Here is a 125624-nt window from a genome sequence, read left to right as displayed (position 1 = left end):
CCAGGTCAGTCATTATAATCCTACAGTAGTAATATATTTAGTATATTATCTATACTAGCAGACGCAGTACGGTAGTCCACGGCTGTGGCTATCTCTGTGTCATCAGTGCTCGTCCATAATTGTATACCTACCTACCTGTGGTGGGGTTTTTTTTTCTATCTTCTTCATACTAGTAGTTTAGGAGTCTGCTGACAGTGTCCACCAGGTCCGTCATTATATTATATACCTACAGTAGTAATATATTTAGTATATTATCTATACTAGCAGACGCAGTACGGTAGGCCACGGCTGTACCTACCTCTGTGTCGTCACTCGTCCATAATTGTATACCTACCTACCTGTGGTGGGTTTTTTTTTTCTATCTTCTTCATACTAGTAGTTTAGCAGTCTGCTGACAGTGTCCACCAGGTCCGTCATTATATTATATATACCTACAGTAGTTATATATATATTTTTTTATATCATTAATTATCATCTCTATACTAGCAGACGCAGTACGGTAGTCCACGGCTGTAGCTACCTCTGTGTCGTCAGTCACTCGTCATCCATAAGTATACTAGTATCCATCCATCTCCATTGTTTACCTGAGGTGCCTTTTAGTTGTGCCTATTAAAATATGGAGAACAAAAATGTTGAGGTTCCAAAAATAGGGAAAGATCAAGATCCACTTCCACCTCGTGCTGAAGCTGCTGCCACTAGTCATGGCCGAGACGATGAAATTCCATCAACGTCGTCTGCCAAGGCCGATGCCCAATGTCATAGTACAGAGCATGTAAAATCCAAAACACAAAAGATCAGTAAAAAAAGGACTCAAAAATCTAAATTAAAATAGTCGGAGGAGAAGCGTAAACTTGCCAATATGCCATTTACCACACGGAGTGGCAAGGAACGGCTGAGGCCCTGGCCTATGTTCATGGCTAGTGGTTCAGCTTCACATGAGGATGGAAGCACTCAGCCTCTCGCTAGAAAAATGAAAAGACTTAAGCTGGCAAAAGCACAGCAAAGAACTGTGCGTTCTTCGAAATCACAAATCCCCAAGGAGAGTCCAATTGTGTCGGTTGCGATGCCTGACCTTCCCAACACTGGACGTGAAGAGCATGCGCCTTCCACCATTTGCACGCCCCCTGCAAGTGCTGGAAGGAGCACCCGCAGTCCAGTTCCTGATAGTCAGATTGAAGATGTCAGTGTTGAAGTACACCAGGATGAGGAGGATATGGGTGTTGCTGGCGCTGGGGAGGAAATTGACAAGGAGGATTCTGATGGTGAGGTGGTTTGTTTAAGTCAGGCACCCGGGGAGACACCTGTTGTCCGTGGGAGGAATATGGCCATTGACATGCCTGGTGAAAATACCAAAAAAATCAGCTCTTCGGTGTGGAAGTATTTCAACAGAAATGCGGACAACAGGTGTCAAGCCGTGTGTTGCCTTTGTCAAGCTGTAATAAGTAGGGGTAAGGACGTTAACCACCTCAGAACATCCTCCCTTATACGTCACCTGCAGCGCATTCATCATAAAGTCAGTGACAAGTTCAAAAACTTTGGGCGACAGCGGAAGCAGTCCACTGACCAGTAAATCCCTTCCTCTTGTAACCACCCCACCACCCCACCAACTCCCTCAGTGTCAATTTCCTCCTTCCCCAGGAATGCCAATAGTCCTGCAGGCCATGTCACTGGCAATTATGACGAGTCCTCTCCTGCCTGGGATTCCTCCGATGCATCCTTGAGTGTAACGCCTACTGCTGCTGGCGCTGCTGTTGTTGCTGCTGGGAGTCGATGGTCATCCCAGAGGGGAAGTCGTAAGACCACTTTTACTACTTCCACCAAGCAATTGACTGTCCAACAGTCCTTTGCGAGGAAGATGAAATATCACAGCAGTCATCCTGCTGCAAAGCGGATAACTGAGGCCTTGGCATCCTGGGCGGTGAGAAACGTGGTCCCGGTATCCATCATTACTTCAGAGCCAACTATAGACTTGATTGAGGTACTGTGTCCCCGGTACCAAATACCATCTAGGTTCCATTTCTCTAGGCAGGTGATACCGAAAATGTACACAGACCTCAGAAAAATACTCACCAGTGTCCTAAAAAATGCAGTTGTACCCAATGTCCACTTAACCACGGACATGTGGACAAGTGGAGCAGGGCAGACTCAGGACTATATGACTGTGACAGCCCACTGGGTAGATGTATTGACTCCCGCCGCAAGAACAGCAGCGGCGGCACCAGTAGCAGCATCTCGCAAACGCCAACTCTTTCCTAGGCAGGCTACGCTTTGTATCACCGCTTTCCAGAATACGCACACAGCTGAAAACCTCTTACGGCAACTGAGGAAGATCATCGCAGAATGGCTTACCCCAATTGGACTCTCATGTGGATTTGTGGCATCGGACAACGCCAGCAATATTGTGCGTGCATTATATCTGGGCAAATTCCAGCACGTCCCATGTTTTGCACATACCTTGAATTTGGTGGTGCAGAATTATTTAAAAAATGAGAGGAGCGTGCAAGAGATGCTGTCGGTGGCCAGAAGAATTGCGGGACACTTTCGGCGTACAGGCACCACGTACAGAAGACTGGAGCAACACCAAAAACGCCTGAACCTGCCCTGCCATCATCTGAAGCAAGAAGTGGTAACGAGGTGGAATTCAACCCTCTATATGCTTCAGAGGATGGAGGAGCAGCAAAAGGCCATTCAAGCCTATACATCTGGCCACGATATAGGCAAAGGAGGTGGAATGCACCTGTCTCAAGCGCAGTGGAGAATGATTTCAACGTTGTGCAAGGTTCTGCAACCTTTTGAACTTGCCACACGTGAAGTCAGTTCAGACACTGCCAGCCTGAGTCAGGTCATTCCCCTCATCAGGCTTTTGCAGGAAGAAGCTGGAGACATTGAAGGAGGAGCTAAGACATAGCGATTCTGCTAGGCATGTGGGACTTGTGGATGGAGCCCTTCATTCGCTTAACCAGGATTCACGGGTGGTCAATCTGTTGAAATCAGAGCACTACATTTTGGCCACCGTGCTCGATCCTAGATTTAAAACCTACGTTGGATCTCTCTTTCCGGCAGACACAAGTCTGCAGGTGTTCAAAGACCTGCTGGTGGGAAAATTATCAAGTCAAGTGGAACTTGATCGGTCAACAGCTCCTCCTTCACATTCTCCCGCAATTGGGGGGTGCGAGGAAAAGGCTCAGAATTCCGAGCCCACCCACTGGCGGTGATGCAGGGCAGTCTGGAGCGACTGCTGATGCTGACATCTGGTCCGGACTGAAGGACCTGCCAACGATTACGGACATGTCGTTTACTGGCACTGCATATGATTCTCTCTCCATTGAAAGAATGGTGGAGGATTATATGAGTGACCGCATCCAAGTAGGCACGTCAGACAGTCCGTACGTATACTGGCAGGAAAAAGAGGCAATTTGGAGGCGCTTGCAGAAACTGGCTTTATTCTACCTAAGTTGCCCTCCCACAAGTGTGTACTCCGAAAGAGTGTTTAGTGCCGCCGCTCACCTTGTCAGCAATCGGCGTACGAGGTTACTTCCAGAAAATGTGGAGAAGATGATGTTCATTAAAATTAATTATAATCAATTCCTCCGTGGAGACATTGACCAGCAGCAATTGCCTCCACAAAGTACACAGGGAGCTGAGATGGTGGATTCCAGTGGGGACGAATTGATAATCTGTGAGGAGGGGGATGTACACGGTGATGAATCGGAGGATGATGATGAGGTGGACATCTTGCCTCTGTAGAGCCAGTTTGTGCAAGGAGAGATTAATTGCTTCTTTTTTGGTGGGAGTCCAAACCAACCCGTCATTTCAGTCACAGTCGTGTGGCAGACCCTGTCACTGAAATGATGGGTTGGTTAAAGTGTGCATGTCCTGTTTATACAACATAAGGGTGGGTGGGAGGGCCCAAGGACAATTCCATCTTGCACCTCTTTTTTCTTTAATTTTTCTTTGCGTCATGTGCTGTTTGGGGAGTGTTTTTTGGAAGGGCCATCCTGCGTGACACTGCAGTGCCACTCCTAGATGGGCCAGGTGTTTGTGTCGGCCACTAGGGTCGCTTAGCTTACTCACACAGCTACCTCATTGCGCCTCTTTTTTTTCTTCTTTGCGTCATGTGCTGTTTGGGGAGTATTTTTTGGAAGGGCCATCCTGCGTGACACTGCAGTGCCACTCCTAGATGGGCCCGGTGTTTGTGTCGGCCACTTGGGTCGCTTAGCTTAGCCATCCAGCGACCTCGGTACAAATTTTAGGACTAAAAATAATATTGTGAGGTGTGAGGTGTTCAGAATAGACTGAAAATGAGTGGAAATTATGGTTATTGAGGTTAATAATACTTTGGGATCAAAATGAACCCCAAATTCTATGATTTAAGCTGTTTTTTAGGTTTTTTTTAAAAAAACACCCGAATCCAAAACACACCCGAATCCGACAAAAAAAATTCGGTGAGGTTTTGCCAAAACGCGTTCGAACCCAAAAAACGGCTGCGGAACCGAACCCAGAACCAAAACACAAAACCCGAAAAATTTCCGATGCACATCTCTACTGAAAACAGGAACTGTAAGAATAATGTTCATCCCGCTGTAACACATAATAGTGTGTGTAGTGTAATTGGATGATAATTCATCTCTTGTATCTTTGGGAAACAAAGGGATTATTTGGAGGTATAGTACATTCTATTTTCTTGCTGCAGATTGTCAAACCATCAGAAGTTGTTTTGATCTGCTCTAATTAAGCGATCAGTCCTTTCATGTAGTTAATTTCTCATCACGGCAAAACAAAATGGTAATACCATATTCCGGATAAGAACTGTGCATTGTCTGGATCTGAGACATGCTGGCTTTAGGAGGAAAGCCATCAAAGTGCTAGAATATTCCTACAGACAGTACAGTACAGTTATTCCGTCATTTACTACATTAGTAAATATAATTAAAGGAGACGTGTTAGTAAAACACTGCATGGGATACGATGTCAGTCACATTACCAAATAAGTAAAAGTCCCTGACAATAAATAAGGCACATTAATGTTCATTTACAGTACATACAGTATCACAAAACATAAGCATCCCACAATGCTTCTTTATCACCACTATTTATTATGCTAACGCGTTTCACAGAGTTCCCCTGGGAAATCACACTGTGGAAAACATTTGTGGATCAATGTGACAAAGCATACAGTGAAAAGAGTAAAATGTAAATTACTGATTAGTTTCTTAATTTATAATTTAAATGATCATGAAAGTGAGGAACGTCAGGACTGTCTGTATTCTTTTGTGCAAATGTCTTTTTAGGACATTGATGGAAATGCGTCTAATAATCCACTTTCTGGCAAATGATATACTGTAGAAGAGGACTGATCTTCAAGGGGAATATATTTCTATAAAATAACATTGCAGCATATGCAACAAAAATATATTAAGTAACCAAGTAAATTGTACCAAGCAGTTTGGCCCTGGCAGGTAATGCCATAGTAACCTATGGTCTGCATTGCGCAAAAGTTTCTGAGAATGGGTACCGTCCACTCATATGGTCTGATAGCCGCACATGTGCAGAAGTAGTAGATCCAAACCTGATTATAAAGTGATCACATTAGCTTCTTCTATCAGAGCACCTGTCCCTGGGATGTGATATTTGTTACATTCAGTAAATACTTGGGGGATCTCTCTACTCACGTTAGATCTCCTGTGCAGCCCGGAGTCCGGGGCTTCCACAGATTAGGGCAGCTCTGTCCCTGCTGTGGAGGTAGGGAAATGCCACCTGCAGCTGTCGAAATTCAATAGTTGCATGCAGCGCCGTAACTAGACATTTTAGCGCTGTGTGCAAGAAATAGCATCGGCGCCCCCCCCCCCCATTGGTTTATAGGGGCGTGGCTTCATGGGGAAGGGGTGTGGCCACAAAATAATACCAATTCATATTATGCTTTTACACAGTACGGCAGGTAGAGCCCACTTTTACACATTATGGCAGCTAAAGTCATGAGAGAGATAGAGGAAGGGAGAGATAGGGCTGGGAGGGAGAAAGAGATAAAGGTGGCAGGTAGAGAGAGAGTGATGGGAAGGTGACATAGAGAGAGGGGCGGGAGGGGTGGAAGGAGTGAGAGAGGAAACAGAGAGAGGGGGGAGAGACACACAGCGGTACCTATGTGATGATGACTAGAGTGCAGGCAGCCATGGCGGCGGGGGGATGTCCCTGTGCTGGTGACGGCTGTATCTGCGGTACACAATCAGAGCAGCAGCTACCGCCACTTCATCCTCCTGGCATCCCCTAAGCGTCTCCCTGCCGGGAGGAGGCGCGTCTCCCTGCTGGGAGGAGGTGCTTCTCCAGCCTAGCCTGTACGGTGCAGGGACACTGCACTGCTGCATCAGTCAATGAGGAGGGGGGCGGAGCGGGGCCAATTGGGGTGGATGCCGCTGGTGTGCACACAGCACAAATGCGCTGTGTGCAAAGCACCATCCACCCACGCCTAGTTACAGCCCTGGGGAGAGGGTTAGGTTTAGGCTGCGGGGAGGGAGGGTTAGGGGGGCATTGGGTTAAGGTAAGTATACTTACCTTCCCCATTTTGGGATTCTAAGCATCGGGATGCCGCAGTCGGTCTTCTGACTGCCAGCATCCCACCTGCCGACATTTCCTACCCAATGCAACACACACAGACTACCATTTTACATGTATATATTGTATCTCTAATAATACTATAGTAGAGCACATGGATGTTGTATGTGTTTTAAAAGAGTCTGGCTACAATTTAAATGGAAAATGTAACCTTGACTTGAGGGTCCTCTGAGTTTGCAGTGAAAGTGTCCATGTCGAGAGGAGCTTTGGCAGTACAATATAACAGCGGCAGATGACAGCACAATGAGTACATGCATGCTTGCGGAGTGTGTCTCCCAATCTGGCCAAGGGCATTGACGGGAGTCAGTGGAGAGAAGAAGCCGGGCAATATCCCTCTCCAGCTCTGCTGCAGTTGCTGCTGCTCCTTTCTCTCTGGGCTCAGGTGTGCAGGATGTAGTATGAGGCAGAGCGTGGGTGGCGCCTCTTCAGCTTAGCACCGTCCAGCATTGCTCCCGCATCGCGCCGGCCTCGGCAGTACTGTATGTACGCTGCAGCTGGGACCCCCTTGGGAGTATGATCACATGCCCGCGGCTGCCCAGGCAGTAATAGCCAGATTGCGGCTGCCGGTGCAGCCGCGTAAACCACTGGACCACCGGGGCAGCTGCATTATGAATAATAATTAAAATAAACTTCCTCTAAACGACAGGGAGAGGTGTACATCCGTATCGTGCAACCCCCTCCTCCTTGAATCCGCCTACACTTGAACAGGACATCACAAGGCTGGGTGGGCCACACGGGAGCATGGTCACCTAACACTCTCACTAAACAGCACTCTAGCGCACGGCAAAGAGCGGGGTGCGCTTCATATGGCAGCCAGCAATTAGCAGGATGGCTGCGGACAGTGCGCCCACACGAAAAGTGCGCGGTGGGCAATGCACCGTCTGCACATACCTAGTTATGGCCCTGGTTGCATGTGTCATAATGGTCAGAGCTGCTGAACGTTCAAACGTTGCCCTGCATAGCACCGATATGGTCAGGGGAGCATAGCGATCCTGTCATCATGCACACACCGCAGCCGTCATACATGGGGGAAAGCGGTATCAGCGCACAAAACGTGCGCTAATACCTCTTCCCCCCTTATCACCGTATCATACATCCGTCCCTTTTTATTGCGGCAATAAGCAATTATAATAGTAATTATAATAATTAATAGGAATTATGAATCAAATGCAAATTGTTACTCATGACAAAGTGATTTAACTTGTTACCTCACAATATCACTGTATACTGCAACTTACAGATGTGTCCGCTCTCATCTAGCGGCTATTCACGGCAAAAGCGACTCGTATGCTGTGTACAGTGTGTCTGCGACTACACGCAGCTTCCTTAATGAATGCATTGTGTGTACGCACGCTGAGACTAGTCATAGAGAGAGGGCACATCTGTATCCTGCACTCACTTGTGTTACTTGAACTCCACTTAATTGCTCCGGTGCCCTCTGGTATAGATGGATATGTAGCAAAAAACGCAGACAGCGGCACTTGGAGATATTTCAAAGTATCAATTTATTTATTTTTTGGCCATGAGGGAGCGTCAAAGGAAATATTAGCTCCTTCGCTCTGCTTGGTCTAGAGCAGACCCTGGGCATGCTGACACTGGAACGGCAGACTGCAGGAAGCAGGTTGGTATGGAACACAGATGGAAAGTGTAGTCCGCTTGGTCTAGAACAGGCCCTGGGCATGCTGACACTGGAACGGCAGACTGCAGGAAGCAGGTTGGTATGGAACACAGATGGAAAGTGTAGTCCGCTTGGTCTAGAACAGGCCCTGGGCATGCTGATGCTGGAACGGCAGACTGCAGGAAGCAGGTTGGTATGGAACACAGATGGAAAGTGTAGTCCGCTTGGTCTAGAACAGGCCCTGGGCATGCTGATGCTGAAACGGCAGACTGCAGGAAGCAGGTTGGTATGTAAGACTGATGGAATGCGTAGAGATAAATGATGACAATCTCACTGGGCTTCTTATACTGCAGTCTTCAGGACAGCTGTTGCCATCCAAGGTGGTGGTCCTGGCAGCAGGTCTGGGAAGGAGGTGGTGATGGTTGGAGTGGTTGGAGTGATGGAGGTGCGAGTGATAGTTATGACAGGGGATGCCATGATGTAAACAGAGGATGTGGTGGTGGGTGCTTTGGGTCTTGTAGCACCTTTCTCATTTTTCTCAATATCTAAGAGAATGAGACAAAGAAGGAGACATCATTTTAGTATTCATTTTTTTCTCTCATGTCTAAAACAACATGGAGTTAGATATATGACTTGTAAAAGGGGACCTGGCAGCACTTAACAAGTAGACATATCTAACACATCCATTCTCAGTTCTGTCCCTCCTGGAGAGGGTCATGTGGGGACAGTGGCGTAAGTTTGTCCCAATTGCCCGGAGGCAAGAAAAATATTGGTGCCCCCCCCCCCCCCCTTATGTATATAATTTGCTCCTGCATAGTAAACCTGCAGATTCTAACTATATGAAGCTACTACAAAACCATTGCAACTAGGCAGCTCTATGTAGGGGTCCAGCCACACACTACATAGATCTGCTCAGTCACTCACAATGCTGATTATTTCTCTGACAATTAATTAGCAAGTGTCATATCCACGATTAGAACCCACAACCTAAAGCATGCACTGATGCATGCACCTTACTGATGGAGATATCTGCTGTTGCATAGGAAGTATGATAATTCTAACTATATGAAGTTACTTGTAATTGTCAGAGAAATAACTTCATATAGTTGGAATTCTCATGCTTCCTTTATAGGAGCAAATAGCTTCATCAGTAAGGTGTCTGCTTCCAGTATATCTATAATAAAAAGGGTGTGATTTGTAAGGTGTAGTGGCTAGTGGGGAAGTCAGCTATGTAAGAGTTACCGGCTGCTGTCAATTAACTTAATTGATTAATGTTGCTGAACACACGGAACAGGAGGAGAGGTGCCCCCCTTCAAAGCAGGAGCCCGGCGGCAGCTGACTCCGTTGCCTCCCAGAGTTCTGCCTATGTGTGGAGAGGTATGCATTAGTTAAAACAATACACTCATTAGTTTGTGCTGTGGTGTTATTATGTAGATACAGTGTATAGTTATTGTTACCTCTTTCACGCATTGTCACTCATCTGCCACAGCTGTAAAAATAAGGAAAAGTGGTTAGTTAGAGACCGTACCTCCATTCCTGGGGATGCTAAGTCTCAGAGACCCCCCCACCCCAATTTATGCGCAAACTGGGTTATATTTACTAAGGTCCCGATTTTGACCGAGATGCCGTTTTTTCTTCAAAGTGTCATTTCGGTAATTTACTAAGCAAAAATCTCGGCAGTGATGAGGGCATTCGAAATATTTTGGAAGTCCTAGGAAAAAATTACGAATCAATACACCATCGGTCAAATACGCCTGCAATTTGGTAGAAATCGGTAATTTACTAAAAAGTGCAAATCACAAACACTGCCGACAATTGCCAAACACTGCCGTGCAGAAATACAATTCGTGAAAAAGTGCTAAAAAAAACCAGACCTGCTTTTTTATCCCGTGTTTGGATAGGCATGCAGGGATCCATGAGATCCGTGCATGCTTATCAGTGGGAAGGGGATGGGAAAGTGTGTATTTTTTGAAAAAAAATTGCGTGGGGTCCCCCCTCCTAAGCAAAACCAGCCTCGGGCTCTTTGAGCCGGCCCTGGTTGCAAAAATATGGGGAAAAAAATGATAGAGGTTCCCCCATATTTAAACAACCAGCACCGGGCTCTGCGCCTGGTAAATACGGGGGACAAAAAGCGTAGGTATCCCCCGTATTTCTGAAACCAGCACCGGGCTCCACTAGCCAGATACATAATGCCACAGCCGGGGGACACTTTTATATAGCTCCCGGCGGCCCTGGCATTACATAACCAACTAGTCACCCCTGGCCGGGGTACCCTGGAGGAGTGGGGACCCCTTCAATCAAAGGGTCCCCCCCCTCCAGCCACCCAAGGACCAGGGGTGAAGCCCAAAGGCTGTCCCCCCCATCCAAGAGCTGCGGATGGGAGGCTGATAGCCATTGTGTAAAAAAAATGAATATTGTTTTTAGTAGCAGTACTACAAGTCCCAGCAAGCCTCCCCCGCAAGCTGGTACTTAGAGAACCACAAGTACCAGCATGCGGAGGAAAACAGGGCCCGCTGGTACCTGTAGTACTACTACTAAAAAAATACCCCAATAAAAACAGAAGGCACACACCTTGAAAGTATAACTTTAATACATACATACACACCTCCATATACACATACTTACCTTATGTTCACACGAGGGTCGGTCCTCTTCTCCATGTAGAATCCATGGTGTACCTGTGGAAAAAATTATACTCACATACTCCAGTGTAGAAGCCTCTTCTTCTTGTAATCCATTTGTAATCCAGGTACTTGTCAAAATAAAAAAACGGACACCCGACCTCGCACTGAAAGGGGCCCCATGTTTTCACATGGGACCCCTTTCCCCGAATGCCAGAAACCCCCTCTGACTTATGTCTAAGAGGGTTTCTTCAGCCAATCAGGGAGCGCCACGTTGTGGCACCCTCCTGATTGGCTGTGTGCTCCTGTACTGTATGACAGGCGGCACACGGCAGTGTTACAATGTAGCGCCTATGCGCTCCATTGTAACCAATGGTGGGAACTTTGTGGTCAGCGGTGAGGTTACTTTCGGTCAACCGCTGACCACAAAGTTCCCACCATTGGTTATAATGGAGTGCATAGGCGCTACATTGTAACACTGCCGTGTGCCGCCTGTCATACAGTACAGGAGCACACAGCCGATCAGGAGGGTGCCACAATGTGGCGTTCCCTGATTGGCTGATGGAACCCATTTAGACATAAGTCAGAGGGGGTTCCTGGCATTCGGGGAAAGGGGTCCCATGTGAAAACATGGGGCCCCTTTCAGTGCGAGGTCGGGTGTCCGTTTTTTTTTTTTGACAAGTACCTGGATTACAACTGGATTAAAAGAAGAAGAGGCTTCTACACTGGATTTTGTGAGTATAAATTTTTCCACAGGTACACCATGGATTCTACATGGAGAAGAGGACCGACCCTCGTGTGAACATAAGGTAAGTATGTGTATATGGAGGAGTGTATGTATGTATTAAAGTTATACTTTCAAGGTGTGTGTCTTCTGTTTTTATTGGGGTATTTTTTTAGTAGTAGTACTACAGGTACCAGCGGGCCCGGTTTTCCTCCGCATGCTGGTACTTGTGGTTCTCCAAGTACCAGCTTGCGGGGCAGGCTTGCTGGGACTTGTAGTACTGCTACTAAAAACAATATTCATTTTTTTACACAATGGCTATCAGCCTCCCATCCGCAGCCCATGGATGGGGGGGACAGCCTCGGGCTTCACCCCTGGTCCTTGGGTGGCTGGAGGGGGGGGACCCCTTGATTGAAGGGGTCCCCACTCCTCCAGGGTACCCCGGCCAGGGGTGACTAGTTGGTTATGTAATGCCAGGGCCGCCGGGAGCTATATAAAAGTGTCCCCCGGCTGTGGCATTATGTATCTGGCTAGTGGAGCCTGGTGCTGGTTTCAGAAATACGGGGGACCCCTACGCTTTTTGTCCCCCGTATTTTTGGAACGAGGACCAGGCGCAGAGCCCGGTGCTGGTTGTTGAAATATGAAGGAACCTCTATCATTTTCCCCCCCATATTTTTGCAACCAGGACCGACTCAAAGAGCCCGAGGCTGGTTTTGCTTAGGAGGGGGGACCCCACGCATTTTTTTTTTAAATTTAACACTGATTTTTTTTTTTTTAAAGTGCACAATGAAGCCTAGCACGGATCTCTCAGATCCCGCCGAGATTCATTGTATTAAAGTCGGCAGTGTTTTACAAGTCACTCACGTAAAACACTGCCTAAAAAAACGAATGACATCGACATCGGTAAAACCGAAAATGCAGAATACGGCAGCTTAGTAAATTAGTCGTACTAAATTCAAAAAGTTGTATATTTACACCTTCGATGTCATTCGTGATTGAACTTTCTCCCTTGTATAAAGGAGAAGCAGAATGCCCCCTCCTCTCCCCCGCTACACAATGACAAGTATCTGTACTGAGCAATAACTTGTGGTAAGTTCTAGCATTCTTTTATCAATATTCTTAATATGTCTTCTATTGTGGACTCCGAACATAATTTGTAGCATACTGAAAATCTAAGTAACTCCTGTTTATTAACTTGGTGAGATGGGTGTATGCTAAAATGCAGGGTTTTATTTGTGCACCTGTCACTTATATCCCACCTCATATATCATATATATTATATATCCTACCTCATATATCATATACTAGGTGATTCATTGCGCCCTACGGGCACTCTTCACACCGTCGTAAGGGGCTACGCCCCCTTAACCCTTGCACACCCTTGTGGCGTGCAATATTTTTATTATATGGAGTATTACATCCAATCATAATTGTGTGAGTGGTTAAATATTGCACGGACAAAGGGCGTGCAATGGTTAAGGGGTGGAAGGCCCTTGCAACGGCGTGAACAGCGTACGCAGGGCCTGGTGAATCACCTAGTAGGTGCTTTGGTTGGGGGAGTAGGGGGCGCGGGGAAGAGGTGGATGGGATCCTGGGGTGCCACGGGAGTGGTGCCGCAGGTGGGGGAGGGTGCGTGGATGCTGCGGGTGGTGGTCTGGAGCCGCTGCGGGTGGGGGAGGAGCAGTTGCAGGGGTTGCCCCGGGTGAGGGAGGGGCGGATGCAGTGATGCGGCGGGAGGTACTGGTGCGGGGTCGCTGCGGGTGGGGGTCCGGAGCTATCGCGGGTGCTGGAGGGGGTGTGTGGGGGTGCCGCGGATGGGGCCCGGAGGTACTGTGAGTGGGGGAGGGGCAGGTAATGCTTATCCTGCTTCTCCTCCTGTCAGCAGCTAAGCTGCTGTCCTCCCTTCGGCAGTGGCTCTCCCGGAGACTCGCACAGCAGGCAGTCCTATTGTTCGCGCCAGTGTCCCAACGCGGCGCATTACAGGGAAGAAGATGTACGCAATAAACTACAGCTCCCAGCAGCCCTAAGGGGCAGAATGCTTCGGTGCTAAGGGCTGCTGGGAGCTGTAGTTTATGTAGTGCGTCTACTTCCCTGTAATGCGGCGTGTTGGGACAATGTAAAAGGTGAGAGTGCTGTGCAGTGTCAGTTAACACTGCACACAGGGCCGGCGCTAGCCGCTCAGCAAAGGGATGCAGTGCAGGGAGGCACCAGGAAGGAGAGACGTTCTCCCTGCTCTGCATCCCTGTGCTGAGCTTCTGCTGCTATCCCTGCTGCTGGCGGCTGCTGTCACACATGCAGCAGCGCCGGAAGCACAAAACCTTTTCTCCCCCTCGGCGCTGTCAGCACAAAACCTCCTCTCCCCCCTTCCCTCCCCTGTGTGACATTCAGTGGCCAGGAGGGAGCCAAAGTGGGCGGAGCAAGGTGGGAGTAAGGGGCGGGGCTACACGGGACCATGCTGCAGCAGGAGGATGAGCTGCTACAGCTTCGGCCAGCCAGACTTCATTTAGATAAGTGTCTGGAAAGAGAGTGAGTGTGTGTGTGTATATACAGTGTATACTCTATATATGTGTGACTGTGTATGTGTGTAATGTATGTACAGTATGTATGTGTGTGTGTGTTTGTATATATATGTGTCTGTTGTGTGTGTGTGTGTATGTGTGACTGCTGCATAATGTGTGTAAGCGTCACTGGTACAGGGGGCGTTACGTGTCTAAGCGGCACTGGTACAGATGGCGTTACGTGTGTTAGCGTCACTGCTACAGGGGACATTACGTGTGTAAGCGTCACTGCTACAGGGGGTGTTATTTGTGTAAACATCACTGGTACAGGGGGGGGCGTGACATGTGTAAGCGTCACTGGTTTAGGGGCATTACATGTGTAAGTACTACAGGGGTCATTATGTGCGCTGTGCGTTTGTAAAGTATGCGAGGGTGCAAATTTATAGTTTGCAGGGGGGCGCCGAACACTCTAGCAACGGCCCTGACAGCACACCCACTGCACTGCACAGCACTGTCACCTTTTACATTGTTTCAGCGTCTATACATTACCCTCTGTGATATCACCCACTCTATCCGTTACATTAACCATCTTGGGGCTTCCAGGCCGGCAGCCCAGGTGCTGTGTTGCGGAGTCAGGGCCTCTGGGGATCTGGGTGCGGCTGTGGCGGGGAGGCACTTCTGTGACATCACACTCCGAGCAGGCTCCGGGGCTCAGAGAGTATGCGGCGCAGGGAGGCCTATGAAAGTCTTCCGCTGCGCCACTTTCATACACATCTATGCCGGTGGCCACAGCAGCTTTTGTTCCACCTGCGGCGCGGCTAGGGAGTGGGGATTGTTGATGCCGGAGGGGGCAGGCGGACTGGCAGCAAGACATTAGTGGTCATTCCGAGTCGATTGCTTGCTAGCAGTTTTTAGCAGCTGTGCAATCGCTATGCCGCCGCCCACTGGGAGTGTATTTTAGCTTAGCAGAATTGCGAATGAAGGGATTGGAGGGCGGGTACAAAACATTTTTGTGCAGTTTCAAAGTAGCTTCAGACCTACTCAACACTTACGATCACTTCAGATCATTCAATTCCTGATTTGACGTCATGAACACGCCCTGCGTTCGGTCAGCCATGCCTGAGTTTTTCCGGACACTCCCTGAAAACGGTCATTTGACACACAGAAACGCCCTCTTCCTGTCAATCACTCTGCGGCTGCCTGTGCGACTGAAAAGCATCGCTAGACCCTGTGTAAAACTACATCGTTCGTTGTAATAGTATGCCGCACGTGCGCATTGCGCTGCATACGCATGCGCAGAAGTGCCGAGTTTTTGACTGATCGCTGCACAGGGAACGAATGCAGCTAGTGATCACCTTGGAATGACCCCTATAGGACGCTGCAGTAAAAGGATGTTTTTTCCCCTATCTACAGCACAGAGACTTGCTGCAGATGCAGTGGCATACCCTCCAGCTGCACCTTTTTGGCAGGTACAGTACCTTCTTTTTATGGTCTGTACCATTTTTTGACTCTCCAGGCTTCCATTGAACGTATAGGAAAAGGGGCGTGGCCACTCCGCTGTACCCGTGGCCACGCCCCCTTTTAGAATGTGTATCAGTGTTTATGTGTACATTGTTGGAGGGTATGATGCTGCAGATGCGGTGGGCCTATTTTAGGGTTTGGACCTGGAGCTGCAGCTCCATCAGTCCCATTGCTAATCCTGCTCTGTGAAAACACAGCAGGCAAAGGGCAGAGCCTCCCATTGGATGTAACCTGTGTGGGAGGGCGTTTCTCGCCCAATCAGCTGTGGACTGGGTGTGATAGACCTGCCACTAACCCAATGAGAGCTTCTAGCCACGCCCAGCGTTAGAAACCCAGGCACAGAATCACAGGGCTATTATATAGGAGATATTATTATATCCTGCCTCATATATCATATATACTAGGTGATTCATCGCGCCCTATGGGCGCTCTTCACACCGTCGTAAGGGGCTACGCCCCCTTAACCCTTGCACACCATTGTGGCGTGCAATATTTTTATTATATGGAGTATTACCTGCAATCATAATTGTGTGAGTGGTTAAATATTGCACGGACAAAGGGCGTGCAATGGTTAAGGGGTCGAAGCCCCTTGCAATGGATGTGAACAGTGCACGCAGGGCCTGATGAATCACCTAGTAGGTGCTTTGGCTGGGGGCGTGGCGGGTGCGGCAAAGATGCGGATGGGATCTGGGGGTGCCGTGGGAGGGGGTGGGGCTGTTGCGGTGGTGCCGCTGGTGGGGGAGGGGCTGGTGCGTTGGTGCTGCAGGTGGGGGTCCAGAGCCACCGCGGGTGGGGGAGGAGCAGTTGTGGGGGTGCCCTGGGTGGTGAAGGGGCGAATACGGTAATGCGGCGGGAGGGGCGGGTGAGGGGTTGCTGCGGGTGGGCGAAGGGGTCCAGAGCTACCGCGGGTGCTGGAGGGGGTATGTGGGGGTGACGCGGATGGGGCCTGAAGGTACCTTGAGTGGTGGAGGGGTGGGTAATGCTTATCCTGCTTCTCCTGTCAGCAGCTAAGCTGCTGTCCTCCCTTTGGCAGCGGCTCTCCCGGAGACTCGCACAGCAGGCAGTCACTATTGTTAGCGCCGGTGTCCCAACGCACCGCATTACAGGGAAGAAGATGCACTCAATAAACTACAGCTCCAAGCAGCCCTAAGGGCCGGAATGCTTTGGCTCTAAGGGCTGCTGGGAGCTGTAGTTTATTTAGTGCATCTACTTCCCTGTAATGCGGTGCATTGGGACACTGGTGCTTACAATAGTGACTGGCTGGCAGAACTGACTGACTCGCTGAATCAATGCAAAAGGTGAGAGGGCTGTGCAGTGTCAGTGACACTGCACACAGGCCCAGCGCTAAACGCTCAGCAAAGGGATGCAGTGCAGGGTGGCACCAGGAAGGAGAGGTGTTCTCCCTGCTCTGCATCCCTGTGCTGAGCTACTGCTGCTATCCCTGCTGCCGCCGGCTGCTGTCACACATGCAGCGGCGCCAGCAGCACAAAGCCTCCTCTCCCCCTCGGCGCCAGCAGCACAAAGCCTCCTCTCTCCCCCCGCTACCCTGTGTGACATTCAGTGGCCGGCCGGGAGCCAAAGGGGGTGGAGCTAGATGGGAATAAGGGGCGGCGCTAGATGGGACCATGCTGCAGCAGGAAAAGAAGCTGCTACAGCTTCGGCCAGCCAGACTTCATTAGGTAAGTGTCTGGAAAGAGAGTGAGTGTGTGTGTGTATATACAGTGTCTGTGTATACTGTATATATGTGTGACTGTGTATGTGTGTAATGTATGTACAGTATGTATGTGTGTGTGTTTATATATATATATATGTGTCTGTTGTGTGTGTATATGTGACTGCGGCATAATGTGTGTAAGCGTCACTGGTTCAGTAGGCATTACGTGTGTAAGCGGCACTGGTACAGTAGGTGTTACGTGTGTAAGCGGCATTACGTTTGTGTAAGTGGCACTGGTACAGGGGGCATTACGTGTGTAATCGGCACTGGTAGAGGGGGCGTTACGTGTGTAAGCGGCACTGCTACAGGGGGCGTTACGTGTGTAAGCGGCACTGGTACAGGGGGCGTTACGTGTGTAAGCGACACTGGTACAGGGGGCATTATTTGTGTAAGCGGCACTGGTACAGGGGGGCATTACATGTGAAAGCAGCATTGCTACAGGGGGCGTTACGTGTGTAAGCAGCACTGGTACGGGGGCGTTACGTGTGTAAGCGGCACTGGTACAGGGGGCGTTACGTGTGTAAGCATCACTGGTACAGGGGGCGTTACGTGTCTAAGCGGCACTGGTACAGGGGGCGTTACGTGTGTAAGCGGCACTGGTACAGGGGGCGTTACGTGTGTAAGCATCACTGGTACAGGGGGCGTTACGTGTCTAAGCGGCACTGGTACAGGGGGCGTTACGTGTCTAAGCGGCACTGGTACAGGGGGCGTTACGTGTCTAAGCGGCACAGATACAGGGGCGTTACGTGTCTAAACGTCACTGGTACAGAGGGCATTACGTGTCTAAGCGGCATGGATACAGAGGGCGTTACATGTGAAAGCGTCAGTGCTACGGGGGCGTTACGTGTGTAAGTGTCACTGGTACAGGGCACGTTACGTGTGTAAGTGTCACTGGTACAGGGGGCGTTACATGTGTAAGCGTCACTGGTACAAGGGGCGTTATGTGTGTAAGCGTCACTGGTACAGGGGGCGTTACGTGTGTAAGCGTCACTAGTACAGGGGGCGTTACTTGTGTAAGCATCACTGCTACAGGGGGTGTTACTTGTGTAAGCGTCACTGGTACAGGGGGGCGTTACATGTGTAAGCGTCACTGGTACAGGGGGTGTTACTTGTGTAAGCGTCACTGGTACAGGGGGGCGTTACATGTGTAAGCGGCACTGGTACAGGGGGCGTTACTTGTGTAGCGTCACTGCTAAAGGGGGCGTTACGTGTGTTAGCGTCACTGGTACAGGGGGCGTTACGTGTGTACGCATCACTGGTACAGGGGGCGTTACGTGTGTACGCATCACTGGTACAGGGGCCGTTACATGTCTAAGCGGCACAGATACAGGGACATTACGTGTCTAAGCGTCAATGGTACAGAGGGCGTTATGTGTCTAAGCGGCACTGGTACAGAGGGCGTTATGCGTGTAAGCGGCACTGGTACAGAGGGCGTTATGTGTCTAAGCGGCACTGGTACAGAGGGCGTTATGCGTGTAAGCGGCACTGCTACAGGGGGCGTTACGTGTGTAAGCGTCACTGGTACAGGGGGGGGGCGTTACACGTGTAAGCGTCACTGGTACAGGGGGGGGGGCGTTACACGTGTAAGCGTCACTGGTACAGGGGGCGTTCCATGTGTAAGCTTCACTGGTACAGGGGGCGTTCCATGTGTAAGCTTCACTGGTACAGGGGGTGTTACGTGTGTAAGCGTCACTGGTACAGGGGGTGTTACGTGTGTAAGCATCACTGCTACAGTGGGTGTTACTTGTGTATGGTCACTGGTCAGGCTCGGACTGGCCCACAGGGGTACAGGGGTAACCACCAGTAGGCCCCACTGCCTGGGGGGCCCTCCTCCTCTAGGGATCAGGTTCTAGACTGTGCACTTGAGTTATATATTATACATATGTTACATTATACTGCACAGGATTATGATGTATTCTCTACAGTACATTGCTGTCATTAATCTGGCACATTATCATGCATGCATTAGCATTAGTTACTATATAAATTATCAAGGAGTCCAGACCAGGTACTCTATAATGGTTAGCCAAACCTCTGTGGTGGCTGGCCACACCCCCTTTGGAGGCTGACCACACCTCTAATCATGGGCCCCTGCCACTGCATACCCCCGGTGGGCCCTTCATGCTCCAATCTGACACTGTCACTGGTACAGGGGGGCGTTACAAGTGTAAGCGTCTGTTACAGGGGGTGTTACTTGTGCAAGTGTCTCTACTACAGGGGGTATTGTGTGCGCTGTGCCTTTGTAAAGTATGCGAGGGTGCAAATTTATAGTTTGCAGGAGGGCGCCGAACACCCTAGCACCGGCCCAGACTGCACACCCACTGCACTGCACAGCACTGTCACCTTTTACATTGATTCAGCGTCCAGACATTACCCTCCGCGATATCACCCACTCTATCCGTTACATTAGCCATCTCGGGGCTTCCAGGCCGGCAGCCCAGGTGCTGTGTTGCAGAGTCAGGGCCTCTGGGGATCTGGGCGCGGCTGTGGCTGGGAGGCACTTCTGTAACATCACACGCAGAGGAGGCTCCGGGGCTCATAGAGTATGCGGCGCAGGGAGGCCTATGAAAGCCTTCCTCTGCGCCGCTTTCATACACATCTATGCCAGTGGCTGCAGCAGCTTTTGTGACACCTGCACTACGCCTAGGGGGTGGGGATTGTTGATGCTGGAGAGGCAGGCGGACTGGCAGCAGGACATAGGATGCTGCAGTAAAAGAATCCCCCCCCTATCTGCAGTGCATAGACTTCCTGCAGATGCAGTGGCATACCCTCCAGCTGCACCTTTTTGGCAGGTACAGTCCCTTTTTTTTATGGTCTGTACCGATTATTGACTCTTCAAGCTTCCATTGAAAGTATAATAAAAGGGGCGTGGCCACGCGGCTGTACCCGTTTCCACACCCCCTTTTCTAATTTGTATCAATTTGTATATGTACATTGTTGGAGGGTATGATGCTGCAGATGCGGTGGGCCTATTTTAGGGTTTGGACCTGGAGCTGCAGCTCCATCAGTCCCATTGCTAATCCTGCTCTGTGAAAACACAGCAGGCAAAGGGCAGAGCCTCCCATTGGATGTAACCTGTGTGGGAGGGTGTTTCTCGCCCAATCAGCTGTGGACTGGGTGTGATAGACCTGCCACTAACCCAATGAGAGCTCCTAGCCACGCCCAGCGTTATACACACAGGCACAAAGTCACAGAGCTGTGCTATTATATAGGAGATTATTATATATCCTACCTCAGAGGCAGATAGTGATTGTGCTCACTCTGGGATCTCACCCCCTCCCCATCCATCATCTTACTGGGATTTGATCTTATTTTACAATCACAGGGAAAGCCCTATGGGTCCGTCTCCTTGACCTTTGAGCCATATCAGGTTACCCACTAGGATTGAGCATTGACCATTGATGGTTAGTAGCTAGCCATCAATGGTCTGATGGAAGTGGTGGGGTTTTTTACCATCAATATTAGGTCATCAATGGAAAATATTTCAGTGGCTAATCCCAGATGGTGACCACCAGCCCTGCTAGATTTCCCACTGTCATGGACATATCTTCTTGTGTAACTATTATGCTGCCCATATAGAGAGACAGTTGGCTTTCCATCACTCAAACTGTCCCATAATCACCACCTCCTGGGCGTGTCTAGCACTGCCTATTGGCACTCAAAGCAATATAAATCACATTACACAAGGGGCATGGCCACTGCAAATGGGGGCGTGTCAATATGACACAATACCTGTTTCGCATCACTCTGGGAGTAATCCTCTCCATATGTACAGTACGTTACCTATATGGTGGTTGCTCACAACGGGGAACCTCTAAAGAATTGTCCTCCCTGGGCAGACGGTGTCCAGTTGATGATCACTATTCATGAAGGAAATTACATGGTCCAGCAGATGTCTGTTTGTGTAGGAATATAACCAAGATCAACATCATGCAACAGAGATTCAACCAGACTTGCGTCACCTCCTGCCCTCTGTGTCTCTCAGCCACACCATCTCCTCCCCTCCCTGCATCATCTCTCAGCCACACTATTATCCCCTCCCTGTATCATCTCTCATCCACACCATAATCTTCCGCCTGCGTCTCCCTACCATGCATTTCTCACAATCCACCTCACTCTGTGTCTTTCAGTCTCCCCCTTCACTCTCTCACATGCCCCCCCTTCAATCTGGGTCTTTCAGTCTCCCACCCTTCACTCTGTCTCTCAGCCTGTCCACCTTCGTTCTGTGTCTCTCAGCCTCCAAACCTTCACTCCGTGTCTCTCAGCCTGCCCCCTTTACTCTGTGTCTTTCAGCCTCCACCTCCCTTCATTCTGTGTCTAGTGCCACTTACACACAATACCCACAGTAGTAGTGCCCCTTACACAAAGCCCCCCGCAGTTGTGCCCCTTACACAATGCCCACAGTAGTTGTGCTCCTTACACAAAGCACACAGTAATCGTGCCCCTTACACAATGCCCACACAGTAGTCATGCCCCTTACACAGTGCCCCCAGCAGTTGTGCCCCTTACACAATGCCCACAGTAGTAGTGCCCCTTACACAATGCCCACACAGTAGTCATGCCCCTTACACAATGACCACTGCAGCTGTTCCTCTTACACAATGCCCACTGTAGCCATACCCCTTATATAATGTCCACAGTAGTCGTGCCACTTACACAATGCCCACTGTAGTCGTGCCCCTTACACAATACCCACTGTAATCATGCCCCTTACACAATGCCCGCACAGTAGTCGTGCCCCTTACACAATGCCCACTGTAGTCGTGCCCCTTACACAGTGCCCACTGTAATCGTGGTCCTTACAGAATGCCCACTGTAATCATGCCCTTTACACAATGTCCACAGGAGTGCCCCTTACATAATGCCCACACAGTAGTCATGCCCCTTACACAATGCCCATAGTAGGAGTGCCCCTTACATAATGCCCACTGCAGCCGTACCCCTTACACAATGCCCATAGTTGTGCACCTCATCCATATATATCTATATATATCTATATATATCTATATATATATATATATATATATTACTCACTCTGAATCAGGCAGGAAGGCTCAGCTGCCTGTGTCCAGTCAGTCCACCACTGTCCTGCTCCAGTGGAGGTTTGTCCTAGGCTCCTGGCGTGTGTCGGGCCGTCGGCAATGACAGGGCACACAAATGTGGATTGAGTGGACAGACTGAGTGCAGGCGGGGAGGGACGGCGCGCGATCAGCACATCACATCGCGAAGCGGCCAGACCATCAAAGCATGATGGCGGGTGCACTGCGCGGCCAGCCACCCACCTCCTGTGACTTTGAGTCTGACCGGCGCAGCGGGAGGGGGTGTGACAGGCCGGGCAGTGAATGTGATGTGCAGCAGGTGATCCGAGCACCGCTATCTGTGTGCTGCTGTAGTCAGGGCCGTCTTTACATATGGGCTCAATGGGCTCTTGCCCAAGGGTCCCAGGAGTATAGGGCCCCAGGCTGATAGCTGAGGGTCCCCTCTTTCCAGGGGTACCAGATTTTAAAAAATCGGCCCCGGGGAACCGGAGATATCTGACTTCAAAGCATTGGTCCCTATCCAAGACTGTTAATTGCTCTTCCCAGCCAGATATCTCAGGTTCTGTCTAACTTAGAGTTTTTTCTGAGGGTATACTCTCAAAGCTGGGACTCTCCACTTTCAGTGGACACTGGCAGATTGTCTCTACCATGCCAAGAACCAGAGATATCAGCCTTCCAGCAGCCGGTCCCTGCTCCAGCTCCACACGCCTGGTATGCAGGTTTATATTTTCGTCGGTGGATTTCTCTGGCTCCTGAACTCTGATCCCTAGGTCCCCAATAGCTCCTGACAGGTGGGACTCTCTATTTATGTATCCCATTTAAAGCAAATAATTCTATATCCAGGTACTGGAGATATCTGCAGTCAAGCAAGCTGCCCTCCCACCAGAAAATGATGAATATTAAGCCAACTCCATTGTCCACCCCTCCCCTGCGTATTAAACACCCCCTACCACCCTGGAAGTCATGTACCAGGGCTTCTTCATTCAGCCCAATGCAGTTCAGTGTGCTCCCTCCCACCCCATCTGTGAAGTAAAGGAGTAATTAGCAGAAATTACTGCTCCAGGTCCTACATGCTGAGCGGAAGATAGAACAACACCTACTGCCCGCAGGAAATCACAGCTTCCGCTGATAGCACCTTCCACCCCTACCGCTGGAGGATGGGTAGGGGAACCAGTGCATTGCTGTGCCTAGGGGCTTACGCTGCTGTTAAGACGGTCCTGGCTGTAGTAGCACTGCTACAACAGCAGCACACAGACAGCGATGATCGGATCACAGGCATGACGTGCGGGGGGTGCAGGACATCAGGGGGTACCTGTTCGCACGCCTATGCCTCTCAGCTGTCCTGATTTTTAGCAGGGCAGACCCATTTTTGGGCACTGTTCCATCATACCACCTGCAGGCAGGGCCGGCAATAGAAATCTTGGGGCCCGGTACACTGATAGCTCCAACCTTCCAGCAACATTTCATTTTATTACATAACATTCCGTCAGGATCTTTTTGGATGAATATATATATATATATATATATATATATATATATATATAAAATCGGATGTATGTATATATGTTCCAGCATAACTCTGGAATGCCTGGAGCAATTTACACCAAACTTGGTACACATATGACTTGCAATCTGGAAAAAAACTACTCTGGGAGTATGAAACACCTAGCACCCCTAGTGGTGGGGGTGGGAAGGGGATGACATGTAAAAATCCATAGTTTTCGGCATAAATCTGGAATGCTTGGAGCAATTTACAGAGGCACACATGGGTAGGGGCAGAGGCACCCACGTGTAAGGGCAGAGGCACCCACGGGTAGGGGCAGAGGCCAACACAGGTTGGGGCAGAGGCACCCACAGGTAAGGATACAGGCACACACAGGTAGGGGCAGAGGCAAACACAGGTTGGGGCAGAGGCACCCACAGGTAAGGATACAGGCACATTTGGGTAGGGGCAATGGCAAACATGGGTAGGGGCAGATGGTAGGGGCAGATGCACCCACAGGTAGGGGCAGAGGCACACATGGGTAGGGGCAGAGGCACCCACAGGTAAGAATAGAGGCACACATGGGTAGGGGTAATGGCACACACGGGGAGGGGCAGATACACTCATGGCTAGAGGTACCCACAAGTAAGGATAGAGGTATACACGGGTAGGGGAAGAGGCAAACACGGATAGGGGCAGAGGCACCCATAGGTAAGGATAGAGGCACACAAGGGTAGGGGCAGAGGCACACACAGGTAAGGATACAGTCACACACGGGTATGGGCAGAGGCAAACACGGGTAGGGGCAGAGGCACCCACTGGTAAGGATACAGGCACACACGGGTAGGGGCAGAGGCACCCATGGGTACGGTAGGGGTCAGGATTTGCTTCTGTTTTGCACATGTTCTATGATTGGCAGCCACCAGCACTGGTTTTGCCTATAACATTGGCTATAAATAAATTGAGTTTGTCCTGGGCCACCAATCCAAGGCACCTTGCACGTGTCCTGAGGCACCCCAGAGTGCCACTGCACACAGTTTGAGAACCACTGGTCTAGTGTGTACCCAGCTTAATTATTGCAGCTGGTCTGTGGGTTACAGCTCCCAGCTCCAGATCTGCAAGAAAAGCAACAATGTAATTTGAGTGACAAGATACAGAGATTAACTCTTTCTGTGACTGCTGCACAGGGATTACACAACCTCTATTCATAGGGCTGAATTCAATTAGGGGAGAAGTATATACCACACTTACGGTACCACTGGATTCGCAGATATTTTCTTGCAATACACCATATACATAGAAACCTAGAATCTTACTGCTGAGCTACCAGGCTCTTCAGTGGCGGTGGCAGGGACATACAGAAAAGCTCCAGCAACATGCATAATGATGGCAATACAGCATGGACCACAGGGACTAGACAAAGAGATGGGGTAAAAGGAGGGGGGAGGGTTTAGGGGGGCTGTTAATTGTTTTCCTACTTAAATTGAGCAGTTGGAGCATACACTTTAAAAAGCAATATTGGCGCTGTGGTCCCGTTATTTGTGTCCCTGATCCCTGGGGCCCCCCTGAACCTCATGGCCCTGCACAAGTGTCCCCTTTGTCCCTCCCTGTCGCTGGGCTTGCCTGCAGGCTGCAGTGTCCGGAGATGGGGTGGGTGGGAGTTGGGATGCCTCCTCTCACTCTCTGCCAGAGCAGCGGTGAGTAGATGCTGTATGCATGCAAACATCATCTATCTATTCATGGAGAAGTGAGACAGGGTCATGTCCAGCAGCTCCCCGAGTGCTGGGCATGCTCCCACAGTGATCAAAAATATCTATATATCTATCTATGCATATCTATGTTAGACAGATGCATCTGTCTAACTGCAGAGCATCAAGTTCTGTTCAACCCGTTTTAGCTGACGCAGCCGACCCTCTAATGTCTCATCTGACTTCTGCTATCTTATATGAAACCACTTGTGCTGTATCAGAATGTTAGACTCCTTGGTAATATGTCTAGTTTCTAGGGAGAAAGTCATGTCCTATATACTAACTCGCTTTATTTACTATGAGTGAGTATATGAGCAAGCTTCATTATGTCATACTTGTCTACTCTCGTGGTACATCTAGGGGACTCTAGCATTATTGGGTAGTCCCACAGACCCTCTAATAGTAGGTCACCCTCCCGCATCTCATTAGGAAGTGGGCAGGACAGGGGAGCCGTAATGCACAACTCCGAGATGGCGCCTAATGACAAGAAGCGCCCAGTCCTGCTGCTACAAAGGTCAGCTTAGGCGAGACTATCTAATGCAGAGATTTTCAAGCTTTTACAACTCGCGGCACACTGAACAAGATTTAAATATTGCCAAGGCACATTCAAATATAATGGTGATGCTTCTCCACAGGTAACGCCTGAGCCACATCTGAGAAAGCCAGAAGAGCCAAACACTGCCCTGGCCCAAAACTAGAACCGGCTCTGCAACCACTAAACCCACCAGTATTGATCGTTCCAGGGCCTCAGTAGCGTCAAAACACTGACGGGCCTGGCTCTGCTTCTATTGCGGCATACCTGGAGACTGCTCAGGGCACACTAGTGTGCCACGGCACAGTGGTTTAAAAACACTGATCTAAGGGTTCACCATTGGTCTCCAACGATTGTGCCATCGGTGCTTGAAATCGATGGTATGATAACATGAGGACTTCACTGCTGTGTGATAGGGCAATCCAATCAGGAAAGAGCGGCAGGGGTGAGCAATGCAATGGGGGTCAGGTCTAAGCCCTGTGTACCCTGCGCTGGGGAAAGAAACAAAATCCCATGGCTGCCTCTCTGCCACTGAGGATCATCCCTAGATCAGCTGCATTTAATTGTTGTCAAGTAGAGCTTATGTTATTTGACTTTTAGGGCAGCGGTGCAAGTATGCGAGTACGCTCGGGTATGGAGCACCCTTAAGAATTTGGCAGCGGGTACTCGGTACCACCTGTCACACACTTTGCCATTACCACAATTATAATGTGCCACAAAGCAACAAGACCATGGTGCTTGGCAGTATGACGGCTCCTCCCACTTTGTCAGGGATACTGGGAGTGTGACAGTGGCTGTATTTTCTTGTTATAATGGAGGCATTACTATATATTGTTATTAAATTGGGGGCATTACTATATATTTCTATTATACTGGAGGTATCACTATATATTTCTATTATACTGGAGGGATTACTATATATTTTTAGCCTTGCTTATGCAAGCTGGCCGGTGTCTAAGGGGGACATTTACTAAGCTGTGATAAGAACGGAGAAGTGAGCCAGTGGAGAAATTTCCCCTTCAACCAATCAGCAGCTCTGTATCATTTTATAGTATGCAAATTATAGATGTTACCTCAGTGCTGATTGGTTGCCATGGGCAACTTCTCCACTGGCTCACTTCTCCGCTCTTATCACTGCTTAGTAAATGTACCCCTAAAACCATTGTGGATTGCGACCAATGGTGGCGATGGTGATCCGAGGACAGTGGCAAACGCAGGATTTGCATGGGGGGGTTTCCAGAACTGGGCGGAGCCAATCACGGGGGTGGGGACTGAGGTGACCCAGCATATGCTGGGTCCATAAAACTAGTGTGTGTGTGTATATATATATACATATATACACACACACATATCTACACACATATTATATATATATATATATATATACATACATACATACATACAGACACATACATATACACATATACAGAGCATATTAAACATGCATATATATATATATATATATGTATATATATATATGTGTGTGTGTACACACATACAGTACATATATATATATATATATATATACACACACACACATATATATATATATATATATCTATCGTGTGTGTGTGTGTGTGTTTATATGTATGTATGTATGTATATACACGTGTATATATGTATGCACATGGATATATTATTATTATCCTTTATTTATATGGCGCCACAAGGGTTCCGCAGCGCCCAATTACAGAGTACATGAATAATCAAACAGGAAAACAGCAACTTACAGTTGATGACAGTATAGGACAAGTACAGGATAAATACACATAGTTACATCAGCAGATGACACTGGAATAAGTATCAGGTGGCCGAAGACTGCTGGAGTTGATGCAGTTGAAGATTATTAAAGTAAGAATGGATAAGCACATGAGGGAAATATATATATGTACTATAATTAAAATAAACTTTTATTGCTCTTACAAGTGCCACCAGGAAGACAGCAGGCTGCAGAGGACGCTAGACAGCCATTAATAATACTCATGCAGCTAAAAAAAAAAAAAAAAAATTTTTTTTTTTAAGTGGAGGGGGGTTTCTGGGTGCTCGGAAACCCCCCCTGGGTGCGCCACTGGAGGATGTGTCTTCTGCTGCATTAGAATTTATATTGACATGGAATTGCACAGCCGCAATTACTTACAGGTCCATAATAAGGGACATTTACCTGCTGGCCAGTTGCAGCTGTGTCAATAACACTTTAAGGATGAGGTGACTTCAAATTATTTTACTGCTCCCATTCAATACATTGAAACTTATGCAGCAAAACAGATGCAAAAAAAAACAAAACGTAATTAACCAGGGAGAGAAAAAAGATAACGCTTATAAAAATAATATTGTGACCTTTTTTGTGGAACATCTTGATTTTATCACAAGAGACAGCGGCGTGTGTAGCGTGTGAAGTGCAGATGACAGACGCCATAGAATGTAATCACAATGAAGCCAGACAGGTGACACCGGTTCATAACCCGCAAAAGACGCAGGTCAGGGCGGGAGGGGATCGCTATCAGTAATTACAGAATCTGCGGCCGGGATAGTGGTGTTCAGCAACTGAGTGGAATATCAGGATGAAATCACACAGTGGAAATATTAATACACAGAAAATACAGGACTGCTGAAAAGAAGATGAAGAAACAATGGAGAAGGCCTTATCAGCTTTAATTACTTGTTATGGGCAGTACTTATCGTTCATTACTGTTCTAAACATTCACCGTTCATTACTGTTGTGCCACAAACCCACCTCCAGGCTGCGCAACGTGCCCAAGATGGCTGCCTGGCCTGGTACCTTCATGAGCAGAATGACCAATATGTAGATATTTTGATTCAGTTGGTATCTTGTTAGTCGCTTTTCAGATTTACCCAATGTCCCTCCCACAAACGCCCACTGCCTGCCACTCATTTTACAAATAAATCCCCACTGTGACCGTTGCCTCCTCTTTATTTGCCCCCAGTAGTTGTGCCTAGTGATGAGCACCGGAAATTTTTCGGGTTTTGTGTTTTGGTTTTGGGTTCGGTTCCGCGGCCGTGTTTTGGGTTCGAACGCGTTTTGGCAAAACCTCACCGAATTTTTTTTGTCGGATTCGGGTGTGTTTTGGATTCGGGTGTTTTTTTCAAAAAACCCTAAAAAACAGCTTAAATCATAGAATTTGGGGGTCATTTTGATCCCAAAGTATTATTAACCTCAATAACCATAATTTCCACTCATTTTCAGTCTATTCTGAACACCTCACACCTCACAATATTATTTTTAGTCCTAAAATTTGCACCGAGGTCGCTGGATGGCTAAGCTAAGCGACCCAAGTGGCCGACACAAACACCTGGCCCATCTAGGAGTGGCACTGCAGTGTCACGCATGATGGCCCTTCCAAAAAACACTCCCCAAACAGCACATGACGCAAAGAAAAAAAGAGGCGCAATGAGGTAGCTGTGTGAGTAAGCTAAGCGACCCTAGTGGCCGACACAAACACCTGGCCCATCTAGGAGTGGCACTGCAGTGTCACGCAGGATGGCCCTTCCAAAAAACACTCCCCAAACAGCACATGACGCAAAGAAAAAAAGAGGCGCAATGAGGTAGCTGTGTGAGTAAGCTAAGCGACCCTAGTGGCCGACACAAACACCTGGCCCATCTAGGAGTGGCACTGCAGTGTCACGCAGGATGGCCCTTCCAAAAAACACTCCCCAAACAGCACATGACGCAAAGAAAAAAAGAGGCGCAATGAGGTAGCTGTGTGAGTAAGCTAAGCGACCCTAGTGGCCGACACAAACACCTGGCCCATCTAGGAGTGGCACTGCAGTGTCACGCAGGATGGCCCTTCCAAAAAACACCCCCCAAACAGCACATGACGCAAAGAAAAATGAAAGAAAAAAGAGGTGCAAGATGGAATTGTCCTTGGGCCCTCCCACCCACCCTTATGTTGTATAAACAGGACATGCACACTTTAACCAACCCATCATTTCAGTGACAGGGTCTGCCACACGACTGTGACTGAAATGACGGGTTGGTTTGGACCCCCACCAAAAAAGAAGCAATTAATCTCTCCTTGCACAAACTGGCTCTACAGAGGCAAGATGTCCACCTCATCATCATCCTCCGATATATCACCGTGTACATCCCCCTCCTCACAGATTATCAATTCGTCCCCACTGGAATCCACCATCTCAGCTCCCTGTGTACTTTGTGGAGGCAATTGCTGCTGGTCAATGTCTCCACGGAGGAATTGATTATAATTCATTTTAATGAACATCATCTTCTCCACATTTTCTGGATGTAACCTCGTACGCCGATTACTGACAAGGTGAGCGGCGGCACTAAACACTCTTTCGGAGTACACACTTGTGGGAGGGCAACTTAGGTAGAATAAAGCCAGTTTGTGCAAGGGCCTCCAAATTGCCTCTTTTTCCTGCCAGTATAAGTACGGACTGTCTGACGTGCCTACTTGGATGCGGTCACTCATATAATCCTCCACCATTCTTTCAATGGGGAGAGAATCATATGCAGTGACAGTAGACGACATGTCCGTAATCGTTGGCAGGTCCTTCAGTCCGGACCAGATGTCAGCATCAGCAGTCGCTCCAGACTGCCCTGCATCACCGCCAGCGGGTGGGCTCGGAATTCTGAGCCTTTTCCTCGCACCCCCAGTTGCGGGAGAATGTGAAGGAGGAGATGTTGACAGGTCGCGTTCCGCTTGACTTGACAATTTTGTCACCAGCAGTTCTTTGAACCCCAGCAGACTTGTGTCTGCCGGAAAGAGAGATCCAAGGTAGGTTTTAAATCTAGGATCGAGCACGGTGGCCAAAATGTAGTGCTCTGATTTCAACAGATTGACCACCCGTGAATCCTTGTTAAGCGAATTAAGGGCTCCATCCACAAGTCCCACATGCCTAGCGGAATCGCTCTGTGTTAGCTCCTCCTTCAATGTCTCCAGCTTCTTCTGCAAAAGCCTGATGAGGGGAATGACCTGACTCAGGCTGGCAGTGTCTGAACTGACTTCACGTGTGGCAAGTTCAAAAGGTTGCAGAACCTTGCACAACGTTGAAATCATTCTCCACTGCGCTTGAGACAGGTGCATTCCACCTCCTATATGGTGCTCAGTTGTATAGGCTTGAATGGCCTTTTGCTGCTCCTCCAACCTCTGAAGCATATAGAGGGTTGAATTCCACCTCGTTACCACTTCTTGCTTCAGATGATGGCAGGGCAGGTTCAGGCGTTTTTGGTGGTGCTCCAGTCTTCTGTACGTGGTGCCTGTACGCCGAAAGTGTCCCGCAATTCTTCTGGCCACCGACAGCATCTCTTGCACGCCCCTCTCGTTTTTTAAATAATTCTGCACCACCAAATTCAAGGTATGTGCAAAACATGGGACGTGCTGGAATTTGCCCAGATTTAATGCACACACAATATTGCTGGCGTTGTCCGATGCCACAAATCCACAGGAGAGTCCAATTGGGGTAAGCCATTCTGCGATGATCTTCCTCAGTTGCCGTAAGAGGTTTTTAGCTGTGTGCATATTCTGGAAAGTGGTGATACAAAGCGTAGCCTGCCTAGGAAAGAGTTGGCGTTTGCGAGATGCTGCTACTGGTGCCGCCGCTGCTGTTCTTGCGGCGGGAGTCCATACATATACCCAGTGGGCTGTCACAGTCATATAGTCCTGAGTCTGCCCTGCTCCACTTGTCCACATGTCCGTGGTTAAGTGGACATTGGGTACAACTGCATTTTTTAGGACACTGGTGAGTCTTTTTCTGAGGTCTGTGTACATTTTCGATATCGCCTGCCTAGAGAAATGGAACCTAGATGGTATTTGGTACCGGGGACACAGTACCTCCAACAAGTCTCTAGTTGCCTCTGCAGTAATGATGGATACCGGAACCACGTTTCTCACCGCCCAGGATGCCAAGGCCTCAGTTATCCGCTTTGCAGCAGGATGACTGCTGTGATATTTCATCTTCCTCGCAAAGGACTGTTGGACAGTCAATTGCTTGGTGGAAGTAGTAAAAGTGGTCTTACGAGTACGACTTCCCCTCTGGGATGACCATCGACTCCCAGCAGCAACAACAGCAGCGCCAGCAGCAGTAGGCGTTACACGCAAGGATGCATCGGAGGAATCCCAGGCAGGAGAGGACTCGTCATAATTGCCAGTGACATGGCCTGCAGGACTATTGGCATTCCTGGGGAAGGAGGAAATTGACACTGAGGGAGTTGGTGGGGTGGTTTGCGTGAGCTTGGTTACAAGAGGAAGGGATTTACTGGTCAGTGGACTGCTTCCGCTGTCGCCCAAAGTTTTTGAACTTGTCACTGACTTATGATGAATGCGCTGCAGGTGACGTATAAGGGAGGATGTTCCGAGGTGGTTAACGTCCTTACCCCTACTTATTACAGCTTGACAAAGGCAACACACGGCTTGACAAATGTTGTCCGCATTTCTGTTGAAATACTTCCACACCGAAGAGCTGATTTTTTTGGTATTTTCACCAGGCATGTCAATGGCCCTATTCCTCCCACGGACAACAGGTGTCTCCCCGGGTGCCTGACTTAAACAAACCACCTCACCATCAGAATCCTCCTGGTCAATTTCCTCGCCAGCGCCAGCAACACCCATATCCTCCTCATCCTGGTGTACTTCAACACTGACATCTTCAATCTGACTATCAGGAACTGGACTGCGGGTGCTCCTTCCAGCACTTGCAGGGGGCGTGCAAATGGTGGAAGGCGCATGCTCTTCACGTCCAGTGTTGGGAAGGTCAGACATCGCAAACGACACAATTGGACTCTCCTTGTGGATTTGTGATTTCGAAGAACGCACAGTTCTTTGCTGTGCTTTTGCCAGCTTGAGTCTTTTCATTTTTCTAGCGAGAGGCTGAGTGCTTCCATCCTCATGTGAAGCTGAACCACTAGCCATGAACATAGGCCAGGGCCTCAGCCGTTCCTTGCCACTCCGTGTGGTAAATGGCATATTGGCAAGTTTACGCTTCTCCTCCGACAATTTTATTTTAGATTTTTGAGTCCTTTTTTTACTGATATTTGGTGTTTTGGATTTTACATGCTCTGTACTATGACATTGGGCATCGGCCTTGGCAGACGACGTTGCTGGCATTTCATCGTCTCGGCCATGACTAGTGGCAGCAGCTTCAGCACGAGGTGGAAGTCGATCTTGATCTTTCCCTATTTTTGGAACCTCAACATTTTTGTTCTCCATATTTTAATAGGCACAACTAAAAGGCACCTCAGGTAAACAATGTAGATGGATGGATACTAGTATACTTATGGATTGACGAGCGACTGCCGACACAGAGGTAGCTACAGCCGTGGACTACCGTACTGCGTCTGCTGCTAATATAGACTGGATGATAATGATATAAAAAATATATATATATATCACTACTGCAGCCGGACAGGTATATATTATATAATGACGGACCTGCTGGACACTGTCAGCTCAGCACTGCAGACTCCTAAAGTAAGCTACTAGTAGTATCAAGAAGATAGAAAAAAAAAAAACACCACAGGTAGGTGGTATACAATTATGGATGGACTAGCGACTGCCGACACAGAGGTAGCTACAGCCGTGGACTACCGTACTGCGTCTGCTGCTAATATAGACTGGATGATAATGAGATATAAAATATATATATATCACTACTGCAGCCGGACAGGTATATATTATATAATGACGGACCTGCTGGACACTGTCAGCTCAGCACTGCAGACTCCTAAAGTAAGCTACTAGTATCAAGAAGATAGAAAAAAAAAAAAACACCACAGGTAGGTGGTATACAATTATGGATGGACGAGCGACTGCCGACACAGAGGTAGCTACAGCCGTGGACTACCGTACTGCGTCTGCTGCTAATATAGACTGGATGATAATGATATAAAAAATATATATATATATCACTACTGCAGCCGGACAGGTATATATTATATAATGACGGACCTGCTGGACACTGTCAGCTCAGCACTGCAGACTCCTAAAGTAAGCTACTAGTAGTATCAAGAAGATAGAAAAAAAAAAACACCACAGGTAGGTGGTATACAATTATGGATGGACTAGCGACTGCCGACACAGAGGTAGCTACAGCCGTGGACTACCGTACTGCGTCTGCTGCTAATATAGACTGGATGATAATGAGATATAAAATATATATATATCACTACTGCAGCCGGACAGGTATATATTATATAATGACGGACCTGCTGGACACTGTCAGCTCAGCACTGCAGACTCCTAAAGTAAGCTACTAGTATCAAGAAGATAGAAAAAAAAAAAAAACACCACGGGTAGGTGGTATACAATTATGGATGGACGAGCGACTGCCGACACAGAGGTAGCTACAGCCGTGGACTACCGTACTGCGTCTGCTGCTAATATAGACTGGATGATAATGATATAAAATATATATATATATATCACTACTGCAGCCGGACAGGTATATATTATATAATGACGGACCTGCTGGACACTGTCAGCTCAGCACTGCAGACTCCTAAAGTAAGCTACTAGTATCAAGAAGATAGGAAAAAAAAAACACCACGGGTAGGTGGTATACAATTATGGATGGACGAGCGACTGCCGACACAGAGGTAGCTACAGCCGTGGACTACCGTACTGCGTCTGCTGCAGTGCTAATATAGACTGGATGATAATGATATAAAAAAAATATATATATCACTACTGCAGCCGGACAGGTATATATTATATAATGACGGACCTGCTGGACACTGTCAGCAGAATGCATTTATAGAATAAAAACACCACACGACGAGTGTTTAACTTTTTCAGGCAGACAATCACAATATACTGGTGGTCAGTGGTCACTGGTCAGTCACACTGGCACTGGCAGTGGCACTCTGGCAGCAAAAGTGTGCACTGTTAAAATATGTACTCCTGCTATAACTGCTCCCCAGTCTCCCCCACAATTAAGCTGTGTGAGCAGTGAGCACTCAGCACAGTCAGATATACAGTATTACATAGATGATGCAGCACACTGAGGGCACACTGAGGCTGAGCACAGATATGGTATGTGACTGTGTCACACTGTGTATCGTTTTTTTTCAGGCAGAGAACGGATTAATTAAACTGGTGGTCACTGGTCACACTATCAGCAAGTAGTACTCCGTCCTAATATGCTCCCCAAAATTAGTAAATCAAGTGTCTCTACTCTCTACTACTCTCTAGTCTACTCTAAACGGAGAGGACGCCAGCCACGTCCTCTCCCTATCAATCTCAATGCACGTGTGAAAATGGCGGCGACGCGCGGCTCCTTATATAGAATCCGAGTCTCGCGATAGAATACGAGCCTCGCGAGAATCCGACAGCGGGATGATGACGTTCGGGCGCGCTCGGGTTAGCCGAGCAAGGCGGGAAGATCCGAGTCTGCCTCGGACCCGTGTAAAAAGCGTGAAGTTCGGGGGGGTTCGGTTTCCGAGAAACCGAACCCGCTCATCACTAGTTGTGCCCCCTCTTTATTTGCCCCCAGTATTTGTGCCTCCTCTTTATTTGCCCCCAGTAGTTGTGCCCCCCCATTTTTTTGCCCCCAGTATTTGTGCCTCCTCTTTATTTGCCCCCAGTAGTTGTGCCCCCTCTTTATTTGCCCCCTGTCGCTGTGCCCCCTGTCGCTGCTTACACACACACACACACACACACACACACACACACACACACACACACACACACACACACACACACACACACACTAATAAAAATAATACTTACCACTGCCCCTCTCCTGCTTCCCGACTGCTTCTTCTGCTGCTGCTGCTGCTCCGTCAGTCTGGCCGCCCGCTCCTCTCTATGGGAGAGACGTCATGACGTCTCTCCCATAGCGCCGCACAGACACTAGAGGTCAATAACGACCTCTAGTGTCTGTGCCTGGAGCCGGCTGCAGCGGACGCCCACACAGCCCACGGCGTCTGCTGCAGCCGTGGAGCGGGGTGCGGGCAGGCGGCGGTGACTGCGGCCGCGCCCCCAGGCCGCAGCGCCCCGGGCAAAGGTACTGCTTGCCCGCACCAAGATCCGCTCCTGTGTGTCACACATCCATGTATTGCTCTTCTCATCCATTGTAACCTATGTACTACGCCCAAGATGGCTGCCTTGACTGTCTTATACTCACTAGTAGTTGATATTATCACAGTTATACCTCTTAAAGATATACAACACACTTATAAATAATAAATATAGTAAAAACCACATGACACATGAGTTGGCTGGAAAATTGTTCACATTTATTTGACATAATACATTTTATTTTCATTAATTAGCATTACTATAGCAGCAGTCAACAAGAATGGACAACTGAAAACAAGACATACAGGGCCTAATCCAAACTTGATCGCTAGGCTGCGTTTTCATACAGCGGGCGATCAAGTCTAAACTGCGCATGCGAATGCACCGCAATGCGCAGGAGCGTCGCACGGGTACAAAGCGGATTGCTGCTCAGCGATGGGTTTGTGCGAAGGATCCATTCACATGGGGGTTAGCAAGGAGACTGACAGGTAGAAGGCGTTTGTGGGGGTCAACTGACCGTTTTCTGGGAGTGTTTGGAAAAACGCAAGCATGTCCAAGCGTTTGCAGGGCGGGTATGTGATGTCAATCCCGCTCCTGAACCGGCTGAAGCGATCGTAGTGGCTGAGTAAGGCCTGGGCTACTCAGACACTGCACAAAATCTGTTTGTACAGCTCTGCTACACATGCGATCGGACACTTGAACAGTTAAAATACACTCCCCCTGCAGGTGGCGACTATCTGATCGCAGCAGTGCAAAAAAAGCCTGCTAACGATCAGGTCTGAATTAGGCCCACATAACAAACTCAAACATTAGAGTTTAACTCTCCAATATGAGACACACCCAGATGGGCGGTGCCAAATGCCCAGTCAGGACAACGGGGGTCATTCCGAGTTGTTCGCTCGCTAGCAGATTTTAGCAGCATTGCACAAGCTAGGCCGCCGCCCTATGGGAGTGTATTTTAGATTAGCAGAATTGCAAACGAAAGATTAGCAGAATTGTGAATAGAAAATTCTTAGCAGTTTCTGAGTAGCTGGAGACTTACTCCTACACTGCGATCAGCTCAGCCCGTTTCGTTCCTGGTTTGACGTCACAAACACGCCCTGCGTTCGGCCAGCCACTCCCCCGTTTCTCCAGACACTCCCGCGTTTTATCCAGGCACGCCTGCGTTTTTCCACACACTCCCAGAAAACGGTCAGTTTCTGCCCAGAAACACCCACTTCCTGTCAATCACACTCCGATCACTTCAACAATGGAAATTCTTCGGTCGGACGTGAGTAAATCTACTAAGTTTTGAGCTAAAATACTTAGCGCATGCGCACTGCGTACCATGCGCATGCGCATTTTCGCCTTAATCGCTCCGTTGCGAAAATCGGCAACGAGCGAACAACTCGGAATGACCCCCAATAGTCCTATATATCCACTGAGGAGAGCACACCCAAGCAAGGAATAATGAAAACACTAAACGGTTCTTATTCTCATCACACAAAAAAGCAAAGAAAAACAAAAACAAAACAGAGTGACAGCATCAAATAAGGAGAAGGGAGGGTTTCCAGCAGGTAAGGGCAAAGGGTCATTGTCAGTAATCATTAATATAATCCCCTAAACATATGGGCATATCTACAATGGGTGTAGGATGTGTGGTGTACACCAGCTACACACCCTGCATCCATACGTTACTTCGGCAACTGTGCAGAAATCACTGCTAATGAAGAGCGCGTGCGAATAGCGCAAGCGGGAGTAAACTTCAAGGCGGTTAGGATTGCATGGGCTTTACACAATTTGTAGGTTATCTAACAGTTAATAGGTTTGGGGGGGTTGGTCTTAGTTAGAATAGTGGGAGTGTAGGGAGGATATGCACCCTCCCTCCCCGAGTCACTTTTTTCCCCACCCGTTTTTCTTTTTCTTTGCCGGTTGGGGTTTGTCAACCACTATCTGTGGCGGGAAAGAACGGCAGTTACAGTGGCTATTGCGCCGCTGTTTGGAGGTGCGCTCTTTGCCCAATACATTGTATACTCTGGCCCTCCTCACCGGGGGTCATTGGGGCTTGGCTGTCTGGCCTATTATGGTGTATTGGGGAGAGAGTTGGAGACTCAGCATTTATTGGCGTAGCCAATGAGATAAATAAAGTCATGTTGTGGACATGCGTAGCGGCAATAAGTCGTAATGTCACTGGTGATCTGGCCGTTCTTTCTTATTGCCACCATACTTAGTTTAAATATATCATAATAAATAACGGTTGACCGATTTTAATGGCATTTCAGTGGTCTGTGTCGTTATTTCTCTGTGTCATTTATTTCTAGATAAGTTAAATTAGTTCATTTTATTTGTAAGGTTATTGTGTAATGATGTCATGCGGTCCGACATCGGCCGATAGAAAGTTTAAATGGCATGACTGCCATGTTCCCGACTAACGCTTGCGCAGTGCCAGAGTCTAAACAGCAAGGAGGAAGGGAGTCCTTACTACCTACTCTCCTGTAGGTTATTGGAAACTCCTGATTTTTTTTAGGCAGTCCCTGCATCCCTGGAAGAGTGGGTGCTCCTCCTGCATTCCTCCTTGTTGTTGTTGTTTTTCTTTTTTGTAGTCTTTATTCTGCACTAATTTTAAGTTTTGCATGAGAGAACAAATCTATAGTTATCGTATTACACTATTCTATCATTTTTTTTCTCCCCTTCATGATCTACACAATAACACCTGCATACTGTACTCCCGGTTGAGAAATAGAGACATAAGAGGAGAGTCCTAAAGAAACGGAATTTCCATCACATTTGGGATTCAACTAATCTGTACTACTATACACTGAAGGTGCTATTTATTACCAATCTTTTGCTTAAACATATTTATATATATATATATATATATACTAGGCGATTCATCGCGCCCTACGGGCGCTCTTCACACCGTCGTTAGGGGCTTCGCCCCGTTAACCTCTGCACGGCTTTGCCGCGGGTGGGGGAGGGGGCAGTTAGCCGGGGTGGTGCGGTTGGGGGTGGGTGGGTGTGAGGGTGCTATGGTTGCAGGGGCGGGTGGGGGTGGTGCTGCAGGTAGGGGAGGGGTGGGGGTGCGGGAGCAGGGGTGCTGTGCGTAGTGGAGGGTCAGGGTGCCATGGGTGGGGAGTTGGGAGCAGGGGTGATGTGGGTTTGGAAGGGCTGTGGGAGAAGCTGGTGTGGGAGTGCCGTGGGTAGGGGAGGGGGGGGGTTCTGGGCGTGGGGGCGTTGTGCCATGGGTGGGGGACAGGTGTGGGGGGGCAGTGGTGGTGCGGATGGGGGGTGGAAGGTGGCTGCGGGGGTCCTGAGGGTTGGGGGTGTGGCGTGGGTGGGGGAGGGCGTGCAGGAGCAGGGGTGTGGCGGATGGGAGAGGGGTGGGTGCAGGAGGGGCAGATGCGGTGGTGGTGCGGGTGGAGTGGAGGATGCAGGGGTGTAGCGGGGGGAGAGGTGGGTATGGGGGTGGAGTAGGGGGGTGCCACGGGTGGGGGAGGGGGTGGTTTGCCGGTGTGGTGGGTTTGAGGGTGCCACGGTTGCAGGGGCGGGTGCAACAGGTAGGGGAGGGGTGGGGGTGCGGGAGCAGGGGTGCTGTGCGTAGGAGAGGGGCGGGGGTGCCATGGGTGGGGGGTTGGGAGCAGGGGTGATGTGGGTGTGGGAGAAGCTGGTGTGGGAGTGCCGTGGATGGGGGAGGGGGGGGTGCTGGGGGTGGGGGCGTGGTGCCATGGGTGGGGGCTGGAGCAGTGGTGGTGCAGTTGGGAGGTGGGAGGCAGCTGCTGGGGTTCCGAGGGATGGGGGGGGGGTGCAGGAGGGGCAGGGGGCAGATGCGGTGGTGGTGCGGGTTGGGTGAAGGGTGCAGCGGGGGGGAGAGGTGGGTATGGGGGAGGGGTGCTTCAGGTGTGGGAGCTACGGGTGGGGGCGGGAGTGCCGCGGGTGGGAGCGGATGTGGGGGATGCGTTGGGTGCCGCAGGGGGTGGCAGCTGGTGTTGGTGCTGTGGGTGGGGGAGGGGGCAGAGTGCCACGGGTGGTGCGGGTGTTGGTGCTGCGGGTGGGGGAGGGGGTGGAGTGCCACGGGTGGTGGGTGGATGCGGTGGGTGGCGCGGGTAGGTGGCACGGGTGTTGGTGCTGCGGGTGGGGGAGAGGGTGGGTATGGGGGAGGGGCAGGGTTGCAGCGGATGGGGGAGGGGCGGGGGGTGCTGCAGGTGTGGGAGCTACGGGTGGGAGTGCCGTGTGTCGGAGCGGATGTGGGGGATGCGTTGGGTGCCGCAAGGGGGGGCAGTGGGTGTTGGTGCTGTGGGTGGGGGAGGGGGTAGAGTGCCACGGGTGTTGGTGCTGTGGGTGGGGGAGTGCCACGGGTGGTGGGTGGATGCGGTGGGTGCCGCGGGTGTTGGTGCTGCGGGTGGGGGAGAGGGTGCGAGTGCCGCGGGTGGGGGGCGAATGCGGTTGGTTGCCGCGGGTGTTGGTGCTACGGGCTGGGGGCGGGAGTTCCGCGGGTGGGTGGCGCGGGTGTTTGTGCTGTGGGTGGGGGAGGGGACGGGAGTGCCGCGGGTGGTGCGGGTGTTGGTGCTGCGGGTGGGGGAGGGGGGAGGAGTGCCACGGGTGGTGGGTGGATGCGGTGGGTGCCGCGGGTGTTGGTGCTGCGGGTGGGGGAGAGGGTGGGAGTGCCGCGGGTGGGGGGCGAATGCGGTTGGTTGCCGCGGGTGTTGGTGCTACGGGTTGGGGGAGGGGGCGGGAGTTCTGCGGGTGGGTGGCGCGGGTGTTTGTGCTCTGGGTGGGGGAGGGGATGGGAGTGCCGCTGGTGGTGCGGGTGTTGGTGCAGCGGGTGGGGGAGGGGGGAGAGTGCCACGGGTGGTGGGTGGATGCGGTGGGTGCCGCGGGTGTTGGTGCTGCGGGTGGGGGAGAGGGTGGGAGTGCCGCGGGTGGGGTGCGAATGCGGTTGGTTGCCGCGGGTGTTGGTGCTACGGGTTGGGGGAGTGGGCGGGAGTTCCGCGGGTGGGTGGCGCGGATGTTTGTGCTCTGGGTGGGGGAGGGGACGGGAGTGCTGCGGGTTGTGCGCGTGTTGGTGCAGCGGGTGGGGGAGTGCCACGGGTGGTGGGTGGATGCGGTGGGTGCCGCGGGTGTTGGTGCTGCTGGTGTGGGAGGGGGTGGAGTGCCACGGGTGGTGGGTGGATGCGGTGGGTGCTGCGGGTAGGTGGCGCGGGTGTTGGTGCTGCGGGTGGGGGAGAGGGTGGGAGTGCAGCGGGTGGGGGGCGAATGCGGTTGGTTACCGCGGGTGTTGGTGCTACGGGTGGGGGAGGGGGCGGGAGTTCTGCGGGTGGGTTGCGTGGGTGTTTGTGCTCTGGGTGGGGGAGGGGACGGGAGTGCCGCGGGTGGTGGGTGGAGACTGTGGGTGTTTGTGCTACGGGTGGGGGAGGGGGCAGGAGCAGTGGCGGCACAACGTGGGTGCGGGGAGTGCGGCCCGCACCCGGGTGTTACCCTCTGAGGGGTGACACCAAAGTGCCGGCTCCTGTCACAGCGCAGAAGCCAGCACTGCAGATTCAGCAGTGTCCCCCGAACCACAACGTGCCGAAAACGGGGGTCGGGACGCGAAGCCACGCCCCCTTCCGTGAAGCCACGCCCCCTTTTCACCAGCAACCGCAGCGGGTGTTAGAAAAGTGAAGACTCTGGCCGGGAGTGCTGCGGATGTTGGTGCTGCGGGAGGGGGAGGGGACGGGAGTGCCGCGGGGGGGGGGGGGGGCAGATGCGGGTGGTTGCCGCGGGCGGGAGGCGAGTCACTGTTCAGCATGTCTCCCTGATTCAGTGGCAGCCGCAAGACTGTGAGGCGGGTAATGTGAGTTCCGCTCACAGTCAGCGGCTGCGGTGTCACCACTCACCAGGGGCAGTACGGGGAGAAGGGAGACAGGGGACTGGGCGGAGATCGGGAGGGGACTGGGCGGAGAGAGGGAGGGGACTGTTCCTGGCCAGATCTGTGCCTGTGACTCCGCCCAGCGTTACGGCCAGCACAGAGTCACAGACTTGGGCAAATATATAGGAGATATATATATATATATATCTACATTATCTATCTATCTATCTATCTATCTATCTATCTATCTATCTATCTATCTATCTATCTATCTATCTATCTATCTATCTATCTAGATATATATTTGTTGGGACAGGGCCAGGAAAATTGCATAATTAGGCCCAATCCCCACACAACATAATACTTTGATTCGCGGGTGTATGGGAGGGGGCAGAGCCAAAACGACACCTGCAAATCACAACATTATGCCACGAGGGGGAAGGTCTCTGATTTTGGTGTCAAGTGCAGTGCTTAAAATGGTCCTAGAGAGGTGGTGGAACTAAACCCCCCTTCCCCCGGCGCCCGTGTAATAAAGGTATTGCGCATGCCGAACGTGCGCGCCCCCAAAAAGAGGCGTGTGGTCACACAATAGTAATAATGCCCACACTAGTAGCACCCTTAATACACATAATGCCCACGGCAGTAGCGCCCCTTATACAATGCCCACAGTAGTAGTGCTCCTTATACAATGCCCACAGTAGTAGTGCTCCTTATGCAATATCCACTGTACTGGTAGTGCCCACAGTGGTAGTGTCCCTGTTATAGAGCCCATAGTAGTGGTGCCCCTTATGCAATGCCCCCAGTAGTAGTGTCCCTTATGTCCCCAGGAGTAATGCCCCTTATGAAGTGCCCCTTTTACAATGCCCTCATTAGTAGTGCCCCCATTAGTAATGCCCTTAACGGTAATGCCCCTGTGTAGTATTCCCCCTAGTAGTAATGTCGCCTGTAGTAATGCCCCCAGTCATTTAGCCCCCATTGATAAAGCCCATGCAGTTATGACCCCAGTAGTTTACCCCCTCTTTTGTTTAGCCTTCCAGTGGTAATGCCCCCAGTAGTTTAGCACTCATGTAGTTTGACCTATGTAGTTAGCCCCCAGTGGTAATGCCCCCCTGTAGTTTAGTCTCTGCAGCTATGCCCCCAGTAGTTTAGCCCCCCACTAGTATTGCCCCCAGTAGTTTAGCCTGTGTAGTTTAGCCCCATGTAGTTTAGCCCCATGTAGTTTGCCCCCAGTAGTTAGCCCCCTGTAGTTATGTCCCTAATAGTTTAGCCCCTGTAGTTGTCCCCAGTAGTTTAGCCCCTGTAGTTATGCCCCTAGTTGTTTAGCCCCCAGTAGTAATGCCCCCTGTAGTTTGCCCCCTTGTTGTTTGCCCCGTTAGTAATGCCCCCAAGTAGTTTAGCCCCCTTGTAGCTTAGCCCCCAGTAGTAATGCCCACCTGTAGTTTGCCCCCAGTAGTTTGCCCCCAGTAGCTAGCCCCCTTGTAGTTTGCCCCCAGTAGCTTGCCCCTTGTAGTTTGCCCCCAGTAGTTTATCCCTTGTAGTTATGCCCCTAGTAGTTTAGCCCCCTTGTAGTTTGCCCCTTTGTAGTTAGCCCCAGTAGTAATGCCCCTCTGTAGTTTGCCCCCAGTAGCTAGCCCCCTTGTAGTTTGCCCCCTTGTAGCTTAGCCCCCAGCAGTAATGCCCCCTTGTAGTTTACCCCCTTGTAGTTTGCCCCCAGTAGCTTGCCCCCTTGTAGTTTGCCCCCAGTAGAAGCAGTCACACATATAAAATAAAAAAAAAACACAGACCATACTCACCAAGCCCCGCTGACGTCTCTCCCATAGCGCGCACTAGTGAGCTCCTGCCTTCGGCTGACGCTGTGGAGAGAGAGCCGGGCGCCGCTGGTAACACAATCTCAGCGGGTACCTGGCATCTCCCTGCAGCGCCGGGCACACATCGGGTGTGGTGAGCCGGAGGAAGTGGAACTGATGGAACGCAGTTCCGCCCCGTGTCGGCTCACTTTAACGCCTGGTCAAGGGGGGTTTATAGGTACTGAGAACCCCCCTGCGTGCGCCACTGTCAGGACAAATCCCGGCTGCTTTTGCATGTAGCCTACAAATTCTGGGCAGCTTTATTTTTACATTGCAATCTAGATTTCTTTTAGGACACACCCCTCCCAAATGTAAATCTCTCTGCATATGTTACATCCGCCCCACATGCAGTGCAGAACCATTTTACCTAGGTGCAAAGTAACTTGATCTTGTTTTGCTTTGCTCCCAACCCAGAATCTGGTCCAATGTCTTTTTTTTTTTTTCAAAGCAAATCCGGCATAAAATAAATATGAGGAAAAGCTGAGCTTTACTTTCAATGCTAATAATAAAGATTCCTACTGTTTCTCACAGGAGAGAAATCCTTTGTGTAGGTGTTAGTGGCAGTGTAATGTACACTCACAGCATGGCCGTGTCTCTGTGGATTAGTCTGTGCATCATGTAATGATTCTGGTAGCCTCAGTTGTAGTCTGTGCCCTGTAACCAGCCTATGCAGCGTCTCTGTGAGGCGGCTGTGAGGTGTCTGCAGTTCCCACATCAAAGGAAAGCTAATTTATGGTGTTTCATGTGTGAAAATCGAAACGTGTATCTCTGCTGCACTTTCCTGAGAGAGAACATTCTCATCGCTGCGCATGGGGCTTGTAATCTGGATCACTGATTTGCCTCCTTGACTGTGGGTGGGGGGTGAGAGGGTCCGTAACATCCACCAAGGGCTCCTGTTAGCTCTCTTTAAGAACGTTATCTGAGTGCATTCGTTCCTGTTTGATATGATGTTTTCTACAAACACTGTGCCATGAAAACATATTGTAAATGTTACAGATTTGTTACTGGTAAAATGTTTTAGCTGAGCATACGCTCCAGACAGTGGCGGAACTAGCAAGCGGTGGGCCCAGGTGCGACAAAATGCTTGCCCCCCCCCCCCCCCCCCCCACATCCCATCCAAGTCCACCCCCTCACCCCTGGAGAGGATCTGGTGAGGGGGATCTGCTCAGGGCCAGAGAAATGGATACCTAGCAACAGTGCCGTAACTAGACATTTTAGCACTGTGTGCAAGAAACGGCATCGGAGCCCCACCCCTGCATGCAAAACAGGGGCAGTGCGCGCCGTAGGCACGCGCAAAAATACATAGTGGCGTGGCTTCGTGGGGAAGGGGTGTGGCCACAAAATAATACCAATTCATAAAACGGTGCACAGTAGTCTCCATTATTCAAATTACGCCGCACAGTAGCACCACTACACCAGGTAGAGACCCTTTTACACCTTACAGCGGACAGATTCCTCTTTTTACACATTACGGCAGACAGCGTCCCCTTTTTACACATTACGGCAGACAGCGTCCCCCTTTTTACACATAACGGCAGACAGCGTGCACTTTTTTACACATAACGGCAGACAGCGTCCCCTTTTTACACATAACGGCAGACAGCGTGCCCTTGTTACACATAGCGGCAGACAGCGTACACTTTTTACACATAACGGCAGACAGCGTGCCCTTGTTAAACATAGCGGCAGACAGCGTACACTTTTTACACATAACGGCAGACAGCGTCCCCTTTTTACACATTACGGCAGACAGCGTACACTTTTTACACATAACGGCAGACAGCGTCCGCTTTTTACACATTACGGCAGACAGCGTGCCCTTGTTACACATTACGTCAGACAGCGTCCCCCTTTTTACACATTACGGCAGGCAGATTCCCTTTTTACACATAGCGGCAGACAGATTCCCCATTTTTACACATAGCGGCAGGCAATCACCCATTTTTACACATTGCGGCAGGCAGATTCCCCCTTTTTACACATAGCGGCAGGCAGTCCCCCATTTTTACTAGTGATGTGCACCGGAAATTTTTCGGGTTTTGTGTTTTGGTTTTGGATTCGGTTCCGCGGCCGTGTTTTGGATTCGGACGCGTTTTGGCAAAACCTCCCTGAAATTTTTTTGTCGGATTCGGGTGTGTTTTGGATTCAGGTGTTTTTTACAAAAACCCCTCAAAAACAGCTTAAATCATAGAATTTGGGGGTCATTTTGATCCCATAGTATTATTAACCTCAATAACCATAATTTACACTCATTTTCAGTCTATTCTGAACACCTCACACCTCACAATATTATTTTTAGTCCTAAAATTTGCACCGAGGTTGCTGGATGGCTAAGCTAAGCGACCCAAGTGGCCGACACAAACACCTGGCCCATCTAGGAGTGGCACTGCAGTGTCAGGCTGGATGGCACTTCAAAAAAATAGTCCCCAAACAGCACATGATGCAAAGAAAAAAAGAGGCGCACCAAGGTCGCTGTGTGACTAAGCTAAGCGACCCAAGTGGCCGACACAAACACCTGGCCCATCTAGGAGTGGCACTGCAGTATCAGGCAGGATGGCACTTCAAAAAAATAGTCCCCAAACAGCACATTATGCAAAGAAAAAAAGAGGCGCACCAAGGTCACTGTGTGACTAAGCTAAGCGACACAAGTGGCCGACACAAACACCTGGCCCATCTAGGAGTGGCACTGCAGTGTCAGGCAGGATGGCACTTCAAAAAAATAGTCCCCAAACAGCACATGATGCAAAGAAAAAAAGAGGCGCAATGAGGTAGCTGTGTGACTAAGCTAAGCGACCCAAGTGGCCGACACAAACACCTGGCCCATCTAGGAGTGGCACTGCAGTGTCAGGCAGGATGGCACTTCAAAAAAATAGTCCCCAACAGCACATGATGCAAAGAAAAAAAGAGGCGCACCAAGGTCGCTGTGTGACTAAGCTAAGCGACAAAAGTGGCCGACACAAACACCTGGCCCATCTAGGAGTGGCACTGCAGTGTCAGGCAGGATGGCACTTCAAAAAAATTGTCCCCAAACAGCACATGATGCAAAGAAAAAAAGAGGCGCAATGAGGTAGCTGTGTGACTAAGCTAAGCGACCCAAGTGGCCGACACAAACACCTGGCCCATCTAGGAGTGGCACTGCAGTGTCAGGCAGGATGGCACTTCAAAAAAATAGTCCCCAAACAGCACATGATGCAAAGAAAAAAAGAGGCGCACCAAGGTCGCTGTGTGACTAAGCTAAGCGACAAAAGTGGCCGACACAAACACCTGGCCCATCTAGGAGTGGCACTGCAGTGTCAGGCAGGATGGCACTTCAAAAAAATTGTCCCCAAACAGCAGATGATGCAAAGAAAAAAAGAGGCGCAATGAGGTAGCTGTGTGACTAAGCTAAGCGACCCAAGTGGCCGACACAAACACCTGGCCCATCTAGGAGTGGCACTGCAGTGTCAGGCAGGATGGCACTTCAAAAAAATAGTACCCAAACAGCACATGATGCAAAGAAAAAAAGAGGCGCACCAAGGTCGCTGTGTGACTAAGCTAAGCGACACAAGTGGCCGACAGAAACACCTGGCCCATCTAGGAGTGGCAATGCAGTTTTCTAGCGAGAAGATGATTGCTTCCATCCTCATGTGAATCTGAACCACTAGCCATGAACATAGGCCAGGGCCTCAGCCGTTCCTTGCCACTCCGTGCCATAAATGGCATATTGGCAAGTTTACGCTTCTCATCAGACGCTTTCAGTTTTGATTTTTGGGTCATTTTACTGAACTTTTGTTTTTGGGATTTTACATGCTCTCTACTATGACATCGGGCATCGGTCTTGGCAGACGACGTTGATGGCATTTCATCGTCTCGGCCATGACTAGTGGCAGCAGCTTCAGCATGAGGTGGAAGTGGATCTTGATCTTTCCCTATTTTAACCTCCACATTTTTGTTCTCCATTTTTTAATGTGTGGAATTATATGCCAGTATCAATAGCAATGGCCTACTACTATATATACTGCGCACAACTGAAATGCACCACAGGTATGGATGGATAGTATACTTGACGACACAGAGGTAGGTAGAGCAGTGGCCTTCCGTACCGTACTGCTATATATACTGGTGGTCACTGTCAGCAAACTGCAAAACTAAAATGCACCACAGGTATAGAATCTAGATGGATAGTATACTTGACGACACAAAGGTAGGTAGAGCAATGGCCTTCCGTACCGTACTGCTATATATACTGGTGGTCACTGTCAGCAAAACTCTGCACTGTACTCCTCCTATATAATACTGCTGGTCCCCAGTCCCCACAATAAAGCAGTGTGAGCACAGATATATGCAGCACACTGAGCACAGATATGGAGTGTTTTTCAGGCAGACAACGTATACTGGTGGTCACTGTCAGCAAAACTCTGCACTGTACTCCTCCTATATAATACTGCTGCTCCCCAGTCCCCACAATAAAGCAGTGTGAGCACAGATATATGCAGCACACTGAGCACAGATATGGAGTGTTTTTCAGGCAGACAACGTATACTGGTGGTCGCTGTCAGCAAAACTCTGCACTGTACTCCTCCTATATAATATACTGGTGGTCCCCAGTCCCCACAATAAAGCCGTGTGAGCACAGATATATGCAGCACACTGAGCACAGATATGGAGTGTTTTTCAGGCAGACAATGTATACTGGTGGTCACTGTCACAAAACTCTGCACTGTACTCCTCCTATATATTACAGCTGCTCCCCAGTCCCCACAATTAAGCAGTGTGAGCACAGATATATGCAGCACACTGAGCACAGATATGGAGTGTTTTTCAGGCAGACAACGTATACTGGTGGTCAGTGGTCACTGTCAGCAAAACTCTGCACTGTACTCCTCCTATATAATACAGCTGCTCCCCAGTCCTTACAATTAAGCAATAAGCACAAATATTTTTGCATCAAGAATTCAAGATTAATAAACGGAGAGGACGCCAGCCACGTCCTCTCCCTAACATTTCCAATGCACGAGTGAAAATGGCGGCGACGCGCGGCTGCTTATATAGAATCCGAATCTCGCGAGAATCCGACAGCGGGATGATGACGTTCGGGCGCGCTCGGGTTAACCGAGCCATACGGGAGAATCTGAGTATGCCTCGGACCCGTGTAAAAAGGGTGAAGTTCGGGGGGGTACGGTTTCCGAGGAACCGAACCCGCTCATCACTAATTTTTACACATTGCGGCAGGCAGATTCCCCCTTTCTAAACATTGCGGCAGGCAGATTCCCCCTTTTTACACATTGCGGCAGGCAGATTCCCCCTTTTTACACATTGCGGCAGGCAGTCCCCCATTTTTACACATTGTGGCAGGCAGTCCCAAGAAAGAAAGAAAGAAAGAAAGAAAGAAAGAAAGAAAGAAAGAAAGAAAGAAAGAAAGAAAGAAAGAAAGAAAGAAAGAAAGAAGAATTATACTTACCCTCTCCGCTGGCTCAGGCTCCTCGGTGCAGCTTGACGATTCCCGTGCAGGAGAGAAGGAGGGGGAGGGAGGTGGAGGAGGGAGCCGCAGCAGCACTGTGTTATTATTGGTGGAGGCGCTGCTACTGCTGCCCCTCTGCTTCACTATAGGCTGGTCTCGGAAGACAGCCTATAGTGAAGCAGAGGGGCAGCAGCAGCAGCGCCTCCACCAGTAACAAAGCGCTGCTGCGGCTCCCTCCTCCACCTCCCTCCTCCTCCTTCTCCCCCGTACCGCTGCTCCTCTACTCTCTCCGGGCGGCTGTGCACTGCGGGCAGTGGTTGCCCGCAGCGCACAGCGGCATGTAATGAGTCAGTTTGACTCATTACATGCTTTGGGCCCCTGGACAGAGGCGGGCCCCAGTGCAACGCACTGTTTGCACTGGTGGTAGTTCCGCCTCTGGCTCCAGAACTATGAGCAGCTGCGAGGTGCTCAGCCACATCTCTATTTATCTCTGAGTGGGTGTAACTGGGCAGCAACTGGGGGTTCTGAGGGCGTGTTGAGGGTGACTACTGTAAGTGAAATTGTAGGCTATGCTGTGTTGAACATGTGCAGAGATCCTTCTAATTTTCAATGGAGCTCTTGCACCAGGTATGGGCTGGCCTGGTACAAATGTGCGTTGATAGCGATGACTGCTACTCAGAGCCGGACCTAACCAATATGATGACCTAGGCAAGATTTTGGCTGGTGCCCCCTAGCACCACCACTACTTCCGCCTCTGACCCTGCGCCCCTTTCCCAGCACAATCACCCCTCACCCGTACCAGTCCTCATTTTGTGTTCTTACTGGGTAGGGGCATGGCCGCACAATAGTACACCCAATTCAAAATACGCCACACAGTAGTGCGTTATTCACATTGTATAATGCGACAGTGTCCCTTATATATATCTGTTACTCCTCACAATAGTGTTCCTTATTCACATTACACCACACCATATTGCTGTTTATTCACAGTAGACCACACAGTAGTGCCCTTTCTATATGCTACGCCACACAGTAGAGCACCTTATACACATAATGCCACACATTAGTAATGCATTTATACACATAATACCACACAGTAATGCCCCTTACACATATGACACACATTGTTAATGTCCTTATAAACATAATGCGCCTTACACATTATGCCAACCTTTATTAATGCCCTTATACACATAATGTCCCTTACACATAAGCTGCACATTATTAATGCCCTTATACACATAATGACACACATAGTGCCCCTTACACATATGCCGCACATTATAAATACATTTATACACATGACACACATAGTACCCCTTAGACATGCTGAACACTACTGCACAACCAACACACCCGCACACAACACTCACATGGTCGCTAACACTGTGACCTCTGCCTCTGCTTGGATACAGATGTGTCCACATACATCTAGCCTCAATACGCCATGCAGCAGGAAAAGCCTGCCGTGAGTCAGCTGCCACCTCTGCTAACGTCAAGCACCTTTTTTTTATGAAAATACATCTTGCTAGGGCGTGGCCTGGTGGCTGAACGGGTTGGAAGCATTTTCAGAGTGCTCCTGAGATTGGGCTTCTGAATCCCCCCTTTATACAGTTTATTACCCCTGATTTGTGGCCCCCACGACTGTGCTCATATATACTGGACCCCTCTGGTGTTGGTGGACTCCGGCTGCGGAATCGGGGAGCCGGTTTCCTGGCTCCTGCGGGTTGCGGCCTGTTCACCAGCATCAAGCCGGGACCTCGATTACCTGCCACCGAGGGTGCTGCTGCCACGGACGCTGCCGACGAGACCCTCAGTTACCGTGACCCCTGCTGCTGAGCCAGTGCCCGACTGCGAGGAAGCACTGTGGACGCTGGCCCTGTAATCCCTGCTCTGAAGCCCCGGGTGCTCGTGAGTGCGGCGGCCATTTCTGAGAGGGAGGACGAAGCTACAAGATCCCGCAGCGTCATACGGGATCACAACCCGGCCGGGGCCCGCAGGTTTGCTAGGGGAATAGGATCGCCGCTGGTGCCGGGGTCATCTCAGCGCCGGACATTAGCCGCTGACACACCTCTCCAGCGCTGCTTGGTCCCTGCTCTCCTCGGCGGGCGGGGAGACAAACGCTGGAGCTGCATAGCTGCCGCTAGCTCCTGGTGGTTCACCCCACCTGACTGCCGCTCTAAGGGGAAGCAGGTTCCATGGTCATATTGCAATTGCCAGCCGCCCTGAGAGGAGCACAGCTCTGGCATCACACTGCAGCTGCTGGCTCCCTGTGCTAATTGCTGACAGACAGCTGTATTGCAGTTTCAGTAGTGGGGCTCTTATTTCTCCCCCCTGGTGCCACAAGGTTCTTGCTCCCTCTAGCCTGCAAGGAAACGACCACAGGACCACACTGCAACCACCCAACCTTTGTGATGCTCACTATTTGTTGACTGCTCTGAGGGGATTGCAGTGTGGTCATTGATCCCTATTCCCACCTCTGACACTGCCTAGTTTTTGCTCCTCCTGGCCAGTGGAGAAACAAGTTCAGGGGCAACACTGCAGCCGCCTGCTCTTTTCTGATTAAGGACGTGGAGGTTACTGCAAAGGAAGCTCTTATAACCACTGCGTGCTGCTAGATATACCACTGTATATTCGTGCTTTGGATTCATGCACCTCCTGCGGCGTCTGATATCCATAGAGCACCCATACAGGCCTCCTTTATGATACAAGTGTCACCTAGGGCACTGACTGCCCTTCATCTCCTACCAGGAATGCTGGCCTATTAGCACAAATTGTCCTACCTGGACCGCAGTAGGTTTCTTTATGCCTTTCCCTTTTTCTACTTAACATTCTTCTTACAAGCAACGTCTGTGTCTCCTTTTACATTTGTGATTCCCCGTCTGCCCTATCAATCCTCCGTAATGGCGCAAAAAAATAAGAAAAACACACAGGCCCCCACAAATTTTTTTGGCTCAAAATCTAAGGGCCCTCCGCCTGCTTTGCTTACGGACTCTCCTTCCTCCCCCTGTTCTTCGGAGACAGGTATAGACCCGCAGATCCAAGCAGTTATGACCAGTTTACTCGAGGGGGTTCAATCTGCCTTTAAACAATAACTCTCCAAGGCTATTGCCGACTTAAAGTCTGATCTTACGGCCCTTGGTAATCGTACAGACGCTCTTGAATCTAAGACGGACGACCTCTGCCACTCTCAGCAATGTCTTGACTCGTAACTCTCTAGACTCCACGATGAGATGGAGGATCTCAAAGAACGTCAAGATCAGGAGAATCACTCCCATCGCAATAATTTGCGCATACGCAACATGGCGGAATCAATTCTTAGCTCCACTCTACCATCCTTTTTGAAAGACTTTTTTCAACACGTATTGCCTGATCTCTCGGATGACGACTGTCTTTGTGACAGAGCTCATAGAAGCACTCCGGGCGAAACCTGCTCCGTCACAACCGCCCAGGGATATTATAGTTCGTCTACATTATTTTCGCTCAAAAGAACGGATCCTAATGTCGGTTCGAGAATCCCCAGTTATCGATTTCCGAGATATGCAAATGCAGGTTTTTCAGGATCTGGCCCCGTCTACCATTCAAAAACGACGAGATCTCCAGCCCGTTACTAGGATACTACGACAGCATCAAATTCGCTATAGATGGGGATTTCCTTTTATGTTACAGGTTACGGCAAACAACTCCACTCACTCCGTTAAAACTTTGACTCAGGGTCAGGATTTGTTGGCTAAACTTGATCTCCTCCCTATCCCGTTAGTTGATGGTGAGACTGCCTTCTCCTCTGGGCCAAAACACCCCCTGATTCCACCCCCTGAATGGACAAGGGTAACTCGTCATCACAACGGCACTAATGAGTAATGACCCCCCTTGATCTTAGTGGACACTTTTAGATCTAATCAGATAGTTCTCACTGTTTTAGGGATATATCCCCCTGTACCATGTTCTATGCTGAAGGGTGGAGACTCTGATCTCCCTGTTTTTGTTGTTTTTCTTTTCTTTTTTTTTTTTCTTGTGAATGATTATTAGTTCTGATATCGCTTACCAGGCTTTAATGTTTGTTATGAGTTATGCTTAGCTTTATGTTATTACGCTGAGCTTGCCCTTTTCGCCTTATTCCCCTTTGACCCCCTTTTTTCCCCTTTCCCCTCCCCTTCTTTTGCGTCCCCCCCTACTTTCCTTTACTCCCCCCCACTACCCCTCCGTCTCCTTCCCCCCCTTCTTTACGACACAGTACGTTTTTTCTTTTTATTGTATGTTTTGGGTTACATTGCTGAATTTTCGGACATTGCCAATTCCACTATTGCGGTCGGGAGGACCTGCTTCTCCTGCATTGGGTTTTTTGTTCCCGCTACCCCCGTGCTCCTCTATTTGTTGTTTAGAGTCTAATGTTTAATTACTGTGCAGCGGTCCTTGAATGGGACCCTCCGTTTCAGGGTTTTTTCCCGTCTGGGTCCTCTATTACTTTCTCTTTTTCTGCATCTCTGCTCCTTGTTTCTTGCTGTTCCTTTTTTCCCTTCTTTTCTTTTCTTCCCCGGGAGGGGTTTCTATTGATTCTTTACCATTTCTTGGTGTCGCATGGTGCTTAAATTGTTTTCTGTGAATGTTAACGGGCTTAATTCTCCCAAGAAACGTACAGTGATGTTATCCATCTGTCGGAGAGAAAAGGCAGATGTGGTTTTCCTTCAGGAGACCTACTTCACTGGTACACACTCTAGGCTTCAAGGTAAACAGTTTACCCAAACCTTTTTTGCTTCTGCTGACTGTAAGAAACGGGGGGTTGCTATATTGATTCACCGTAACATCCCATTTGTACATACTACTACCATAGCTGACCCTGAAGGCCGATATATCATAGCAATTGTCACGCTCCGCACAGAAATCCTCACACTGGTGTCTGTATACGTCCCTAATCAAGGCCAATCACGTTTTTTCCGCGAACTTTTTCTACGTATTAATAGAGTAGTGCAGGGCCATATTATTCTAGGTGGGGACTTTATTACTGTGATAGATCCTCTCTTGGATAAATCCAACCCCCCGAAAAGTAAAAAAGACGCATCCCCAACTGAAGCCTCTCTCATTTTAACATCCTCCCTCGCAAGACTTAATCTACGTGACACCTGGCGTCTTAAACATTCCACTGCTAGGGACTACACCCATTTCTCTGCACCTCACCAACACTACTCTCGTATAGATATGATCCATGTTTCTCAATCACTCACGACATTGATTTCTGATGCAAGCATCACTCCCTGTTCGTGGACAGACCATGTGGCGGTATATATTCTGTTGGAACTCTACAGAACCCCTAATACGGCACACAAATGGCGCCTAGATGACACCCTCCTTGCGCATCCCTCCACTCTTTCAGACACCAAATCAACCCTAAAATATTTTTTTGAGGAGAATATCTCCTCAGAAGTCTCTCCTAGTCTTGTTTCGGAAGCACACAAAGCCACTATTTGTGGTCTTTTTATATCTAAGGCCTCAGCCATACGTAAGAAAGCAGCACAGAAAATTTCCTCATTGGAATCTCAAATTTCTGTGCTCTTAGCCCAACACAAGAATGCCCCGAGTGATCCTCTACTGTCCCAGATAGATAACCTCAAGGGCCAGTTAAATACTCTTTTGTCACAACGAGCAGCAGCTATACTACAGAAGCTCGGTCAAAAATTCTATGACAAAGCAAATAAACTAGACAGTCTCTTAGCCAATAAGCTGAGAAGTAAGTGAGCTACTGGAATGATAGAAAAACTGCACTCCAATACATTAAATGCGCTCACTTATGACCCTAAACTGATGGTAGAGGAATTTTGGAGCTTTTATAGCTCCTTGTATAATCTCCCTGCCCCTCCTCTTTCCTCCGCCGGTCCAGAGGGAGTATGTTCATATTTATTAGACACCCCCTTACCGTGTCTGACGGAGCGGCAGATCTCTCTTCTCAATGAGAATATCTCGTTGGAGGAGACGGTCGCTGCTATCAAATCTATGCGGTCGTCAGCTGCGCCTGGCCCAGATGGCTTCACCGCTCAATATTACAAAACATTCACTACGGAATTAGCCCCTTATCTCACTTCACTTTTTAATAATGTTCTAGAGGGAGCATCATTTGCGCCGGCAACTGTGCAAGCTGCCATCGTTGTGATTTCGAAACCAGAGAGAGATCCCACACAATGTTCCAATTATCGCCCGATCTCATTACTGAATGTTGATCTTAAGATCTATGCAAAAATTTTGGCCAACAGCTTAGCTCCCCTACTCACACAGTTGATACACCCAGACCAAGTGGGCTTTATCTCTGGCCGTCAGGCTTCCGATAATACCAGGAGAGCCATAGATTTGATTTATTCTATTCATAAACAAAAGCTACCTGTTACTAGCACTGGATACTGAGAAGTCTTTTGATAGGATATCCTGGTCCTTCGCTTTCTCGGAACTCAGAAGGATGGGCTTCTCTGGCAAATTTTTGGAAGGTGTCTCGGCGCTTTATAGATCCCCTACTGCCACAGTCTCGGTCAATCGCCTCACCACCTCTACTTTCGGAATCACTAATGGCACCAGACAGGGATGCCCACTCTCCCCCTTGCTGTCTGCCTAAGTTATGGAACCGCTGGCAGCTAGGATCCGTGCTAATATGGATATAGCTGGGGTGCGGGTGGGTCCTTCTGAACATAAAAATGCTTTGTATGCTGACGATGTCCTCTTATCCCTTGGATCCCCGACTCAGTCGTTACAACCGATTCTTTCTGAAATTGATCTCTACTCCAAACATTCCGGTTATAAAATTAACGCGAGTAAAACTGAAGTGCTGAATTTTTACATCCCTGGCCCGATTAGGCTCAATTTGGAAAATTCCTTTCCATTTCAATGGCACAAACAAAAAATTAAGTACCTAGGCATTTTCTTAACGCATAGCCATCATCAACTTTACCAAGCTAATTTCCCTAGACTTTTAGACCGAATTAAATCAGATCTGTCTTCTTGGTCCAACCTCTTTATCTCCTTGATAGGTAGGGTGAACTCAGTGAAGATGAACGTACTCCCTCGGATACTATATCTATTTCAAACCCTACCGATTTTTATCCCTCCATCTGCCTTTAAATTCTTACAGTTTCACACGTCGCAATTTATTTGGGCTAACAAGCGTCCCCGAGTTCGACTAAAATTGTTACAGCACCCCACCTGTAGTGGCGGTCTGGGCATCCTAGATTTTAAAAGATATTATTTAGCTACGTAACTTTCACAATGTGTACAATGGTGCAACCCCGAGTCTCAAAGGGTCTGGGTATCTATAGAAGCTGCTGAACTAGTTCTCTCTACTTTCTCTTCTCTTCTTTGGATCCCGAAATCCTGACGCCCTCGAAATGTGTCCTCCCACCCCATAGTTTCCCGCTCAGTAACGGTTTGGGACTTTGCCAATAGGAAATTTGGCTTGGCCCCAACCCCCTCCCCCATCATACCAATACTGCATATCCCTGCATTTTCCCCCGGTACACACAAGCCATTATTTGCCCCTTGGCAGGATAGAGGTATATTGTACCTGAATGATATCACCAGAGATTCTAGTTTTCCTCAATTTTCCAAGATTCAGGAAGATACGGATATCCCCTCCAGATATTTTTATCAATTCTTGCAACTTAGGCACTTTTATTCCTCAATGAGCCACGTCATCTCTAGCAGACACCTGACTACGTTCCAGGCAGTGTGTCTCAGGCATCACTCTACCAATGGCCTAATTTCTCCCTTATATACCACTCTCAATGGGGAACCATCCTCTCAACGTGATCCTCATGAGAAAGCATGGGAACTGGATCTGGGTTCAACTTTAGATGATGAGGAATGGTCTGAAGTCTGGGATAACGCAGCTTCTAGCTCCATATGCATTAGAATTAAAGAAAATGTTTATAAACTATTATATAGATGGTATTATGTACCAACTCGTTTAAGCAGAATGTACCCGGATACATCGGATAGATGTTGGAGAGGATGTGGCGCAGAGGGCTCCTTTCTTCATATATGGTGGTTGTGACGACGCTGCCGGCCAATTCCACAAATACGCCAATTTGAGAACTGCCACATGCGACGTACGGGGTCACTTTTGACACACGGGATTATTTAAATACTTTCAGCTGCCACCAGCAAAGACTTTTCAACGTATTACGGACGTTGCAGGCGTCTTTAGCTTTACCTGTCACACACACACTGCAATACTTAGAAAAATAGATAGGCGTGAGCCACACAGGCGTTGGAGTTCATAAGAACAACAGGATCAGAACTAAAATTAGGATTTTAATTTCAAGAATACTTCAGAGCTTTGGTTACAAAAAGGTTACAAAGATTATTAAGAATATTTTAAAAACACACACAGAATACAGCAATCTCAATAAATGAAAAGGAAATAAAACTTACAGAAATCTTTACACTTACGCAAACAAGTTTTAAGTATTTCTGTTGTGGGGGACTTCGCAGAAACTCAGGTCACCTCCAGCATACTAGCTGTATCCCCAAGAGATCACACTCCTATTTTCATGAGTGGGACAGATATAGTCTCCAGCTTCATCAGGCCCCCTCCCTTGGGATTTTTAACCACTTTCCTGCTGGACAAAACACCTACACCAGGTTTTACATACTTGGTGCTTGGCTACAGCCAAGGGAGGAGGTAATGAGTATACTGTAGCAATCTCTTTCAAAGAAAGCAAGGTTTGTGACATTAGCCAGGAAACAGGATTCCTGGTCTGTTTACAGCCCCTCTGTTGACACAACAACAAATGGCCTTATCAGCCCTCAATGTCCAGAGCTTGCAAATCTCTGCTTTTGATGTAGGAATGTCATCTCAAACTTTATGGCCTGCAGATCTCTCTTGGCCTGGACCTATGGGGGTCAAATGCAGGACATTGCATGTCAGCCATGTTGTCACATCTCGGCTGAAAAGAATACAAAAATATATATATACAGTCACTTGAAAACATTATTGGTGATTATTCCTGCAGGTAATCACCACACCTTAGATCACATATAATTTGTGATCCTCCTTTCTCTATTCAAACGTGACATCTCCCCCGGCAAATGGCGCACAAGGGGCGGTGACCCACGTCACCGACTCATTGCTGCGCTACTGACCACTTGTTCACCCTGCTGCAAGGTGAGACTCCATCTCAGGAGTTTCCTATTGTCTCCAGACAATCTATTAAGTTTACTCTGACCGACATCAGACACATTTTTACACGTTTGGTTCACATGATCCCCTGTTACTTCCAACTCTACATGGGGGAATATATTACCAACGGGAGTACTCTCATGATTAATGCTCACGGTGGGACAGGTGACTATGTTCTTCTTCCACATAATCTCACCTTGTGCCCTTTCCTGATATGGTGGCCTGCCCCTCTCCCACACGGGCCCTGCGGTCAGGGCATCTTGTCCTACAGGATGCTCTGGACAGGTTTCCCTGCACATCATTTGGGGTATACCTAGGACATTGGGATCCTCACCTATATGTCCCTTTCTGAGATAAAGTCTTCCTGATTTATCTTCCCAGCCTGTCTGACTGATCTGCGTCCTTAGAGATGCTAAGTCAGGGTCAGCTGGTTGCCCTTCCTTGGTATAGTGGGCAAATATGTATTTTGTGATGGGAACACACACTTTCGTACACGGTGCTCCCTGTGTTGCTATCTCTGCTGCTATTGTATCAGTGACGTCACTGCTCCAGTCTTTGTCACTCTGCCCCATCTCCACAAGACTGGGGTCGCCCACCTCCCTACACAACCTCTGTGAATAACCACTGTATACTTCTACACTCCTGTTACCTACACCTGGAGAGAGAGTAACGTGTTCCTTTCCTGGCTCAGCCTCAGGAGAAGGTTGATAGGCCCTCCCGCTCAGAGGTTCTGCAGCTTCTGACTGTGGCCCACCCCTCCCTGGCTGCTCTCTGTCAGGACAGAGGGGGGTTTGCATGGCAGGACTTGCATCACACTCCTGTCCAAACCTTTTGTTCATCTTATCACCTGGCACTTGTAAATGGGAATTCACATTCTGATTACACACAATTTCAGGCTTTTTACATACATCAGTGCCTATATCAGGCACAGCCATTCCTGAAACTTGTAAGTTTTCTACTTTCATTGCTAAATTGAAAGGAGACGGTCTCTTATCAGCAGAAATACTTTCTGATTCCTTTCCAAGGGTTAATGTGCAGCCCTTCTGCATTGCTCTCTGCTGGGTACCTATAGTTAGGTCACACCTCACATCAGACACATCTCTATACAGTGTGCCCACATCATTCCCAGGTGTCTGTAACTCGGTGTGTCTAGTGGTACCACAATGGGGAGAAATTTCCTCATTAATAACACATACTGGGGAAAATACACCTAGACACTTCTCCCAAACAATTTCTTCCTGCCCTTGTGCTGTATTACAACTGGCTCTCTGTTCGACCTGGAAAGGTAAGTTTTCCACTGAAGCCTTAGTGTATGGGAATCCCTGCTGGGTGTCTGCATGCAAGAGCAGGGCAGGAAGGGGGGTCTGAGGGGGAGGGACAGCAATGTGTGTTTCTCCCTTCTCAGCTGTGGACACAGCCCTGGTACCTAACATGCTGGCAGCACCCCCGACAGACACATAATTTCCTACATTGATACATGCATCATCAGAAGTACTGGTAACACGTATACAAGACAATAGCAATACATCATCCTCATTGACTCCCTTCTCTAGGCTAGCATCTGAGCTTGCAACTTTCACAGGGAGGGAGGGGGGCGGAGGGGGATCTCTGGCTTTTGAGTCACCCTCCCCACTTGCAGGGGTTAAATCACAGATTTTCCGTGCTGCTGCACTGCGTGTCATTACTGCTACCCCAGGCGTGGTATTACATAAATTATTCAACACAGTATCATCATCAATACAAGGAATCATTGCCCCTCCTTTATACATAGACGTTTGCCTGTTTTCGGGGGCCCTCAGTACCTGCAAATCAATTTGAACATTTTCAACAATACAGGGAGTAATTTCTTTGTCCCTACACATAGACATTGGCATGTTATTTTCTAGTTCACACTGGTTGGTAACATTCTCAGCATCACATACATTTGCATTCATGTGCGGATCAGCAAGGGTCACCTGAGGGGAAGCAGGGTTATCTGGCAATACTGTGTCATCAACAACATTACTTCCAGTTACATAGGCAGTGTGCATCTTTCCCAGGTCAGTCCCCAGAAGCACACTGGCAGGTAAATTGTCCAGCACCCCAACGTCCCGGACACCCCTTCCAACCCCCTAGTTCAGAAATACTCGGGCCATAGGAACCTCTGGGTTGATCCCTCCCACTCCCCGTACAGCAATAGTCCTCCCCGGGATAAGGTTCTCCGGGTCCACTAGTGCTGAATGGATGAGAGTCAGATCAGCACCCGAATCTAATAGCCCAAACGCCACCTTGTGTCCTACCTGGACGGCTTGTAGATTGTCACGTGGTCTCTCCTCGGGTCCTTCCACACACAGTACGGAGGGCACCGGTTTCATGGTCGGACCCCCCGCGGGAAGTTTCTTCTTGTTGGGGCAACTAAGACTGAGGTGCCCCACTTCACCACAATTAAAACACCTGCGGCCATTTGCCAAAACAGGCTTTTCCTCCACCCTCCCAACAAATGCAGCAGCCGCTGGTTTCATTGAAAAGGACCGTGGGGGTGTTCCTCCGGGTCTCCGTTCTCTCCACCCGACTTGCCCTGGCGCTCCCCAGCTTTTCTTTGCCACAGAAGCCCTGGTGCTGGTGTACTGGTCTGCCAGGGTAGCAGCCTCTTCGGATGTCTTAGGGTTCCGATCCAGGACCCACTCTTTGACCTCAGCTGAGCAGAGTGCGATGAATTGCTCCTGGAGTATGAGATCTTTCAGTGTATCATAGTCCTTCACTTGCAAGCCCTCAACCCATTGATGCAAATGGGTTGACAATTGCGCTAACAGCCCCACATAGGTATCAGAGGGACTGCGCTTAGAGTCTCTGAACTTTTGTCGGTAAGCCTCAGGGGTGATGTTAAAATGCTTTAACAAGGCTTTCTTGATTGCAGCATAATCACCATCCTGCTCCTGGGGAAGGTCTGCAAATATTTCCAAGGCTTTTCCCCTCAGCCCAGGGGTTAAATAGCTTGCCCACTGACTGGTGTCCAGTGCGAACTGTCGGCAAGTTTTTTCAAAGCTCCTGAAATACGTATCCAGGTCACCATCTTCCTCCAACACCGGAAATTGATCATGCCGGGGCTTTTTCCTACCCGAGTCACCAACAGCACTCTGGCCTCTGAGCCTCGCCAGCTCCAGCTGGTGCTCACGTTCGGCCTGACGCTCTGCAGCCTCTCGTTCGGCTTTACGCTCTGCAGCCTCAGCCTCTCGATATTGCTGTATCAGCTGTAGAGGTGTCACATCATCCGTATCTCTCCTATATTTGAGGACAGTTTGCAAATAATGGTCCAAGGCACTATCATCACTGGAACTAGTAGAGTGCTCCGACCTCCTCCTAGCAATGGTACCAGTATCTGTTGTAGTATCTAGGGACAGAGAATTTCCCCCAACAGCATTTTCCTCAGTCTGATCCCTTTCCGCATCCTGCCTCTGGTTGGCTTCTTGGAGTGCTTGGATCAGCTGATCCTTGGTCCTGTTGGTGCTGGCGATTCCTCTGTCCTCGCACAGCTGCACAAGGTCATCTTTCCTCATTTGCTTATACTCAGACATCTTGGACCTCAACTTTTGCCAAATAAACAGATAGAAAAGAAAAACAAGAGATGGGGAGGGGAACAGAGATTGCCACTCACTGTGTGGATTTTAAAATTATAATAAAGCTCTGAGTTCTGATTCTGGTGAAGTGGATGTTCCGCTCACGGAATTATTACCACCTTCACTTAAGTTCTTAGATAAAAACAAACAATTATCATCCCACCGCTTGCCACCACTTTGTGACGACGCTGCCGGCCAATTCCACAAATACGCCAATTTGAGAACTGCCACATGCGACGTACGGGGTCACTTTTGACACACGGGATTATTTAAATACTTTCAGCTGCCACCAGCAAAGACTTTTCAACGTATTACGGACGTTGCAGGCGTCTTTAGCTTTACCTGTCACACACACACTGCAATACTTAGAAAAATAGATAGGCGTGAGCCACACAGGCGTTGGAGTTCATAAGAACAACAGGATCAGAACTAAAATTAGGATTTTAATTTCAAGAATACTTCAGAGCTTTGGTTACAAAAAGGTTACAAAGATTATTAAGAATATTTTAAAAACACACACAGAATACAGCAATCTCAATAAATGAAAAGGAAATAAAACTTACAGAAATCTTTACACTTACGCAAACAAGTTTTAAGTATTTCTGTTGTGGGGGACTTCGCAGAAACTCAGGTCACCTCCAGCATACTAGCTGTATCCCCAAGAGATCACACTCCTATCTTCATGAGTGGGACAGATATAGTCTCCAGCTTCATCAGGCCCCCTCCCTTGGGATTTTTAACCACTTTCCTGCTGGACAAAACACCTACACCAGGTTTTACATACTTGGTGCTTGGCTACAGCCAAGGGAGGAGGTAATGAGTATACTGTAGCAATCTCTTTCAAAGAAAGCAAGGTTTATGACATTAGCCAGGAAACAGGATTCCTGGTCTGTTTACAGCCCCTCTGTTGACACAACAACAAATGGCCTTATCAGCCCTCAATGTCCAGAGCTTGCAAATCTCTGCTTTTGATGTAGGAATGTCATCTCAAACTTTATGGCCTGCAGATCTCTCTTGGCCTGGACCTATGGGGGTCAAATGCAGGACATTGCATGTCAGCCATGTTGTCACATCTCGGCTGAAAAGAATACAAAAATATATATATACAGTCACTTGAAAACATTATTGGTGATTATTCCTGCAGGTAATCACCACACCTTAGATCACATATAATTTGTGATCCTCCTTTCTCTATTCAAACGTGACAGTGGTCATGCCCTAAAATAGTGAATGTATGGAAAGACGTGATTAATCTTATTTCTAGCTTATTGCCGACTTCTATTCCTTACGACCCTAAATATATTCTCCTCCCCTTAAACCTGCCAATGTTAACGAAATCTCAAAATAAACTGTTGCGTCATATAGTCTCTGCACTGACATGTCAATTGGCCGCAGACTGGAAAAATCCCGCTCCGCCCTCCAAGCAATCTATAATAGTCTGCATCTGGTACGTCTACCATATGGACTACATGACTAGTATCATAAACTGCTCCTCTAAGTCATTTGATAAAATTTGGAGTCCATGGTTGACCACCCAACATGCTCCCTCACCCTTCAATTAGTAATACCATGTGCTATGTCTGATGGAACCCCACTCCGGGGATCTTATCCTACCCTATCCTGTTTTTCTATATATCTCTCTCTCTCTCTCTCTTCTTTCCTCTCTTTCTTTCTCTCTCTCTTCTCTACTTCCTTCTATTTTACTCTTTAATCTTAGTCAGTTGGCCTCTTAGCTAACTGCCATTCTTTTTGTCTTATACTACCCGATTTATGGGTCAAAAACGGATCATTTTTGTTCTTTGTAGTCTTCTCTTTATGTACCAATGGTTAGGCTGTTTTAGTAATGTACTATGTTGTATATGCTATATGTTGGTTTCTGCTGCTTTCTGTGATCCAACGAATAAAAAATTATGTTAAAAAAGATAAAGAAAATACATCTTGTTTTCATTACTATGTGGCTATGATGCACTAGCAGCTTCTGCTGATTGAAATGATATGTGGCATGCCTGTTTTCCGTGTGCAACTGTGGCTGTATCTGCATACGAAATGCTACATTACAGTGAATCCAGGAATACACTTTAATGTAGCATTTTGTATGCAGATACAACCTCAGTCACACACAGAATGTAGGCATGCTGCATATCATTTTAATCAGCGGAAGCTGCTTGTGCACCTAGGCATGCCTAGTTTGCCTATGCCTAGGGCCGTCTCTGCTGCTATTCATACTTGCTCGGAAGGGAGACGCTGTTGGGCAGAACTTGGCTCTGATGTCACCAAGCCCCGCCCTAACTTCTGTAAAATGCTGCGATTAGCTGGTCTGCAGGGAGGGGGCAGGCCTAACATGGCACGATTTGCATCATGTTAGCCTGCCCCCCACCCCATGGCCTCGCAATTGCTGATAATTATCTCTCCATCCTGCTCGCTTCACTAGGTTGCAGAAGTTCTTCCTGCTCTTCCGTGAGTGCAAGGGACTACCTGCAAAATCAGGAGTCTCCCACAACTTCCTCTCCTGACCGCTGGTCACATAACTACATCCCCTTCCAGGGGAGTAGGGAAGTATGCTGCTACTTAGATGAACTGTGTGGCCGCATCAATGCAGCTGTCTCTGAAGACAGGTGAATATCTGAATTTATTTCCATGAGCACAAGTTGTGTGCAAATTCTAGTCTGCCCCATTGGCTACTCTGAATCCTGCATTGAATTATTGACGCAACATGAGCGAGCTGATCTGAATATCGCGCAGTCCACAGAATTATTTATCCTAGCGCCGGCACAACTCAGGCCCGATACAGAGATGCATCATGAAACACAGTCTCATCTGTGAGCATCTCCACCAGGCATCATCCTCAGTGAGGCTTGCACCTTCCCTAGTCATGGTGCAAACAGGGTTCTCCAAGTGGGCTAATTTTCTCCTATGTCATAGCCTGCAGTTGCATTTGTTAGGAAGGGTGTGTGCTCTGTGCTGTCTCTCCCTCAGGGGTCTATTTACTAAGCACTGGATGGAGATAAAGTTGACGGAGATAAAGTACCAGCCAATCAGCTCCTAACTGCCATGTCACAGGCTGGGTTTGAAAAATGACAGTTAAGAGCTGGTTGGCTGGTACTTTGGGGGACATTTAATAAGCAGTGATAAAAATGGAGAAGTGAGCCAGTGGAGAAGTTGCCCATGGCAACCAATCAGCACTGACCTAACATTTATAATTTGCATAATATAAAAGTATACAGAGCACCTGATTGGTTGCCTTGGGCAACTTATCCACTGGCTCACTTCTCCACTTTTATCACTGCTTAGTACATGTCCCCCTTTATCTCCATCCACTTTATCTCTATCGAAGACTTAGTGAACAGACCCCTCAGTGATGTCACAGCGCAACCTCCGACCCAAGTGCGCTACTGCTCATACACGGCCTTTCAGCACGTCTTCCCTCTCTCTGTCCTCCATTAAGACAGGACGTGCCACTGAGCGTCTCATTAGACAGGAGACTGGATCATACAGCGGCGGTACCATATGTACCACTCATGGCTATAGTGCCACTGCCACCACAGAGTGTATATACAGGGGTGTTTTATCTACATTAACCCCGTAAGCTCCTGGCTGGAGCTATCTGTACCAGTTACTTACATGTGCATACCTGTCTTAACCCTGTGGTACCCTGAATCCTGTTATATGCCAGCTAATAAACCAGTAAGCCTGATTAAGATGTCTGCCGTGTGGACTGACCTCTATCACTCACCGCTGACACCTACCAACACCATTTCAGTAGGTTCTGCGAATACCATTGATACACCCTAAGATAATGTGATCGAGACACATACTGTATGTTCCGCAGTTCAACTTTGCTGTAGCTCGATCATGTGTCTATGCAGGGATCCAGCCTCCAGCATTGCATACTCACACGTCATACAAAAATCAAAGTTTGAAAAATAAGTTCTCATGGAAGAATATAAGTACATGAGCAAAAATAAAAAAAAAACCAAAACCCAACAGACTTACAACACACACACACACTTCACATATATACAGTTCACAAAATACGCACCAAGGAGTATACAATATGCACCAAACAATCTTTATGCCTATAATCCACACTGGGAAATGGAGACACTTAGGGGCAGGGTTATTAATATTTATGATCTATAAGTAACCTTTATGTATTGCTGTTCTAGGGATCAGCAAGAAGAAGTAAGTGATAACACACTGTATGCTTTCCTGCTTTGGACCCCATTGCACTGCTGCGCACGCCCGTCGGCACATGCACAAGGAGGACATAACTGGGGAGAGATCTGTTTCCCAGAAAAAAAATTCTGCGGTATGTAGTCCATAAGCTACTATGGGGTCTATTCAATTAGTGTCAGAATTGACGACAATTCGGAAAAACTGCACTTTTCTACATTTTTAGGTCGAATCTGGATTCGACCTATTCAATTCCAGTGCCGTTTTTCCGATTTGCCGGAAATTCCGACATGTTGAAAAACAGGTGGATTGGCTAATTAGCCCCCCGATACACCTGTTTTGTTGAATTTGCGAGCATTTTCTGACAGGCTTTTGGCCCGTTCCGACAATGCCAATTCAACTTAAATTGGATCGGCTTTGTCGAAAACGGGAAAAGCCTGTCCGGAATGTCCGCAAATTGAATAGTGAAGTGTCAGATCCTCTCCGTCGGAGAGGATCCGACACTAATTGAATATACCCCTATGGGGTAAAGCCAGCAGTAGCTTGGTAAATTCAGCATTTAAGCAGTCCCATATGGGAAAACGGGGGACTGAGGTAGATTTAGGGAGACATTTACTAAGCAGTGATAAGAGCGGAGAAGTGAGCCAGTGGAGAAGTTGGCCCATCAACGAATCAGCAGCTCTGTATAATTTTATAGTATGAAAATTATAGATGTTACTTCAGTGCTGATTGGTTGCCATGGGCAACTTCTCCACTGGCTCACTTCTCCGCTCTTATCACTGCTTAGTAAATGTCCCCCATAGTCACTGCCAAAATAGAAGAGCTGTGTATGAGTCACACACAAAGTGAAAGTAGTTGTGAGCAGGGCAGTCGAGAGCCGGGCTGGGCCCAGGTGCTTTTCAAGGGGCGTGGCCTAATCACAGGAGGTGTGGTCATGTACCCTTAGGAAAAAATACTGAAAAAAATTGTATTTTAAGCACCGCCATGGCCACACTGCAGCCCAGTACACAGCAGAGTGTGCTGGACTGAGGAGAAGAGCTGCAGCTGCTGATGCTAGGTAAGGGGGAGGGGACCTGGGCCCCTACTGGGCCTTCACTGGGCCCCTCCATCAGACCTGGGCCCTGGTAATTTGTACCCTCTCCATCCCTCTTTTGGCACCACTGGTTGTGATTTACTAGCTGACACTGATGTGAGAGTCTGTGGGGCTAATACAGAGTCCATGGATCTGCAAACAGAAGCCGTGCCACCCACTGATTTTATGCCAGCCACTACTGACGGTTATTGTCATCGCCCAGTTCCTGCCCCAAGATGTCCTATTTCACCGAAAGACAGATCCAGCCAGGTTGCATCCAGCTCAGAATAGGATGGAGATACGGCATACTTGCCTACTCTCCCGGAATGGCTGGGAGGCTCCCGAAAATTGGATGACCCTCCCAGCCCCTGGAAAAGCAGCCACGTCTCTCGATTTCTGCGCTCCCCCCTGCCCGGCCGCCCACTTAGTGAGTAAAGTGGGCGATCCGGGCAGTCGATGACGCGATTCTTGTTGAATCGCGTCATCATAGCCACGCCCCCTGCAGTATAATGCCGGTAAAAGCTCCCAACCCTCCTCCGCCCCCCTTCCGCCTCTGCTCCGACCCTCTGCTCGTCACTACCCTTCCCCGCCCCCTGCTGATCCGACCTGGCTGCACTCTCCCGGAGAGAGCAGCCAAAAAGTCGGTAAGTATGAGATACGGGTAAATTCACATCCATGCATGCGTTGCATACAAGAAACGTGCCATTGGCCCCCATGCATCTTACTCAGGCCCAATGACTGCAGGCTTAGCGTACCTATTCCGTCTAAGAGACAAGGCTATTGTTGCCGATGTTCCCTAATCCACATGAGAATAGCTTTTAGTGTCATCCCCAGAAACATACAAGACTGTATTTATAAAATTTGTGAAAAAAATAAGAATCTTCACTTCTTGTCGTCTCTGTCTATTTCACATACACTTATCATCAGTCTTCATGCAGTGATTGCAGACAGGAAAGTGTGGCTATAGTTTTTCTCTGTGACACTTGCCGTCATTCATTGTAAGTGTTACTGAAGACTTATTGTTTTTTTAACATTGTTGTTTAATATTTATGTAGAAAATAATTTCATTCTAAAATCCATAATTATTTAAGATAAATTGTTTCTGTCGGATTCACTGACACTTGTTTTATTCAGAGAGAGAGAGTGAGAGAGAGGGGGGTAAGGGAGTGGGGAAGGGACAGGGGGAGAGCGTGTGAGGGGGTGGCAGGGGGAGGGGGGGGGGATAGTGAGGGGGAGGGAGTAGGGGTACTGGCATATCTGTAAACCTTTTCAGTCTGGAATATTCATGTGAAGACAAAAAAGTTTCAAATCGCTGGAGTAACCCCTCATCCCCAATTACTTTGTTTTTCTTTAAAAACATAAAAAAGGGGAAATTTGTGGAAAAAAATAGCATAAGATTAAAAAAAAAATCATGAATGATGAATAACATTGCTAAGAAAGTAATTTCATATATTGTTGACCTCTATTTCCCCACAATATTTTCTAATAAATTATTACAACTACTGTATGTTATAGAAACACCTTTATAAGACATCTACAGTAATTCCGACCGCTGAGGAGGACAGAGAGTGCGGTATAACTCTCAATGCATGAGCCGGATTCATCCTGTCACCGGGGGACACCGCCACTCTCACAGAGAGAAGGAGCAGTCTGTGCTCTGCTTATTCATGAACTTGCCCAATTATTGTCTTTTATTCTGACTGGTACTTTGCACCTGTAAAGGTATAAACAAGGTGGTTATTGGTCCTGCCTGCTCAGGAGCCTCCAGAGATTGGAGACTGTATAAGTCTGGGATTTGGAGATGGAACCTTCATTATACTGACCCTAGGAGCTGATGATCTAAACGTACAGACACAGCACAACGAATCTGGAGGAAGGTATACATTACTATGGAAAGGCAACACTTTATTTTTCCATGAAATCATAATTATATACAACAGTCTATTTCAGCCGCAGTGGTATATTCTGTGCAACCTGTGTAATGCAGGGGTCTAATTAAGCCATTGCCGGAATTAGGGATTCTACCTATTTATCAATCTCCACCATAAATAGGACTTCAGTGGACTTCACAGGACATGAGCAAGCTACTTTGCGCATATTTATCAATGATGGTGGTCCGGTGCAGGGGCGTAGCCAGAACTTTGTGGGCCCCATAGCAACATTTTGACGAGGTCCCGGTCCCAGTGGTCCTAGAGAGACACTTCTCTGCAGCAGTTGTTCATTTTCCATAGTAGTGCCTTAGTTAATGTATTCCCCGTAGTAGTGCCTTATGCTGGCCATACATTAGGACGATATCGGATACAAATGTATGATTTCAATGCGTCGTATGACGCATTGTGTGCACATCATATGTGCCTTCTGTAGGCTTACGATGCGATGCGCGTCCCTGTTGGTCGAATGGTGCATCAAATAATCATTCAAGCAGCCCATATAGCCGTCGTAATCGTATGATCATCATATGCACATACAATGCGTCGTACGATGGTGAAATACGATCAGCGTCCTTTTAAATTACTTTTTTTTGTGTGATCACGTGCTAAATTAGACTTTTTTTTTTAAAAAGCCAAATCATGGGGCCATACCGAGTTGTTCGCTCGTTGCCGATTTTTGCTATGCTGCAATTTGTTGCTAACTGCGCATGCGCATGGTACGCAGAGCGCATGCGCTAAGTTATTTAACACAAAACTTAGTAGATTTGCTGGTGTTCGTGCGGCACTTTTCAGTCGCTCTGCTGATCGGTGAATGATTTACAGGAAAGGGGCGTTTCTGGGAGGTAACTGAGCGTTTTCCGGGAGTGTGCTAAAAAACGCAGGCGTGCCAGGGAAAAACGCGGGAGTGTCTGGAGAAACGGGGGAGTGGCTGGCCGAACGCAGGGCGTGTTTGTGACGTCAAACCAGGAACTAAACAGACTGAGCTGATAGCAATCTGTGAGTAGGTCTGGAGCTACTCAGAAACTGCAAAGAATTATTTAGTAGCAGTTTTGCTAATCTTTCATTCGCTATTCTGCTAAGCTAAGATACACTCCCAGAGGGCGGCGGCCTAGCGTGTGCAATGCTGCTAAAAGCAGCTAGCGAGCGAACAACTCGGAATGAGGGCCCATGGCCCTCATTCCGACTTGTTCGCTCGTAAGAATTTTTTGCAACGGAGCGATTAGTTGCAAACTGCGCATGCGCCTGCGCCAAGTAAATTTGCTAAAAAGTTTGGTATTTTACTCACGGCCTAACAAAGAAATTTCATCGTTCTGGTGATCGGAGTGTGATTGACAGGAAGTGGGTGTTTCTGGGTCGGAAACTGGCCGTTTTATGGGTATGTGCGAAAAAACGCTTGCGTTTCTGGGAAAAACGCGGGAGTGTATGAAGAAATGGGGGAGTGTCTGAAGAAACGGGGGAGTGTCTGAAGAAACGGGGGAGTGTCTGGATGAACGCTGGGTGTGTTTGTGACGTCAAACCAGGAACGAAACTGACTGAACTGATCACAGTGGCAGAGTAAGTCTCGAGCTACTCAGAAACTGCAAAGAAATTTCTATTCGCAATTCTGCTAATCTTCGTTCGCAATTCTGCTATGCTAAGATTCACTCCCAGTAGGCGGCGGCTTAGCGTGTGCAACGCTGCTAAAAGCAGCTAACGAGTGAACAACTCGGAATGAGGGCCCATGTGCGATGGGTTCCACGGAGGATTGAATGGAAATCGTATGAAGAATCAGACCGGATGCTGGTCATCCTAATGTATGGCCAGCATTAGTTAATGTAGTGTAGTAGTGTACTAGAGTATTTTATGAACATTAGTAGTGCTCTATGTCATATTATGTCACATAGTAGGACTGCCAATTCATATTATGTAACACAGTTTCCCTAATTCACATTATGACATAGAGTCCCCAGTTCATATTACACCACATTGCAGTGCCCCCAGTTTATATTATACCACAGAACAGTGTACCCACTTCCTATTATGCTACACTATAGTGCCTACACTTCATATTGTGCCACATTACAGTGATTATATATATATATATATATATATATATATATATATTGATATATTATAGGCCACAAGGCAAAAGTATGTAGTGGCCCTTATGTACCAACCAATGGTGAAAAATGTTTATAAAACATATAACTGTGACAGGGAAGGTGGCCCCTCTCAGCCTGGGCCCCATGGCAGCTGCACTCCCTGCACCTATGGTAGCTACGCCTTTGGGTACCGGTTCTGCTGGCAGTCCTCCTATGCTGTTCCCATCTCAGGATGGCTATAACAAATGCTGTTCTGTGGTGGTACCGGTACTGCTGGAAGTCCTCCTATGCTAGTCCCATCTCAGGATGGCTATAACAAATGCTGTTCTGTGGTGGTACCGGTACTGCTGGCAGTCGTCCTATGCTAGTCCCATCTCAGGATGGCTATAACAAATGCTGTTCTGTGGTGGTACCGGTTCTGCTGGCAGTCCTCCTATGCTAGTCCCATCTCAGGATGGCTATAACAAATGCTGTTCTGTGGTGGTACCGGTTCTGCTGGTAGTCCTCCTATGCTAGTCCCATCTCAGGATGGCTGTAACAAATGCTGTTCTGTGGTGATACCGGTTCTGCTGGCAGTCCTCCTATGCTAGTCCCATCTCAGGATGGCTATAACAAATGCTGTTCTGTGGTGGTACCGGTACTGCTGGCAGTCCTCCTATGCTAGTCCCATCTCAGGATGGCTATAACAAATGCTGTTCTGTGGTGGTACCGGTTCTGCTGGCAGTCCTCCTACGCTAGTCCCATCTCAGTATGGCTATAACAAATGCTGTTCTGTGGTGGTACCGGTACTGCTGGCAGTCCTCCTATGCTAGTCCCATCTCAGGATGGCTATAACAAATGCTGTTCTGTGGTGATACCGGTTCTGCTGGCAGTCCTCCTATGCTAGTCCCATCTCAGGATGGCTATAACAAATTCTGTTTTGTGGTGATACCGGTTCTGCTGGCAGTCTTCCTATGCTAGTCCCATCTCAGGATGGCTATAACAAATGCTGTTCTGTGGTGATACCGGTACTGCTGGCAGTCCTCCTATGCTAGTCCCATCTCAGGATGGCTCCTATGCTAGTCCCATCTCAGGATGGCTATAACAAATGCTGTTCTGTGGTGATACCGGTTCTGCTGGCAGTCCTCCTATGCTAGTCCCATCTCAGGATGGCTATAACAAATGCTGTTCTGTGGTGGTACAGGTTCTGCTGGCAGTCCTCCTATGCTAGTCCCATCTCAGGATGGCTATAACAAATGCTGTTCTGTGGTGATACCGGTACTGCTGGCAGTCCTCCTATGCTAGTCCCATCTCAGGATGGCTATAACAAATGCTGTTCTGTGGTGGTACCGGTTCTGCTGGCAGTCCTCCTATGCTAGTCCCATCTCAGGATGTCTATAACAAATGCTGTTCTGTGGTGGTACCGGTTCTGCTGGCAGTCCTCCTATGCTAGTCCCATCTCAGGATGGCTATAAAAAATGCTGTTCTGTGGTGGTACCGGTACTGCTGGCAGTCCTCCTATGCTAGTCCCATCTCAGGATGGCTATAACAAATGCTGTTCTGTGGTGATACCAGTTCTGCAGGCAGTCCTCCTATGCTAGTCCCATCTCAGGATGGCTATAACAAATGCTGTTCTGTGGTGGTACCGGTGCTGCTGGCAGTCCTCCTATGCTAGTCCCATCTCAGGATGGCTATAACAAATGCTGTTCTGTGGTGGTACCGGTACTGCTGGCAGTCCTCCTATGCTAGTCCCATCTCAGGATGGCTATAACAAATGCTGTTCTGTGGTGGTACCGGTGCTGCTGGCAGTCCTCCTATGCTAGTCCCATCTCAGGATGGCTATAACAAATGCTGTTCTGTGGTGATACCGATACTGCTGGCAGTCCTCCTATGCTAGTCCCATCTCAGGATGGCTATAACAAATGCTGTTCTGTGGTGATATCGGTTCTGCTGGCAGTCCTCCTATGCTAGTCCCATCTCAGGATGGCTATAACAAATGCTGTTCTGTGGTGATACCGGTTCTGCTGGCAGTCCTCCTATGCTAGTCCCATCTCAGGATGGCTATAACAAATGCTGTTCTGTGGTGATACCGGTTCTGCTGGCAGTCCTCCTATGCTAGTCCCATCTCAGGATGGCTATAACAAATGCTGTTCTGTGGTGATACCGGTTCTGCTGGCAGTCCTCCTATGCTAGTCCCATCTCAGGATGGCTATAACAAATGCTGTTCTGTGGTGGTACCGGTTCTGCTGGTAGTCCTCCTATGCTAGTCCCATCTCAGGATGGCTGTAACAAATGCTGTTCTGTGGTGATACCGGTTCTGCTGGCAGTCCTCCTATGCTAGTCCCATCTCAGGATGGCTATAACAAATGCTGTTCTGTGGTGGTACCGGTACTGCTGGCAGTCCTCCTATGCTAGTCCCATCTCAGGATGGCTATAACAAATGCTGTTCTGTGGTGGTACCGGTTCTGCTGGCAGTCCTCCTATGCTAGTCCCATCTCAGGATGGCTATAACAAATGCTGTTCTGTGGTGATACCGGTTCTGCTGGCAGTCCTCCTATGCTAGTCCCATCTCAGTATGGCTATAACAAATGCTGTTCTGTGGTGGTACCGGTACTGCTGGCAGTCCTCCTATGCTAGTCCCATCTCAGGATGGCTATAACAAATGCTGTTCTGTGGTGATACCGGTTCTGCTGGCAGTCCTCCTATGCTAGTCCCATCTCAGGATGGCTATAACAAATGCTGTTCTGTGGTGGTACCGGTTCTGCTGGCAGTCTTCCTATGCTAGTCCCATCTCAAGATGGCTATAACAAATGCTGTTCTGTGGTGATACCGGTACTGCTGGCAGTCCTCCTATGCTAGTCCCATCTCAGGATGGCTCCTATGCTAGTCCCATCTCAGGATGGCTATAACAAATGCTGTTCTGTGGTGATACCGGTTCTGCTGGCAGTCCTCCTATGCTAGTCCCATCTCAGGATGGCTATAACAAATGCTGTTCTGTGGTGGTACCGGTTCTGCTGGCAGTCCTCCTATGCTAGTCCCATCTCAGGATGGCTATAACAAATGCTGTTCTGTGGTGATACCGGTACTGCTGGCAGTCCTCCTATGCTAGTCCCATCTCAGGATGGCTATAACAAATGCTGTTCTGTGGTGGTACCGGTTCTGCTGGCAGTCCTCCTATGCTAGTCCCATCTCAGGATGTCTATAACAAATGCTGTTCTGTGGTGGTACCGGTTCTGCTGGCAGTCCTCCTATGCTAGTCCCATCTCAGGATGGCTATAACAAATGCTGTTCTGTGGTGGTACCGGTACTGCTGGCAGTCCTCCTATGCTAGTCCCATCTCAGGATGGCTATAACAAATGCTGTTCTGTGGTGGTACCGGTACTGCTGGCAGTCCTCCTATGCTAGTCCCATCTCAGGATGGCTATAACAAATGCTGTTCTGTGGTGATACCAGTTCTGCAGGCAGTCCTCCTATGCTAGTCCCATCTCAGGATGGCTATAACAAATGCTGTTCTGTGGTGGTACCGGTGCTGCTGGCAGTCCTCCTATGCTAGTCCCATCTCAGGATGGCTATAACAAATGCTGTTCTGTGGTGGTACCGGTACTGCTGGCAGTCCTCCTATGCTAGTCCCATCTCAGGATGGCTATAACAAATGCTGTTCTGTGGTGGTACCGGTGCTGCTGGCAGTCCTCCTATGCTAGTCCCATCTCAGGATGGCTATAACAAATGCTGTTCTGTGGTGGTACCGGTACTGCTGGCAGTCCTCCTATGCTAGTCCCATCTCAGGATGGCTATAACAAATGCTGTTCTGTGGTGATACCGATACTGCTGGCAGTCCTCCTATGCTAGTCCCATCTCAGGATGGCTATAACAAATGCTGTTCTGTGGTGATACCGGTTCTGCTGGCAGTCCTCCTATGCTAGTCCCATCTCAGGATGGCTATAACAAATGCTGTTCTGTGGTGATACCGGTTCTGCTGGCAGTCCTCCTATGCTAGTCCCATCTCAGGATGGCTATAACAAATGCTGTTCTGTGGTGATACCGGTTCTGCTGGCAGTCCTCCTATGCTAGTCCCATCTCAGGATGGCTATAACAAATGCTGTTCTGTGGTGATACCGGTTCTGCTGGCAGTCCTCCTATGCTAGTCCCATCTCAGGATGGCTATAACAAATGCTGTTCTGTGGTGGTACCGGTTCTGCTGGCAGTCCTCCTATGCTAGTCCCATCTCAGGATGGCTATAACAAATGCTGTTCTGTGGTGATACCGGTTCTGCTGGCAGTCCTCCTATGCTAGTCCCATCTCAGGATGGCTATAACAAATGCTGTTCTGTGGTGATACCGGTACTGCTGGCAGTCCTCCTATGCTAGTCCCATCTCAGGATGGCTATAACAAATGCTGTTCTGTGGTGATACCGGTTCTGCTGGCAGTCCTCCTATGCTAGTCCCATCTCAGGATGGCTATAACAAATGCTGTTCTGTGGTGATACCGGTACTGCTGGCAGTCCTCCTATGCTAGTCCCATCTCAGGATGGCTATAACAAATGCTGTTCTGTGGTGGTACCGGTTCTGCTGGCAGTCCTCCTATGCTAGTTCCATCTCAGGATGGCTATAACAAATGCTGTTCTGTGGTGATACCAGTTCTGCAGGCAGCCCTCCTATGCTAGTCCCATCTCAGGATGGCTATAACAAATGCTGGTCTGTGGTGGTACCGGTACTGCTGGCAGTCCTCCTATGCTAGTCCCATCTCAGGATGGCTATAACAAATGCTGTTCTGTGGTGATACCGGTACTGCTGGCAGTCCTCCTACATTATTCTTATCTCAGGATAATCCTTTAATTGCGGGGGGGGAAATCGAGTTTGCGCCTCTGAATCAGCCCATAGTTTAGAAGTCCTATTTTGCATTCAAAGTTTTCCAGTAAATTAGAATCCTCACTTTGTTTTGCCCTGGACTGAAGTTTTAATTAAACAGGATCACCCTCAGACACTAAACTCACAGCAACGCAGAGCTGTTCATCAGGGTATATCCTCGTCTCTGAGACCCAGCAACGCTACATTATTTATGAAGTTTAGGAGAGCGAAATGACAGCATAGGAATAGAGAGAGTTAAACCTCCTGTGAGGGGTGGACCTAACTGTGATGAAAAGTACAGCCAATGTTAGAGAGGGGAGGGATCAGTATATATAGGGATGTATAGCCTAGCTTGGTCTCTCTTGCTGCTGGTTTTCCTTCTGGTGAGTGTTGCTGAGTGAGAGCTGAATAACAACAGTGCTGCTGCACCTACACAACACCCAGCAGAAGATTTAGCACAGCAGTATGCACAGTAGCCAGTAGTACCGGAAGCAGCAGCAAGTGTTTGGACATCTGGACTAATAGGACAGTGATTGTATCACAGAAAGATGAGCAGCATGACCACACATGCTCACTCACAGACACACATAGACTTTGGCTAAGCAGTGCAGATGCTATTTTTTTTATTAGATCTGTATTGCTGGGCTGTGTTGTACTTTTACCTTTCATTTTACAGCATCAGATTCAGGAAGTGAAAATCCAGTGAAGTGAATGAGACAGTGAGAAGCCTAATGCAGCTGCTGGCTCTATTCTGTCTGTGTCTGTGTCTGACTCCTCCTTCCTGATGAACTAATCTTTGCCAAAGCTGTGAACTGAACGAACTAGTTCACTTTGAAGATTAGTTAATTTTGAACTAATCATTCATGAACTACCCATCACTAGCCAGTTTCAACGTCTCCCCTGCTGCCTCCCTTACAGCCGGAGTCCGGCGGGGAGCGGCGGCGGGGGGGAGGGGGGGGGGCGTCCCAGGATAGGGCGCGGCAGCATTGAGCCCCGCAGAGGTGCCTTCCCTGCAGACGGAGAGAGCTCCGGCCTGCGGGGGGAGGGCACGCGCGGGGGGGGCGGTGGCAGGCACAGCAGCGATAGTGAGGGCCAGCAGGCGCAGGATAGGATAGATGATTGATGGGGGGCCACGCCAATTGTGGTCAAGGGGGCCAGCGGATCACCAACAGGCCAGGCGGGGCATTGGCCGTTGGGTCCCTTATCGGCGCCTGCCGGCCGACGGGCCAGGAGAGGTGCGCCGGCATCTGCGGGGGCTCCCGCCGGTGCCGGCCGCGTCTTTTGGGGAAGTCAGGAGGCTCCGGAGAGTTGGCGTCGGCTCTGTCGACGGTGGTGGCGGCATTGGGCCCATTGGCCACAGCCGCATCCCCGGGGGCGGCAAGGCATTCCGGCGCGCGCGCGCAGAAGCGAGGGCGTCCGGTACGCAGCCGAGGTCAGCGGCTCAGCGAATAGCGCGCGCTTGCCGTGACCTGGGGGCGGCCGCGGCGCAGTTGGGACACTGTCCAGTACGGACGGAGCGCGGATGCGAGGTGGGGACGTCTTTGCCCCGGAGTGCTAGGCAGGCCCCGGGAGTGGTTTCCGGGTCCCGTGCTTTGTCTTCTTTTTCAGGTGATCGCGGAGAGGTTGAGGTGGACGTGAGCGATGAGGAGGATTTCGAAGTTTCCAAACCGGAGGACTCCCAGTCCGAACAGTCGACAGCGTCAGGTGAGGTTGAGCAGTCGGCGTCGGGCTCCAGCGCGCGCTCCAGTTCTCTCAGTTCCTCCTCTTCTTCATCCCTGTCATCGCAAGCGTCCGACATCAGTAGCACGACTAGGGCAAAAAAGCGTGCGACGAAGTACGCTAAGAGGGCGGCAGGGCAGCAGGAGAGGTGGAAGAGACGCAATCGGCTTAGCGAGGACGCTCGCAGAGCCAAGAAGCACCGTGATTTGCCGGGAGTAGTCCACTGTGATTATATGGCAGTGTTGAGGGGGTTGCGGGATAGCTGCCGTAGGAAGATCTGCAGAGGCGTTTACGTGCTGACTAAGGACGCGAAGAAGGAGTATAAGGCAGCGACAGCTAAGAAAGGCATCGGAGCTGAAGCTTTCCGTACTTTCGACAACTGGCTGGCCGGTTTTTGCGTCTTTGCGGCGTGTTATCTGGAAGATAGGCCTGAGGAACATATGAACGTCATACGATACCTGCACTTGATACACGATATGCAGCGCACATCGTCAGGAATCGAATGGCGGATGTATGATGAGAAGTTCCGAGAGAAGCAGGACTGCTTACAGATTATTGACTTTGGTTGCAAGGACGTGGAGGTCTGGTTCCAGGTCACCCGGGCTTCTCAACCCGCAAAGGAGCCCCGGAATCCGGGGGCGGACGGGCAACGCACAGGGTCGTCCGCCCAGGGGAGTAGCGCGGAAGGGGGACCGGGTAGGATAGGTAGGTTTGCTATTCGCGGGGGAGGACAGGCCCCCGCGAAGGGGAAGTGCTTCGCATTTAATAATGCGACCTGTTCCTTCGGCAAGCAGTGTCGGTTTCGACATTCGTGCTTGCAATGTGGCGGCTTCCACCTGGCCTCCAACTGTTTTAAAGGAAATCGGCAAGGCGCGAGGGGAAAGCAAAGCTACGCAAAACCCGGCGCGAGCGGGATCGCTCAACAGGGCCCCAACGCCAATTTATTTGGACGCCATGTCCAAATGGTTGGATTGGTATCCGAATAGTACGGACGCCCAGTTTTTGTTTCAGGGTTTTAAGTTTAGTTTCCGCTTGCCAGTTGCGGGCGAAGTATCGGTCAAGGCTCTCCGGAATCTTCAGTCCGCTCGCGCCTTGCCGTCTGTTTTGCGCGAGAAAGTTGATAAAGAGGTACGAATGGGTAGGATGGAGGGCCCGTTTAGCTCGCCCCCAGTGGATGACTTGGTCATTTCCCCAGTGGGGGTAGTCCCCAAGAAGACTCCGGGTGCCTTTCGACTCATTCAACATCTTTCTTACCCGTCAGGGTCGTCGGTCAACGACGCGATACCGCCGGCACACTGCTCGGTGGTGTACCAGTCGTTTGACGAGACGCTGGAGTTGGTTCGTAATTACGGACCGGGAGCTCTGATGGCTAAGATCGATGTTGAGTCCGCGTTTCGGTTGCTCCCGTTGCATCCGGACTCATTCTGTTTTATGGGTTTTCGGATAGGAGCGGAATATTTCATTGACAAATGTCTGCCGATGGGATGTTCCGTTTCCTGCTCGTTTTTTGAAAGGTTTAGCACATTCTTGCATTGGTGCGTGGAGTCTTCTTCAGGGGGTCATGGAGTTGCGCATTACCTCGATGATTTCCTGTGTGTGGGACCGGCGAATTCACCGCGCTGCAGCGACTTGCTGTTCAGCATCCGAGCGTTGTTTTATCACTTTGGCGTTCCTGTGGCCGAGGATAAAACGGAGGGGCCGGTTTCCTGTTTGTCGTTCTCAGGCCAAGGTCGCGAAGCTCCGCGAGGTTATTTGCCAGTTCGTGATGTCGCCAAAGTCACGCTGAGGCAGGCGCAGTCCTTGCTGGGCCTCTTGAACTTGGCTTGCCGGGTGATCCCGATGGGCAGGGTTTTCTGCCGAAAGCTGGAGAGGGCGACGGCGGGGTGTGCCATGCCGCATCATTTCATTCGTTTGTCCTCCGAGATTAAGAGGGATTTGGCCGTCTGGGCCTCGTTCCTGGAGGACTTTAATGGGGTGCGTATCTGGCTGGCCCCAACGATTGACAATGCTAGGTTACAGCTGTTTACCGAAGCGGCGGGTTCCTCTGGGTTCGGTTGCTACCTAGAGGGATCTTGGGGCGTGGCCTCGTGGCCTGAGGAATGGTGTCGCGAAGGTTTCACTAAGGACCTTTTGCTGCTGGAGCTTTTCCCCATTATGGTAGCACTGGAGGTTTGGGGCGATCGTCTGGCTCATCGAAGCATTTTGTTTAGATGTGACAATCTGGGCATGGTGCATGCGATCAATAACCAGAGGGCGAAGTCGCTGGTGGTTCTGAGGGTGCTTGGGCGATTGCTGCTGACATGCTTGCATAAGAATGTATGGTTCCGCGAGCAGCATGTGCCAGGACTTGAGAACGGAATTGCCGACGCGTTGTCCCGCGGTCAGTGGGAGAGTTTCGTTTGTTGGCACCCGAGGCCGATGAGCGGGGGTTTCAATGTCCCGGTTATGTCTGGCAGGTGATCGGACTGGAGGGTCTAGCGATGGTCAAGCTTGGAGCGAGTGGGAAGAGTTTGTCCGCGGACGTAGTCAAGAAGGTAAGAGCGGGCATCGGATGATGCTTTCTTTTATTTGGCAGCTTTTTGTCACGGGTAGGTCCAGAGCGGTGGTGTCCCGGTACTTAGCAGGGATTTCGTTTTTTAATAAAACCAAGGGTGTCCCTGACGTGATAAAGAGCGGGCTTCTGGTAAAGGCGATGAAAGGGTGGGCGCACGTGGCGCCAACGCCGCCTGATAGGCGACGCCCCATCGATGCGGCCTTGCTACCGGCTGTCGTCGATGCGGTAGGCAGTATCGCGTCGTCAATTTTTTAATCGCTTTTGTTCCAGTTGGCGTTCTCCATGGCTTACCACGGAGCCTTTCGGGTTTCGGAGCTGGTAGCGCCATCTAAGCGGGCAGACTCGCGCATGCTTCTGGATGACGTGGTGGTGGGTGAGAGGTCCTTGCTGTGCAGATTGCGTCGCTCTAAGACGGACCAAGTAGATAGAGGGCGATGGGTCACTTTGGTACCGTCTCTGGAGGGGAGCATTTGCCCGGTGAGATTGGCATCGAAATGTGCAGCAGTTCGGCCCGGGGTGCAGGGGTCGTGGCTGCTGCATTATGACGGTTTACCTTTGACGAAATATCAGTTTCGTTGGATGCTGAGTTGCTGTCTGGCAAGCTTGGGCCTTTCACCCGCTGCTTTCGGTACGCATTCTTTCCGAATCAGGGCGGCGACGTCGGCTGCGTCCAGGGCCGGACTGGCCATCTGGCACTTCTGGCAAATGCCAGAAGGGCCGATGGCCACTTGGGCCGGTCCAGCGGTCACTGAGACACGCTGCCGCTCAGTCCGGCGGCAGCATGTCTCAGCTGTCAGGAGAGAAGAGCAGAGCTCCCGCCAGCGCGGCTGTGTCTGGTGCTGCGGCGGCTTCGTTCAAACCAGCCGCCGGTTCGTGAGCCAATCAGAGCTCGCGGACCGGCAGCCAATCAGAAGCCGCCGGTCCGCGAGCTCTGATTGGCTCACGAACCGGCGGCTGGTTTGAACGAAGCCGCCGCAGCACCAGACACAGCCCCGCTGGCGGGCGCTCTGCTCTCCTGATTCACCCCCGTCCCTCACAGCCCGGAGGAGCAGCAGCAGCAGTGCAGCAGCGGTAAGTAGCTGCAGCACTGGCTGCTGTGGGGACAATTGTATATCTGGCACTGTGGGGGCAATTGGCTGGCACTGTGGGGCATTTGTATACCTGGCACTGTGGGGGCAATTGTTTACCTGGCACTGTGGGGGCATTTGTATACCTGGCACTGTGGAGGCATTTGTATACCTGGCACTGTGGGGGCAATTGTTTACCTGGCACTGTGGGGGCATTTGTATACCTGGCACTGTGGGGGCAATTGTTTACCTGGCACTGTGGGGGTATTTGTATACCTGGCACTGTGGGGGCATTTGTATACCTGGCACTGTGGGGGCAATTGTATACCTGGCACTGTGAGGGCAATTGTTTGCCTGGCACTGTGGGGGCAATTGTATACCTGGCACTGTGGGGGCATCTGTATACCTGGCACTGTGGGGGCAATTGTTTACCTGGCACTGTGGGGGCATTTGTATACCTGACACTGTGGGGGCATTTGTATACCTGACACTGTGGGGGCATTTGTATACCTGGCACTGTGGGGGCAATTGTGGATCTGGCACTGTGGGGGCAATTGTATACCTGGCACTGTGGGGGCAATTGTTTACCTGGCACTGTGGGGGCAATTGTATACCTGGCACTTCGGGGGGCAATTGTATACCTGGCACTGTGGGGGCAATTGTTTATCTGGCACTGTGGGGGCATTTGTATACCTGACACTGTGGGGGCATTTGTATACCTGGCACTGTGGGGGCATTTGTATACCTGGCACTGTGGGGGCAGTTGTGGATCTGGCACTGCACTATTGGGGGCATATAATGTAAATTTCGGCTCATACTGGCTGCTATAATGTAAATTTCGGCTCATACTGGGTGCTATAATGTGAATTTTGGCTCATACTGTGTGGTATAATGTGAAAGAGGCACCAGTACTAGATAGTATAAGGGGTCCTACTATTGTGGTGCATAATGCATATAAGGGGTGTATGGTGTGATAAACTACACTGAAGGACACGCCCCCTTTTGAGTGGCCACGCCCCCTTTTCCGGAGCATTTCACATTTACATACCCCCACTTAAAAATTTCCACTTCAAACACAGGTTGTGTGTATTTTAATAGAAAATGATGTACGCTTGTATGTTGTTAGAATATTAATTATATTTGTAAGTGCATAGACTAATAAGTGGGAGGAGTCAGGAATAGTAAGTGGAGGAGTCACAAAGGTGGGCCTGTGTGCTTCAAAAATGCCAGGGCCTATTTTTAGTCCCAGTCCGGCCCTGGCTGCATCTGCGGGGTTTTCCGTTGCGGAAATCCAGGCAGTGGGGCGATGGAAGTCGTCAAGTTACAGACGATGTATTCGCCCAGTTCCATGAGTTGTTTGTTTGACTAACAGTTCAGTTTTATTAGTCGTTGTATAAGTTCATGTTGTAAAGTTAAGTACGTCCTTGTGTAGTGTGTCTGTTTGTCTCCCCTGTTCATCCTACTCAGGGATTAGCTACTCGCCACTGCTGGCAGCGGGGGTCTGGAGTTCTTTTGCGATTTTTTGCCTGACTTTGACGGACTGAATTCTAATCTACAATTCGGCTGATCAGTTCAAATCAAAGTCCCTCTGCAGGTTTTTACGCTTTCACCTCCAGCTGAGTTCTTACATGATTTTTGTTTTTCCCATTTTTATACCCCCCCCCCCCGTGTTATTTTCCTTATATTATTTTGATTTTTCCCGTTGTATGTTTATGTTATGCTTCGATTGGCTGGAAGCTGTTTAGATCGGCTAGGCCGTGACTTCTGCAAGACACGAAAAACCCCTTTTTTCTTATGGCAGATCCTTCAGGTTAATGCGTTTAATAAACTCCTGTTCGGATACTTATTAACCGATTTTTACTCCTTTCCTTCTCTTCAGGTTGGGTAGAAGACGATTTGGCAATCTGGGTGTTTGGCCACTCTTATTACTGGGCAGCCAGGTTTTTGGCCTCGGAGGGGGCACAGATGTTTCCTAGGGCTCATAGCGTTCGTTGGCTTGGTTGGCGGGGGATGATGTGGAAAGATCTGAAGAGTAGATTGGTCAGTCAGGTCAGTGAGCATGGAGTCCCTAGGGTGCTGGTTGTCCATTTAGGTGGCAACGATCTTGGGAAGAGGACATCTTTGGAGCTGCGGTGGGCCATGATGGAGGATCTGGCCAGTGTGGCCGCAGCGTGGCCCAATTGTGTTTTGGTGTTCTCTATGATGGTGCCAAGGTTGCGTTGGCAAGGAGTGGCGGACGGACGCCCGATTGATGAGGCCAGGCAAAAGGGGAATGCGGCGGTGGCGAAGTGGGTGTTGGCTCACGGAGGGAAAGTGGTTCGCCACCCTAGGATTCGGTTTCGTGACAGTCACCTTTTTCGGCCTGATGGTGTGCATCTGTCCAAGGAGGGGATGCTGTTTTTCCTGGAGGATCTGTTTCTGGTGTTGCAGGAGTTAGGTTGAGGGTATGGTGGCGGTGCGAAGACTCTGGGGAAGAGTCTTTCGCTGTTGGCGGAAAAGAACGGCAGGTTGTAATTTGACTTGTTAGTTGCAGTTGTTTACAGTATTGGTGTGGTTTAGGTGCACTCACCTCCATTGACTTTTAAGGCCGCTAGATCACCCATCAGGGGGCAGCATCATCACCCATCCGGGTGGGCAGTCAGCGTGGAGGTCTGAGTCGGGCACCTATTACCTATGTATGGTTTGTGGTGAATTAGGATCGTTTGGGTTTTAATGTTTTTTGAGGTTATCGTCAGTTGAATATAGCCGTTCTTTTTTCTGCCACCATATGCCGGCTGAATCGGTATGTTAACTTAAATTTTACTTTGCAGGTTTTTTCTAATGGTTAGGGTACAATAAATAGCTAACAATTTTCTGCCAAATTAAGTCTCCGTGTCATTATTTCTTGGTATTAAAGGTATTGAATGCTTTACTTTTGAATAAGGGTCCACACACTATCATAAGGAGGTTTATTAACTTTGCAAACAGGCATAGCTGTGAAATTATCATTATACCACGCAGAGTAGACAAAGCCTGCTGCTTTTTGCTGGAAGCAAGCAGAAAGATGTAACAGGCTAGCGAGACCTCAGCCTTTTCTGAAAATGACAGTAGAAGGAAATTTAAGTGGCCCCATGGAAAGCGAACTAACAGACTGGTGGCTGGCACAGAGATGAGGCTGCTGATTGTACCATGCAGGGACAGTGTGAAACAGGCGCACTGCAATGGGAAACGGATACGATCTCCTGCTGGTAATCACTTTATTAAAAAGTACAAAAATTCCACAATATTATGTTGAAAAAGTCTGTATATATAGTATGAAGATAAGGTATATCAGCAGTGCTTGTTATCCATTAGTGATGAGCGGGTTCGGATCCTCGGAATCCGACCCGCCCGAACTTCACCTTTTTTTTACACGGGTCCGAGCGACTCGGATCCTCCCGCCTTGCTCGGTTAACCCGAGCGCGCCCGAACGTCATCATCCCGCTGTCGGATTCTCGCGAGACTCAGATTCTATATAAGGAGCCGCGCGTCGCCGCCATTTTCACACGTGCATTGAGATTGATAGGGAGAGGACGTGGCTGGCGTCCTCTCCGAGTCCGTTGTATTATATTAGAACTTAGTTAGTTATAATTGTGGGGAGGATTGGGGACGGGGAGCAGCTGTTAGGGAGTACAGTGCAGGGTTTTGTGTTTAATCCGTTGTTTCTCTGCCTGAAAAAAAACGCTCCACCATATCTGTGCTCACTCAGTGTGCTGCACTGCTGCATGATATATCTGTGCTGAGTGCACTGCTCACACTGCCTAATTGTGGGGACTGGGGAGCAGTTATAGCAGGAGTACAGTGCACAGTTTTGCGGACAGTGACCACCAGTCCAGTATACGTTTGTCTGCCTGAAAAACACTGTGGTGTTTTTTTCTTTTCTTTCTTCATGCTAGTTTGTTTAGCAGTCTGCTGACACTGCAGTGTCCACCAGGTCCGTTATACAGTATATTATATATATAATTAAGCACTAAGCAGCAGTACGGTAGGCCACGGCTGTACCTACCTCTGTGTTGACTCGTCACTCGTCGTCCATAAGTAAAAGTAATACTATCCATCCATCTACATTGTATACCTGTGGTGTTTTTTTTTTTCTTTCTTCATACTAGTTTAGCAGTCTGCTGCTGACACTGTCCACCAGGTCCGTTATACAGTATATTATATTTATATATAAGCACTAAGCAGCAGTACGGTAGGCCACGGCTGTACCTACCTCTGTGTCGTCACTCGTCGTCCATAAGTATAAGTAATACTATACTATCCATCCATCTACATTGTATACCTGTGGTGGCTTTTTTTTCTTTCTTCATACTAGTTTAGCAGTCTGCTGCTGACACTGTCCACCAGGTCCGTTATACAGTATATTATATTTATATATAAGCACTAAGCAGCAGTACGGTAGGCCACGGCTGTACCTGCCTCTGTGTCGTCACTCGTCGTCCATAAGTATAAGTAATACTATACTATCCATCCATCTACATTGTATACCTGTGGTGTTTTTTTTTCTTTCTTCATACTAGTTTAGTAGTCTGCTGCTGACACTGTCCACCAGGTCCGTTATACAGTATATTATATTTATATATAAGCACTAAGCAGCAGTACGGTAGGCCACGGCTGTACCTACCTCTGTGTCGTCACTCGTCGTCCATAAGTATAAGTAATACTATACTATCCATCCATCTACATTGTATACCTGTGGTGTTTTTTTTTTCTTTCTTCATACTAGTTTAGCAGTCTGCTGCTGACACTGTCCACCAGGTCCGTTATACAGTATATTATATTTATATATAAGCACTAAGCAGCAGTACGGTAGGCCACGGCTCTACCTACCTCTGTGTCGTCACTCGTCATCCATAAGTATAAGTAATACTATACTATCCATCCATCTACATTGTATACCTGTGGTGTTTTTTTTTTCTTTCATCATACTAGTTTAGCAGTCTGCTGCTGACACTGTCCACCAGGTCCGTTATACAGTATATTATATTTATATATAAGCACTAAGCAGCAGTACGGTAGGCCACGGCTGTACCTACCTCTGTGTCGTCACTCGTCGTCCATAAGTATAAGTAATACTATACTATCCATCCATCTACATTGTATACCTGTGGTGTTTTTTTTTCTTTCTTCATACTAGTTTAACAGTCTGCTGCTGACACTGTCCACCAGGTCCGTTATACAGTATATTATATTTATATATAAGCACTAAGCAGCAGTACGGTAGGCCACGGCTGTACCTACCTCTGTGTCGTCACTCGTCGTCCATAAGTATAAGTAATACTATACTATCCATCCATCTACATTGTATACCTGTGGTGTTTTTTTTTTCTTTCTTCATACTAGTTTAGCAGTCTGCTGCTGACACTGTCCACCAGGTCCGTTATACAGTATATTATATTTATATATAAGCACTAAGCAGCAGTACGGTAGGCCACGGCTGTACCTACCTCTGTGTCGTCACTCGTCGTCCATAAGTATAAGTAATACTATACTATCCATCCATCTACATTGTATACCTGTGGTGTTTTCTTTTTCTTTCTTCATACTAGTTTAGCAGTCTGCTGCTGACACTGTCCACCAGGTCCGTTATACAGTATATTATATTTATATATAAGCACTAAGCAGCAGTACGGTAGGCCACGGCTGTACCTACCTCTGTGTCGTCACTCGTCGTCCATAAGTATAAGTAATACTATACTATCCATCCATCAACATTGCATACCTGTGGTGTTTTTTCTTTTCTTTCTTCATACTAGTTTAGCAGTCTGCTGCTGACACTGTCCTCCAGGTCCATTATACAGTATATTATATTTATATATAAGCACTAAGCAGCAGTACGGTAGGCCACGGCTGTACCTACCTCTGTGTCGTCACTCGTCGTCCATAAGTATAAGTAATACTACACTATCCATCCATCTACATTGTATACCTGTGGTGTTTTTTTTTTCTTTCTTCATACTAGTTTAGCAGTCTGCTGCTGACACTGTCCACCAGGTCCGTTATACAGTATATTATATTTATATAAAAGCACTAAGCAGCAGTACGGTAGGCCACGGCTGTACCTACCTCTGTGTCGTCACTCGTCGTCCATAAGTATAAGTAATACTATACTATCCATCCATCTACATTGTATACCTGTGGTGTTTTTTTTTTCTTTCTTCATACTAGTTTAGCAGTCTGCTGCTGACACTGTCCACCAGGTCCGTTATACAGTATATTATATTTATATATAAGCACTAAGCAGCAGTACGGTAGGCCACGGCTGTACCTACCTCTGTGTCGTCACTCGTCGTCCATAAGTATAAGTAATACTATACTATCCATCCATCTACATTGTATACCTGTGGTGTTTTTTTTTTCTTTCTTCATACTAGTTTAGCAGTCTGCTGCTGACACTGTCCACCAGGTCCGTTATACAGTATATTATATTTATATATAAGCACTAAGCAGCAGTACGGTAGGCCACGGCTGTACCTACCTCTGTGTCGTCACTCGTCGTCCATAAGTATAAGTAATACTATACTATCCATCCATCTACATTGTATACCTGTGGTGGCTTTTAGTTGTGCGCAAAATATGGAGAACAAAAATGTAGAGGTTAAAAAAATAGGGAAAGATCAAGATCCACTTCCATCTCGTGCTGAAGCTGCTGCCACTAGTCATGGCCGAGACGATGAAATGCCATCAACGTCGTCTGCCAATGCCGATGCCCAATGTCATAGTACAGAGCATGTAAAATCCAAAACACAAAAGATCAATAAAAAAATGACCCAAAAATCAAAATTAAAAGCGTCTGAGGAGAAGCGTAAACTTGCCAATATGCCATTTACGACACGGAGTGGCAAGGAACGGTTGAGGCCCTGGCCTATGTTCATGGCTAGTGGTTCAGCTTCACATGAGGATGGAAGCACTCATCCTCTCGCTAGAAAAAAGAAAAGACTTGCGGCAAAAGCACAGCAAAGAACTGTGCGTTCTTCGAAATCACAAATCCCAAAGGAGAGTCCAATTGTGTCGGTTGCGATGCCTGACCTTCCCAACACTGGACGGGAAGAGCTTGCGCCTTCCACCATTTGCACGCCCCCTGCAAGTGTTGAAAGGAGCACCCGCAGTCCAGTTCCTGATAGTGAAATTGAAGATGTCAGTGTTGAAGTACACCAGCATGAGGATATGGGTGTTGCTGGCGCTGGGGAGGAAATTGACAAGGAGGATTCTGATGGTGAGGTGGTTTGTTTAAGTCAGGCACCCGGGGAGACACCTGTTGTCCATGGGAGGAATATGGCCATTGACATGCCTGGTGAAAATACCAAAAAAATCAGCTCTTCAGTGTGGAAGTATTTCAACAGAAATGCGGACAACAGGTGTCAAGCCGTGTGTTGCCTTTGTCAAGCTGTAATAAGTAGGGGTAAGGACGTTAACCACCTCGGAACATCCTCCCTTATACGTCACCTGCAGCGCATTCATAATAAGTCAGTGACAAGTTCAAAAACTTTGGGCGACAGCGGAAGCAGTCCACTGACCAGTAAATCCCTTCCTCTTGTAACCAAGCTCGCGCAAACCACACCACCAACTCCCTCAGTGTCAATTTCCTCCTTACCCAGGAAAGCCAATAGTCCTGCAGGCCATGTCACTGGCAAGTCTGACGAGTCCTCTCCTGCCTGGGATTCCTCCGATGCATCCTTGAGTGTAACGCCTACTGCTGCTGGCGCTGCTGTTGTTGCTGCTGGGAGTCGATCGTCATCCCAGAGGGGAAGTCGGAAGACCACTTGTACTACTTCCAGTAAGCAATTGACTGTCCAACAGTCCTTTGCGAGGAAGATGAAATATCACAGCAGTCATCCTGTTGCAAAGCGGATAACTGAAGCCTTGACAACTACGTTGGTGTTAGACGTGCGTCCGGTATCCGCCGTTAGTTCACAGGGAACTAGGTAATTTCTTGAGGTAGTGTGCCCCCGTTACCAAATACCATCTAGGTTCCACTTCTCTAGGCAGGCGATACCGAGAATGTACACGTCAGAAAAAGACTCACCAGTGTCCTAAAAAATGCAGTTGTACCCAATGTCCACTTAACCACGGACATGTGGACAAGTGGAGCAGGGCAGACTCAGGACTACATGACTGTGACAGCCCACTGGGTAGATGTATTGCCTCCCGCTGCAAGAACAGCAGCGGCGGCACCAGTAGCAGCATCTCGCAAACGCCAACTCGTTCCTAGGCAGTTACGCTTTGTATCACCGCTTTCCAGAATAGGCACACAGCTGAAAACCTCTTACGGCAACTGAGGAAGATCATCGCAGAATGGCTTACCCCAATTGGACTCTCCTGGGGATTTGTGACATCGGACAATGCCAGCAATATTGTGAGTGCATTACATCTGGGCAAATTCCAGCACGTCCCATGTTTTGCACATACCTTGAATTTGGTGGTGCAGAATTATTTAAAAAACGACAGGGGCGTGCAAGAGATGCTGTCGGTGGCCAGAAGAATTGCGGGCCACTTTCGGCGTACAGGCAACGCGTACAGACGACTGGAGCACCACCAGAAACACCTGAACCTGCCCTGCCATCATCTGAAGCAAGAGGTGGTAACGAGGTGGAATTCAACCCTCTATATGCTTCAGAGGATGGAGGAGCAGCAAAAGGCCATTCAAGCCTATACATCTGGCCATGATATAGGCAAAGGAGGTGGAATGCACCTGTCTCAAGCGCAGTGGAGAATGATTTCAACGTTGTGCAAGGTTCTGCAACCTTTTGAACTTGCCACACGTGAAGTCAGTTCAGACACTGCCAGCCTGAGTCAGGTCATTCCCCTCATCAGGCTTTTGCAGAAGAAGCTGGAGGCATTGAAGGAGGAGCTAAAACAGAGCGATTCCGCTAGGCATGTGGGACTTGTGGATGGAGCGCTTCATTCGCTTAACCAGGATTCACGTGTGGTCAATCTGTTGAAATCAGAGCACTACATTTTGGCCACCGTGCTCGATCCTAGATTTAAAACCTACCTTGGATCTCTCTTTACGGCAGACACAAGTCTGCAGAGGTTCAAAGACCTGCTGGTGACAAAATTGTCAAGTCAAGCGGAACGCGACCCGTCAACATCTCCTCCTTCACATTCTCCCGCAACTGGGGGTGCGAGGAAAAGGCTACGAATTCCGAGCCCACCCGCTGGCGGTGATGCAGGGCAGTCTGGAGCGACTGCTGATGCTGACATCTGGTCCGGACTGAAGGACCTGCCAACGATTACTGACAAGTCGTCTACTGTCACTGCATATGATTCTCTCACCATTGAAAGAATGGTGGAGGATTATATGAGTGACCGCATCCAAGTAGGCACGTCAGGCAGTTCGTACGTATACTGGCAGGAAAAAGAGGCAATTTGGAGGCCCTTGCACAAACTGGCTTTATTCTACCTAAGTTGCCCTCCCTCCAGTGTGTACTCCGAAAGAGTGTTTAGTGCCGCCGCTCACCTTGTCAGCAATCGGCGTACGAGGTTACTTCCAGAAAATGTGGAGAAGATGATGTTCATTAAAATGAATTATAATCAATTCCTCCATGGAGACATTCACCAGCAGCAATTGCCTCCAGAAAGTACACGAGGACCTGAGATGGTGGATTCCAGTGGGGACGAATTAATAATCTGTGAGGAGGGGGATGTACACAGTGAAAGGGGTGATGAATCGGACGATGATGATGAGGTGGACATCTTGCCTCCGTAGAGCCAGTTTGTGCAAGGAGAGATTGATTGCTTCTTTTTTGGTGGGGGCCCAAACCAACCAGTCATTTCAGTCACAGTCGTGTGGCAGACCCTGTCGCTGAAATGATGGGTTCGTTAAAGTGTGCATGTCCTGTTTTTACAACATAAGGGTGGGTGGGAGGGCCCAAGGACAATTCCATCTTGCACCTCTTTTTTCTTTCATTTTTCTTTGCGTCATGTGCTGTTTGTGGAGTATTTTTTTGAAGGGCCATCCTGCGTGACACTGCAGTGCCACTCCTAGATGGGCCAGGTGTTTGTGTCGGCCACTAGGGTCGCTTAGCTTAGTGACACAGCTACCTCATTGCGCCTCTTTTTTTCTTTGCGTCATGTGCTGTTTGGGGAGTATTTTTTTGAAGGGCCATCCTGCGTGACACTGCAGTGCCACTCCTAGATGGGCCAGGTGTTTGTGTCGGCCACTAGGGTCGCTTAGTTTAGCCATCCAGCGACCTCGGTGCAAATTTTAGGACTAAAAATAATATTGTGAGGTGTGAGGTGTTCAGAATAGACTGAAAATTAGTGGAAATTATGGTTATTGAGGTTAATAATACTATGGGATCAAAATGACCCCCAAATTCTATGATTTAAGCTGTTTTTTAGGGTCTTTTGAAAAAAACACCCGAATCCAAAACACACCCGAATCCGACAAAAAAAATTCGGTGAGGTTTTGCCAAAACGCGTCAGAACCCAAAACACGGCCACGGAACCGAACCCAAAACCAAAACACAAAACCCGAAAAATTTCAGGTGCACCTCACTATTATCCATGGCTTGTAGTCTAAAGACACTTTGGGGTCTATGGGGTTTATGTACAACAGGGGGACATTTACTAAGCAGTGATAAGAGCGGAGAAGTGAGCCAGTGGAGAAATTGCCCCATCATCCAATCAGCAGCTCTGTATCATTTTATAGTATGCAAATTATAGATGTTACCTCAGTGCTGATTGGTTGCCATGGGCAACTTCACTACTGGCTCACTTCTCTGCTCTTATCACTGCTTAGTAAATGTCCCCCTAAGCCTTGGAGAGAGATAAAGTAGACAGAGATAAAGTACCAGCCAATCAGCTACTTTCGTCTTTCAAACACAGCCTGTAACCTGGCAGTTAGCAGCTGCCTGACTGGTACTTTGAGGGACATGTACTAAGCAGTGATAAAAGTGGAGAAGTGAGCTAGTGGAGAAGTTGCCCTTGGCAACCAATCAGCTGCTCTGTATACTTTTATTGTTTGCAAATTATAAATGTTACGTCAATGCTGATTCTTCTCCACTTTTATCACTGCTTAATACATGTCCCCCTTTATCTCCGTCCACTTAATCTCTCTCCAAGGCTTAGTACATAGGGCCTAATTCAGACCCGATCGCTGCAGCAGCAGCGCTCGCCGTCTGTAGCCCTGCCTGTAGTGTGCCCGTGCAGCAGGTGCACTGCAAGTGTGCACCCAGTGAGATACGAAAGCATCTCACTGGTGCGATCGCCTCTGCCTGATTGATAGGTAGTGGCGGTCGTGGGGCAAGAGGGGGCCTGCCAATGGCGTTAGAACGAGTTGGGGGGGGGGCGCAGCCCGGACAACGCAGGCGTGTTCAGACCGTTGCCGGGGCGGTCACACGCAGCAGCTGCGACCCAGAAAGTGGCAGCTAGGCTGCGCAGGCAGGGAGCTACTTATCGGATGTGAAAGCATTGCAGCCGTGCGATGCTTTTGCACCTGTGCGGGGAAGAATAGGGCCTGACATGCGGAGTGTACTAGCCAGTGCCAGATTAAGGTTCACATGGGCCTGGAGCTGAAATTTATGAAGGGCCTATTGTGTGCCTCTGATGGAGGTGTGACAGTCGCTGCGGTGGTGTGACTAATGATGTGACCAGTGTGGTGTGGTCTAAATAGGGTGTGTGGCCATCTCCATGAAGATCATAGCTAGTGTTTACCTTTAATCACTTAATAGTTAACTATAACAATAAAAAGTTTGTGACCATCATATAATACAGAACATCCGTGACTATAATATCAAGCATGGAGCATCACAGTGACCGCCATATAATACATAGAGCTGTATCAACATGCAAAGAAGGATGAAGGGCAATGATGGGGCAAAACAGAGCAGATGTGGAAAGTTTACAAAAGATGGGGGCAATACAGACAGAGAACTGAGGGCTCCTGGGACACACTTACCGACACAGACGACACTAACTGACATAAACCCCCTACTGACACAAACACACTTCTATAGACATGCACACACACACACCACTTATTCACACACACGACTGACACACGTTACTGACAAACACCTACTGATACACACATTTATTGATTCAGACACCACTTACTGACAGATACCCATTACGGACACAGACATCACTTATTGGCACATACTTAATGACAGACACCCCTTACTGACACAGATACAACTTACTGACACAAACACACCTTACTGACAGATGGCACTTACTTACACAGATACCCCTTACTGACACAGATACAACTTACTGACACAAACACACCTTACTGACAGATGGCACTTACTTACACAGACACCCCTTAATAAAACAGATTCCACTTACTGATATGGTACACTGATACAGACACACTTTCTGGCACATACACACTAAAGGTGCATACACACGGAGAGATTTTGACTATGAGAGATTGTGACTGAGCGTTATGCACTTTCTGAGCAAATTTGACTATATAGTCAAAATCGCTTAGCTATATCGCTCCGTGTGTATGGACATTTACTGACAAACACACTTACTGACAACCAAATTTACTGACACAAACACCCTTTACGGATACCACTTACTAACACAGACACCCTTTACTGATACAGATTCCACCTACTGACAAACATACTGATAGTCAAACTTACTCATAGGCGTGCGCAGCTAATTTTATTAGGGGGTGCAACCCCGGAGGGGCATGTCTAGCACTGCCTTTTGGACGTACCTAGCACCGCCCATAGACATGTCTAGAACTATTTTACAATCTCTCAGTAAAATCACATGGCTTAATCTAATTTCTCCCTAATAAAGTAGATATAATACACCCCAGAGTAAAAAAATTAAATATAATGGTGCGACCACCAGGCAGTACTTACGGTCCGCTACGGCATAACCATGAGTGCTAGCTGAGTGCTGAGTTGCACTGTACCCTATCACTGCTTACACTTCCCCAATCTATCCCTGACCCAGTGGTGGAACTAGAGAGTGATGGGCCTAGGTGCATATGCATTCCCCTCCCGACCCCCACCCCATACACACCCCTTGCACCCCCCAGCATTACACCCTAATTTTGAGTGGGCCACTCTGAAAAGTACGGGAGATTTACTGAGCCAAATGGAAGGCGATCACGAGCCTGCCTGGCGGAATACCAGCGCCACAGGCTTTTCTCCCTCTGTGGGTGTCCACGACACCCATAGAGGGAGAATAGATCTTGTGGCAAGCGGAGCGAGCCACCGAGCCCGCAGCGTGGCGAGCCTACAAGGGGTTTTCTAGCACTCGCCCAGCTGCAGGACATATTGGTGGTCGGTATCCCACTGTCGGGATCATGACCGCCGGTAAGAGGTATGTATTCCGGGACGAACATTTCCATTTTAATATAACACAAGTAAGTTTATAATTTACACATGTGCCATCAGAGCCACATTTGTCTCTTTCTATGCCAACAGACCCCTCCTCTGCAGTACACTAGCATTTGTCACAAATGTCCTCATGCTCACTAGCTACTGACAGTAGTGCCCCTTATTTACAATATGAGTCAAAATTCACATTATGCCACACGGTATGAGCCGAAATTCACATTACGCCACACAGTATGAGCCGAAATTCACATTACGCCACACAGTATGAGCTGAAATTCACATTACAGCACATAGTATGAGCCAAAATTCACATTACGCCACACGGTATGAGCCGAAATTCACATTACGCCACACGGTATGAGCCGAAATTCACATTACGCCACACGGTATGAGCCGAAATTCACATTACGCCACACAGTATGAGCCGAAATTCACATTACGCCACACGGTATGAGCCGAAATTCACATTATGCCACACAGTATGAGCCAAAATTCACATTACGCCACACAGTATGAGCTGAAATTCACATTACAGCACATAGTATGAGCCAAAATTCACATTACGCCACACGGTATGAGCCGAAATTCACATTACGCCACAAAGTATGAGCCAAAATTCACATTATGCCACACAGTATGAGCCGAAATTCACATTACTCTACACAGTATGAGACAAAACTCACATTATGCCACACAGTATGAGCCAAATTCACTTTTTGCCATACAGTATGAGCTGAAATTAACATTACGCTACACAGTATGATCCAAAACTCACGTTATGTCACACAGTATGAGCCGGAATTCACATTATGGCAAACAGTATGCCCCCAGCAGTGCCAGATACGCATAATACCCCCGTGGTGCTCACCGCTATTATAAAAGTATAACACATTTTCTCTGACGTCCTAGTGGATGCTGGGGACTCCGTAAGGACCATGGGGAATAGCGGCTCCGCAGGAGACTGGGCACAAAAGTAAAGCTTTAGAACTACCTGGTGTGCACTGGCTCCTCCCCCTATGACCCTCCTCCAAGCCTCAGTTAGATTTTTGTGCCCGAACGAGAAGGGTGCACACTAGGTGGCTCTCCTGAGCTGCTTAGTGAAAAAGTTTAAGTTAGGTTTTTTATTTTCAGTGAGTCCTGATGGCAACAGGCTCACTGCATCGAGGGACTAAGGGGAGAAGAAGCGAACTCACCTGCGTGCAGAGTGGATTGGGCTTCTTAGGCTACTGGACATTAGCTCCAGAGGGACGATCACAGGCCCAGCCATGGATGGGTCCCAGAGCCGCGCCGCCGTCCCCCTTACAGAGCCAGAAGACGGAAGAGGTCCGGAAAATCGGCGGCAGAAGACGTTCTGTCTTCAACAAGGTAGCGCACAGCACTGCAGCTGTGCGCCATTGCTCTCAGCACACTTCACACTCCGGTCACTGAGGGTGCAGGGCGCTGGGGGGGGCGCCCTGAGACGCAATAAAAACACCTTGGATGGCAAAAAATGCATCACATATAGCTCCTGGGCTATATGGATGAATTTAACCCCTGCCAGAATTCACAGAAAAACGGGAGATAAGGCCGCCGAGAAGGGGGCGGAGCCTATCTCCTCAGCACACTGGCGCCATTTTCCCTCACAGCTCCGTTGGAGGGAAGCTCCCTGGCTCTCCCCTGCAGTCACTACACTACAGAAAGGGTTAAAAAAGAGAGGGGGGCACTAATTAGGCGCAGTATTAAAGATACAGCAGCTATAAGGGGAAAAACACTTATATAAGGTTATCCCTGTATATATATAGCGCTCTGGTGTGTGCTGGCAAACTCTCCCTCTGTCTCCCCAAAGGGCTAGTGGGGTCCTGTCCTCTATCAGAGCATTCCCTGTGTGTGTGCTGTGTGTCGGTACGTTTGTGTCGACATGTATGAGGAGAAAAATGATGTGGAGACGGAGCAGATTGCCTGTAATAGTGATGTCACCCCCTAGGGGGTCGACACCTGAGTGGATGAACTGTTGGAAGGAATTACGTGACAGTGTCAGCTCTGTATAAAAGACAGTGGTTGACATGAGACAGCCGGCTACTCAGCTTGTGCCTGTCCAGACGTCTCATAGGCCGTCAGGGGCTCTAAAGCGCCCGTTACCTCAGATGGCAGATATAGACGCCGACACGGATACTGACTCCAGTGTCGACGGTGAAGAGACAAATGTGACTTCCAGTAGGGCCACACGTTACATGATTGAGGCAATGAAAAATGTTTTACACATTTCTGATAATACGAGTACCACCAAAAAGGGGTATTATGTTCGGTGAGGAAAAACTACCTGTAGTTTTCCTGAATCTGAGAAATTAAATTAGGTGTGTGATGATGCGTGGGTTTCCCCCGATAACAACTGATAATTTCTAAAATGTTATTGGCATTATATCCTTTCCCGCCAGAGGTTAGGGTGCGTTGGGAAACATCCCCTAGGGTGGATAAAGCGCTCACACGCTTGTAAGAACAAGGGCTCTACCCTCTCCTGAGATGGCCGCCCTTAAGGATCCTGCTGATAGAAAGCAGGACGGTATCCTAAAATGTATTTACACACATACTGGTGTTATACTGCGACCAGCAATCGCCTCAGCCTGGATGTGCAGTGCTGGGTTGGTGTGGTCGGATTCCCTGACTGAAAATATTGATACCCTAGATAGGGACAGTATATTATTGCCTATAGAACATTTAAAAGATGCATTTCTATATATGCGTGATGCACAGCGGAATATTTGCCGACTGGCATCAAGTCTAAGTGCGTTGTCCATTCCTGCCAGTAGAGGGTTATGGACACGACAGTGGTCAGGTGATGCGGATTCCAAACGGCATTTGGAAGTATTGCCTTATTAAAGGGAGGAGTTATTTGGGGTCGGTCTTTCAGACCTGGTGGCCACGGCAACAGCTGGGAAATCCACGTTTGTACCCCAGGTCGCCTCTCAACATAAGAAGACGCCGTATTATCAGGCGCAGTCTTTTCGTGGGCAAGCGGGCAAAAGGTTCCTCATTTCTGCCCCGTGACAGAGGGAGAGGAAAAGGCTGCAGAAATCAGCCAGTTCCCAGGAACAGAAGCCCTCTCCCGCCTCTGCCAAGCCCTCAGTATGACGCTGGGGCTTTACAAGCAGAATCAGGCACGGTGGGGGCCCGTCTCAATGAATTTCAGCGCGCAGTGGGCTCACTCGCAAGTAGACCCCTGGATCCTTCAAGGGATATCTCAGGGGTACAAATTGGAATTCGAGACGTCTCCCCCTCGCCGTTTCCTAAAGTCGGCTTTACCGATGTCTCCCTCTGACAGGGAGGCAGTTTTGGAAGCCATTCACAAGCTGTATTCCCAGCAGGTGATAATCAAGGTACCCCTCCTGCAACAGGGAACGGGGTATTATTCCACACTGTTGTGGTACCGAAGCCGGACGGCTCGGTGAGACCGATTCTAAATCTAAAATCTTGAACACTTACATACGGAGGTTCAAATTCAAGATTGAGTCACTCAGAGCAGTGATTGCGAACCTGGAAGAAGGGGACTACATGATGTCTCGGGACATCAAGGATGCTTACCTTCAGGTCCCAATTTACCTTTCTCACCAAGGGTACCTCAGGTTTGTGGTACAGAACTGTCACTATCAGTTCAGACGCTGCCGTATGGATGGTCCACGGCACCCCGGGTCTTTACCAAGGTAATGGCCGAAATGATGATACTCCTTCGAAGGAAGGGAATTTTAGTTATCCCTTACTTGGACGATTCCCTGATAAGGGTAAGATCCAGGGAACAGTTGGAGGTCGGTGTAGCACTATCTCAGGTAGTGTTGCGGCAGCACGATTGGATTCTCAATATTCCAAAATCGCAGCTGATTCCGACGACTCGTCTTCTGTTCCTAGGGGATGATCCTGGACACAGTCCAAAAAAAGGTGTTTCTCCCGGAGGAGAAAGTCAGGGAGTTATCCGAGCTAGTCAGGAACCTCCTATAACCGAGCCAAGTCTCAGTACATCAATGAAAGGGTTCTGGGAAAAATGGTGGCTTCCTACGAAGCAATCCCATTCGGCAGATTCCACGCAAGAACTTTCCAGTGGGACCTGCTGGACAAATGGTCCGGGTCGCATCTTCAGATGCATCAGCGGATAACCCTGTCACCAAGGACAAGGGTGTCTCTCCTGTGGTGGTTGCAGAGTGCTCATCTTCTAGAAGGCCGCAGATTCGGCATTCAGGACTGGGTCCTGGTGACCACGGATGCCAGCCTGCGAGGCTGGGGGGCAGTCACACAGGGAAGGAATTTCCAGGGCTTATGGTCAAGCCTGGAGACATCACTTCACATAAATATCCTGAAGCTAAGGGCCATTTACAATGCTCTAAGCTTAGCAAGACCTCTGCTTCAAGGTCAGCCGGGGTTGATCCAGTCGGACAACATCACGGCAGTCACCCACGTAAACAGACAGGGTGGCACAAGAAGCAGGAGGGCAATGGCAGAAGCTGCAAGGATTCTTCGCTGGGCGGAAAATCATGTGATAGCACTGTCAGCAGTATTCATTCCGGGAGTGGACAACTGGGAAGCAGACTTCCTCAGCAGATACGACCTCCACCCGGGAGAGTGGGGACTTCACCCAGAAGTCTTCCACATGATTATAAACCATTGGGAAAAACTCGACAGGTATTGCGCCAGGTCAAGGGACCCTCAGGCAATAGCTGTAGACGCTCTGGTAACACCATGGGTGTACCAGTCAGTGTATGTGTTCCCTCCTCTGCCTCTCATACCCAAGGTACTGAGAATTATAAGATGGAGAGGAGTAAGCACTATATTAGTGGCTCCGGATTGGCCAAGAAGGACTTGGTAACCGGAACTTCAAGAGATGCTCACGGAGGATCCGTGGCCTCTACCTCTAAGAAGGGACCTGCTCCAGCAAGGACCCTGTCTGTTCCAAGACTTACCGCGACTGCGTTTGACGGCATGGCGGTTGAACGCCGGATCCTGAAGGAAAAAGGCATTCCAGATGAAGTCATCCCTATCCTGATCAAAGCCAGGAAGGATGTAACCGCAAAACATTATCACCGCATTTGGCGAAAATATGTTGCGTGGTGCGAGGCCAGTAAGGCCCGACGGAGGAAATTCAACTGGGTCGATTACTACATTTCCTGCAAACAGGAGTGTCTATGGGCCTGAAATTGGGGTCCATTAAGGTTCAAATTTCGGCCCTGTCAATTTTCTTCCAAAAAGAACTAGCTTCAGTCCCTGAAGTTCAGACGTTTGTAAAAGGGGTACTGCATATACAGCCTCCTTTTGTGCCTCCAGTGGCACCTTGGGATCTCAATGTAGTTTTTTGGGTTCCAAAAGTCACATTGGTTTGAACCACTTAAATCTGTGGAGTTAAAATATCTCACATGGAAAGTGGTCATGCTGTTGGCCCTGGCCTGTGCCAGGCGCACGTCAGAATTGGCGGCTTTATCCTGTAAAAGCCCTTATCTGATTTTCCATTCGGACAGGGCGGAATTGAGGACTCGTCCTCAGTTTCTCCCTAAGGTGGTTTCAGCGTTTCACCTGAACCAACCTATGGTGGTGCCTGCGGCTACTAGGGACTTGGAGGACTCCAAGTTGCTAGACGTTGTCAGGGCCCTGAAAATATATGTTTCCAGGACGGCTGGAGTCAGAAAATCTGACTCGCTGTTTATCCTGTATGCACCCAACAAGCTGGGTGCTCCTGCTTCTAAGCAGACTATTGCTCGTTAGATTTGTAGTACAATTCAGCTTGCACATTCTGTGGCAGGCCTGCCACAGCCAAAAATCTGTAAATGCCCACTCCACAAGGAAGGTGGGCTCATCTTGGGCGGCTGCCCGAGGGGTCTCGGCTTTACAACTTTGCCGAGCAGCTACTTGGTCAGGAGCAAATACGTTTGTAAAAATTCTACAAATTTGATACCCTGGCTGAGGAGGACCTGGAGTTCTCTCATTTGGTGCTGCAGAGTCATCCGCACTCTCCCGCCCGTTTGGGAGCTTTGGTATAATCCCCATGGTCCTTACGGAGTCCCCAGCATCCACTAGGACGTCAGAGAAAATAAGAATTTACTTACCGATAATTCTATTTCTCGTAGTCCGTAGTGGATGCTGGGCGCCCATCCCAAGTGCGGATTGTCTGCAATACTGGTATATAGTTATTGTTACCAAAAATCGGGTTATTGCTGTAGTGAGCCATCTTTTCTAGAGGCTCCTCTGTTATCATGCTGTTAACTGGGTTTAGATCACAAGTTATACGGTGTGATTGGTGTGGCTGGTGTGAGTCTTACCCGGGATTCAAAATCCTTCCTTATTGTGTACGCTCGTCCGGGCACAGTATCCTAACTGAGGCTTGGAGGAGGGTCATAGGGGGAGGAGCCAGTGCACACCAGGTAGTTCTAAAGCTTTACTTTTGTGCCCAGTCTCCTGCGGAGCCGCTATTCCCCATGGTCCTTACGGAGTCCCCAGCATCCACTACGGACTACGAGAAATAGAATTATCGGTAAGTAAATTCTTATTATTAATAATAAATATTTTGAGGGATATAAGTAACCCATAGTAATAAAAAAAAAATCTAAATTTAACATATATTAAAACAGAGCTGTCTCAGTGACACACTGACAGATAAGAGTGTGTCTTACCCTCTCTGCTGAGCGCTGAACTATCTCAGGCTCACTCAGCTGTGTCCTCCGCTCCGGCTGCGGCTCCGATTCCTCCTGAGATGAACGCTACCTGGGCTGGGCCTGTGATGTTGGTGTGGCTGGCGGCGGCAGTTGCAGGACAGTGAGGACACGGCGCAGGAGCAAACACAGGATTTCTATGGCAGGGTTTCCATATATTATATATACATACACACACACACACACACACACATACATATAGACAAGGTGTGGAGGCGTCACTCAGAGGCTTTCACACGGTGTATAAATCAAGCCAGGTGTGGTTATTCAAGTCAACGTTTCGGGGGACGAACCCCCTTCCTCAGGACACTACAAACAGTCCCCGAAACATTGACTTGAATAAACTCACCTGGCTTGATTTATACACCGCCTCTGTATCGGGGCTGCACCACCCCTAGGAAGGCACCAGGGCAAATACACCTTAGGGGATGTTGGAGTGCCGGACTGCTGGATGGACTAATATATATATATGTTCGCAAAGCCGTCACTCCACTGCTGTACATAAATTACTTGCGGCCGGTGCCCTCCAGGTGTATTCGGCCAGAACGGTCAGTCACAATACGTCACAGGTAGGCGGCACTTACGGCGGCTATGAATAATCACACGGACCCCAGCAGTTTGATCAACGTTTCAATCTTGTATTCAGATTTTATTTTAATTTTATTTTTTTCAACAAAAACAATGGGCGGAACTCTTAGGAGATGTTAATAATTACACCACATCACAGCATGTCACCAATCACATAGTACACATACATACACAGCATATACACACACACACACACACAATAGTATACATACACATACATGACATACTTACATACATAAACACAGACATAGCAGTAGTACACAACATGCATACATAAAGTAGACACACATGGTAGCATACATATACACAGCAGACACAGCTGACACCATATGTACTGTACACACACATCTCTTTCACAAAAAATAAAACACAGCCACCATATATAGACGCTGCCAGCCCCTGCCGTGTCAGCGAGAGCCCGCCCGGCCAGCATCTTTAATCAAAGACGCCCGCGTACCGACCCCCCCACCAGACCCACCACCTGACGTGCGTCCCATACCTGCAGACATGAGACCGTGCACCCGACTCGGCCGGTCCACCCCCAAGAGAAGGGAAATGCCTGAGGAGCTGCTCGCCTCTCACTCACCCCGCTGCGTGCGCGTAGCCGCGGGAGAAGACTGGAGGGCGCGGGCGGGAGGTGGAGCTTAACCTCAGTCACCCCCTGTGCGTCCGCTGGGAAACCATGGCCCATTAGTGACAGCAGCATATGATGATGTGCCTCTAGTCTATAAATATATTGTCCACGGCGGCTGGCGCAGCAGCTCAGTTTGTCGGTGACAGACTGCAATAAGCAGCGCTGGCACAGCAGCAAGCTGAGATCGAGGGCTTATCATAGCCCGCGGCGATCATTGCAGGCGGGTGGTGCAAGACATTAGGGGGTGCCTGTGCGCACCAGGCACCCCCCGTGCGCACGCCTATGAACTTACTGACACACTGATGCACACACTTATTGATGCAGATACCCCTTACTGACAGATACCACTTACTGACACACATACCACTTACTGACACACACGACAGATACCACTTACTGACACATATACCATTTACTGAGACATAGACCACTTAATGATCGATACCGCTTACTGACACACACATACTGACTCAGATACCACTTACTGACACAAAAAATACAGATAAACTTACTGACAAAGAAACCACTTAAATATGGGAGAGGAGACCCCCAAGCCTGGTGTGTTCTGCAACTCGCCGGGTTTTGCATGCCAGCTCTGCTCTGACATCCATGGAAGCATGGGCGATCCAACACGGTTTTCCAATGGACAGTAAACTGCGCATGTGCAGAACAGGTCCTGCAATCGCATCGTGGGGATGCTAACGTCTCTGCCTGATTGACAGGCAGATGCATTCAGAGAGAGGGGCAGGGGAGGCCGACGTTTATGGAAACGGGAGTGGCGAGGCCTTGGCCAAGCAAGCCGCACAGTGACTGCTAGTCTGAGTAAACTCAGGCTTACTAGCCTGCAATCACAGATGAACATCGCGACCGATGGTTGCTATGTTCATCCAGAACTGCGATTGCATTACAGTTTAGAGATCGCAAATGCAGGAAGGCGGTGGTATGCACCTCCACCTGCAATTGCATTGCTAAGTTTTGCATTTGCAAAGCCCTATGTTCCCTACCATATGTACACGCACACACTTACACACTAGAGTTAATTTATGCCAAGAACCAATTAACCTGTGGGAGGAAACCAGAGCACCTGGAGGAAACCCACACAAGTATGGGGAGAATATACAAACTCCACACAGAGCCATTGTGGGAATCAAACCCACAACCTCAGTGCTGTGAATAAATGGAGTCATCTGTAACTTTATTATACATAAATGACCTTTAATATGAGAGAACTCCACCCCTCTATAATACACTTTCAGATTATCGACACAAGTTCCATTCTATGACAATACCAAACACATCCTACATTAAATTAGACCCATACCAAAATTCTGAAAATACTTGGGGTTAAATAAAATGAACCAATTTCATTTTTGTGCAATTACCCTATAAAAAAATATGTATACAGTATTTAATTCTTATATGCCTCCTGCCTTCACTCCTTATATAGGCATGGATTCAGCTTGTGTTTAGGGAGGCCAATCCCGGGGCATTTTTTCAATCCCGGGAATCGGGATTGAAAAATGCTCAATCGCGGGATTCCCGGGATCCCAGGATTGAACCGTGATTCAATTTTTCTCCCACCCCGCCCCGCCCATTTCAAATTTAGATTAAAAATAAATAAATAACATACTCACTACAGGCATGAGCACAGTCTGGCGGCGTCCTCCTCCATTTAAGGTCAAAGAAGGCGGGCTGGAGGGCAGCCACGATGCAGACCAGATGCGGCGGTCCGCCGGAGGGAAGGTGTGTGGATGCGCAGCGTGACCTTGCTGACGTCACGCCGTGCACAGCCGGGGCCGGCCTCCTCCACTGATCAGGTGGGCTGGAAGGCAGCTGAAGAGTAGATGCTGCGGGCCACCGGAGGAAAGGTGTGAGATGTGCACGCCACGCACAGCCAGGGCCGGGCAGCGTCTGAGGCTGAGCCGAGCGCTAGTGCTCAGCAGCGCTGCCTGGACAAGAAAACCAAAATGCCCATGTGCAGTTTAATCCCGTGAATCCCGGGATTGGAGGCTCCAATCCCGGGATTCAAATCCCGGCATTTTTGGCCTCAAATCCCGGGATCCCGCCGATCCCGGGATTGGCCACCCTACTTGTGTTGTAGTCTTGCGAAAAATCGCAAAACTAAAACTCCTTTCTCTAGCATGCCGGGTCCTTCGCTAATTGCATTTTAAGGGAAGCCCCTTGTCAGTTGCCGGGCCGACATGTTTTGGATCGCAGTGGCTGCAATGAATGTTACGCAGCCTGCCCCACAAACGGTCCGGACACACCTCCGTCGCCCGGACTGCACCCCTGCATCACCGAATCCAAAACGCCGCCCACACCGGGACTTACACTGCGTGCAATCACAATCTTAGACTTCACGCATGCCCGCAGCGGTGTGCATGCTCAGAAGTGCGGAATTCTCTTCTGCTAACGATACTGAATCGGGCCCGTAACGTCTCATTAATGTGTGCAACCTGTTCTCTTTTATGCTTAATTTTAATGTGTACTTTATTTAAGTCACGTGTTCTCCCCTCACATATATATATTTAAGTTGTACCCCCGGTCTCCTCTTAAATAATCAATTTGTGTCCCCTGCCCAGCCTTATATATTTATCTTGTGCTTCCAGTTCTCCCTTATATAGTTAACATATGCCACTGTCTCAGCGTTAGATAATATTGTTCTGCCACCTACACCCCACATTTATATTTAACTTGTGCCCATCCTTCCCTTATATATTTAAATTGTGCCGCTATCTAATCTTAAATAATATATTAATGTATGATTTTATTAATTTGTCACATGCCCCCATACATATTTAATTATATTGTCACTTGTCCCGTGATATGTATTTAGTTTGTACCCACATCCCCCCTTTTATATTTAAGTTGCGCCTCCTGAGTGACCCCGTTTATATTAAAATTGTGGCCCTTTTCCTCCTTATATTTAACTTATGCCCACTAACCCCCCTTTTATATATTTGTATAACTTGAGCTTCCTGTCCCCCCTTTTACAATATCATTATTTAACTTATGCCCCGTTCTCTAATATATGTACTGATGTTATGAAACCTACCTTGCTCTTCTGCTGTGCTGTAACTTGTATTTATTATATGCAGCCCCGCACCATCCAGGGTAAACTGAAGGGACTTACTGTATGTGCTGCCAGTGCCACAAGCCACATCGAGTGCGGGGGCGGAGCTTCGGGCGGTCTGGGGGCGGAGCCTCGGACGTGACTGGGGGCGGAGCCTCAGGCATATATGGCAGCAGCCCGTTCTGGACAGGCTTTGGGGTAGTCACTGTCAGAAGTCGGACTTTAGCCAGCCGATCAGGATCAGGGGTGGAGGTGAGTGAGCAGCTGGTGATGACAGGATTTTTTTTTTTTCTCCTGTCAACACTGGCTGCACTAGAGGGAGCCTCTGGGCCTATTTTCAATGGGGGGCCTGGAGCTGCAGCTCCATCCGCCCCATTGTTAATCCGGCCCTGGTACTAGCCCTGTGCTGGGCGTGCCCCCTACGTCAGGGAATCTGATCGTAGATGTGATACATTTAGCACATCTACGATCAGGTCTGAATCACCCCCATAGAACAATCGTGCCTGCATTTTTTGTCTCCCCTCCGGGAGCAGCCCAAAGTGGAGACGCTACTGGTGGCTTTAGGGAAGAAGGGCCAGGCTTACATGTCATCTTCCAAGAATAAAGGCAAGTATAACATAGATCCCTTAATTCTCTTACCAATGCTGAATTAGAAATAAGGATGCCTAACCTCCGTCACCCGCACCACCACCATCAGAGGCGTAGCTCATACGATGCACAAATGTATCATCTACTTGCACTTATTGTTGGTAGATTTACAATGCAGGCCCCCAAATCTCTGGTGAATTTATAATGCAGACCCCACATTCTCTACCGGTCCCTGTATCATGCAGTCCTCAGATTTGTTGTGCCTTTACTATACAGCAGATTTATCGGTGCATCTGCATGTGTAGACAGGAATCCCACCAGACTTATCGATGGCCAAATGCTAAGTGTGTATAGGTTACTTGATTGGTCACTCAGTTGGCCAGTCCGTCGGTCAGTGGATACATCGGTAAAGTGTGTACCCAACCTACGTCAGACCCTTCCCTCCCACATTCCTTCTCTCTAGTCAAAAGAAGGTACAAGTGTCAGATTTCAGCCAACCGACATATGTACCTTTGCGTGCGGCCTGCTCCCATGCGCAAAACCAATTTGCGTGTTTCCAAGGGAAGCAGACAGGATCCCAGCTGTCCGTATCCTGGTAGTCAGAATACCAAGCCTATTCTGAATGGCGACACTGGCATCCAGAATGGGTATACCATCCCAGCGCCGGAATACTCTGTCAGCCGGAATCCCGAACGAGGAGAAACCGCGCCACAAGGCAGGTAAGCTACGGGGGGCGTGTGTTAGGTTTAGGCTGCGGGGGAAAGGGTTAGGGTTAGGCTGCGTCCCTGGGGGTTAGAGTTAGGCTGCGGGGAGGCAGAGTTAGGGTTAGGCACGCCCTAAGAGGGTTAGGCTGCAGGGAGGGGAGGGCTAGGTTTAGGCAGCGGGGACAGGGGTTTAGGCACCTACAGGGTGAGGTTAGGGTTAGGCACCAAGGGGGGAGGTTAGGTTAAGGCTGCGGGAAGTTAGGGTTAGGGGGTTGGGGAGAGGGGAGAACACCCATTACTCACCCATGTTGGCTTCGTAAAATTCGGGATCCAGACGACGATTATATTTGGAGCACCAGGATCCTATGCCCCAGTAACTCATACTGCTCCCGTTTTCAACTCAGCTACAGCCCCCTAAGTGCACTTACTCCATAAAGTCCAATGTATTCCGCTAACAATCTCAATATGTGTAGTTTGTGACAAGTACACTGCAATTTCCTGTCACAAAGAGGTATATGCAATTGCAGTCGAATTCCGGCAGGAATTCAACCGTTTTTGGATTCGACACAATTCGACAGTCGAATCCCGACCGCCGGGACCCGAATTCAACATATTCAATAAAAACCGGATTCGACAGTCCCGCTGTCGAAAAACGGACCAATTGACGAATATGTGCATCCTGGATTCGACTTCATGGACGGCACAAAAGTGTTCAATAATCTTGAAAAAAAAATGCGTGGGGTCCCCCCTCCTAAGCATAACCAGCCTTGGGCTCTTTGAGCCGGTCCTGGTTGTAAAAATACGGGGGGAAAAAATGACAGGGGATCCCCCGTATTTTAACAACCAGCACCGGGCTCTGCGCCTGGTCCAGGTGCCAAAAATACGGGGGACAAAACACGTAGGGGTTCCCGTATTTTTCACACCAGCAGCGGGCTCCACTAGTCAGAGAGATAATGCCACAGCCGGGGGACACTTTTATATAGGTCCCTGCGGCCCTGGCATTAAATCACTAACTAGTCACCCCAGGCCGGGGTACCCTGGAGGAGTGCAGACCCCTTAAATCAAGGGGTCCCCACCTCCAGCCACCCAAAGGCCAGGGGTGAAGCCCGAGGCTGTCCCCCCCATCCAAGGGCGGCGGATAGGGGGCTGATAGCCTAATGTAAAAAAAAAGAATGTTTTTTTGTAGCAGAACTACAAGTCCCAGCATGCCTCCCTCGCAAGCTTGTACTTGGAGAACTACAAGTACCAGGATGCAGGGGGAAATGGGCCCGCTGGTACCTGTAGTTCTACTACAAAAAAATACCCAAATAAAAACAATACACACACACACACACACCGTGACAGTATAAATTTATTACATACATGCACACCAACATACACACATACTTACCTATGTTGACACGAAGAGTCGGTCCCCACATAACCTCGCGGTCAACCGCTGACCGCAAAGTTCCCATCATTGGATAAAATGGAGCGCCTATGCGCTACATTGTATCTCGAGTGCGCCGCCTGACAGCTCAGACGCGCACAGCCCCGACGTGGCGCTCCCCGATTGGCTGAAGGGACCCTCTTTGACAGCAGTCACGGGGGGTCCCGGCAGTCGGGGAAAGGGGTGCCATGTGTAAACATGGGACCCCTTTCAGTGCGTGGTCCGGGTTCTTCGTTTTTTAATTTAGTACGTGGATTACAAACAGGAAGAGGACCGATCTACACTGGATTGTTGTGAGTATAATTTTATTTACAGGTACCCCGTGGATTCTACGTGGAGAAGGGGACAGACTCTTCGTGTCAACATAGGTAAGTATGTGTGTATGTTGGTGTGCATATATGTAATAAAGTTATACTGTCTCGGTGTGTGTGTACTGTTTTTATTTGGGTATTTTTTTGTAGTAGAACTACAGGTACCAGCGGACACGTTTCCCCCCGCATGCTGGTACTTGTGGTTCTCCAAGTACCAGCTTGCGGGGGAGGCTTGCTGGGACTTGTAGTTCTGCTACAAAAAAACAAACAATATTCTTTTTATTGACACATGGCTATCAGCCCCCCTTGGATGGGGGGGGGAACAGCCTCGGGCTTCACCCCTGGCCCTTGATTTAAGGGGTCCCCACTCCTCTAGGTTACCCCGGCCAGGGGTGACTAGTTGGTGATTTAATGCCAGGGCCGCAGGGACCTATATAAAAGTGTCCCCCGGCTGTGGCATTATCTCTCCAGCTAGTGGTGCCCAGTGCTGGTGTGAAAAATACGGGGGACCCCTACGTGTTTTGTCCCCCATATTTTTGGCACCAGGACCAGGCGCAGAGCCCGGTGCTGGTTGTTAAAATATGGGGGATACCCTGTCATTTCCCCCCCCCCCACCCCGTATTTTTACAACCAGGACCGGCTCAAAGAGCCCGAGGCTGATTATGCTTAGGAGGGGGGACCCCGCGCATTTTTTTTTCTGAAATTTTAACCCATTCCCACTAGTGATGAGCGGGTTCGGTTCCTCGGAATCCGAACCCCCCCGAACTTCAGCCTTTTTACACGGGTCCGAGGCAGACTCGGATCTTCCCGCCTTGCTCGGTTAACCCGAGCGCGCCCGAGTGTCATCATCCCGCTGTCGGATTCTCGCGAGGCTCGGATTCTATCGCGAGACTCGGATTCTATATAAGGAGCCTCGCGTCGCCGCCATTTTCTCACGTGCATTGAGATTGATAGGGAGAGGACGTGGCTGGCGTCCTCTCCGTTTAGAATAGAAATAGATAGAGAGTGAGAGTGAGACACTTGATTTACTGGAGCTTAGGAGTACTCAGAGAGTGCAGAGTTTACTAGTGACTGACCAGTGACCACCAGTGCAGTTTTATTATTATTTAATATAATCCGTTCTCTGCCTGAAAAAAAACGATACACAGTGACACAGTATACCATATCTGTGCTCAGCCTCAGTGTGCTGCATCATCTATGTATATCTGACTGTGCTGAGTGCTCACTGCTCACACAGCTTAATTGTGGGGGAGACTGGGGAGCAGTTATAGCAGGAGTACATTAACAGTGCACACTTTTGCTGCCAGAGTGCCACTGCCAGTGTGACTGACCAGTGACCACTGACCACCAGTATATTGTGATTGTCTGCCTGAAAAAGTTAAACACTCGTCGTGTGGTGTTTTTATTCTATAAACGCATTCTGCTGACAGTGTCCTGCAGGTCCGTCATTATATAATATATACCTGTCCGGCTGCAGTAGTGATATATATATATTTTTTATATCATTATCATCCAGTCTATATTAGCAGCAGACGCAGTACGGTAGTCCACGGCTGTAGCTACCTCTGTGTCGGCAGTCGCTCGTCCATCCATAATTGTATACCACCTACCTGTGGTGTTTTTTTTCTTTCTATCTTCTTGATACTAGTAGCTTACTTTAGGAGTCTGCAGTGCTGACAGTGTCCAGCAGGTCCGTCATTATATAATATATACCTGTCCGGCTGCAGTAGTGATATATATATATTTTTTATATCATTATCATCCAGTCTATATTAGCAGCAGACGCAGTACGGTAGTCCACGGCTGTATCTACCTCTGTGTCGGCAGTCGCTCGTCCATCCATAATTGTATACCACCTACCTGTTGTGTTTTTTTTTTTTCTATCTTCTTGTCTTCTTGATACTAGTAGCTTACTTTAGGAGTCTGCAGTGCTGACAGTGTCCAGCAGGTCCGTCATTATATAATATATACCTGTCCGGCTGCAGTAGTGATATATATATATATTTTATATCATTATCATCCAGTCTATATTAGCAGCAGACGCAGTACGGTAGTCCACGGCTGTAGCTACCTCTGTGTAGGCAGTCGCTCGTCCATCCATAATTGTATACCACCTACCTGTGGTGTTTTTTTTTTTCTATCTTCTTGATACTAGTAGCTTACTTTAGGAGTCTGCAGTGCTGACAGTGTCCAGCAGGTCCGTCATTATATAATATATACCTGTCCGGCTGCAGTAGTGATATATATATATTTTTTATATCATTATCATCCAGTCTATATTAGCAGCAGACGCAGTACGGTAGTCCACGGCTGTAGCTACCTCTGTGTCGGCAGTCGCTCGTCCATCCATAATTGTATACCACCTACCTGTGGTGTTTTTTTTTTCTATCTTCTTGATACTAGTAGCTTACTTTAGGAGTCTGCAGTGCTGACAGTGTCCAGCAGGTCCGTCATTATATAATATATACCTGTCCGGCTGCAGTAGTGATATATATATATATATTTTTTATATCATTATCATCCAGTCTATATTAGCAGCAGACGCAGTATGGTAGTCCACGGCTGTAGCTACCTCTGTGTCGGCAGTCGCTCGTCCATCCATAATTGTATACCACCTACCTGTTGTGTTTTTTTTTTTTATATCTTCTTGATACTAGTAGCTTACTTTAGGAGTCTGCAGTGCTGACAGTGTCCAGCAGGTCCGTCATTGTATAATATATACCTGTCCGGCTGCAGTAGTGATATATATATATTTTTTATATCATTATCATCCAGTCTATATTAGCAGCAGACGCAGTACGGTAGTCCACGGCTGTAGCTACCTCTGTGTCGGCAGTCGCTCGTCCATCCATAAGTATACTAGTATCCATCCATCTCCATTGTTTACCTGAGGTGCCTTTTAGTTGTGCCTATTAAAATATGGAGAACAAAAATGTTGAGGTTCCAAAAATAGGGAAAGATCAAGATCGACTTCCACCTCGTGCTGAAGCTGCTGCCACTAGTCATGGCCGAGACGATGAAATGCCATCAACGTCGTCTGCCAAGGCCGATGCCCAATGTCATAGTACAGAGCATGTAAAATCCAAAACACCAAATATCAGTAAAAAAAGGACTCAAAAATCTAAAATAAAATTGTCGGAGGAGAAGCGTAAACTTGCCAATATGCCATTTACCACACGGAGTGGCAAGGAACGGCTGAGGCCCTGGCCTATGTTCATGGCTAGTGGTTCAGCTTCACATGAGGATGGAAGCACTCAGCCTCTCGCTAGAAAAATGAAAAGACTCAAGCTGGCAAAAGCACAGCAAAGAACTGTGCGTTCTTCGAAATCACAAATCCACAAGGAGAGTCCAATTGTGTCGTTTGCGATGCCTGACCTTCCCAACACTGGACGTGAAGAGCATGCGCCTTCCACCATTTGCACGCCCCCTGCAAGTGCTGGAAGGAGCACCCGCAGTCCAGTTCCTGATAGTCAGATTGAAGATGTCAGTGTTGAAGTACACCAGGATGAGGAGGATATGGGTGTTGCTGGCGCTGGGGAGGAAATTGACCAGGAGGATTCTGATGGTGAGGTGGTTTGTTTAAGTCAGGCACCCGGGGAGACACCTGTTGTCCGTGGGAGGAATAGGGCCATTGACATGCCTGGTGAAAATACCAAAAAAATCAGCTCTTCGGTGTGGAAGTATTTCAACAGAAATGCGGACAACATTTGTCAAGCCGTGTGTTGCCTTTGTCAAGCTGTAATAAGTAGGGGTAAGGACGTTAACCACCTCGGAACATCCTCCCTTATACGTCACCTGCAGCGCATTCATCATAAGTCAGTGACAAGTTCAAAAACTTTGGGCGACAGCGGAAGCAGTTCACTGACCAGTAAATCCCTTCCTCTTGTAACCAAGCTCACGCAAACCACCCCACCAACTCCCTCAGTGTCAATTTCCTCCTTCCCCAGGAATGCCAATAGTCCTGCAGGCCATGTCACTGGCAATTCTGACGAGTCCTCTCCTGCCTGGGATTCCTCCGATGCATCCTTGCGTGTAACGCCTACTGCTGCTGGCGCTGCTGTTGTTGTTGTTGCTGGGAGTCGATGGTCATCCCAGAGGGGAAGTCGTAAGACCACTTTTACTACTTCCACCAAGCAATTGACTGTCCAACAGTCCTTTGCGAGGAAGATAAAATATTACAGCAGTCATCCTGCTGCAAAGCGGATAACTGAGGCCTTGGCATCCTGGGCGGTGAGAAACGTGGTTCCGGTATCCATCATTACTGCAGAGCCAACTAGAGACTTGTTGGAGGTACTGTGTCCCCGGTACCAAATACCATCTAGGTTCCATTTCTCTAGGCAGGCGATACCGAAAATGTACACAGACCTCAGAAAAAGACTCACCAGTGTCCTAAAAAATGCAGTTGTACCCAATGTCCACTTAACCACGGACATGTGGACAAGTGGAGCAGGGCAGGCTCAGGACTATATGACTGTGACAGCCCACTGGGTAGATGTATGGACTCCCGCCGCAGAAGAATTGCGGGACACTTTCGGCGTACAGGCACCACGTACAGAAGACTGGAGCACCACCAAAAACGCCTGAACCTGCCCTGCCATCATCTGAAGCAAGAAGTGGTAACGAGGTGGAATTCAACCCTCTATATGCTTCAGAGGTTGGAGGAGCAGCAAAAGGCCATTCAAGCCTATACAACTGAGCACGATATAGGAGGTGGAATGCACCTGTCTCAAGCGCAGTGGAGAATGATTTTAACGTTGTGCAAGGTTCTGCAACCTTTTGAACTTGCCACACGTGAAGTCAGTTCAGACACTGCCAGCCTGAGTCAGGTCATTCCCCTCATCAGGCTTTTGCAGAAGAAGCTGGAGACATTGAAGGAGGAGCTAACACAGAGCGATTCCGCTAGGCATGTGGGACTTGTGGATGGAGCCCTTAATTCACTTAACAAGGATTCACGGGTGGTCAATCTGTTGAAATCAGAGCACTACATTTTGGCCACCGTGCTCGATCCTAGATTTAAAACCTACCTTGGATCTCTCTTTCCGGCAGACACAAGTCTGCTGGGGTTCAAAGAACTGCTGGTGACAAAATTGTCAAGTCAAGCGGAACGCGCCCTGTCAACATCTCCTCCTTCACATTCTCCCGCAACTGGGGGTGCGAGGAAAAGGCTCAGAATTCCGAGCCCACCCGCTGGCGGTGATGCAGGGCAGTCTGGAGCGACTGCTGATGCTGACATCTGGTCCGGACTGAAGGACCTGACAACGATTACGGACATGTCGTCTACTGTCACTGCATATGATTCTCTCCCCATTGAAAGAATGGTGGAGGATTATATGAGTGACCGCATCCAAGTTGGCACGTCAGACAGTCCGTACTTATACTGGCAGGAAAAAGAGGCAATTTGGAGGCCCTTGCACAAACTGGCTTTATTCTACCTAAGTTGCCCTCCCACAAGTGTGTACTCCGAAAGAGTGTTTAGTGCCGCCGCTCACCTTGTCAGCAATCGGCGTACGAGGTTACATCCAGAAAATGTGGAGAAGATGATGTTCATTAAAATGAATTATAATCAATTCCTCCGTGGAGACATTCACCAGCAGCAATTGCCTCCACAAAGTACACAGGGAGCTGAGATGGTGGATTCCAGTGGGGACGAATTGATAATCTGTGAGGAGGGGGATGTACACGGTGATATATCGGAGGATGATGATGAGGTGGACATCTTGCCTCTGTAGAGCCAGTTTGTGCAAGGAGAGATTAATTGCTTCTTTTTTGGTGGGGGTCCAAACCAACCCGTCATTTCAGTCACAGTCGTGTGGCAGACCCTGTCACTGAAATGATGGGTTGGTTAAAGTGTGCATGTCCTGTTTATACAACATAAGGGTGGGTGGGAGGGCCCAAGGACAATTCCATCTTGCACCTCTTTTTTCTTTCATTTTTCTTTGCGTCATGTGCTGTTTGGGGAGTAGTTTTTGGAAGGGCCATCCTGCGTGACACTGCAGTGCCACTCCTAGATGGGCCAGGTGTTTGTGTCGGCCACTTGGGTCGCTTATCTTCGTCACACAGCTACCTCATTGCGCCTCTTTTTTTCTTTGCGTCATGTGCTGTTTGGGGGGTGTTTTTTGGAAGGGCCATCCTGCGTGACACTGCAGTGCCACTCCTAGATGGGCCAGGTGTTTGTGTCGGCCACTAGGATCGCTTATCTTAGTCACACAGCTACCTCATTGCGCATCTTTTTTTTCTTCTTTGCGTCATGTGCTGTTTGGGGAGTAGTTTTTTGAAGGGCCATCCTGCGTGACACTGCAGTGCCACTCCTAGATGGGCCAGGTGTTTGTGTCGGCCACTAGGGTCGCTTAGCTTAGTCACACAGCTACCTCATTGCGCCTCTTTTTTTCTTTGCGTCATGTGCTGTTTGGGTGGTGTTTTTTGGAAGGGCCATCCTGCGTGACACTGCAGTGCCACTCCTGGATGGGCCAGGTGTTTGTGTCGGCCACTTGGGTCACTTAGCTTAGCCACACAGCTACCTCATTGCACCTCTTTTTTTCTTTGCGTCATGTGCTGTTTGGGGAGTAGTTTTTTGAAGGGCCATCCTGCGTGACACTGCAGTGCCACTCCTAGATGGGCCAGGTGTTTGTGTCGGCCACTTGGGTCGCTGAGCTCAGTCATCCAGCGACCTCGGTGCAAATTTTAGGACTAAAAATAATATTGTGAGGTGTGAGGTGTTCAGAATAGACTGAAAATGAGTGGAAATTATGGTTATTGAGGTTAATAATACTTTGTGATCAAAATGACCCCCAAATTCTATGATTTAAGCTGTTTTTTAGGGTTTTTTGAAAAAAAGACCCGAATCCAAAACACACCCGAATCCGACAAAAAAAATTCGGTGAGGTTTTGCCAAAACGCGTTCGATCCCAAAACACGGCCGCGGAACTGAACCCAAAACCAAAACACAAAACCCGAAAAATTTCCGGTGCTCATCACTAAAATTTCCCACCCCTTCCCACTGAAAAACATGCACTGTTATTTTAGTCAGTAAAAAAAAAAATATTCTTTTTAAAAATCTGTTAAATAATACTTGTGGCTCATAAATAGACAAACCAAGTAGATAATCCCTTCTAATATAAATAGATATGCTATTAGCAATCAAAAAATCACCAAAAAAATATGTTTTTAAATTTTTTTATTAGATCACGACAGCAAAATGAGGCGGAATGAAATTAACGAAATGACTGTCGAAAAGCACTGCTGTCGAATCGACATTCTTCAACTGAATATACTTTTGTCGAAAAGCCGCATTTTTACCATTGCAGACATGTCGAATTTGACAAATGTCGAATTGCAAAAAGTCGAATCTGAAACGACAGGTTTTTTGTCAAAAAGTACTGTATTGCATTGTCGAATACAATTAGACAGGTTTTTTTTGTCGAAAATGCCCCGTTTTTCGACATTTGCGGCAATTCGACCGCAATTGCATATACATATATATATATATATATATATATATATATATATATATAATTGCAAAAGTAGATATTTTTACACTTTTATAGAAGATTTTAGGAGAGTTGGGGTCTTCCCGACTGAAACGTACGGACTGTAGACTTAATGATAAAGAGAACATAAAATGCAGTTGCTAATTTTTGCAGTATCACTTGCAGCCATTGCTTATGTAGCAGTAAATTGAAGGAGCTTTGTAGGACAACAATACAATAAGGGTCATTTGTGGCATTCAAACCATGAGACTCCCACAGTGTACAGTATATGGACCTTACACCTGTTCTCACAGTTGTGCTCAGTTTCCAGCAGCAAGCATAGATTTCACCTGTGGAAATGGCAGCATGTTCTGAGGTGCAACGTTTGGCAGGACGGGTGTCGGTGTTCCAAAGTGAAGTCTAGGGGCATCACAGAGTAAAAAGGAGATTTGTTTTGCAGGATGAGATTACTTAAATGAGACTGTAGGGGTGGAGATTAGAGATGTGCAGTGGGCACTTTTCGTATTTTGTGTTTTGGTTTTGGTTCTGGTTCCATGCTCATGTTTTGGATCTGGATTGGTTTTGCCAAAACCACCCTTTCGTGTTTTGGTTTTGGATCTGGATGATTTTTGGAAAAAAAACATAAAAACAGCTAAAATCACAGAATTTTATCCTACGGTATTATTAACCTCAATAACATTCATTTCCACTCATTTCCAGTCTATTCTGAACACCTCACACCTCACAATATTGTTTTTAGGCCAAAAGGTTGCACTGAGGTGGCTGTATGACTAAGCTAAGCGACACAAGTGTGCGGCACAAACACCTGGCCCATCTAGGAGTGGCACTGCAGTTGCAGACAGGATGGCACTTAAAAAACTGGGCCCAAATAGCACATCATGCAAAGAAGTAAAAGAGGTGCAATGAGGTAGCTGTATGACTAAGCTAAACGACAAAAGTGTGCGGCACAAACAACATGCGATGTGCTGGAATTTGCCCAGATGTAATACAGGCACAATATTGGTGGCACAGGAGAGCGTACCCCTAAACCACACACATACACATGGAAAAGCCTGTAAAATTAATTTGGATAATAATAACCCTTTTATTTGGAGCTATTTTAATAATATGCAGCACAGGCGAGCGTACCCCTACACCACACAGGGCAAACCCTGTAAAAATTATTTAGATAATAATATAAGTAATGTATATAAGCCTTTTATTTGGAGTAAATAATATACAGCACAGGACACCACCACTAGACTGACGCAGCACAAGATAGCACCACTGGACTGACGCAGCACAAGACAGCACCAATGGACTGGACTCATACGGCAGTACCCCTGGACTTATACGGCAGTACCTTTGGAGTTGTATGGCAGTGTCAGACAGGATGGCACTTAAGAAACTAGTCCCCAAACAGCACATGATGCAAAGAAGAAAAGAGGTGCAAGATGGAATTGTCCTTGGGCCCTCCCACCCGCCCTTATGTTGTATAAAAAAGGACATGCACACTTTAACAAACCAATAATTTCAGCGACAGGGCCTGCCACACGACTGTGGCTGAAATGACTGGTTTGTTTGAGCCCCCACCAAAAAAGAAGCAATAATCTCTCCTTGCACAAACTGGCTCTACAGAGGCAAGATGTCGACCTCATCTTAATCTTCCATCATCTTCTCCACATTTTGTGGAAGTAACCTCCTACGCCGATCACTGACAAGGTTACCGGCTGCACTAAACACTCTTTCGGAATACACACTGGAGGGGGGGGCATCTTAGGTAAAATAAAGCCAATTTGTGCAAGGGCATCCAAATAGCCTCTTTTTTTCTGCCAGTATACATACGACGGACTGTCTGACATGCCTACTTGGATGCTGTCACTCATATAATCGTCCACTATTCTTTCAATGGTGACAGAATCATATGCAGTGACAGTAGACATGTCAGTAATCTTTGGCAGGTCCTTCAGTCTGGACTAGATGTCAGCACTCGCTCCTGACTGCCTTGCATCACCGCCAGTAGGTGGGCTAGGAAATCTTATCCTTTTCCTCGCAGCCCCAGTTGCGGGCGAAAATGAAGGAGGAGCTGTTGACGAGTCACATTCCGCTTGAGTTGACAATTTTCTCACCTGCAGGTCTTTGAACCTCTGCAGACTTGTGTCGGCCAGAAAGAGAGATACAACGTAGGCATTAAACCTAGGATCGAGCACGGTGGCCAAAATGTAGTGCTCTGATTTCAACAGATTGACCACCCTTGAATCCTGGCAAAGCGAATGAAGGGCTTCATCCACAAGTCCCACATACTTTGCGGAATCGCTCCGTCTTAGCTCCTCCTTCAATTTCTCCAGCTGCTTTTGCAAAAGCCTGATGAGGGGAATGATCTGACTCAAGCTGGGAGTGTTACATTCACTGTACTTGGTACTCCTGAATCTGGGCGGATGAGCCCAAGTATAGGAACGTAATGCTGCGGCTAGGAAAGGAGTTCAGCAGCAACCCCTAAAGAGCCCTGACTCCGTTGTCTCACTCTCATGATCAGCTTACGCCCGCGAGACTATGGTTTCTTGGGCCCACGGCAGCCGCGTTTGAAGGGCGGATTATGTCTGCCCAACTCCGATGCCCCCCGGTCTTAGTTGGAGACAAGGCATAAACTGAGATGGGGCGATGACAAGGGGAACCTCTAACTAAAGACAGAAATACAAATTTAGGGGCGCTACAGAACTAAATAAAAGTATGTGCGGCTCTGCCGCCAAAATAAACAACAACAAAGGCAGTGCTGTCCACACGCCTACACGACACTGTCATATGCCAGCGAGGACAGCCAAGGCAGAATCCTCTGCAGAAACTCCAAAACAAATATAACGGAAAGATACGGCCAAGGCCGTAAGGTGCAGCCAAGCCATTACTCACGACACCGGTGTGAATACAGGCAGAAGGACGGGAACCCCAAAGCCGCAGACACAGGCTCACAGGACCGGAAGGCTGGCAGGAGTCCGACAACAGACCACTGGACACCAAGACACAGGATTACTGGATCAAGGATAGGCAAACTACAGGATTCCAGGAAAGGAACGCTCCATGGCAGGAAACAGTTCACCAGAAGCTGACAGGTTCTCTCTGAGGGTAGGAATGCAGGTGGACTGTAGTAAACTCTAGATTCTGCCAGAACTGAATATGCAGGATTCCACTATAAAACAGGGTCTGGACACTGATACAACATAGGACATGAAACAAGCCAGGAACATTCAGGTATCTTTTACAAACGTCTATCACCAGCTCAGAACTTCAAAGGTAGCTAGGTAATAAGGGAACACGCCTCAATCAGGATGGCTGGAAGCCAGGCACAAGGTAATTGCACAAACACCTGCAGGTGAGAATTAACCCATAGAAAACTGGCTGCAATTACTCAGACTCACCACTGGCGGCCAACAAGAGTCTTCTAAACAGGTGTAATGGAAATCCTGGCATGTGAATAGAACTAGAATACAAAATACATAAACGGAAAGCAAACAGGAATGAACCACTGCTTGTGGTTCATAACAGTACCCTCTCCTTAAGGGTGGACTCTGGCCAACCCATAAAAACGAAGGGGGACAGAAACAGGAGTACAACATAAAATACATAACCAAAATGCAAAACAGAAATGAGCCACTGCTGTGGCTCATAACAGTACCCCCCCCCCCCCTTTAGGAGGGGTCAACGGACCCCAAAATTCAGGTTTTCCAAAACAAGAGATACATAAAAAAAAACCTGACACACTAGTCTAACAGGCAAGAAAACAGAAACCACAGCTTGTAACAGTGCCCCCCCCCCCCCCCCCCCCCCTTGACAGTGGCCACTGGACACAAGACAGGGAAAAAAAATTTTTTAACAAGGCAAGAGTCAGCAATTATTTATTTTTCTTCTTTTTTTTTTTTACATGGTTCTTGAGGTCTGACCAAAGTAATTCCCCAAACATTGTCTGAACTGATATTACCTTCCAGCAAGGCTGGGTTCAGTCCAGAGATTGTTTTTTTAACCTTGGGGACTGAACTTTCAGAAGTACTGCTAGAAGAAGATAGAAAAGCACATCCCGCAGTCAAAGCAATAGGCTGAGACTTTTGTGCCGAGTTTATAACATTCGGTGGACTCTCAGCAGATAAGATGGGTGACCTAGAGGAACCTGAACCAATTTCTTTGGAACCATATCTCTTAATAACTGCATCACTGAATGCCGGGGGATCCTGAAGAATGGGATCTTCCTTTTTAACTAAGTTGGACGCCCATTCAAAAGGCTCCCCTCTAAAGGCATATATCAGATAGAACACCAGATTATCTGAGGTGATGCCCAAAAATGGTCTATGCAACATAATGGTGAAGTAGTTTTTTTAAAGCGCCAGAAATTGGACTAAGTCCCCATCAAAGACTATAGATGTTGAGACATCAACAGAGTCAGGATCTGCTTCCTTCCCATCTGACTGGAGTGCATTGCTAGGACCAGGTCACTACTGACCTTACTTGAGGCTGTGGCCTTCGGGACCCCCTCTGGGGCAGTGGCCTTCGGGACCCCCTCTGTGGCAGTGGCCTTCGGGACCCCCTCTGTGGCAGTGGCCTTCGGGACCCCCTCTGTGGCAGTGGCCTTCGGGACCCCCTCTGGGGCAATGGCCTTCGGGACCCCCTCTGGGGCAGTGGCCTTCGGGACCCCCTCTGGGGCAGTGGTCTTCGGGACCCCCTCTGGGGCCAACACCTTGGATTCTCTTGCTGGGGCTGGACCATCGGACCCCCTCTCTGGGACCGGACCGTCGGACCCCCTCTCTGGGACCGGACCGTCGGACCCCCTCTCTGGGACCGGACCTTCGGACCCCCTCTCTGGGACCGGACCTTCGGACCCCCTCTCTGGGACCGGACCTTCGGATCCCCTCTCTGGGACCGGACCTTCGGACCCCCTCTCTGGGACCGGACCTTCGGACCCCCTCTCTGGGACCGGACCTTCGGACCCCCTCTCTGGGACCGGACCATCGGACCCCCTCTCTGGGACCGGACCATCGGACCCCCTCTCTGGGACCGGACCATCGGACTCCCTCTCTGGGACCGGACCATCGGACCCCCTCTCTGGGACCGGACCACCGGACCCCCTCTCTGGGACCGGACCATCGGGGAAGCGACCTCTAGACCCTTCTCTGGTATTGACACCTGAGCTATTATATTTGATGCCCCTCTTCAACCCTGAGCATCGGGCACCGCACCTAGGCCCAGAGCATTGGGCACCGCTCCTAGGCCCAGAGCATCGGGCACCGCTCCAGGGCATCGGGCACCTCTCCAGGACCCTGGGCACCACTCCAGGACCCCGGGCATCGGGCGCCGCTCCAGGACCCTGGGCATCGGGCACCGCTCCAGGACCCCGGGCATCGGGCACCGCTCCAGGACCCCGGGCATCGGGCACCGCTCCAGGACCCCAGGCATCGGGCACCGCTCCAGGACCCCGGGCATCGGGCACTGCTTCTGGACCCTGGGCATCGGGCACTGCTTCTGGACCCTGGGCATCGGGCACTGCTTCTGGACCCTGGGCATCGACTACCGGGGTTTGCAACTCTGATTCAACAGGAAAGTCAAGAGATGAGAGCAACATTCTCCTTTGGTTCCTGAATCTATAATGGGGCTCCCTAGCCCAAGGACCCCAATTATAGGACAGAGTGCTTTTTAGTGTGGGTTTTGTGGCAAGTACCTCTGCCACAGTAGAGACAGGAGTAGGTCTTGAATCCTGACTCAACTAGGCCAGAGGGCATGACTTGTCGCCACACTTTGGCTTACGCAACTCACAGGTCTGCAGATAGTGGCCTAAACCCCCACAATATAGGCATAAATTTAAGTTTCTGCGACGCAGACGCTCCTCTTCTGAGAGCCTGGGCCACAGAAAACCTTTAAACCTTTTCTCTCCGACCAAACCTGAGGATTCTCTTGTCACTACATTGTAAGCAAGAGATAGATGAACTCTCAACAAATTCAGGCAGGATAAGCAAAAATTTGGTCAGAAGGTTTTGCAGTTGCTTTAAGGATTTCTGCAATACTTCCAACCGCTCAGGTTTCAAAGCACTGGAAGCAGAGTTCAGGGCTGAGAGAGACGCCTGCAGGGCTTGCATAGTAGGATTTCAAACTAGACAAGACAAGACTAGGCTGGATTCTGAACTAGACAAGACAAGACTTGGGCTGTATTGTGAACACTGGGCTGGATTCTAAACACCGGACTGGATTCTAAACACTGGACTGGATTCTAAACACCGGACTGGACCAAAAAAGAAAAAACTACTATTTAGCTTTGTTTCTTTTTTGTTGTATGGCTGGTGATAATGTTACGTTCACTGTACTTGGTACTCCTGAAACTGGGCGGATGAGCCCCAAGTACAGGAACGTAATGCTGCGGTTAGGAAAGGAGTTCAGCAGCAACCCCTAAAGAGCCCTGACTCTGTTGTCTCACTCTTGTGATCACCTTACGCCTGCGAGACTATGGTTTCTTGGGCCCACTGCAGCCGCATTTGAAGGGCGGATTATGTCTGCCCAACTCCGATGCCCCCCGGTCTTAGTTGGAGACAAAGCGTAAACTGAGACGGGGCGATGACAAGGGGAACCTCTAACTAAAGGCAGAAATACAAAGTTAGGGGCGCTACAGAACTAAATAAAAGTATGTGCGGCTCTGCCGCCAAAATAAACGACAACAAAGGCAGTGCTGTCCACACGCCTACACGACACTGTCGTATACCAGCGAGGACAGCCAAGGCAGAATCCTCTGCAGAAACTCCAAAACAAATATAACAGAAAGATACGGCCAGGGCCGTACGGTGCGGCCAAGCCATTACTCACGACACCGGTGTGAATACAGGCAGAAGGACGGGAACCCCAAAGCCGCAGACACAGACTCACAGGACCGGAAGACTGGCAGGATTCCGACAACAGACCACTGGACACCAAGACACAGGATTACTGGATCAAGGATAGGCAAACTACAGGATTGCAGGACAGGAACCAGTTCACCAGAAGCTGACAGGTTCTCTCTGAGGGTAGGAATGCAGGTGGACTGTAGTAAACTCCAGATTCTGCCAGAACTGAATATGCAGGATTCCACTATAAAACAGGGTCTGGACACTGATACAACATAGGACATGAAACAAGCCAGGAACATTCAGATATCTTTTACAAACGTCTATCGCCAGCTCAGAACTGCAAAGGTAACTAGGTAATAAGGGAACACGCCCCAATCAGGATGGCTGGAAGCCAGGCACAAGGTAACAAACCTGCAGGTGAGAATTAACCCATAGAAAACAGGCTGCAATTACACAGACTCACCACCGGCAGTCAACAAGAGTCTTCTAAACAGGTGTAATGGAAATCCTGGCATGCGAACAGAACTAGAATACAAAATACATAAACGGAAAGCAAACAGGAATGAACCACTGCTTGTGGTTCATAACAGGTAGTATCTGAACTGACTTCACGTGTGGCAAGTTCGAAGGGTTGGAGAACCTTGCATACGACGGAAATCATTCTCCAGGCATTCCACCTCCTTTGCCTATATCGTAGGTGTATGTATAAGCTTGAATGGCCTTTTGCTGCTCCTCCATCCTCTGAAGCATATAGAGTGCTGAATTCCACCTCGTTACCACCTCTTGCTTCAGGTGATGGCAGGGCAGGTTCAGGAGTGATTGCTGGCACTCCAGTCTTCGGCACGCAGTGGTTGAATGTCGAAAGTGGCCCACAATTTTTCGGGCCACCGACAGCATCTCCTGCACGCCCCTGTCATTTTTAAAAAAATTCTGCACCACCAAATTAATTGTATGTGCAAAACACGGGACATGCTGGAATTTGCCCAGATGTAATGCACACACAATATTGGTGGCGTTACCCGATATCACAAATCACCAGGAGAGTCTAAGTGGGGTAAGCCATTGTGCGATGATGTCCCTCAGATTCCGTAAGAGGTTTTCAGCGGTGTGCCTCTTACGGAAAGCAGTGATACATAGCGTAGCCTGCCTAGGAATGAGTTGGCGTTTGCGAGATGCTGCTACTGGTGCCGCCGCTGCTGTTGTTGCTGCGGGAGACCATACATATACCCAGTGGGCTGTCACAGTCATATAGTCCTTAGTCTGCCCTGTTCCACTTGTCCACATGTCCGTGGTTAAGTGGACAGTGGGTACAACTGCATATTTTAGGACACTGGTGACACTTTTTGTAATGTCTCTGTACATTCATGGTATCACCTGCCTAGTGAAGTGGAACCTAGATGGGATTTTGTACTGGGGTCACACTACCTCCATCAATTCTCTAAGTGCCACTGAACTAATGGAGGATACCGGACGCACGTCTAACACCAACATAGCTGTCAAGGCCTCAGTTATCCGCTTTGCAACAGGATGACTGCTGTCATATTTCATCTACCTCACAAAGGACTGTTGGACACTCAATTGCTTAGTTGAAGTAGTACAAGTGGTCTTCCAACTTCCGCTCTGGGATGACGATCGACTCCCAGCAGCAATAACAGCAGCGCCAGCAGCAACAGCAGCAGTAGGCGTACCACTCAAGGATCTTCCGGAGGAATTCCGGTTAGGAGAGGACTCCACAGTCTTGCCAGTGACATAACATGCAGGACTACTGATGTTCCTGACTGAGGAGGAAGTTGACATTGAGGGAGTTGGTGGTGTGGCTTGCAGGAGCTTGGGTACAAGAGGAAGAAGGGATTTAGGTGTCAGTGGACTGCTTACGCTCTTACCCAAAGTTTCACAACTTGACACTGACTTCTGATGAATGCGCAGCAGGTGACATATAAGGGAGGATGTTCCTAGGTGGTTAACGTCCTTACCCCTACTTATTACGGATTGACATAGGCAACACACGGCTTGACACCTGTTGTCCGGATTTGTGGAGAAAAAATTCCACACCGAAGAGGTGGCTTTTTTGGTATTTTGCCCAGGCATCACAATGGGCTTATTAATTCCACGGACAACAGGTGTCTCCCCTGGTGCCTGATTTAAACAAACCACATCACCATCAGAATCCTCATCGTCAACTTCCTTCTCAGTGCCAGGAACACCCATATCCTCATCCTGGTGTACTTCAACCATGACATCTTCAATTTGAATATCAGAAACTGGACTGTGGGTGCTACTTCCAGCACTTGCAGAGGGTGTGCAAATGGTGGAAGGAGCCACCTCTTCCCGTTCAGTGTTGGGAAGGTCAGGCATCGCAACCGCCGACACACTTGGACTCTCCTTGGGGATTTGTGATACCATCTTAGAACGCACAGTTCTTTGCTGTGATTTTGCCAGCTTAACTCTTATCATTTTTCTAGCGGGAGGATGAGGGCTTCCATCGTCATGTGAAGCTGAACCACTAGTCATGAACATAGGCCAGGGCCTTAGCCGTTTCTTGCCACTCCATGTTGTAAATGGCATACTGGCAAGTTTACGTTTCTCCTCAGACCATTT

The 125624-nt window shown here is 48.8% G+C and overlaps 1 long non-coding RNA gene across 1 annotated transcript; it reads right to left on the bottom strand.

The window, feature by feature from the left end:
* Positions 1 to 8132: 8132 nt before the first annotated feature.
* On the bottom strand, positions 8133 to 105767 carry LOC135050511 (uncharacterized). The gene is made up of 4 exons (XR_010241639.1): positions 105657 to 105767; positions 9685 to 9716; positions 9470 to 9590; positions 8133 to 8772 (listed from the first exon to the last, which is right to left on the bottom strand). It is a non-coding gene; the product is annotated as an uncharacterized LOC135050511 (long non-coding RNA).
* Positions 105768 to 125624: the final 19857 nt, after the last annotated feature.

The sequence above is a fragment of the Pseudophryne corroboree genome, chromosome 2 (genome assembly GCF_028390025.1).
Source record: "Pseudophryne corroboree isolate aPseCor3 chromosome 2, aPseCor3.hap2, whole genome shotgun sequence".
In the NCBI taxonomy this organism is placed as follows: Eukaryota; Metazoa; Chordata; class Amphibia; order Anura; family Myobatrachidae; genus Pseudophryne; species Pseudophryne corroboree.
Note: the sequence above shows the minus strand (reverse complement) of the source record. Positions and strands in the feature narration are given on the sequence as shown.